Source organism: Micromys minutus (genome assembly GCF_963924665.1).
Source record: "Micromys minutus genome assembly, chromosome: 24".
In the NCBI taxonomy this organism is placed as follows: Eukaryota; Metazoa; Chordata; class Mammalia; order Rodentia; family Muridae; genus Micromys; species Micromys minutus.
In genome coordinates this window covers 13,171,513-13,315,376 of record NC_137959.1, presented here as the reverse complement: position 1 = coordinate 13,315,376, position 143,864 = coordinate 13,171,513, and the positions used below count along the sequence as shown (strand labels likewise).

Sequence of the window (143,864 nt, the reverse complement as noted above, 5' to 3'; positions counted from 1 at the left end):
TCTGAGAACAAGTCCAGACTTGTGTTTCTCAAAGGGTGGACCCTGCAACAGAGTACAGAATCCAGAGCCCACCCCAGTTTTGTCTGGGTGTTGTGGGGTAGGCAGCCTGTTTTTGTTAGAACCCCCCCAACACTTCCTCTCCCCAATCCTCATGGGGATTCTGATGCACACCCACAACTAAGAGCACTTCCGGTGGCAAGAGTCACAGGGAAGCCGTCAGGGGTCCTATGGTACCCATCTTTCCCTAGCATGGCAGGTGGAGCCTGGCTGACCCTCCAATGAAGGCCCAAGGTAGCTGCCCTACAAAGAAATGGGGCTTAACTCAAATTCCCACAGCCAGAGCTGCCACTCCTGGCACTTCCTCTCTCCTCGTCTTTGAGTGGGTGCCCCTCAGTTCTTGTCTTATGGGCAAAGGCTTTTACTACATCCTACCAGATTTCCATCCCCTCTGCAAACCCCCCCCTAAAAACAAAGGTGGCCGAGGCTCTACAAGTGACCCTGTGTACCCAGGAGGAGGACTGAAGAGGGCAGGATCCTTAAAGAGGGGAACGAGAGCCAAGGCACCCAAAAGATGAAGATTGTCATGCACAGGAGATTGGATGGGGCAGGAGCCTGTGACACTGCTCTGTCCCCTGTGCCAAGGGCAGGTTCCCCAAGTGACCAGCACCAACATCTGCAGTGCTTTGCTGTGATGGCTAGAAATCTTTACCACTGAGGGTGTGGGGAGACAAGGCAGGCCCTCATAGCAAAAGGATTAACTTTCCATTTCCCACAAAGGGAAACTGAGGCTTGGATGTGTTTGGGGAACTGTCAACACATCACCTTTTCCTGCTTGTCTTTAAATAGAGTCATTCTCAGCCTGTAAGAGAAGCCATCCAGGAATAGCTTTGGTTGTGGCTTTGAGTTTTATTCTAAACCCTGGTTTCATGCTAGTCTTTTAATGGTTTTACCAGAGCACGGAGCACGGGCACATTTCTGCAGTCTTCTGAGGCTCCATGGAGGAAGTCCCCTGCTTCTGGCATGACACCAGCTACCCAGATCAAAAAAGCAGATCTGGGAAGATCCGGACCACTAGGGCCGGTTCCACAAGCCAACACTCACTTCACAGACAAAAAGATGGGGACAGTACAGAGTGCCTATAGAAAACCCTACAGCCCTATCCAATAAAATAGGCACACTATGGCATATCCGTGATCTGTAATCAGCCCTTGGGAGGCAAAGGCAGGGAGATTATCACTTCCCAGCAGCTTGTGCCACATAGTGTAGCACCATCTTTAAAAAAAAAAACACACAAAACAAAAATAATAACAACAACAAAAGCCTGTTACATATGTCAGCATATAGATTACCTACGGTCTTGCTTTAGCACTTAGCACACTTGCTTTAGCACACCTATAGGTTGTGACCCCCATAGAGGTCACACGGCAGATATCCTGAATATCAGATGTTTACATTATGATTCAAACAGTAGCAAAATTACAATGATAAAATATCAACAAAATAATTTTATGATGGAGAGGGGTCACCACAACTTGAGGTACCGTATTAAAGGGCCACGGCATTAGGAAGGCTGAGAACCACTAACTTAGCAGAACATGAGGGACTCATCTCACCAACACTTAACAGCATGAGGTGGCTTGAAGCCAGCCTTCCCAGAAAGGAAAGGGGGACATGGAGAACAGAGGATAATAACTAACTTGCCCAGGAGCCTCAGCAGTCAGAATGGGGGCCATGTCTCCTGACTCCTTCAGAGGGCTGAGAAGTTAGCCGGGCATACAAGCTATTGAGTACCAGAGCATATATCCAGCCAGCCCCCTGCTCTGTGCCTCAGTTTGCCCACCTGTAAATGTGAGGTTTGATGGAGGGTCCCTGCTTTATTGAGCCACTGCTTAGATGCCTCTTGGAGAACAGTTCCCCTGGGACACAGGCTGAAGCTCCACCAGCCTCCCCGAGGCCAGACCAACTAAAAGAGAGGATTCAGTCACAGCCCTGCACCCACTCTGAGTTCTGTGCCATGATGGTTCATCTTGCCAAATTAACTGGATTCACAATACCCTGGGAGCCAAGAGAAGTATACTTCTGGGTGTGTCTGTGCGCGGTTTCCACAGATGACTAACTAAGGGGGAAAACCCATCCTGAATGTGGATAGCACCGTGCCAAAGGCTTGGAGGCAAAGAGGAAAGTGTGGTTCAGTGTGATCGAACATTAAAAACAAGGGGAACATGGGGAAAACCTCTATAAATGCAGGCATATTCTCTCCCTGCCTCCCCTCCTCTTCCTTCTGTCTGCTTCCCAGCCACCCAGGGTGAGCTGCTCTGCCCATGCCCTCCCTGCCTCCGTGAGCTGAAACCTGACACCCTCAACCCTTCAGCCATGGATGCCAGGTAATCTGTCAGGTTAAAAAGAAAACCTAACACATATGCCCAGGAGAGTGCCCAGCCATTTTTGTTCCTCTGAGAAAAATGTTTTATTTCTCCCTCTCCTAATTTGCAGCTATCTGGCAAAAGCATACACTTCTAGAGTTATTTATTCCATTGCTATTTCTCGAACACTTAATGTATGTCGGATCTTAGTAACGGAAAGGACTGTGTAGTCCCTGTTGTGGGAACAGCCCCCGGTCCAAGCTGTGTGGAGTAGGCCTAGCTTGATCTTCATGCCAGCCTATGAGGTGATTCTGATATTGTACCCATTTTACAAGACTCTGGGGTGCAGAGGAGGGTAACCTGACAGGCCTGCTGTCTGCCTGCTGCCCGCTTCTGCTCGAAGCAGACTCTGTAGTCAGCCAATTGAGGCTTGTACCCAGCCCCCACCTCAGCCCTGGCTGTCAGGCAGCTCTCAATTCCCTACCACTAAGTAAAAATAGAAACAGTCCCTGCAGAGGAGGGTGGTCGAATTGGGAACATGCAAAGGCGCATCCCTGGATGGCACAACTTAAGACATGGTTCTACCTTGCTCCTTTGTACACTCGTCAACTGGGAGACCCCAGGCTAGACCTGTTTCCTTATCCTGTTATTTGACCGGAATGTCAAAGTCTTGTGGGTATTCTGTTAAGAAGGAAGTGTGAGGAACCAGATGAGATGAACTGGGTATATTAAATATTTGCTTAAAGGTAGATAGATGGGGAGGGGGGTGTGCTGTAATATAAAACTCGGTGGTGGGACATTTATCTGGACTAGCCAGTATCTTTCTCCTAGGTAACGTCTAATGGTACTGTTGTTACTTGACAGTATCTTGCATGAAGTCCAGAGCGACTGTGTAGTGTATGGAGCATAACCCTAACTCAGGATCTGTCTGTCCATTACAGGCGAGGGCCAGGTTTGATCTGGCTGGGTGGATGGCAGGGGACACAGCAAGGGGATCATTGTCATCCCTCCCTGCCTGTCAGCATGGATCACAACTGGAATCCCAAGCTCCCGCAGGAGCCCCAGTGTGCGCTGACTTTCACTCTTCTCTCTCACACCTCAGGCAGCCCTGGAGCATGGCAAGTCCAGAGCATCCTGGGAGCCCTGGCTGGACAGGACCCATGAACCAATGCATAACGAGGACCAGACAGGAAGTATTGCCTCCAGGCCCAGACCTCCCATGTCCAGGACCAGAGGGTAAACTGGGGGGGGGGGGCATGTGTTCAGTGAGGGAGGTGGAATACTCCAATGGCTGTACTAAGGTAGCTGGGCAGCTGCCTTAACTGGGGTCACCCTAAGCAGCCCCAAGGCAAGGATTTGGTGCAGGCTCTTTACGTGGGAGATGATCCTTGGAGGCAGAGCAGATTGGGAACAAAAGCAGCTTCCTGTAAAGGGGGGTGGGTGATCACATGGCTGGGGTAGGTGACTGTGACTCAGTCTGGATGGGGGTTCATGGGAAGGTGTAAAGAACATGCCTGAGTTGTGCATCCAAGGGCAAAGAAGTCGAAGATTGTCGGCAAATGCTGAGGGAGACGCCTGAGCACGTTGCTGTGGTCCTAGACAGGCCCCAGGGTCCTAAGTTACAGGTGCTTCCCTTAGAAAGCCGATAGCATTTTCCAGGACAGTACTGCCAGTGGGTCCTGCCTGGTACTCAGAGCGTCTGCTATAGTGCCATCTCCTGGAATAAGCTCTCTTTACACTCTTTTAAGCTGGATGTGTGAAGCCCAGAGTGTGCCACGCATGGCAAGTAAAATGATCACTAGCCTAGCCTTCGAGCTCAGTAGAGACACACTGGTGAGAGAGAATTAGAGGTGCCATGAAAAGCCTATTGGAACAAGTGGGAAGCAATGACTCCAGTCTCAAAATGGAGTTGGGCAGGGGAATGACACTCAGGTCAGGTGGCACAAGATAAGGATGTCTCGGGCCTGTGCCTCTTGCAATAAATGCACAATTCTCAGTGCAATTAATTGTGTTGGAAAAAAATCTGAACAGATTCTCAGAAAGGTGTGGGGCTCAAGGGAGGCTTAAGTAATACTGTGGAAAGCTGGGGGCAGGGGGTGTGCATGCTTTTAATCCCAGCACTAAGGAGGCAGAAGCAGGGGGATCTCTGTGAATTGGAGGCCAGCCTGGTCTACAGAGAAAGTTCTAGGACAGCCAGGCTACAAGGAGAAACCCTGTCTCGAGACAAAACAAGGCAAAACAAACAAACAAACAAGCATTGTTGGTTTTCAGGTAAGGAAACAGGAAGATGGAATTCAGAGCAGAGAAAGGCAGCTGTACTGGAAGAAATCGTGTGTATTTTTCAGGGCCATGAAACATGACTTCCTCAGGGTTTCCCCAGAACACTGATGTGTATGCACTAAGGGACTCCATGGACCCTAGTCAGTGCTGTAGGGAGTACATGGACATGGGCCCCGCTTGCCAGGAGCACATGGTTACAATATGGTCCATCAGCAGGCCAGAAGTGGGTGATGAACACCCCCAGAGCGCACTTCATAACAAGAGGCAGTCTGAGTGCTGGACTGAGGTCAATACACAAGGTAGATTCACAGGGGTCTAGCTGATGCCCCCACAGTGAGGGTGGCAGGAAGGGATAATTATTCTCTTCCGGAACTCTGAGACCCATCCCATCTCACACATCTAGCCCTGGCCTACAGGGCACTGCCTAATACAGTTTCTTTAAAGGCAATGTCTTTCCAGAAGCCCAAGATGGCCCCAGCTCCAACTCCAGCATGACCACAAGGGAGCTCCAGGAACACTGGCAGAAGGAGAAGAGCCGCTGGAAACATGTCAGGCTCCTCTTTGAGATCGCCTCAGCCCGAATTGAAGAGAGGAGAGTCTCTAAGTTTGTGGTAAGCAGAGCTTAGAAATGATGGAGCGCCCATGGGTCACCTCCTGCTTGGTCCAGGGAAGGTCTTGGGAGATCAGTTTTCCACTTATGACACGCTAACTCAGTCTGCCAGAGAAATGCAGGTTTCATGGTACTATATGAAGGTAGGGTCCCATGAAGACTAGAGACATGCGAGTCATGTATGTCCCGGTCCCATGATGCCAGGTGTCTGTACCCTTTCTCCGCTGATTCTGAGATATCCTCCAACCATTAATATGCTCTTGGTTTTTCTTTGACTTGCTTTTAAAATACTACGTTTCAGGGAAAGATCTGTTTCATAGGACATTAGGGGGAAAAATTTACAAAAGTAAACCCAAAAGCTGAGCTGTGTTAGTTAATTCTAGCCGGCTTGTGGAAAGCTCCCTGCTGGGAGCTGCCATCTTTATGAGACTGGAACATCAGCCTGTTCTAGGAAGATGAAAGAGTAATACCAAGTATTCCTACCTCACTGGGACCTGTGAGGTCCCACTTACCACTCCTCTTCACTGGGACCAGTACAGTTACCATAGCTACCAGTGTGTGCTGGGCACAGCTCTCCCTCACATCACTGAGTTCCCTGTTATTTAACCCTCATGCAGAAGACAGGAACTATTCCTGTCCTGTTGTGATTTATAAAATGGAGGTATAATGCAGTGGCGGGAGGGAATACCTCATCAGGCCCATGCTGAGGGGTCCCCCTGAACAATCAGCCCTATGACGGGCCTAATATAAAAGGAAGTTTATTGGGGGAAGGGAAGAGGATATGGAAAAGGGTTTAGAGGTAGGGAAAGGAGGGGGACAGAGGATAGAGAGAGGAAGAGGCCGGCTATGAACATATGGGAAGAGAGAATAGGAGATGGAAAGAGAGAAAGGGGGGGGGGCGAGCTGGGGTGGAGCAATCTTAGAGCCTGTCTTGCACCTGGCTCACAGCTACCACAAGCTGTTACTAGGTGGCTGTTGGGCAGAGTCTAGAGGAATTGCCAACACATCCTCAAGTTAAAGATGAGAAAACTAGAAAACTGGAGCTCCCGGAGGTTAAATTACCAATGAAAGACAAATTAGGCTGTGTCTAAATGTGTTATGCCTGAAACAAATGGCCAGGTGTTCCAGATGGACACTCCTGACTCCAACCCACGCTCCCCAATTTAGGACACACCGCCCCATTTTGATAATAAAAAGCCAAGAGAGACACCAGCCCCATCAGCAAGTTCCTGTTCCAAGATGCTTCTAAGCACTGCTACTCTAGAACCAACACTTGCCACGAACTATATTTACACTTTTACTGATAGTTAGTACAGCAGGGGAGTAGGTGTGTGTGTGTGAGTGTGTGTGTGTGTGTGTGTGTGTGTGTGTGTGTGTGGTGATGAACTTCCAAGTATGTTATATGTATTCGTGAAAATGGCAGAGGGCCAGCCAGATGGCTCAGCTTGTAAAAGTACCTACTGCCAAGCCTGTCCACCTGACTTTGACACCCAGAACCCACACGGTAGAAAGTGAGAACCAACTGTCACAAGTTGTTCTCTGCTATAGAAACCACGCACGTGTGTGCGCGAACACACACACACACACACACACACACACACACACACACATGCAAACTCATGTAAAAATGCTTTTTAAAGAAAATGTTAAATGTAACATTATTACTTCTTACAAAATGGCTTTAAAAATGGTACAGCGACAGGTGCGCGGGGGGGGGGGGGGGGGGGACAGAGACACAGTTGCCAAGCAAGACACTCCTGTAATCTCAGAAGTTGGGGGGCTAAGGAGGGAATATTTAGGGTTCATCTGTAAGCTACATAGCTAGTTCCTGTCTCAAGAAAACAGATGGCCTGGGAGGAGGGAGTGGGGAAGGATTGTGGGAGGGGTGGCGGGGAGGGGCAGTGAGCGGGATGTAAAGTGAATAAGTAAAAATTAATAATAATAGTAATAATAATAATAACTAAATTAAATTTTTTTAAATGCCCCGGGGTGAGGCTGTATAGTTCAATGGCAGACCCTTGCCAGACTTGTGCAAGGTCCCTGGGTTCCAGCCCCAGCCGGCGCCCGCGCTGGTGCTTGCGCGTGCACACAGACGCGGGCGCGCCGGGAGCGGTGTGCACGCGGGGCGCCCTGAGGCCAGCCTGTCCGCTCTGCCTGCAGATGTACCAGGTCGTGGTCCTCCAGACCGGGAGCTTCGACAGCGACAAGGCGGTGGTGGATCGGCGCTACTCGGACTTCGAGAGGCTGCACAAGGCCCTGCTGAAGCGCTTCGGGCCGGAGCTGGAGGACGTGGCGTTCCCGCGGAAGCGCCTGACGGGGAACCTGTCCACCGAGACTATCTGCGAGCGCCGCCTGGAGCTGCGCGAGTACCTGCGGCTGCTGTACGCCGTGCGCGCCGTGCGCCGCTCGCGCGAGTTCGTCGACTTCCTCACGCGGCCCGAGCTGCGCGAGGCCTTCGGCTGCCTGCGCGCCGGCCAGTACGCGCGCGCGCTCGACCTGCTGGGCCGCGTGGGGCCGCTGCAGGAGAAGCTGACGGCGCACTGCCCGAGCGCCACCGTGCCCGCGCTCTGCGCCACGCTCGTCTGCCTGCGCGACCTGGAGCGGCCGGCCGAGGCCTTCGCGGTCGGCGAGCGCGCGCTGCGACGCCTGCGGGCGCGCGAGAGCCACCGCTACTACGCGCCGCTGCTGGACGCCATGGTGCGCCTGGCCTACTCGCTGGGCCAGGACTTCACGTCGCTGCAGTGCCGGCTGGACGAGAGCCAGCTCCGGAGGCCCACGCACAGGGACGCCACCCTGAAGGAGCTCACCGTGCGAGAGTATCTGTCCTGAGACGGCTTGGCAGGTGCTCTGGCGTCCAGCCAACGGGGACAGAGACGTGGGTCGCCATCGCCGGTGGGCATTGCTTTGAACAAGCCCGTCTTTACTGTGATGTTTGCCAAGCAGAGGGGCTCCTAAGGACCCCCGGAAGAGTCATTTTGTGCCTCTTGAGTGCCAGGTTCTCGAAATTGTAAGCCCACAAGCTTAGCTGTCAAAACTTTGCAAGTACTATGGACCTTACTTAGCATCTCGGGATGGGAAGGACTTGCCCACTGCACAGAATGAGTTCAAGGCCAGCCTAGGCAGTTTGCTGAGGATGGCTCCAAATAAAGAGGTCTGCGGATGTGACTTAATGTCACAGAGTTTGCCTAGCATGTGAGACTCCTTTGCTTTGTACTACCAGAAAAGAAAAAGAAGCTCCTGTTTTTTGTAGGCAGCCAGGGGAGAAATTTGCAGGGTAATCCTACACAAACAAGTAACGCACTTCCTCAAAGATTGCTCCCTCCCGTTGCCCCAGATCTTCCCTTCACGCCTGTGACCACCCCCCCAACCCCACCCAATGCGAGTGTTTCCACCCCCCTAGCCCAAAGTCCTGGCTCCTCCTATTGTGTCCTGCTCTCTGTTAAACAAGCCCATGTATTGCTCCTGGGGGGTGGGGGAGGAAGCCTGCAGGGTGGAGATTATCTGATTCTTTGAAGTGACAAGGATGATGGGGAGTCAGGTGTGGTAGACGAGGAGGAGGGGAGGGTAGAAACTTACTATATCCAAATATGGTGTCTGCAGGTGCCCCTTTGGGAGGAAGTACTTTATTACCACACCAGAGCATGAGGACACCAAGTAACTGCAGAGGAGCCTACCCTTCTGCCTGGCCTTATGGGCTCTTCGGACTCCCGTTATTTAGAAGGCCCTTATCAGACACAGCCCCTTGACTTTGGACCCCCAGAAGCAAGAGCCGAATAATGAACTCTTGTTCTTCATGAATTATGAGGTCCATGGTATCCAGCTACTGAACAGAAAATGGACCGAGTCTCAGACACACCACACCCTGCAGCTGAGGGCAAGTCCAACATCAGTGAGGTTGGAAACCTCGAAGAGTTTGGACCACAGACTAGCGTTCACTCACACCCGAGGGCGGAGGAAGCATAGTTTGGTCCAAAATAGCTCAAGCAAAGAGGCTGGGCTCTAGTGCTCTGGGCTGGAGGTGTCTCTGGTGCTCTGCTCCACCACACCCTCTACACCATTGCGCCCTCACCACAACCTAGAAATAGAGCTAGAACGCCACAGACTGGCAGTACCAGGAGAGAGGCACGTCATAAACCCTCCATAATCACAGGATCCAGTGAGATGCCCAACCTCATCCAAAAGGACACGTAGGCTCTGACCTCTGAATCCCAATTCTCCCTTCCTTGTTTCTCTCAGGCAAACGCAGCCTCAGCTCGGAGGCCCACAGCTATGCCCACAGCTGGCTCTGGATGGTGAGCCCAAAGCCTGGGGTACCTTCTTTGGATGAAGATGGGCATCCCATTACACCCCATGTCCATGGATGCTATGGTCCTGCCAGCCCCACCCTGCCCAGGCCACACTCTCGTCCCACTTAAAGCTGAGGACAGACACCCTGAAGTGACTTTCCCAGGGTCACATGACTCCCACTCCGTCATTTCTTGGGCCATCTGTCTGGCCCAAGTAAGCCGCAGAATTTGTTACCTACTGTTCATTCCTGGTCTCAGCCCTGTTTACTGTCCCCAAGAATTTGGTTTTACTCTGACTTTGATTGTATGTCCTGGGCCCTCAGTGAAGCTTGGGCCATTTAAGAATGGAGGGAGGGTATCCCTGGACCCCTCACCCAAAAGGGCTTTGCAAGATCACTCCCCATCTGTTTACAGATGGGGAAAACACTCACATGCACTGCATGGCGTCTGAACCAGACTGGGGATGCCCATAGCATGGTGACATCCTCCAACAAGCAAGGCAAAGGAGGAAACCTGCTTTCAAACTCTAGATGCACCTGGTGGTCACCTCGCTGGACTTGGGAGGTGCTGTGCCCGGCTCTGGGCTCCAGGCTTCACTGGGGGTGGCCCCCCATGCTCCCTAGCATTCCTGTGACTCTGCTCCTGCTGACCTTATTCCTGTTGGACAAGAGCTGGGCTACACCAACCCACTGCCATGCTCTCAGCCTTTCTACTTGGGCTCTGCGACGCCACCTCAGGTTTTGTCACCTCCTACTTGCCGTTTTCCTTCTTGCAGTCTGTCTTATCTGTGCAAATGTGTTTGCAAAAGAAACTTCCTGTATAGCTAACTCCAAGTGGAAAATCAGGATCCCTTGCTCTAATTAGAAGATAACTCTAAGGCTACCCTCAGTGCTCCCAACAGGCCTTGCCCCGAGGCAGGTTGGCCTCCATGGATGAGCCCCATCTGTGATGATAGACTTTGGGGACTGGCAAGCACTACTCAGTCGCTAGGAGTGTCTACCATGCGGTCCCTCCTGCCAGTGCTGTCCTCGGCCATCTGGGTCTGGCCTACATTATCCTGAGCCATCTGTCTGTCCCAAGCAAGCCGTTCATTCCTGAGCACTGGTCTCAGCCCTGTTCACTGGTTTTGGTTTTGCTCTGACTTTGACTGTATGTCCTTGGCCCTCAATATCCCGTTAGGAGCTGGTATTCAAGTTGAAGTACCTGATTTCAAGCTGATTCCAGATAAAAAGCACCCACGGGGGGAAGTGATCCTGTGGGAAGTGAAGCACCTTGGGAGAAACGATCCGACTGACCTTGAAGTGTGTCCTCTGAGAAAGGTCTTGGCCCAGCTAGACACACCCCACAGCTAGAGGAAACAACTCCCTCCTCCACAGATGCTGGTCTCCGTCAGACCTGCACAAGCCCACCTGTGAGCTGTGTACCTACGCACACGTCTCCTCAGAACAGCAATATCCAAGAACTGAATGCAGCTGTGGCTGGGACAAGCCCGGTGCCTTTCCTAATGCTGGCACGACGGGCCACTCAGAGCAAGCAGAAACTCTTGATAGGATGATGTACCTCAGACAGGTGGCTGGAGGAGCCTTCTCAGAGGAAACCTGTCTCCAAGGATGCGAAGGAGCCAGGGTGGGGCCCAGAAGAGTGAGGGAAAGGGGAGGCTCAGGGCTCCGGCCAGAACCTACGTAGTAAGCATCAGCAGATAAAAGCCATCTCTAGTGACTGGCTTGATGGAAGTGAATGAGCGAAAGAGCTCGTGTACGGAGCATGCGCATCCTTTCAGCTACAGGAGCAAAACCACCAGTTAACCTGACAGGGAAAGAACCCACTGTCTGACAGTCTCAGCAGTCTTGTTACCTGTCAAACTGGATCTGATACACACATACATACACACACACATAAACATACATACACACACATACACACACACCACACACATACACACACACCACACACATACACACCACACACATACACACACACCACACACACATAAACATACATACACACATACACACCACACACACATACACACCACACACACACATACACACATGTACACACACACCACACACACATATACACACACCACACACATACACACATGAACATACATACACACATGTACACACACACCACACACACATATACACCCACCACACACATACACACATAAACATACATACACACATAAACACACCACACATGCACACACACACACACACACACACACACACACGCACATACACACATTTGTTCCCCCTCTTCTGCCTCTCTTTGCTTTGTCTCCTCTCCAGCGGACTGCAGCCTCTCCAAGATCACACACTCTTTTCTTGGCAACCACAGAAGACCATCTCAAGTAGGCTTCTTGTGAGGTCTTCACCTGTAGCGTCTGTGGAGAGCACACACCTGTTCCTTCCTGAGAAACCCAAAGAGGACACCTCTCACACGTGCACAGTCCATCCCTGGGCAGGCTTGACCCGAAAGAGTTCTCGAGTCCACGGTCTTGTGATGCACTTTGTAAGTGTGGTTGGACATGACCAGCACTTCTCCATAGTGAATGACATTACGGTCTGGCGTTCAGCCTTTCACTGCATTCTGATGCACACGCCACATCTTAGCACCTCTTACTATGGAATGCTTTCCTTTGGTGGAGGCTTAAGCCAGATCCATCTTTCTGCACTGGTGCATCCTCCCATCGGTCTCTTACGATGGTGTTTCTGGGTTTCTACACTTTGTTAGACTCCTTTTAACCTTCTCTTTCATTTTACTTTTACCCTGAGCAAAACTGCCTGCTTATGAAGCACTCACACTTGCAATGACTTGAATGACCCTATTTCATTTCTCCTCAGAAAGGCTGCTCCAATACTCTTCCACTTGGTAAGTGTGAAAGCTGTCTATCCCATGTACCTGCCATGGAACTGCCATGCTATATTGGTTAAACTAGTTCTCTGACAATTTTATATCCGTAAATGACGCTGTCATTCTAAACCAGCATTAAGTTCAAACTTTGTTCCTTTCCTGGCTGGCTGGATCCAGCCGTTCACTAGATGACCAGCAGAGGGCGCTCAAAACCCAGTGCTCCATGCTGAAAGAGACCAAGGAAAAAGGTAGCATTTCAGGGGTTGGGGGGAGCGGGGCGCACCGCAACTTGGCAAAGCTTTCAAAAGAGACAGTACTAGGAAAAAAAGGTTCCTATGTTTCCCCCATTACTGTCCCTCGTGTTGGGTTGCCCTCAGGTGAGTCCCAGAGCTCTGTGGTCCCTGTCTCTCTACTTACTATGCTGGGGAAAGAAGAGTTTGTGCTCCCAGGAAAGCACCCCCAACCTTCCAGAGCCCACTCCAGACTCTACTAAGAAACGGAAAGAAAGGGGTGGAGTGTGGGGTAGTCCTTCCTGACTTGTTAGACCACTTAAGAAATGCACGTATCTTCCCCTCCCCACAACATAAACTGTGAGGCAAGGACCTAAAATCCACACCGTAAAGACAGTCAAGGCACGCCCCCTGGAGACCAGCTGGAACCGTCCAGCAAGACTTTCCTCAACCTTGTCCCACCTCGGGAGCACCCGGATGCCCACTCACAGCCAACAGCCAAGCAACGGGCACCCCATTTGTCAATGGGATATTTCACAACCACGCAAGCAGACACCGTGATGAAATACAGAGGACAAGTCTTACACCTCTAGACACACAGTCTTTGTCACCCTCCAGGTGACAGGAAGTCAAGATGGTGGTGAAACATTTTTGAGAAGGAACTGCTCCATGAGACTCAGCTGTGCGGGGCTGTGCAGAGGTAAAGGCAGTGGAGATAGCAAATGACCCCCAAAAGAAGAGGTTGCTTCTGCACGGTTCTATAAAGGGCTGTCCAAAGGTTTTGACTCACAAACTGATGGCAGTTAAGAAGTCTCAGCCTTTGCAGACTGGAAACCTGGAAAAATAAGAGACAGTCAAGGCAGGGGAAGATGGAAGCCCCGCTTAGCAGGCAGGCAGAGGGAAGCCAATCCAGCCTTCTCGACTTTTCTTTGTTAGGCTCCAGCAGGACTGGATGATGTCACCCACTCCCTCCCATGGTCCACCAAACTCTGCTGTTTTTTTTGCGGGGGGGGGGATGACACAGATTGGCTACTTATCTGTGCATTCCAAGTGGACATAGAAAGTCAGCCACCACGAATTCTGAGCTTATGAGAAGAACAATGGAAGTTGAGGTGGCTGGTTTTCTCTTCTGGGGAGTGAGGAGCCTTTCCCTGGACGGGGACATTGAGGGGTCTCAGAGGGTTTGGGGTTACTCTGGCTCTTCATCTTAGGAGCTGTGTCCTAGAACTGTTTATTTAGTGAAGATTTTTCTTTAGGCTTCACGCACTCACCTTCCTGTGTGCATGGATGGATGCAGGAAGTACGATTTGATGCAGGAAGCACCTCTCAAGGACTGTGTGGTCCCCATCACAACTGAGAGGTGGTAGAACCTTTAAGAGGTGGGGGGGGGGTCTAGGGCCGGAGGGGTGGCTCAGTGGTTAAGAGCACCTGCTTCTTTTGCAGAGGACCCAGATTTCGTTCCCAGCATCCACATGGCTCACAACCATCTGTGACTCTGGTTCTAGGGACTCTGGCGCCCTCTTCTGGCCTGGCATGTGCATGACACACATATTTTTGTGCAAACACTTGTACACAAAACATAAAAATAAAACTTTTTAAAAAATATCTTAGGCCTGGAAGGAAGTGATGTCATTGAGATGTGCCTTTAGAGAGGATACTGGCCCTCGGACCCTGTTGTTTCTCATCTAATCTGTGAGGTGAACACTTTGTCACCTGCCACCACCATGATGTACCTCAAATCACCAGAGGAAATTAACCATGGGATGAAACATCCACATTTGTGAGCCAAAATAAATAAACCCCCTTTTGTTGTTACTCTCATTGTTTCTTTTTAAAATTTTTAATTTATTTACTGTATGAGTGCTCTGCTGCATATACATTCGCTTGCCTGAAGAGGGCATCAGATCCCCTATGGATGGCTGTGAGCCACCATGTGGTTGCTGGGATTTGAACTCAGGACCTCTAGAAAAGCAGTCAGTGCTCTTAACCGCTGAGCCATCTCTCCAGCCCCCTGTTATTTCTTTTTTGTTTGTTTTTGTTGTTGCTCATTGTTGTCATTATTGTTTCTTTCCCTTTGTTGTTATTATTGTCAGTACTGTCATCTCTTTCCCCCCTTGAAATATGATCTTGTTATGTCACTAAGATCAATCCCTAGCTAGAGGTTCCCTTTCCCCCTGACTGAGGCATTACAGGTACGAGACATCATGGCCAACCCTTTCCTCTTTGCAAACTGATTGTCTGACACATTCCTCACAGAAGCAGAAAGCTACTGACTCATGCGCTGGGCACCAGCACCGTGGTGATCAGAGCTGAGGTTTTAACCTGAGCTCCTGCCCTCTCTGGGAGCAAACCAGGCCAGCGGTTCCGGAGGGATGAGCCCATCACCACCACGAAGGGGAAGTGTGCCAACAAGCAGACATGCTAAGGGCAGCGGCAAGCTGAGCGCTCACCTCCTACACTGAGAGCACGAAGCAGAGAGCAAACAGTGGCTTTTGAAACCTCAAAACTGGCAGCCTCCTGGAAACCGTGGACCAAGCATTCAAACGCCGTCTCATTCAAATCACCATTCAACGGCCCATGCTGACTCTTCCGCCCCAAGTTCTCTCAGCCACGGTGATGTGTGAATACACCCTAAATTGTTGGTTTAAGCCACTGATTTGTAGTGTTGATACAGAAGGGTTAATAGACACTCTTAGGGACCTGCTGGGCCCCCTCAAAGAAACCGTCAGGTCAGGAAGCGGGTGGTGCTCCTCTATTCTTGGTCTTGGCGATGACCCCTTACTTACCACATCCTTTCTGCAAAGACACCAGCTCCTCTACATGAGGACTGAACTCCTAGCGTGGTGTCCAGAGTTTGATGGAGTCTGTAGGTAAAGAAGAGGCGTTTGCAGGAGACGGGCGGGAAAGAAGCTTCAAACAAGTTCCCAGCAAGGCCGAGTGGACCGGATGGCATTTGTCATTCTGACAGAAAGCCTTGGGAGCATTCGGCGCATATTTCCAACCTTCTGGAAGCCAGAAGCCCCTCTTTAGATGAGATTTGATGCAACACAGAGGCCAAGGCCGAGATTCTGAGACAGAAGCCCACCATCAGGGCAGCCCAGCCCAGTGACTCTGCTAATAGGAAGACTCTCCAGGTCACAGAAGACATAAGTAGAACTTGAACTCAGTTCTCCAATCTCCTGGCCTCCCAGTCTGAGCTCGCTCTGTTCCAAGTGTGGTGTGGTAGGGGGATATAGAACACTCTTTTTTTTCCTTCTTTTTTTTTTTTTTCAAAACGGCACACTGGCCTCTCGCTTGTCATGAGGACAGAATCAACCGGTCATCATATTCTAGGGCCACCTTTACAACATGACTATGTCTAGCTTCAGGTCCACTGGGACGGTGTGCCCTTCTCCTCGGGGTCATGGCTGGCCATATTTGCTTTCAACTCTCTGCACAGCAGCTGCCTCTCAAAATGCTCTGCTTGACTCCCGAGTCCCTGCCAGTGGAGCGACAAAGGCTGTGTGGGCCTAGAGATGGATAGGATGTTTCTGGAATATTCTCTGGGTCTTCGAGAAGGTAGAGGAGGCAAGAGAAGAACCTCCGTTCCAAAAACAGGTGCACGTGCTGATGTGGCGCGCTCGGCTCCTTCTGGAGTTACCACCTGGCTGTTCCCCTCTGGGGAAACACAACTCCTCAAGTCCTAGTTCAGTGTCCAGGGACACCGATGCCTCCGCAGCCTCCACACACTTCACTTCAGTCTCCCTGTCTATAGGGGACATTCTTTCCCCAGAACAAGTGACTACAAGTTAGGAGATTTGAGGCCAGTTCTGGGGACTGAAGTCTGGCACCCAGGTACAGAAAAGTTATGCTTCTTCTGAGGTCAGGAAGGACTCTGGCCCCTGCCTTTCCCGTCCCCCAGCTTCTGAGAGCTTTCAGCAAGCCTGGTTTTTTTTTTTTGGGGGGGGGTGTTGATGTTCCCACAGGATTCTTCCAGATGCAGCATCTTGCCCTCAGAAGCCCTCCATCCCTGTCAGTATTCTGGCCATCCCTCTGTCTGTCTCTCTCCTTGAGTTTTTGTTTGTTTTGTTTTTTGAGACAGGGTTTCTCTGTGTAGCCCTGGCTGTCCTGGAACACACTCTGTAGACCAGGCTGGCCTCAAACTCACAAAGATGAGTGTTGGGACTAAAGGTGTACGCCACCACCAGGCTTCCCTCCTTGCTTTCTGCATCCTGCCCTGCCCTTTTCTCGGTGTCTTCCCTCTCCACCTTATTGGATTGACTTTGATCTTGGGCTGTGATGGAGGCCTGGGCATTACCCAGCTAGCACTCTGCCACTGAGGTATACCCCACCCAGGCCCACTTATTTTTAATAGCCTTGCTATTATCCGATTATGACTGTCTCCCAAAAGTCTATGTGGTCAAGGTTTGGTCCCTAAGGTGGCCTGTTAGGAGGTGGAAGAAGTTTCAAGTGATGGGGTCTGGTGTGTCCTCAAAGAGAACTGTGGGACTCTAGCCACTTTCTTTTTCCTGATTCCTGGCCATGCTGTGAACGGCTTCCTCCACCATTTGCCCCCACACCTTTGCCTACTGGACCCCAAAAGAAGCTGAAAGGAATGAGTCATCTTGTTTGCAGGTGCCTGTAACCTCTAAAGTGTGAATCAAAGTAAATTTTCTTCCTTATACGTTGGTCGTCTCAGGTATTTTGTTACAGTGATGGAAAACTGGCTGACATCCATATCCCAAGGAAATGATCTAGGGTTGCCTTTTGGGGTAGCACACTACCCCACCTCTGCAGTCCTACAGAGACCCATGGTTGGTCTGATGCTCTGATATCACCACCTCGGTGAGTTCCTAAACATGTGGGGTGTTGATGCAGTGTGGTGTAACTGCTTTTAACAGATGGCTCGCATGTTCGTTTTAGACTTGTCCTGGCACAGACGGAGAGAGGACACCTAAACAATAGTTCTTAGGTGATGCCGAGCACCCCTTGGGGGAAGCAGACCCTGTGCATGCCCAGGACCCACTCAGATTTAAGCAGAGAACTAGAAAGGGGCCACGGCGTTGAGGTCAGATAGGGAACAAAGGCTGTGGGAAAAACCTGGCTCCTCTGGCTCCTGTCTCCCTCTGACCTTTACCTGTGTTCCTAAGTAACTAAGGACACCTCAGAATCAGAGGCCACAGGGTCTAAGGCCTGGAGCCAAAGGGGCCCTGGGGAACTCACCTGCCGCCAGGTGAGGATTAGATGTGTGCTGCTCTCCACACCCCTGGCGCACACCTGGATGCTAGCACCAGAAGGGGCTGTAGCTCTTCTGGTCCAGGCTGTTCCAGTGCAGAACTGCAGCCTACCCAAATGCCCTGAGCCCTAACAGGGCTATGCGCCTCAAACTGAACCAGGAAACGCTTCGCTTCCAAGACCCCCCTCAAAATTGCCAGATTCCAGTTTGGATTTGGCTTTTGTACTTGTTGTGTTTCGTTCTACTGTTTTGGGGTGCTCAAACGGGGGGGGCATGCACACGTCCGTTGGGGTCTCACTGCAGTCTTGCAGAGAGGGGGAAGGTTCTTCTGCATTTCCTCTACAGAGCGCTCTAGAGCAGTGGTTCTCAATCTGTGGGGTGTGACCCCTCCGGGGGTCGGATGACCCTTTCACAGGGGTCGCCTAAGACCATCAGAAAACACAGATCTTTACATTAGGATCCCAACAGTAGCAGAATTACAGCGATGCAGTAACAATGCAGATTGTTTTATAGTCGAGAGTCACCACAACATGTGGAATCGTATTAAAGGATATCAGCATTGGAATCTGCTTTCCAGCGTGTTCACTTGCATGGCTTCTCTTACTGTGCATGGATGCTGCTGTCGGTGGTGGGAAGACGAGACTCTCACTACCATAACTAATGCAATGCATTTGTCTGGAAAGGCGATCTTTGTAAATACTGGACAGGTGAGTGGTAACTGTGAAGGAAACCGTGACGGGGGTTCCAAGGACAGTTCTGTCCCAAGACCTGCTGCAGAACAGACACTGAGGCTCAGAGAGAAAGGGACAGTAGGGTCAGGGAAGGTGGGAGTCTGGTACACACAGGAGAGCATCAGCTCCTAGCTCAGGGTTCAATTCCCACTGGACACAGCCTTTTCAGGCTATGATTCCTGATGCATCAAAGGCTCAGACCTCTGTCATGATGGGAATCCCTTTGGCTAGAACTATCCCTGGCTCCTTTAGCCAGCAAGAGCAGCTGCAGGGCTGAGAGGCTCCCTCCTTGGAACAGAACTCAGATACACAAGCAAGGTTGCCCCTGCAAATTCATGCTTCCACCCAGAACCTGCCAGTGACTACTTGGCAGCTTCTGCCAGGAGCATCTTCCTGGGCTGCGTTTTAAACATTCTCTCCTTTTGCTGTGATCAAAGGAGTTGCTTGTTCCTCTGATAGGTGACACAAGATGTCAAAGAAATTAATTCGATAACATGAGCGCCACCCTTTCTTTTTGCCCGGAGGAGAGAGACTAAGGAGTGGGTGGCTTTTGGGACCCGGGGTGGGGGTGGGTGAGCATGGTGCAGATATAAGGGTGAAGGTTGCCAGGGGCACAGAGAAGAGCATCCCAACTTAGCAGGTTGTAGCAGGTGGCAGCAGTTGGGTGGTCTCACGCTATTTTATATCCTCTTGTGCAAAGCACCTTGGTTGTTTATAACACAGACGCTACCTCAGTTCTAAGGTGGCCTGTGTGATCCAGGACTGCCTCTCACTGCACACTTCTGGCCAGAATGATTGATTTTGAAGTGAGTGTGGGGTTTATTCAGAACCAAAGAGCAGTGGTCTTGGGGCTCCTTTGGACTGGTTGCTGGGGGGTGCTTTATTCTGCTGATCTCAGTGTGAAAGGCAAGGCTGCAGCTCTAGGAAGCTTGTCCAAGAGGAACTAAGGAAGCCAGTCTCCGAGCGGAGGGAGAAAGAGACACTGAGCTCCGTTGATTTTAGCACCTAGCTCAAGCTGCACCTGACCGAAAAGTTTTCTCATTGATTTGTTTGCTTAGGCAGTTGAGATTTTCTTTTCCTGATTCATGATTGTAAAACAACAGCCATTTCATTACCTTTATCACATGAGTATCCAAACACCATACCTGTATGGCATCTGTCTTTTGCAAGTTCCCTAAGAACTTAGCAAATAGGTCCACCCATCTATCTACACTTCTGGGCATTGGGTTGTTTTTTTTTTTTTTTTTTTAATGATTAAATTTATCTATTTATTTATTTATACGGGTACACTGTAGCTGTCTTCAGACACACCAGAAGAGGGCATCATTGGATCTCATTACAGATGGTTGTGAGCCACCATGTGGTTACTGGGAATGGAACTCAGGACCTCTAGAAGAGCAGTCAGTGCTCTTAACCAGTGAGCCACCTCTCCAGTCCTCTAGACACTGTTTTAATTCTATCTGGGTTCATCACACACCAACACAATAGACTTTCTGCAGCTGGATATGGCCCTACAAGCCTGTAATCCTATCACGAGGAAGGTTAAAGTTAAAGCAGAAGAACTGCCTAGGAGCCATAGTGACACTCGGTTCCCTCCTCAAAAGGACCATCGAGATAACTCACAGGACAAAGGTGTTGGCCATCAAGCTTGGAGCCTGAGTACATTTCCCAGGACCCACAAGGTAGAAGGAGAGAAGCAACTTCTGTAAGTTGTCCTCTGACTTCTACATGTGTGCCATGGTTCCTGTGCAGGTATACATGCATACACACACACACACACACACACACACACACACACACACACACACACACACACACATATATATATATATATATATATATATATATATATATACATAAATAAATAAGCATGGTTTAAAAAAAATCTCTGCTAGCAGTCCCAAGCCTAGATAAAGGAGCTGAGCCCTGCCCAATTGGGTGCCACAGAACAAGTTCCCAGCAGAGGCCACATCTGTGCAGTTGTCTTGGTCTGAAGTCTTCCTGCAGAATGAGCCCTGGAAGTCCTGTAGCAGCTACAATCTCACTCTTGAACTTGACAGCCCCATTTTGCAGGTGCAGAAACCGAGGTGGCAGAGACAGTTGACGTCCTTACTACTTTAAGCAAGATTCCCTAGATGAAAAGAGCTGAGTGTATGTGTGTGTGTGTGGGTAGGTAGGAGAGAGAGAGAGAGAGAGAGAGAGAGAGAGAGAGACAGAGAGAAAGAGGGAGAGGAAGAGAGAGAACATATATGGTCTATATTTTCATTATAATCATATATACATTAAATTCAACGTTGTTTTATGTATATAATAAAAAGGAATCTTTAGCTTGGCTTACATAAGTTGGGTCTGGGCAGCCCCACTTCTTTCTGCATACTGGGCTGGTGGGGGGCTTAGAACATGATAGTTGCCTAACCCATAAAGCTCCAACCTGGTTCAAAGGCTTGGAGGATTCCCAGAGAGTCCCTGGCCTTCAGTCTGAGTTGTGATGTCAGCAAAGGACAGTGGCAGGAGTGGTGGTGACAGAGAGGAATGTTGTCTGTGAAGGGTAAAGGCAGGCAGCACTGCTCTCCATCAGGGGGACTTTTTTAACATCCAGGTCACCTGGTGGAAGGTGCCTGGCTCTCACTGGGAAGGCAGACAGCCAGTTAGCTCCTTGGGCCACAAAGTTGTATGCGAAGGCAGTTCCAGTATGATGTCGAAAATCTGGGTGTTTCCTGGAGAGCTGCTGGTCCCTAGTCCCTGATGGAAGGCTGCAGACACTGGCTCTGAATTCATGAGGGGATCGTCATCATCATAATCTTTGTCATCAGCAGCAGCAGCAGCTCCAGGGCAAGAGGGAGGCCCAGCTAGCAGAGGTAGCACCTTCTTCCTGCCTTGTTTTGTTGTCTAGATTGGTACCAGAAGGGCCACTACAGTTCATGGGTGTGTGTGTGTGTGTGTGTGTGTGTGTGTGTGTGTGTGTGTCTTTCCACAGTGATTAAACTGACTGGGACAGGTCTTTAGGTGTACCTCCTTACTCAGGGATTCTACTCTGTGGCAGGTTGACATTAAAACCAACTGTGATGGGTAAGGTGGTAAATCCTGTCCGTCAGCTTATTAACAGGATTTGGAATCAACTGAGACACCATATTTGAAACCTGGGCCCATGACCAATGGACGCTTACTGCTCTGGTTGGCTTTCCTGTGGCTGTGACAAAGCACCAACCATAAGCACTTCCTGGGAGAGGAGAGTTTCAGTTTACAGCTTATAGGATGCAGTCCTTGTTGGCATTCCTTCTATGCTCCGCCCAACAGTTACCTAGCAACAGTCAGGTAGGCTTGGCTTGCTATAAAAGGGGTTATTTAGCCCCCCCTTACTCTCTGACCTCCTTCTCCCTGATCCCTTTCTTCTCTTCCCCCTCTTCCCTCTCCCCATGTTTTCCCTGGAAGGCCTCTTCTCTCTCCTCTTCTTCCCCCTCTTCCTCCTCCTCCTCCTCCTCTCTGTCTCTGTCTCTCTCTCTTTCTCATCCTTTTCTGTCCTCTCTCTTTGTCTGTCTCTACTCCCTTCTCAATTCTTCCCATGTCCCCCAAAATAAACTCTATTCAATACTAGACCCATCATATGGCTGGTACCTCAGAGGTAAGGGATGCCTCAGCATGGGCCCTCCGAGGCACCCCTCCCACCACGCCACAACATTCTCTGTAAAACATATTCTTGGCTGCTGTACCTTAACAGCATTTGGAATCAACTGAGACACCATATTTGAAATACAACATTTGGTGCTCAGACACAACAGTTGTCATCCAGGGAGCCAGGGCCTTTGCTGCTGCTATTGTGTGCTTGTGTGTTTGTGTTGGGGGCGGTAGAGTAGGTTCTGGTTCTGTTGAAGGTACAGACAGCAAGCATCATCATCTCCCAAAAGCTGTCTCTGGAAGATGAACAGAGCAACAGTTGGTTTCTTTCCTCAGAGCAAACCCCTCACCAGGTTCTTGTCAGCTGTTGCATGAGTTATTGGACAGAGTTTGGGATACCACTGTGTTGGACACTCAGTCCTCAGCCTGTGTCATGCTAGACTTCTAAATAGGTGAGTACTTATTAATTACAGTTTGCAATTCAGCAAAGTGAGCCCTCATTAGCTTAATTGCCTCTTCTAGTCTATCAGGAAGTCGCTTTCCTTGATTCCAAACTCCCATTTCTGACGCTGCCAGCTGTTAGCATGTGATGCTTGCGGACTGTTTAAAGGATGCTGTCTGTCCTGCCATCTCCACTTCCTGCTCCCTCCCCACTTACCTTCTTCAGAAAGGAGCTGGCAACATCCATGCCTGGTCCAGTGCAACCTGGTCTCCAGGTCAGAAAGAACTGGGTCTAGGTTGTCTTGTGTTAGAAGATACAGAGGAAACACCAAGGTTATGGCCTTCTGCCTCACCGTGGACCGTGGTCACCCACATTCTTGCCAATGGCAGTGTGAGGATGGCCCTCCCTGCTCACGCCGGCCTGTGGCTTAGATGCTATCATTGGATAGTAGAAAGGCACTAAGATTTGCAAAAAGAAAACAATCTACCCAGGACTACGAAGCAAATGGATGGCCATGCAAAGTCTCCATCAGGCAGGGTGTCACCCAGAACCTGCCTGCATGTGAGGCAGAGGCGGAAGGCACTGCTCTTTGAAATCACCCCTCATTTCCACCACTGTGGCTGGGCCGACTGACTTGCTTCGACTAAAGACAGAGGAGCCAATGAGATGACCGTAATAGCCCCATGTCTAAAGTGGTCAAGAGATGCTCAGAGAGGGACAGGATGGAGGAAGGTCTAGGAAAGGAGGCTGAGGTGTGGGAGCAAATGCAAGCACATGGCACAGGGCATGAGCTTTTGAACTGGCTGGTCAACTACAGTAGGTAAGTGATATCATCTCTCGGTCTTACATTCCTCATCTGTAAAATGGGCACGACAGAAAACCTGCCCAACTACAGCAGCTTCAAGAATCAAATGACAGTTTTCCCAAGGGCTGCTTTGCCTCCTGCAGGCTCTGGGCACCAGAGGAAGGAAGGGCCTAATAGCAGGATCCAGGCCTGTCTGCCCATTCTCGGGCCTGGAATAGGGTATTTGCATGAACCTGAGCTGGGGTTGACCCAGAAGAGTTGAGTGTTCAATGAAGCTCACCCCAGACCCACAGAGCTGCAACAGCTGAAGGCAGTTTATATGCCCTGTGATAGCCAACTCGCATCTAATCTTCCTGCTAATTCCAAGGCCTCCTTCCCAACAGGAAATGAGTGGCCACACCCCTAGCAGCACACAAGTCACAGGCCAGAATAACAGGTACCTGAAATCACCCTGCTTCCAATAGCTGGGCACCCAGAAACAGTCCTGTTCTGAGAAGGCCACCAACCCCAGCAGGGTCCTCAGCTACACATCCTCATACCAACTGGTTACCTCCAACCTCACTCTCTGTTCAGTCTGCATCTTGGAGAACCAGGGATGGGAAAGGCTGGATAAGGTTTAGGCAGCACAGGAAGAACCCACAGCACGTGCTGGGATGAAGGGTGGATGGTACCAGAGACCAGAAGATGCAAGTGATAAAGATGAGGTAAGAAATGGCAAGGAAGTTACCCTTAAGTCCAGCCTGCTGCATGCAGAGCTGAGGCCCTGTCCCCAGAGCCATGGGATGAGTCTGTGTGGGGAAATAGCAAGATCATATTCTTGTGTAGAGCATGTTTTCTGTCTGTGGTGTGGGAACCAAGAGAAAATAGCAATCCTCTACCATAGCTGTCCCCAGTCTGGGAGACAGGGAGGAATTGGGATAGGCTACTGGGAGGACTGTCTTTCGTTTGCTAAAGTGGGAGCAAGTTTTAGCATGAGGGAGTGAGTTCAAGGCACATGTTATTGGAACTCCTTGTTATCCGAAAGTTGGTCCCTGAACAAGATGAGACCCAGGAGACCGGTTCTGTGGGAAAACCCAGGGAAGCCAGGTTTGAAGTCTAAATGTTATCACTAGGCTAATAGTTTTTACTTATAAATAATTATATGGGGCAAGAGAGACGGTTCAGCAGTTAAGCTCACTGACTGCTCTTCCAGAGGTCCCGAGTTCAATTCCCATTAACCACATAGTGGCTCACAACCATCGGTAATGAAATCTGATGCCCTCTTCTGGTGTGTCAGACATCTTTAAAATAAATAAATAAATAAGTACATGGTGCAAGAACCAGCAAAGATACTACAGACAGGTGTCGAGCAACTGTGGTGGCGTGAATATGCTTAACCCAGGGGAAAGGATGCTATTAGGAGGTATGGGCTTGTTGGAGGAAGTGCTTCACTATGGGAGTGGGCTTTGAGGTCCTATGCTTAAACTCTGCTCAGTGCAGAAGAAATAGTCTCTCCCGGTTGCCTTCAGATCAGGATGCAGAACTCTTAGCTCCTTCTCCAGTATCATGTCTGCTTGCATGCTGCCATGCTTCCCACCATGGTGATAATAAACTAAAAGCTCTGAACTGTAAGCCAGTCCCAATTAAATGTTTGCCTTTTGTATTAGTCAAGGTTCTCTGGAGTCACAGAACTTATGGGTAGTCTCTATATAGTAAGGGAATTTGTTGGTGACTTGCAGTCTGTAGCCCAACTCCCCAACAATGGTCAGCAGCAGCTGTGAATGGAAGTCCAGGGGTCTAGCAGATGCTCAGTCCCACGAGGCAAGCAGGTGGAGAGAGAAAGAGAGCCTTCCTTCTTCTTCTTATGAGAGGAGGGAAGGGGGGGAGGGAGAGGGGGGGAAGGACAAAGAGAGAGAGCCTTCCGTCTTCCAATGTCCTTATGTAGGTCTCCAGCAGAAGGTGTGTCCCAGATTAAAGGTATGTACCACCACACATGGATCTGGGACTTACTTTGTCCCAGATGACCTTGAACTCAGAGATCTCCTTGCCTTAGTCTCCTGGGATTCAGAGTCACTATGCCTCAAGATCTCCACGCCAAGATTCAGGTCAGAAACGTTTATCTCCCAGCCTCAAGATCAGGATCACAGGTGAGCTTTCCAATTCTGGATTGTGGTTCATTCCAGATATAGTCAAGTTGACAACCAAGAATAGCCACTACACCTTTATAAGAGTTACCTTGGTCATGGTATCTCTTCACAGCAATGGAGACCCTAAGACAGCACCCATATATGACATCCTGACTTTACCGGAAGTCTAGGTAAAGTCAAATGCTACATATCCTGGGCTGGAAGAAATGGAACAGCCTATGATATCAACAAAGCAATTTCAGTTGGGATTTGGTTTGGCTGCAAGTGAGTGTTCAAACTAGAATGGAGTCTTCTTCCCCACAGAATAGTCTAAACACAGATACAAACTCCTGGCATAGAGACATTGCTCTTGCATGTCCTTAGAGACACAGCCTTCTTCCCACCACCGAGTCTCTGTATCGTCTTTGCCTTCATGATCCATTTTGGTAGCCAAAACTGTAGCCATTATACCTGCTTTCCAGACTGCCAAATGGAGAGAGAGGGAGGGCAAAAGAGATGACCAAGTAAACTATGCCATCTTCAAGGGACAATTCCAGGAACTGCCCTATTGGCCAGAAGTTAGCCAACAATTTAATTGTGAGGCAGGCTAAAGTGTCTTTATTCTTCAACTCAGCACCGAAGGCTGCCTTCCTAAAGAGGAGGGAAAAGAGTGACAGGGAGCAGGCGACATCTTTGTAGAGTCTAAGTGCAAAAGCTGAGCTAAGAAGAGCTGTGGTCTGCATTCTGACAAGCAGCCATAAGACCAGAAGGTAGTCATGGGAAGTTCTCCCAGGTTCAGAGACAAGGAAGTCCAAAGCAACCTGGCGGAGGCCATAGCCACTGTCCATCTGACCTGAGAGCCCTTGACTCTAAGCGCCTTCTCCTTTCCAGCCATCTGAAGACAAGGAGGCGAGAGTAGATCCTAAACAGAGAAGGTGAATGTAGATGCCGAAGACTCTAGGAGAGGACAGCAAGCAGGGTCTGAGGAAGCTGTGGCCACCACAGTGAGGCCGTCAGGGGGACCTGGTGAGAGCAGAGAGAGAACAGGGCCCGGGAATGGGCGGCTACAGGAGAGAGAACAGGAAGTCTTTGTGGAGACATTATGCCACAAAATTGAGACCTGGGGTCCAGGCAAGTTGGACGTCCCTTGACAAAGGTCTGAGAGTGGGGGTGAAGGCTGAACTTCCAGGTCAGTTCAGCATCTCCAGCCTTCTCCTAAATATACTTCAATCTTCTCAGGCTCAGTAGGACACCTCCCCTACAATGGGCTCCCCAGGACACAGACTTTCCCTTACCCAACCTCCCCCAGTCCTCTGAGCCCCCTCACCCACCCACCCACCAGCCTTCTAGGAAGTGAGGATTAGGGTCCCTCAGCAATCCCTCCTAAGGACTCCTGAGTCCTAGCCTCTGCCTTTGCTGGGATCATGGGTTTGTATCTCTTCCCGGACCACACCTGTTTAAGCCTCTCCGAATCACCACAGCGTTTCCGGAGCCAGGTGAGCCAAGTTGCCCAAACAAGCACCTGACAGGAATCCGTGGTTAATCAGCCAACTCCTTGGCTCTGTTAGGGTGGGCAGTAGCGGCAGGGTAACTCCCAGGAGGCCTCCCTGCTCTCTCGGAGAACAAGGTTATGATGGCGTGACCCTCAGCATCTCCCCACCTTCTGTTTTGCTTAATCACCTCTCACCTGGAGTTTCACCTCAGAGTAGATTATGTCCCCAGATGATTGTCTTGAAACCCTCTCCAGAGAAAAGCCACATAACTGGGTGGCTGCCAGCTACTGCAGGAGCATTAACTCAGTGGCAGCCCCTAGGCTGCTCTAGGAACTCCTACTATGTTCAAGCAGCTGGCCAGATGACTGCAGCCTTGACTTTTACAAGTACCTCATGGGCTACCCCTTTGCATCTCATAGGCCCTCATCGGGCCCCAGGACCTCACTCAAATCAATCACTGGCAAGATAAATCACTTTGCCTGGGCTGGCTTTGCATGCATACTCACCAACAGAAAGGGTCTCAAGGTCAACCATTAGCCTGGGGAACCCAGCCATTTTATCCATGGTGGTACAGAAACTCGTGGAAAGGACTTGGTTAACCCTTGCTGTCAGGAAGCTCCACTTTCACATTTCATCTCATTCATTCATTCACTGAACACACCTGGGGTATTTACTAGTCCCCCCCCCCTTAGGAACTGGCTAATTGCCAGAGGGGGGAAGGGCAGGACAGACAGAAACAACATAGGAAACTGTATGAAGGGGTGGGGTACATGAACATACTGCTCCCACAAAATGCCTCTCCCAAGTCTTCCCCAAACCCTTCCTGTCTGTTAGCCCCGTGGGTGTTCCAGGCCTTGTGTTGACAAATCCTTGACTGGCCTAGAAGTGTCCTAATGTCCCCGGTGCAGTGAGGGCACCTTGGAAGCAGAGGCTATATTAGTAGGGCTGACCTCTGCCTGGGCAGCTTACATAGCCACTTCAGACCCTATGGGGGGCGGGGTGGGAGAACCCTCCCCCATTTCCCAACGAGTTTTCATAAAAATCAATTTCTGTCCCGTTTTTGCAATGTACATAAAAGGCTGTGGCATCAATTAGCCTCCGGCCCCTCCCACCCTTTCCTCCTGTCTTTTTTGGAAGCCTCTTTGTAGGAAAATCTCATATTTCAGGAATTTGCATCATCTACACATTCCGCTTTGAAGTTCTAAGTTATGGTAAGAAAACGACCCACTTATCTGCCCATAAAAAATGTTCAAAGCTTATAAAGTCCTGAAACAGATGTACATTATCATTGGATTTGCGGCCTTTTTGCTGGAGCGTGCCTAATAGTTTCCGCCGCCCCTGGCCCCTTTCCCACCCCCATGAGCATAGCCTCTTCATAGAAGCCCGACTGCCCCTCCCCCGCCCCCAGCCCTCCTGCATCCAGTCTACTCAGAACCCCGCCCCCAGCTCCTCCCCGCATCTCTTCTTCACAGAAGCCCGCCCCTTGGCCCTTCGCAGCATCTTTTTTCCACAAAAGCTGGGCCCCGCCCCTCCCACATCGCCTCTCCACAGAAGCCTCCCCCCCCCTGCATCTCTCTCAGCAGAAGCTGCTCCCCACTGGGCCAGGCGGACTTCAAAGGTCCTGGCCTGCCCGTGAGAAGCAAAGCACAAAGTGGGAACATAGGGGCTTTTAAAATCCCCCACGTTAAAGTCAATATTGTATCTCCCCCTCCCCCACTTTGCTGACAGAGGGGTGCAAGTCCGTTCTTCTCTTCCTGCCTCCTACAGCCAATTCAGCAATTACCAGGTGGGCAGGCAGGCTCCAGATGTCCGTCCTTGCACGCCCCACCCCCTTCTTTTAAAAAGGTTTTTGTTCTTTGACAATTTTATATATGTATATAATGTATTTTGATCAAATGCAACTGCATCTCTCAAGTCTCTTATCCTCTCCCACGCCCTTTGGAACTCTTCCTAGTAACCCACTGAATTTGTTTTGGATGATTGCATGGATATGGGCTATTTACTGCACCATGGGTGACTTACCAGCGTCTATGTCCTTAAAGAAAAATGACTCCCCCTCCCACAGCATTCAACTGCCACTAACTCCTTAATAGGGATGTGGTTTCCGGTACCCTGCTCCACCGAGGGCTAAACATTACTGGGCTCAGTCTCATGCAGGTTACCACAGCCTCTCTTGTTTGTAAGTGCAATGGCCACATCAAGTCGAGAAGACAGCATCTCACAGTGTTCTTTCTATCCTCTGGTTCTTAACATTTTTTCTTGTCCCTTCTTCTGAAATGTTTCTTGAGCCTTAGGGGCAGGGATTTAATGCAGAGGTCCCGTTTAGGGATAAACACTCAACAGCCTCTTATTTTCAGCACTAACCAATTACAAGTCCACATTCACTGCGGACCCCTGCAAAAAGAAGCTTCTCTGATCTTCGAGAGCAGCAAAGATGCTTTGATAGTGTGTTCATTTAGCATGATCAGTAGTAGGACTATCTCGTCCCCAATCCAGGGCCTATGACAACCTTAGCCATGGGCCTTTCATGGCTTTACAGTACCAGGCATGAATTCCCTTCTGTTGAGCAGGCCTCAAATGTAATTTTTTTAAAAAAGCCAATTGGTTATCCCTGTAACTTCATGCCATTGTTGTACTGGTAGGCACAACTTCCTGGAAGGTCTGAATTGAAACATTCAGGGTCCACTGCTGCATAATACTGCTGACTTTTCTCCCCAAGTAGTCTGAAGAGCATTCCCGGCCCTATGAAAGCTCATGAAGGAAGATGCTTCCAGGAGGTTGGTTCCAATTTGACTTCTCTAGGTCTCAAATCTAAAGCATTTTGTGTCTTCAGCAGTGGGGTCTTACTATCCAGTTGTGATAGCAACCAAAAGCCTTGGCAATAGCTCTATTTCAGGCATCCTCCAGGCCTTCCCTATCTAACAATGGATAAATAGGTAGCCCCAAACCTGGCACTGGGATTCTCGTTTAATAAATGATGGCCTTACTGGAGAAGTGCGGCCCTGTTAGAGGAAGTGTCACTGTGGAGGCAGGCCTTTGATGTAATATATGCTTAAACTCTGCCCAGTGTGAAATGAAGCAGTCTCCTCCTGGTTGCCTTCAGATCAAGGTGTAGAACTCTTGGTTCCTCCAGCCCCAAGTCTGCCTGCATGCTGCCATGCTTCCCACCATGATGATAATGGACTGAAACTGCAAGCCAGCCCTAATTAGTTTGCCTTTATAGAAGTTGCCTAGGTCATGGTGTCTCTTCACAGCAATAAAGCCCTAAGACAGAAGTTGGTACCAGGAGTAGGGTGCTGCTGTGATAGGCCTCACCATGCTTTTGTTTAGAGAAGTGTGGATTTTGGGACTTTGTATTAGGAAAGCAATGAAATGCTTTAAGCCAGGCTTAATGGGTCACCTAACAGTAACATGGAAGACAGTTGTACTAAGGGTGATTTGAACCATTCGGGCTTGGTTCAAGAGGTTTCAGGTGAGAAGAATTTAGTATGCTGTCTAGATATCATTCTTGTGATATTTTGGTGAAGAGTGTGGCTGCTTTTTGCCCTTATCTGAAGAGTCTGTCTAAGACTGATGTAAAAGGATTTAGATTAATTGCACTGACTAAGGAAATTTCAAAACAAATAAACAACAACCACAAAAACCCCAAAGTCTAACATAGCTTTTGTTCCATGGCTCACGCTTATGAAGAACATTTTTATCAAGCATAGCAAGCCAGTAAGTAGCACCTCTCCATGGCCTTTGCATCAGCATTTCTCCCCAGGTTCCAGCTCTGGTCGAGTTCCTATCCTGACTTCCTCCCATGATGGTCTATGATCTGAACCCCCTTTCCTCCTCAACTTGCTTTTTGGTCTTGCAGCAGCAGAAACCCTGACTAACACACCCCTCTGCTGCCATCCTTGCTTAGACTCATCCACACCCTTATGTTCCTTCCTACACTTAAATGGGTGTGGTTTGAGACCATGAGCAGTAGTACTGGTCTGGGATGGAGACAGACAAGTGTACCCTGAGTAGCTTCATGGGGATATCACAGATATCCACAGTAGATGGTGTTGAGCCACCATGTACCTTGACTGTCTAGGGTGGTTTCCAATACTTCCACTACGCATTCATTGCCAGTTGTATGAGCTGTCTCAGCATACTGACCTTCCAACTTTTTTGTTTTTGTCCTTTTAAATTAAAGAGGAAACCATCTACCATACTCTCTTCCAGATCCTACCAGCTCTAGCTGGCTTCCTTGCTAGCACTGGTCCATACTGGCCTCCAGCCATTCACCCAATGTCCCACCCTCTCTTTTACCTTAAGGTCTCTGCTGGCTTTCTGCCTGGGTAGTTTCTCATCAGTCTTGCAGTCACCTTCCTACACATGGTTCCAAGGAATGCTCTCCCTCTCCCAGTCGGTTATGTGCTCCGTTATCCTCCTGTGTGCCCATGGTAAGCACCCCAGAATGTACCTACACAACTGTGTGATACCTGCCCCTACCCCTTCCAGCCCTTGAGCTCTGTGAAATCCCATCAAGATGGAGTCTGCTTTGTCTGATGTGAGCATTTTTTGATGGTCATGAGCACTCTTGCTGACTCAGCTGTTGATCACTACATATTGGAAAAGTATAAATAGACAGAGGACTCTGGAGATAAATGTGGTATGGGCGTGGTCCAAAGAATGGCCAGCTGAATCTGAGATGAGTCTTTCTTCTGCCCAAGTCTTGCACCAAAAGCTCAAGTTTGGCAGCTCCTTATAAGCAGGAACTGATTAGTTATATATAAATTGTTATAAGACAGTTGGCGCATTCACAAACCAATGCTCAGAGAAGGGGGAGAGGAAGGAATGGTTGGACCAGAAATCTCAGGACCAACCATATCACAATCAGATGCTACACCTTGAGGTCAGAGTTAGGGGATGTGGGGCAAGTGACCTCAGCTAGCACAGTCAGTCTCTCTTCCCTAACCCCAGCATAGGACTTGGTGGGGTTTCCCAGCCCCTCCAAAATAGACCCTGCTAAGACCCCACAAGCTAATATCAATGCCACTGTTCCTCTCTTCTGCACCCCAAAACCTCCACACCAGAGTCCTAGTTTTCAGTCTATGCCAACTGCCTGGAAGAAGACAGGATCTGGGTAGCAGAATCCTATGTCAGCAATGCCGCCGCCCATATGTGCTTCTAAAGCCAATTAGCAAAGACACTTCTCAGGCTGACATTAGGCCACATGCTGGACCTGGCTGGAGGCTGTGCAAAAGCCTAGGAGTGAGAATCCTTCAGTTCCTTTACAGGCTTCTCACTAGCACTCAGCTGGGCCCTTGATCTCTGGTGAACAGATGGGAGATTTGGTGGAAACCACGTAATTGGCACAAACAGGTATGAACAGTGAGTTCCATCCTTGACAAGGGCTGTACTGTGCTTCCAGAAACCTGCAGTAACTCCACAGGCAACTCCAACATTAACATCTATGGTGCTTTCGTGATCACTCACGGACATGAAAAAGCAGTGAACTAGAGTTGCCTGGTGCTGTGCCCAGCTGGTGCTGAACAGGGTGATGCCCTGGTCTCTGGGCACCAGCTTGCATCTCATAAACATAAGTCCTTGTCACTGTTTCTTCCGGGGTTTTTGCTCCACACTAGGGATTTTGCTGTTTAAAATGCCCCCTGGCCCTACAGCAGGACTGCCTGGTTCCAAAGCACAGGAAGAGCACAGGCTGGAGGTGTCGTGTTATAGCCAAGCTCAATGTGAATGTTAATGGCCACGGAACGAGTGTCTTGGAGCAGTGACTGCATAGAGTGACGTGCTCGGATTGGATGATGCCAGAGTTATGATAGGCGGGCACGAACCTCACCCCCTGTTGTCCCAGGAGCAGCAGATAAATACTCACAGATCGACTGTTCAAAGCAACTTAGTAGGCTAACTGCAGAGATGAAGGAGCACAGGCTAGCCACAAACATGATCCGCACCGAGAAAGAAGGAACTGTAGGGTTCAGCCTTTGAAGCCTGAAGTGTCTCTAGAACTTTCTCTTCCAGCTGTCCGAATTGGGAGTCATGGTGGCCCAGGGAGAATGACTGGTCCTGGTTAGCCTTGATCAATGCCTGTTGCAGCTGAAAGCTTGTGAAGGATACTATTTCTCTGAAGAAGTGTCTCACAGACTGTGACTCTCCAGTGCTACGCTACCCACCTTTGTAGACTCAGATATTTGTCACTCCTTAGGACTAGGGCTGGGGCAGTCTCTCATTGTGCCATACAACAGCTTGTCTAAGTCCTCACCACAAGTCAGGTCTGTGGAAAAAGAATGACCTCATGGAATGTGGTCAAGAAGAGCAAGAGGCCAGGTAGGGTGACCCCAAGTCTGTGGCAGAGGAAGCTTTGCAGTTGAGGTGAAGGAGAGGCTCTACACACTTTCCCACAGCCTTCTGGGGCCACAGTCTCCTAAAAGAAGCTGTCATTTATGGTAGGCCTGCTGTATGCCATCTTCTGCTAAAGCTTTCACACCTGTGGGTCCATTGGCTCTAAGCTTCACAGGAGCTCAGTGAGGTAGGGGCTGTAATGAGCCCATTATAAAGCAGAAAAACCACAATACAGATTCGTTAGGTCACTTGTTCACGATCACACAGCAAGTAAGTAACATACTGTCAACCGTGACAACTGGGTCAGTCTCCCTGAACCCGTAGAAGCTGCCACTAGACAGGCAGCATTGTGGTCCCTTGTGTACACTGAGCTCTCCAGACTAACCAGTGGCCTTTCTGTTCCCCTTCTTTGAGAGCTGGGTGGTGAGCTGTTTGTCCAAGGAGCTCGATGTGGAAGGCACCCTGCTCCCATTTCCTGTCTTGTTGAAATCTCCAAAGACTACAGTAGCTAAAAGCTGAGTGAGTTTTGTCAGTTTACTTGACCAACCAACCTTGTTTGAGCCAGCCTTGTCCACCTGAACCAACAGGCCATGGTGTGAGGGTCAGTGGGGCTCCCTGAGACCTTCCTGTGAATGTCCTCGAATACCTGAAATCCCCCACTCTCCTGGATCTGGGTCAGTTAACCACCAGAGACTCACTGTGAGGGAAACTGTGCTGTGAGCTCTGAGGCAGCTAGGCCAGGCTAAGAAGGCTTGAAGCCAGCTGATGGGCCCCAAGTCCTAGGGCTTATTCCCTACTTGAAGGGTCAGATGCTACTCAGCTTCTATAGATTGCTACAAAGAAGAGTTTGATCTTGATTATTTGATTCTTATGGAAAGATAAAAAACAACCAACTAAACAAACAAACAAAAACCAAGCTAGAAGCCTTGATTTTTAGGTGAAAACTTTAGATTTTGGACATTGGTTCAAAGTCTTTGAAGCCCCAAAAGGAGTCAAACATGATACACTGGACCTTGGTAGGCCTGTTCCAGCCACTGGGGGTTAGCATGGGAAGGAGCTGAGTAAGCAGAGAGTGGGAAGGGGAGGGAGAGGCAGAGCTCTGGGAAACCTGGTCCCATGTGTGCACTATCCACCCGCTGCCCCATACCATGGTCTAGGGTCCACTGACAGACATGGCCTGGCCATCACCAACATAGCATTCGCTAGGTATTAACACCACCAGCAAGACCTCCTTAGCCTCTACAGTCCTGGCCAGGCCCTTCCCCAGGTTCCAGACACTGGATACCTGGAACAAATGCGCTCCTTTGTGTGGTCAACAAGTGCCTTCAGTAGGAAAAGAGGTCTTGAGGTGTTCTGGGGCTGGCTTCTGGGGACAAGTATCAATCTGGATGAGTCTGTCAACTGGAGTCTCAGTTCTCCCGTCTCTATGGTGGAAAGGTCTTTCTTGCCCAATCACAATTGCATGTTCAAAAACACAAAGAACACTTGAGTAAATTTTCACTGATTCCTAAGGGTGAGGGAGGGTGTGAGAGCAACCAATCAAACAGAAATAAAATAAAAAAAAAAAAAGACAACACAAAGGTGGTTTGCTTCTTTTTAAATAAATGGAATAGTTGCTTTTGTTGTTTTGTTTTACTGGCTTTTTGTCATTCTAGAGATTAAAGCAAGAGCTCTATTGCTGAGCTACATCCTAAGCATGTTTTAGAAAACAAAATCAGAACAATAGCAGTGGTGTTGCTATGCCCACGTTTATTCCTAAGACCGGTCAGGAAGGATGCGGTGGTTCTGCGAGGCAGTTGTCCTGCACAGGTGCCTTGACTCCCTCTCTTCTTCCTCCACACCACGCTCACACTCCTGTTCACTACCCACCTACTGCACACTGGGCCCTGAAGAACCCCACTTCAGGGACTGTAGACAAGACATGATACTCAGGACCAGGTTCTGAGGCTCACTCTGCTTGCTGCCCTCTGCTGGATTTCCCAAGGCTCCAGGAAGAGCAGACTGGCTAGAAAAGGATGAACAGTTTTTCGGGGGGATTAGCTTCGATGAACACACCCTGAATTTTGCTTTCAGAAATACCGAGAGAAGAGTAATGTTAGTAACGTCAGACATCAGATCGCTGGTGAAGGTGAGCCGAACCCTGTCAGTGCTGTGGGCCTCGAAGGTCTTTGGCCTCTGTTTCTCACTCTGAGAACTAAGGTAAATGGCTTCCCCATCTACCTTTCTTCCTGCGGAGGGTGGTCAGTCCAAACCCGATTCCCAAAGCAGGCTCTCATAGTGAGCGGTGCAGCAGCTATGAGCGTGGAAACAAAGTAGTGGTGACCTGAGTTCTACGCTGCCAAGCTAACACTGGCCCTGGGTCCCTTGGCTGAGTACAGAAATCAGGAAAAGGGGGTTTTTAAGACTGAACACACATCTTATTAATGCCAGATCTTGTCTCAAGTGATAAAGGGCAAAGACTGCTCATGTCAATGTTACGTGGACCAATGGGGGGCACTGGGTCTCAGCCCAGTTCTCTGTCAAGCCTACAGTTCTGTGACAATGGACTGGGTAGGCTACTCAGAGCCAATGGCAGCACAGCTAGGGGAGAAACTTGGAGGTGCCGAGTCCTTTGGTTAGTTATAGTCACTTGTTCAGATTTCTGTGGAGTTTTGGGGTCCCTGTTGGGAGTTCTGTTCTTGTTCCCTTCCTACCTCAATATGCAAACTTCTCGAAGCACAGGCTCCTGAGGTTTTCAGACTGACCAGTGGGCCAGATACACCACCATCTCCAGGGTGTTGGAGCTTGTTAAAAACCACCATCTCTGTGCCCTAGTCCTAAACTGCCTATCCCCTAATCCGTGGTGGACCTACAAGTCTATATTTAACATGTTTCTCTGGTCCTAGGATTCAAGTATTTCTCTCAAAGGGCCTTCTGAAGTCATGTAGGGGGTGATGCAAGATCCCAGAAGTATGGCGTTGCCTGTGTGGAATACCATCTTGGATCCTGAGTTTTTAAATGCTAACACTATGTCTCAGACCCTAAAATCAGCATCATAAAAGGTGAGACCAAAGGCCTGGCCTATGAAACTTTCTTCAGGTGATTCTGAATGAAGTTCCCACACATCAACAGGCTGGCCGGTGCCCAAGTCACATCAGGAGGGACTTCAGCCTGAATGAATGACTCTTCACTACCAGGCTGATGGTCTGCATGTAGCAGCAGGATTGCTTCTTCTTTTTCTTGGAAGGCTGGGGGAGATCAAACTTCCCATTGGGCTGTCTGGACAAACTACCCTCTGCTACTTCCTCCTTGGGAGCAGATGCTGGGCATTGGAAACCCTTCAAAGGAAAACATTTGTGAGGAAAAACATTCTAGAGCACCAGAGAAGAACTGGCTTCAAAGTTCTGCTGGCTCAGAGTAAACCAGAGCCTCAAATGAAGGGGGGGATTTGGCAGAGGGAAAAAGATGAGGAGGTGGCCTCTGCCTGCTTCAGGTACCAATAAAGCAGGCAGCTGCTCATCTGTCTCGGCTGTCTCTGTAGGCAAAGCCCTGCCAGAGTGGAAAGAGCAGGAAGCTGAGGGCAACACCAGGAGACAGGTTGCGAGAGTGAGCCTGGGCTAAGGGGCAGCTTGACTTGGAGAAACCTGGGGTGTGCAGTCCCCTGGTGACAGTTGTGAGGTTGGCAGCCCTGACCTTCATATGGAGCTGAGGGTGCTTTGTGGTATCCATAGCTGAGCATTTAAGGCAGGTCAGGAGTGGCGGGGACTGCTCACTAGTATGATGCTGGACAGGTAGCCCACTTCCCAATTCTCCGGCTGCTGATTCCCAGGCCCAGCAGCAACATGAAATGTGACTGCCAGGAAAAGGAGAGAGCCAAACAGGTCCTGCCTATTCCCTTTGCCAACATTTCTAATTAGCATGGTTGGGTGTGTGATGCTCCCCGGACGGGAGGTGAGAGCAAAGTGGATAGCCACCCTCCACGGAGCAGCTAGTGCTGCACATATGTGTGCCCGCCCCCCCCCCCAAAAAAAAACCCACTAACACTTCTCCAGGCCTCAGGGAGGCTGGGTGCTCAGAGCCCAGGAACTGGGTCACATCTACACACAGGATCCAACCTTGTTTCTTTTAGCTTCCTCCCTCTTTTCTTTCTTCTTCCCGCTCCTAATTATTTGCTATCCCCACTTTTACGAGGTCACTCACAATAGCTTCAAAACAGAAACCACGCTTGCTCTTGAAGCCGGCAGTTCTACGCTGACACCTTCTCTTGCTGTCTGTCTTGTGAGAAGACAGCAAGACAAGTTACGTACAAGGACGCTCTACGCAGTGTGTCACAGTGAATGAGCCACGGGCCTGCTAGATGACAGTGTCTCTGTGCAAGAGTGGGCTGAGCAGCTGTTAGGGGGTCAGAGTTCAGTGACTGGGAAAGGGGGGGGTTCCCCAAGTACTCTGGGCTGCAGAGAAAGAGCCCAGGAATGAACACTACGCTGTTCCTTGGGTAAAAATAAAAGAGAAGAGTGGGGAGGGGCTTGAGCCTATCTGCGGGGTTTTGTCTCTTAAAAATAGATCAGAAAGAAAATGGAGCAAAATGTCAGCATTTGAAACTTCTGGGTGGGTGAGTTCAAGGTTCCCGTTGCACAACTGTTTCCCACTGCGTTTGAAAAAAGGGTTTTTTAGATTAAAAAAATTTAAATGGGAGATACTCTATAAAACTCGTTTATTCTGGCAGTGAAGACAGCTAACATCTAGAAAGCAGTCACAAGGGAGAGACCAAGGCTCAGCATTTCGCTTGCAGTGCATGCTATGAGGAAGGGGAGTCAGGCCTCGAGCATCCACAGCCAGTCTGTTACAACCAGCACACTGCACTCACGGTCCCGGAGGGCATCTGCACACAGATGCTGGGTGGCTCTCAGGAGACTGAGCGTGTGACACGGAGCCTGCTGACTTACCTTTCATCTATGCTTCTGTCCGCTACCTTCATCTCTTATCTTACAAGTGAGCACACGGTACTATTTTTATAAGTGACTTTTAAGAGTTAGCAAGAAGTTAGCGAAACTCTGGAGCAGCAGGGGACCTCCTTCCCCAGGCTGAGGATCTGTGTTCTAACACCAGTGGCTTCCACTCCCTAGGCAGCAGCCTGTGGAGTGGCCCTGGAGGCCATTCGGTTTTGTTTTTGCTGTCCCAGTCTTCATCCACGGTAACCTTACCTCCTGTGGCAGGTGGGCACATGCCAGATGTGCCATGTAATTGGTACAGGAGTGACTACTTTCCCCAAGCCCAGTCAATCACAAGGCCCTCATACAGCCTTTGTCTCCCCGAAAATTCTTTCCTCCTGGTCCTGGACCCAGAATGTCAGTTGCTTTGGCCTGCTGGCACAGGGTGCTTTGGGGACGAAAACGGTTTCATTCATACTGAATCCTGTCATCTCAAAGCTCCAACAATGCCTTGCTGATTGGCGTGGTTGCAGTTACCTACTCAAAATTGGATTCTAGCCAAACAGAAAAGCTTCCCATGAGGAAAACTCGGGGTTCATATCCTTTAGTGTTAGAGATCCTAAAGACAAGGACCCCACACTGGACCTACCACGTGTGTCAAACAGGTTCTTGACCTTTCTGAGCCTCACATTCCCAGGACTTCTACTGGACTTCCACTCCCTACTTCCTCATAGTGATGCCCTGAGGACAGACCCAGGCACACCAGCAATCAGGAAAACTAACACCATGAAAACCTCAAATGCTCCCTACCTTCAGAAGTACGAGCTTACCAACCATGCTAAACTCAGGAAACAGGCGAGCATCATTTCCTTCTGGGGTCGGACTCTTTCTGGACCCTCAAGAATAAAAGCACCCCCCAAGGCCTTCAGAAGATGATACTGGAGAAGAAAATGAGACAGGCAGGGGAAGGATGGAGGCATTTATCCACCCCCCCCCAGTAAATTCATTCATTCATTCACTCATTCATTCACACAGCCTACTACATTATCTGAATCAATGTCATGGCTTCTAGGCATCTCTTGATTCTTACCCTTCATGTATAGAGGTACAGTGGTAGCTCAGTGCTGGTCTGGGTTCTGATGTCCCTCAGCCTTTGCTCCAGCGTTGGCAGACATCCTCATTCATCCCTCCTCAGATTATTAAGCAAAGGAGTGTAATCTCATTTATGCGAGGGCCCCAACTACTTGACAATGAACCTTTTCTGGTCCCCTGGACCCTTGTTGGATAAACCCCTATTCTGCCAAGGATGCTGCCCAGTGTCTCAGCTGCCACCCCCATTCCACCCTAAGTTCCTATACTCAAGTAGATCTCTCCAAAACCACAGACTTCAGACATGAGGAAATGAGGTGGGCGGATGTGGCTGCTTTCGTATGACGGACAGGCAGCCTTTACAGGAAACACATGGGGTACAACTGGGTTGCAGGAGCTTCCACAGAGCAGCGTAGTGATTTCTGCACACCGGCAAAGATACCTGAGAGTGTATTTATAGAAAGATACAGAGACACGGACAGGCAGCATCTACCTATAGCTACAAAGACTGCTAGAGAGCCACAAACTATTTGCTGATGGTGAACTCAGGTTTCCTACCCTCCGTCACACAATAGTGCCATCTTGGGTGACCACGCTTCTTATGTGGCTGCTTCTCTCTGTAGTAGCTCCCAAACTGAGAAGGCTACAAGGACAATCCTTGAACACAGGTGCAGCCTTCAAAAGCCAAGGGGGGCACAGGAAGAGAGGGTACTTCTACACTGTGCATGGCAAAGGGAAAAAGAAAGGACGGGGCTGACGTGGGCCAAGGGCTAGTTGGAAACACAGCTAAGGTGTCTGGGCTGAGGCATGAGAACACAAGGAGAGAGGACGCAATGGCAGTCCACTGAAATTCCCTGTAGTGTTACAGTTGATTAAGGGCGAAATTGAACCAGAATAACACTGAGAGGTAGCAGCTGTTGTCCTATGGAGCTTGAAGGTCTCTGAAGCTGGACCAGGCAAGGATGCTCTCCTGGAAGAGCTGTAGTGGGGCAGCTGGGCAGCTTCTGTGGTTTGGGAAGATCTGTGTGGACCCTGCAGCTGGGGTGGCCCAAGGACCCTTCTAGACCCAGAGTCACTTCTTGGGTGAGTTATATGATCCCCGCAACGTATAAACAAAAGTTTACTTCTGTGTTTCCGTATGTCTTCTACATGAAGGCTGGCTAAATATTAGTGGAGTAACAATAATTATTAATAACAATAATTGCCATAATAACAATAATTAATAGAATAACAATGCCTTAGGGTATGGGGTGGGTCCTTCCTGTGGCGGCCTGGTGGGTTTTAGGGCTGATAGAAGTGGTGGTAATGGTGGTGATGTTCGTGGTGGTGATGGTGCTCGTGTCTCTGGACGGCTTGCCCAGCCTGGCTCTCATACACCACCACAGCAGGCAGCTCCCTCACCTGTTCCCGCCCCAAGACGGTGGAGCCTCCTGCAGCCAGTGGGGCCTGCAGGCCCCGGCAGCTTGCCTGGCTCTCCTTGGCTCGATGCTTGTGTTTCTTGTGCCCCAGGGGTGCCAGGGTGGGGAGGAGGGCTGGGCCGGTGGCCAGGTGAGCAGAGGGGGAAACAGTGTGGGTGGTGGGCACCAGTGGGGGCTTGCTTCTTGCACCTCTGGCCACGTGGCCTATACCCATGTTCTTGCCCTGGGCCTTGGGAGACCTCACAAAGTGCTTGCTCCCATCCTGAGTGCCCCGGAGCCGTTGCTGGAGCTCTGATGCCTTGGCAAATGGGGTGTCAAGAAGGTGGAAGGAGCCCGGGTCCACACCTTGGGGCCTCCGGTGTGGGATGTGGGCGGCTTCTGGCTCGTGGGAGCGAGAGCGAGTGGGGTTGGAGATTCGAGGGGGCAGCTCTGACTTCTGGGCCACCGAAGGGGAGCCTAGGAACCAATCCAACAGATACTTTATGAGCACCCACTGTGTGCACCGGGCTACCCTGGGTTATCAGGAACCATCACCTCTCTATCTGAACTACCAGCCCTCTAATACCCTTTGCAGCCCTAGAGGGAGAGAAACGTTCCCATCTGCTGAGTGGTGAGGAAGGAGAAGGAAGGGAGTAAAGGAAGTGGGTAGAGCATCCTCAGTAGATAAAGGGAAACGCAGGGTGAACTCAGCATTAAGAGGAAGCAGGGCTGGAACAAGGTCAGGGGGCATAGAGGCTGGACCAAGCAGCCACTTGGGCTGTGGCTGATGTGGGACCAGGGCTAGGATGATCTGAGTGGGTCTACTGTCTTTGCTGGATTTTCACCTCTCTTTCTCTCTTGGATTTTGCCAGCTTTGTCTAAGTAGTACTTTGATTTTGAAAATGTCTTTAATGTTACCTTCTCCGAGAAGAGCCTCTGACCTGTCCAGTAAAAAGCTACGTATTCCCCAGTCTGAGGGATCAGTGGCTACTACCCCGCACTGTGCGTCCAGACTACACCCCACGACAGCCCCTTACCGGGTCCAAACTGAGACGTGTAGTTCTCTATCCCCGCCAGGTCTAGGTAGTGGTTTCTCCTCTCGATGTTCTCATCCACGCAATGGTGGTAACAGTCTGGCTGCTCCAGGTGGCTGTCACCCTGAAACCTGTGACAAAAGGGACACTATGTAGGAAGGCACAGCCCCTAAGGTCAGCTGAGAAGCCATCAGCAAGTGGACAGCTCGTCACTTCTCTGTGACCTGGGAGAAGGGGGTCTGAGGCAGAAACTTCTCAGTCTCTGCCTCCATTTTCCCAACGTTCCCCGCAATCTGCCTCGCCACAAGGTCTGTTCAACGCCCCACAGACCCGCCCCCCATCTCCAGTCAGCCCGGAGCCTGCAATCCAGCCCACTGTCCATCTAGCAGTGCCCTAGCTTGGTCTGTCTTCCATGCTCACGTGAAGGGCTAGGCGTTCTCCGGCCATGCCTTCTTTGGCACCCATGCTGAAGAGCCCCCACACTTGCTTGCTGCCCTGATGCTGTTATTAGACGCTTTTCTTTAAACAGCCCTCCTTCCCTCTGTTTATGCGGAAGTAACAACAGGAGAGTTTACTTCAGATAACTCAGAATCTCACAATTCTGAGAGCAAGAAGCCTGCAAATGGCGGTTTCTCATAGCCCACCGAATAGTCAGGCTATCCTAAGGGATAGGAGGCTTGGGATTTTGTCCCGCTGCTGTGAAAGCACATATTTCCCAGGAGAAATCCCAGTGTGTTAGACCCCCAAGGTGCCACCCTAACGCCATCTATGGTGGATAATACATCAGAAACACCTAATGCATGTTAAATCCAAACCACATGGAGAAAATCTAAAGAAATCTTATATGGAATACACTGACGAGCTCTATCTAGGGTTTTGTTTTTTCCTATGCTTTATTTGCAAATTTAGGGTCTGGTTTGTAAATCTGTGCTTTCTGAAATAAATCCACAGCCCGTGCAGAGGACCCAGGATGGAACCTGCTACTCAAAGTCCTTAGGATGTATGCATCCAGCTGGCCCTCAATACAAGCTCACGGGCATGAGGCATGTCATACCTGAGTGGGGCTCGCTGCTTCTTCTCCCAGCCACGAAGCTCCTCAGCAGGCTTAGTGTCTGCTCGGGGCCTTGTGCTCTGCAGATCTGAGTCCCAGAAAGAAAGGCTTGTCAGAGTCTGCTCCAGCTCTGCCAGGGGCATTTGGTACATTGTGTCCCCAGAAAACACTCAAAGGAGTTCACTACAGCTCTGTGGCAGGGATGCCCAGCGAAGACTAAGTAGCTGCCTATCTCACTCACCTCTTCAGATTCACAAGCTGCCCTCCCAAACAGGCCTGCATCCTCTCCACTACATGTTCATGTAGCATCTCATTAAGCCCAGTCTCAACTCCATATATGCCTTTGCTTACACTGGGCTTTCCATCTGTGGTTCCCTCCTTCCCCTCCCCCTCCCTTGAGGCCTATTCCTTCAAGGGCTTGCTGAGGCCCTTCAGTATACCAAGCCACTGTCGTGGTAGCTGGGTCTCTTCCCACCCTCCCAGGCTGACTTGGGTCCACCCAGTCTTTCCCATAGTGGCCACCGCTGTCACTCTCACCTGTATGGTTGAACAGGACACTCCTCTTGCTCTGGCTCCCATCAGGTGCCACGGTGAGCTTCACCCGAAGTGTCTTGCTTGATGTGGGGGAATGGTTCACAGAGGAGTCAACCACCTCGTAGATGGTGTGCAGCAAACTGGTAATGTCCTGTTTGGGAGGAAGCAGACACCCCATAGACTGTAGCCACAATACCTTGCCACCACCAACCAGAGATCTAGTGACCGCTGCTGTGCTGAAGGCCCCAGCTCTTTCAAAGAGAGCTGGAGGCTAATGGCAGGTATGGGGGGAAAGTCCCAGGAAGAAGAAATGAAGAACAAGGGGCAAAGGAGAGAAACTCATGAACTCAGGGTGACTTGTGAGCCCCTGGGACCTTAACAGGCTATGTGGAAACTCCCTAGATAGCCACATCCAAGTAGGGGAAAGTGTTCCCAAACCAGCTCTCAACCCTCCTAGGTGAGAGGCGCCCGGTGATGGTACCGTGCTCTTAGAGAACAGAAACGTGATTGTGCTCTACACTTCACTGGATTATGGCCCCGCCCATTCATTCCTCTGCAGACATCCCCATGGACACCACATCGGGATCCAGTGAGTGATGGAGAGGAGGTAGGTGTTGATGGTGGTGGAGGAGGGTTGTGTGGGAACAGCTACTGCTGTTCGATGGCTCCTGGAGCTCAGACTAGGAAGGAAGCTCTCACCAGAACTATGCAGGCTGATTGATGCCTCAGCCCTAGGATGTGAGGAGGTCACTTCTATTGTCCGCCTTTGTAGTGTGAAGTAAGAGTCACCGAAGACAAACTGGTCTGAGAGAAACCTGACTAAGGATTTCTGGGCTGGTTACCTAATTAAACCGAAATGAGGTCTCCAGCAGTGTTCTCTGAGGAGTCTCAGAGACTTCTGACTAGGGTAGCGGGTACAAGCACCCCTTACTAGGCCTTCTGTGCTCTCAGTTTCAGCTGTCTGAAGGGCAGCCACTTCCTTTAAAAGACACTGTATCCCTAGGCACACTCACAGTTACCTCGTCCAGCAATTCCTCATGATTTCTGACATAATTGGCCCCTCCCCTACCTTCTCTCAGCCGAGGCAGAGGAGACCCCAGCTATGCCATGGTCAGGCAGATGTGTGATGGGTAAAAAGCATGCAGGGTCTATGGTGACAGGGGGTGGAGAATAGGTGTACCTGTGAAACATGGCAGACATTTCACTAGCTGACACTACAGGATGAGGCCACTCAGTGTACCCAGAAAGCCAGAGTCCTCTGAGAAATATTCCAAATCATCAATGCTGACAACTAACTGAATGTTCAGCAAAAGCTTCTGAAAGGCCAGATGGGAGGATGTGGAGGACAGACTGGAGGGGCAGCAGTTTGAGACTCAGCCTCCAGCTCCTCACCCCTGCTCACTCAGCTGCCTGGCTTCCTCCTGGGGAGAGACCTTGGAGGACTCCATTTCTCCCTGTCCTTCCCACGGTTCCCTGCAGAGCCACACCACCCATTCTCAAAACTGCACCTTCTTCAGGAGATGATGGTGATGACAAACAAGGAAACCGAGGGCTACTGACAACATTCTTCAAGTGTTGTGTGGCTCAGAAGCTGAAGAAGCAGCTTCATCCCCATCTTAAAAACCAGGGGCTGTCACAGAGAAATGGGGGCTGCTGCAGTTTGTTTATAAACTGATATAATAAAGATATGGTCTCGCGGTGACATATTGGGAGCTTTTAGGAAATAAGCATTTAAGGCCCTTGTGATGGGCCTTTAGGTCACTGGAGGAATGTTCCCAGGACTGTGGGACCTTGTCTTCTCCTTCAGTTCTGAGGTGAGCAATTTGCTTTGTCATGCACACCTGTTGGTAAATTGCCATGGGGATCACAAACTGGGGTAAGCCTGTTCTCTCTGTAAGTTGAGTAGCTCAGTAGCTACTGTGACAGAAAGCTGACTGACAAAGGTGACCACAGCTGTTTCCTATGTGACTGAGAGCCCAGGTTTACGAGGTCACACCTGGAGGATTAGCCTGGACACGGGCTGAAGATGCAGTAAGGTAGGAACCTGTTTGCTTGGGCACACCAAAACATGTACTCACACTACGAAGAAGAGGGACAGGCAGGAACAGCAGGTTTAAAACATGTTCGTGAATAGAGATGAGGTGACGCATGAGGCAGGGTCCCTAACTCAAGCACCATCTCGGCTCTTCAGAAAGAACACCCAATGCAAAGGCTCACTTCAGGCCACACTGACCCACCTCATGTGGACAGTCTGCTTTCCCTGTGGCTCCTTCCTCTCATCACCAAGGACACAGTGGCAAAACAGAAATGAGTGTCTGTCTGTGTCTCAGACTGCACACTCTGCAGTACGGGATGTACACAGGAGGCCCCTAAGCATCTCTAAACCGGGAAGAAAGGAACAGGGCAGCCACCAAGGGCTGGCCATCTTCAGTGTGGCGCATGTGTGTGACAAAGATGCCACAGGTGGTCCCGTATGTCCTGTGACATTCAGGCTGGCTGGCTGGAAAGCCAGTGAGATGTGGCTCTGGACCGTGTATGGAAATTCTGAGTGGGAGGGAATCCTGAGACAGAAGGGTCCAGGTTAGAGCTGACAGTGCCTAACAGTCTATGCAGTAAGAAGAGACTGGGAAGGGAGAGGACATTCACGTGGAAAGCCTGGTCCTGCACATACTGAACCTTGGATTCAGCCATACTTGAAGTAAGCCTCCCAGAACTGAAATTTAAAAATGCATGAGCCAATGCATTGCTCCTGTTACCCACAACAAGATGAGCTACGTACGATTCTATCCCAGGCTCTTCCTCCTACCCGTTTCTCATGGCCCCCAAGTTACAGCCTGGGACAGAGGCATGCTTTGTAACCCAGATCTCCCTCCAAGTACTTAAAGGTGACTTCCTATCTATGCTGTGGAGAACCTGGTACGTGTCCTAGCCTGGATGGGAAAGGATCTGGAGGCTAGCATTAGTACCTCTGCAGTCACTAGCAGGCCCGCATGCTGGACCACAGGAGGACACAAAGCCTACCCACCTATTTTTCTATCTTCACACAGGTGCCAAACACCATCTCAAACGGGCCTCACCTCATAATGCAGGCCTCATGGAGAGGCAGAGCGAAGGAGCGGAGCCTGAGCCCGTCTAGGCTTTCCTGGCATCTGGAATGGAATCTGGGTCTCTAGCAGGGCCGTAATGACCCACTGTGTCTATTCTGCAGAGGGGGCCCAGGCCAGTCTCCTTCAGCTACTAAGTGGGGAATCAGCTGCGCAGGCGCCCTCCCCAGGGTAGCACGTTGCATGGCTAAGGTCAGCTTGGCATGGGCTGTCCCTCTAAGAAGCTGCTCACTCGTGTCCCATTGGTGTTTTCAGCCTCAGCAGGCTGTCAGAGCAACACATGGAGAACTGACACCATCTCTTTCCTGCCCAGTGCTCAGCCCGGTGCACAGCTGGTGCTGCAGAGGCAGAGGCACGGAGAGGGTGAGAGGATCTTGGGAGGGGTTGTAGAAAGAGGACTCTGAATGAGGTGAGGGACCTGGGACCAGCCACAATCACTGCTTTCTCTTAGCCACAATCAAGGGTGGCTGCTAGAGTGTAGGGAACTGTATAGAGAAGGAAATGGGAAAAGACTGTTGGAACCTGGGGTTCCTCTCTAGAAAGGCCTTGCACTTTGCCAATGTCTCCCACCTCTCCCCGGAGGGGTACCCAGAGTCCCAGGCTGTGTGAGGTACCAGGACACTCCCAGCAACCTTTCACAAGTCCTTCCCTAGCCCTGCCCCCACCAGGCAGGATGAGGGAACAGCAGACTCAGACTAAGTCCAAACCCTGTACCTGAGGCCTACCAATTAGCAGGAAGCACACTTACCTCACGGGTGACTTTGCCGTTGTTGTCAAAGTCATACAGAGTGAAAGTCCACTCTTGCCGGCTGTCTTCCTCCACAGAAACATCACACTGCAGCTCCTAGAAAGACAGACACGGTTTGTTTAACTATCAACTAGGGCACCACTATTGGCCCCATGGTAAAGCCATGGGCACCCTTGGCCATCCCCGACCCTGGTGAAGGGAGAAGGACAGTGACTAAGACATGATTAGCCAGAGAAAGAGGCCAGAGCCCAGGCAGGCCATACAGGTCCCAGGGTACCAGTGATCTCTAGTGTTCAAGGACAAAGGAGATGCATGGAATCAGACAGGAGACTGGCCTCACAAAGCAAACTTCAACCGAGGACGAGAAGCTTTTGGAAGGCAACAGGAACCAATGACTTGGGAGGTCAGGCAAGACCTCAGGACAGGCACCTGAACAGGCAGGACATGAAGAGGTGAAACTCCAGACTCGGCCCAGACTGGGATGCATTTCTGATGCTTCATTTTCCTCTCATACAAGTGACAAAAAATGATCATATCTATCCTCTGTCCCATAAAGTCATCAGAATAGTAAGTCCTTTGCCATATGGCCCTTCATCAGCTCAGAGCTCCCGGGACCCCTGAAGTTATGGGAACAGTCTCCATACTCCCTCTTCAAGTGCCTGCTTCCCTGCCAAGGGCAGTCCTACAGGGCCAGGCATCAAAGACCCAGAGGTGACCTGGACAATGGAATGACACCCAAGCCCTGGGTCACAGAGCATGAAGACAGGTCTCAGCACCATGAGGGAAAACAGCTGCTGACCGAAGTACGCACAGCAGACAAGGTGCTCCTGCCTGCAGCTGCTGCAGCCTGAAGCTGGCTCCCTCTCGCTTGCAAGTGGATTGTGCTGAGTTCAAAGCCACCCTTCCCTCTTCTATTTCATGCTTATCCGACACCTGCCAAGTGCCCACCCTTCCTGAGAAGTGTTTGATGTGATACATCACACACACACACACACACACACACACACACACCTGCACATACGCATCACACGTTGCGTTGGCTAGCTATGCCACTTGTCTGTCCTGACCACACTGCCAGGAGCCATAGTCATTTTCTTGCTGTACTCTGGGCAAGCAACAGGGCTCCATTAGCACTGGGGAGAAGAAAGAAGCCCCAGATACACCAAGCAAGGCACGCCATTATACACTGCAGAGTGGTCCCAGAACCCCCAGCAGATACCCACAGTCGAGGGAATGTTGAGATGTGAAAGGACTTGACCTGAACTCACAGCTCTGTGCCAACAGTACAGCTGCCCCTGGTGGTCTCAGGAAGGGAGGGACGGGGACAGTGTGAAGCAGTGGGGCTGAGGGATGCCAGCATCCTCCACCGAACTAGACCTCACTCTGAGCCCTAACCTGCGCCAGTGCCTGGGCTCCACTGCCAGGGTCTGAGAAGAACAGGAGGATGAGCTATAGAGTCTGAGAGGGCCCATCCCTTGTGTTGTTGACTATGTGGTTTGGAAACAGAGGCCCAGATAGAACTGGGGCCTTGCCTAGGGCTCCTGCCTTAGCTTTTTACATACCATAGGAAACCCCTGTATGTCCCCGTTAGCCTCTGGGGGGAAGGGAAAGACTTGAGGACTGAGAAAATCCCATAAGAAGGCAACAGGCCCGAGGACCAGAGTCCCATTTCTCCATGTGTGCTCACACCTTGTCGTAGGGTCCTGGTGGTGTGTACTGGCCACCACTCATGGAGAGGCTGTGGCTGAAGTGTCATGGCCCAGAGGCAGCAGTAAGGATCTCCCCCAGAGGCAATTATCCACTTAAGAGGTGAGAGCTCCTCCCATTTAGATGGGCCTCAGTTTCCCCCCTTTCTAGAGCACCACTGTTGTCTCAGCTCTCAGAAGGAAACTCACTTCAAACTTGAGCTGCTTCTTGGAGGCCTGGCCGGGTTCCATCAGCTTCTCCATCCTCTTCTCATCTCCGCTGACCAGGCTGTCGGCCTTCTCAGGTGGTAGGGCCACTGCAGGGAGGCAAAGGGAGAGATGAGCCAGCCAGGATCAGGTGCTGGGCCCTCCTGCCCTGCCTGTTGGCCTGGCTCCATATCCTTCAATTCTTGGCCCTGGTGATACCACACGCCATCCCAGAGAAAGCCTTTGTGGTGTAGTCATTCCAGTAAGGCAGGTTTCTCTGTGGCCTCCCAGACTCCTGCTCTGCCCCAGCTTTACAGGATGGATAAGTAGCCTATAGGCAGATCCAGTACCTTGTAGAGACAACCAGTCACTCAGCAGGGTTGGGCAGAGTATCTGGGGGCCCAGGGACCACAGCCTTCTGTAGTCACTACCTCCTACATTGACACTGTGGTACCCTCAAAGATGCTGATGCGCTCAGTGGGTAGAGCGGAGGGAGAACTGAATGGAGAGTTTGAAGATGGGTTGATGTGCATATGCTGAAGGACACTGGCCTCTTCAGGGAATGCACTCACCCTGACCTTTGCCCTTGGCCTCCACTCTCCTGGAGTCCTCCCCTCTGCCAAAGAACACGGTCTTCTGTGTGTCTACCTTTCTGGAGCAGAACAGAGACATGAAGTGTGTAGCCTATGGTGCCAATTTTCCTGTGTCTCAAAGGGGCCAGCCTGATAGACCCATCATCCTAGACCCAGACCCCAGACGATAGTTCCACCATCAGCTCGATAGACCCATCATCCTAGACCCAGACCCCAGGAGATAGTTCCACCATCAGCCCAATAGACCCATCATCCTAGACCCAGACCCCAGGCGATGGTTCCACCATCAGCCCGATAGACCCATCATCCTAGACCCAGACCCCAGGCGATGGTTCCGCCATCAGCTCGATAGACCCATCATCTTAGACCCAGACCCCAGGCGATGGTTCCGCCATCAGCCCGATAGACCCATCATCCTAGACCCAGACCCCAGGCAATGGTTCCGCCATGTAACATTGTCCCAGAGGAATCCTTTGAATCTTTCTGTACGGCACAAAGAAGCTCTACTGCACTTTTCCAGAACACACTCTCACCTCGTCCCTCCTCAAATGCCCTGTAAGTGACTTTGTTGACATACTGTAGAAAACAAACGGAATAGGCCCTGACCTAAGAGGCCTGAGATGGCTTAACCAGACTGAACTTTCTTGGGATGTCGGGATCCTGGTGAAATGAGGCACCACCAGGACAGTGGAGCTCTGTCCCCATGGCACTCAATCCACACATCCCAGTGCTGGGATGAGCACCCAAGAGCAACAGCTGGGGTGCTCGGGGAGTTGAGTGGGGGAGGGACACACACCGCCTTCCTTTGTTCACATTCTCCAGGTCAGAACTCTCTTCCTGGCAGCTATCTGCAGCGGTCTATATGGTACCCTGGAACCAGTGCTCATAGCAGGGGCAACGGACTCGTCTAGTACTGGGCCCCATAGCCCTCGGCACTGCCTATTCATGAACCGTGTCTGCACTGGGACCTTTTGAAGGAGTATACATGAGGAGTACGCTGTAGCTGTCTTCAGACACACCACTAGAGGACGTCAGATCCCATTACCGATGGTTGTGAGCCTCCATGTGGTTGCTGGGAATTGAACTCAGTCAGTGCTCTTAACCACTGAGCCATCTCTCCAGCCCCCTAGCTTCATTTTCTAGATGGAAAAAACCAAGGCATAGGAATACTTCAGGTTCCCAGAGACTTCACAGGCTACAGACTGACCTGGGGCAGTGGTTCATTCCCAGAGGAGCCTCTTTCTTCTCTCTCTTCCTGCCTCAGCGCAGCCAACACCCATAAGGGCCTCCAGCCCATACTGCCAGAGAGGCTACTGATCCCTAACATCATGGAGGGTGCTGACTGTAGAATGGTTTGTTGTTGCAAAGTAAAGCCAAAGGAACACAACACCAGGATGGCCACCTCCTCAGAAGGCTCCTTACTTAAGCAGGCCACCAGCTCCATCTCTAACTGCTCCATTCTGATCCTAATGGTCAGATACACTCCTCCAGCAGACCCTGAATCCAGGAAGGCCAGGCTGGTGACTGGCTAAGGACTCAAAGGCAGTCAAGTATCGACTACTAAATCTATTTAGTGCCTAAAGGGCCACAGATGCTACCATGAGTCCAGACAGGTGGCAAAGGTATGGCTTTGTCATTCAGGCCCTGGGGAGAGGTGCTCCTCCTGCTACTCCTTAAGCCAGGGAGCTCTGCTGAGGCCCTGGCTTTAGTTGTCACCAGCATGTCCAGCACACACAGCTGGACTGCAGAGGAGCATCATGGGAGAGAGTGGTATTCGGTGCTCCTACTTTTCCAACCCAGGCAGCTTTAAGTAGATGAAAGGCGGTATCTCCCCCACAGGGATATTGGTTCTCAGTAGACAGCATCCTCAGGTAAGTTCCAGGAGAGGGCTGTGAAGAGACTGCTGGTCAGATACTATGGTGGGTACTCAGCAAGTGCTTTATAAGTGCTGACTGTCCCCTAGTCCTAGCTGGTAGCCCAGGTGTGAACAATCTCCCTTGCCCCAATCTCCCCCTCTGTAGGAACTACAGAGACATCACAGCCTGCAGACTCCTCCCCTCCCCCTCCCAGAGAGAGAAGAGGAAGCAGAAAGCAAAACAAAGCCTAGTTCCATCTTCAAAGCCACTGCCTGGCTCTGCCGAGGTCCTGCTGATGTGCTGGCCAGGCTTATCGAAACCCGACTTCAAGTTCAAAGGGAAGTTATCAGACAAGCACCTCCAGGTTCAGTGTTGCCTTTCATGTTCCACTTGATAAGCCCAAAGACAAGGAACTGCTGTTCCCTTCTCTCCTCTGGAGCACTCTTGCTTCTGTGCTAGAGAGCTTGTCTTCCTTCAGGTCCTCCCCCACCCCTTCCTTTCTCCTCACCTGAGGTAGAAAGCACCCCCCTCCTGTTCCCTCTCTAGAGAGTGGCTCAGACTGTCCTCTCTTCTCCAGTTGTTCTGAAATGATATCACTAGCTCATCAAGCCTCCCAGGTGGCCATGTTAGTAATAGTAGAGCATCCCAGACTAGACAAGGCAGAAATGCACAGCAGGCCTGGCAGACATGCTGTCAGGGTAAGACTCCTAGACACCCTGGGCCTTATCAAAGACCTTTCATCTCTACTCTCCCCTGTCCAAGAGCAGGAGGAGGAGGCAGAGAATCCACAGAAAGCCATGTAAACCCGGGGTCAGAGGCAAGGGCTAAGATTCTGGCAGCCGGCAGATGGCCTCTCAAAACCAAACCAAGGCAAACGGTATTGGAGCCTGGCAGCGGGGCAGAGCAACTCCACCTGGATATAGCCAGTGGCATCAGGGCCAGGCAGCAAACACTGCTCACTGCAGACCACCCAAGGGATCAGAACGATACCATGCTGCCAGGAAGGACTCTAGTGGCCAAATCTGCTTCTTGTCCTTGCTTAACCAGCTGCCAGTCTGAGACATCTTTCAAAGGCACTCCGGGCATACTCCAACTCCAGGGAGAGCCACACTGCCAGTGAAAGGAGAAAGGGAAGCGCAGAAAAGGGAGCAGAGGAAGGAGCGCAGTAAGAGGTTCCAATGCCTGAGAAGCATGTTTGGGTGATGAAGAACAGGATACCAAGTGTGCCTTGTGAGCCACTGGGCCTGTGGCCTGGCTTTCCAAGTGAAGTTTAATGAGCCATGTCACACGCACTAGTCCCTGGCTGCTTCTGCTGCACGCAGGAGAGCTGAATCAAGACTTCACAACTAGGAACTGTCTGGCCCTTCGTGTATTGCTTAGGTGAAAGCAGCCCTCCACTCCTTCCCAGGTATATGCTTGTTCAATAGGGCACAGCCTGGAAGTTACCCGGGACTCACTGGCTAACCGTGTGCCGTACCCAACCTGCTCAACCATGCACAGGGGCCAGGGAAGGAAGAAAATTGCCATTCCTACTTTCTTAAAATTGCTTCTTAGCCCAGAAGACAGAGAGGGGCTGTGTTGCAGGGCGCCTTCTCTTTGGAGGCTGCTCTCTGTCCATCTCACACTGAGGCCATGGCCACCGGAGCCGGCTGGCTGATTTAGCAGAAGATTCTAAGCATCAGCTCCAGCCTGGCTGTACTCCACCCCCAGCCTCTGCCAGATTAAATGCATTACTTGACCATCTTCACCCGGCTCCCTTTGAAGTTCCCTTCTCGAGCTTCAAAATACCTTTTGGAGGGAGATCAGACAGCATTAAACAGAATTACTAATTAATTAAGCAAAGTTAAATTTTAAACACTGTTTGTTGTGTTAGCCAAAAGCCTGAACAGAACAGACTTCTTTCCTCCGCTGAGATCAAAGACAGCCTCTTTCCCTCTCCCCTCCCCCAGTTTAAAAAAGGGAAGGAGGAGGAGGAGGAAGAGAAAGGGAAGAGATTTGGGAACCAGGGAAAGGTGGCAGCAGTGATTAGAGCCTGGACTCCCAAACTATCCCTAGGACCAATAGAAGGCACCTCTAGGATCACATGCTGGGAGAGGTCCCCATCACTTTCTGGGGACTGTTTACCCTGGCAAACAGCAGTGACCTAGAGAGCAGCCTGGCACAGCCCACCCAGCCTGAGGGCTGGCAGCTGGCGCCGCCCAAACAGCAGGGGAGAAGAGGGCCGGGAAGCCAAGCACTCTCCTTACACTGCAGCTCCCTCCCTAAGCTGCAAGGGCACATGCTCACCTAGGGCTCTTGCCCTGTGGCTAGGGCCACTTGGGAGTCATCTAAAGTTGCTGGGAGAGAGGCTTTGAGAAGCACACTGCTCGGTTCCAGAAGTGCCATGCACATGGCACTGGAAAGATGTGTAGCCATCACTTCTGACATTTCTCGAGTGGATGACAGGCATCCTGAGTGGATGACAGGCAGGTGTGGAAGGCGGAGTACTGAGCAGTGTTTCTTAATTGGTACAAAGGCATCTGAGCTGGCAGGGTATGGTCTACTTCCATTCCGTCTGGCAACTCAATCTGTACGGTCCCGTGTGAGGCCCTCTGATGACCTCACAGGCTCCATATCTGCACAGACAGAACCTTTAACTTTCTGGAGGCTGGTCCCTGCTAGTTGCTGCTTCTGTATTGCCCATGGGGGCTGGTGCATTTTTCATCTATACAGGGGAGGGTTTTCATAAGCATGAACCCGACTGTGCCATGTCCTAGACACAGGTATAGGGAAACTAAGACAGATGTATGCTGTCAATTTTGGCTTGAACAACTTGGGGGCTAGTGTAGGACAGGGTTGAAACATGGGCAAAGATCTAAACTCGGGTGACAGCCACCACTTGCTTATTTTAACATAACCCACAAGAGCCTAGTTAACAGCAAGCTTGGGTAAAAGCAAGAAGTTGAAAACCAGGTTATGACCGAGGCAGTAAAGAACCGGGCAAAATGCAGAAATGAGCGTCAAGAGTGTAACACGTGTCTTTCTACCAGGATAGCCAGCAAAATTTCAAGCAGACACCATAGAAGACTGAGTACAGGGTGGAGTTTCTGTGCTGGAGTTTGGACACAGTCCTAACATGCTCCTGATCCCCTGCAACTGTCCACACAAAGATATCTATGACAAATATTCTGGTCTGAGAATGGCTTGCCAGGATGTTCCTGGGCCTCCGAGCCTCTAGCAAGCAGCTGTCAGGGGGAATGCAGATGGATTTTAATATTAGCCTATGCCAAAAATAATTAGGAGGGTAAATCTGCGGCCGTGAGGAGAAAGATCGTGTGTGCATTCCAGGCCAAATGGTTTCTTGCATGATTGGCACGGGCCTCGGGAGGGCTCCAGAGACGCACAGATGTGCCAGTCTGGCGCTGCCGGTCATGTTGGCAGGTACACATGTTGTCTCATTAAGTCCTTACTAACAGTGTACAAGTGTCACCATTCGAATTTCACAACATCGGGAATGACACTTAAGCAGCAGAACTGAAAGATGGGCAAGGTGGCACAGCACACCGCGGTCATGCCAGCACTCGGGAGGCCATGGCAGCACTGTGAATGTGTGCCCCCCACCTGACCTCGCCAGGCTAGGGTGCCAAGACTCCGTATTTTAAAAAGAAGAAGAAAAGAAAACAAAGATGTATTTTTCATGGTCTCTCCCTATCCCACCACTGCACCATAGTCAGATCTCACAAGCCTGGAGTTTCCTGGTTATAAAAGTGAGGGCAGAATTTCTGCATAGGATCCCATGACCCAGAAGCCATGCCCAAAGGGTGGAGAGCTTAGGGTTGGAGTTTTGTGTCATTGCTCAAATTCAGATGAGAGGGAAGTTGGGCCAAGTGATCCTCACTGACAGGAAAGAAGCCAGGGGTGTTACTAATGTACGCTTTCATGGTTAGATATTCTTGATTCCCTAAAACCCATCTCAGACTTTCAGGGACAGAGGGCAGAAAGAGATGGAGAGGGTAAGGGAGTACTGGCATGTATGCATGTGTGTGCGTGCATGTGTGTTTGTATGCATCTACTTGTACTGGTGTGGCCAGCTATGTTCCTAGGTCCAGCCAGGCTTTTTTAGACAATCCTATCCGGGAATTTTTCAATTTCAAGAGCCTCAAGTTCAAACAAGTTCGGTTGAACATCTGAAGGGGCCCAGAGTCCTGGATTAATGAGCCTCTGCTGTGAGCCTCTGCTTTTCAGGGAACCACTACCACCTCCCGGCAGCAGTGATCTGGCCAGCAGAGCCCCCAAGCATTCCCCGGCTTGCCTCCAAATGTGCGCACTGCCCTCCCACACGCCATCACTGGGCCCACATCCCAGGATTCTGCTTTAGAGACACTTGTGACTGAGAGGGAAGAGGCAAAGGGGAAACAGGGAGAGGAGGCAACTGTCTACCAAAAGTGTCTGGTCCTGGCGCTCTGGGGTCTGAAGAGAAGCAAGGGACACTAAGTGAAGGCAGCGATCCTTGACAAAGAGAGAGCAGTAGGAGCCCGCTATAGTCCCCCATGTCCTTTCCCGATGGATGTAACGAACCATGAGGGAGATTAGCTTTCAAACCCGGTCACTGGAGACACAGCTAAACCTCCGCTGTGCATGCTACACCATGGAGAACAGATGGGAAGGCACCAAGTCCACTCAGTGGAAATGGCTTAGAGGTGCTGGGGACTGGGGTGTGACTGCTGAGCTTGCCAGGGAGCTCAAGCAGGGAGAGGAGCCAGGGCAGCTGCCTGCTGGTCCCCAGAGGCCTCCTCAGACTTCAGGCACTGCCAGCTGGCCTTGCCATGGACCTGCCCTAGAGAAGTGAGTGAACTGCCTGCAGCCATTTCTTGAGAAGCCCTTGCCCTCCCATTCCAGTCCACTGTCCCTTAACTCCAGTCCCCAACAGCTAGGCGGCTTGACCACCTAGGTGTCTTCACTTGGCCACCAGGTTTTCAACTTGGCACCCCCAACCAAATGCTCTGCACCCAGAGTTTCTTCCTTTTACTCAGGTTTCTGCCTCTGGCCAGATACCACACTCCCGTGAGTTCTGTTTGCAAGGTTTGGAGGGGACCTGGTCCAACGAGAGGGCCTCACAGACTTTGGTACCCTTGACAGCCTCACTGGGTAGGAAAGAAACAATGGCCTGCCAGGTTTCTGCAGCAGATGCCAAGTGGGCACTGGGGTCAGTAGAATCACTGCTTCGAGTTTCTGAGACAGAAGTGAGCCAAGAGGCTGGGCTGGGTAGGGGCAGTTTCTAGTGTGAGGTAACAAGGACACCCTGGCAATAGGGAGCTCCATGATGGACAGAGCTCCCTTGGATGCATCAGGGGCCTGCGCACCACGCCAGTACTGACGTGCACTCGGGGCACAGGGCTGGTCCTCGGGTCCTTAGCTGCTGCTGGATCCCCAGAAGGAGGGTCCCTCTCCTTTCCACACTCTATCACACAGGCCTGCGGTCAGCTTGGAACCTCTGATGTTTACTTTGTTCTTTCCCAAGTTCAAAAGGAGCTCATAGCCCTGCACACCAAGCCAACCTTAATCTCCTGCTCCGCTCCCAGCTGACCAGTTAAGGCGGCTAAGACTCGGGATTAGGGGCAGCTTTACAGAACAGCCCAGGAGCCAAAGCCCTCCTCTCCTGGGATGGCCAGAGACTCCTTTTCATCTTCATGCCTCACAAGTCCCCTTCCCTGCCTTTAAACAGCTCTCTAGCAGCCAAGAGGCATTGAGACTGGCCAACAGAAAGACAAAGATAACATTCAGGAGCCAGTTTTCTCTCCTGGCCAGGAGCACAGAGGGATGCTGCAGCCTAGGTCCAGCAGGCCAGGGCTCAGAGGCATCTGCTCTTGGCAACCCTGATCTAGTATGGGTAGGCTTGGGCACTGGTACTAGGAATGGCAAGAAAGACCCAGGTGGGCACTGAATCCAGGGTCCTTCCAAGGGTCTCAAAGAACAGACAGGACCCTTGTTCTCATGAGCTGCTCAACGTTAGCACTGTGCTCTCCTGGCCTTGCTCTTCCCGTTGTGAGTAACAGGCAGATGAAGCCCTCTCCCCTGTTTTCTGGTCATAATCTTGGGAAGTCAGCTGAGCCGCATGGGCAGCTGTAAAGCGTCTACGGATGGGGGCACAGGTACTGTTGGAAACAAACTAGCAGGCAAGAGGTTGGGTCCACTCCACTGTTCCTAGCTCTACAGCACAGAATTTCTGCTGGAGAAGGGAGAGGGCTCTTGCATAAGGGACCAGAGGAGAAAGACCTGAGGCCAGTAGTGGATACTCACTATCACTGTCACCACCATAGGGGGTTGGCCCTGGGATGGCCTGCTCGAAGTCTGATAGCTCCTGAGCACATGCGGATGAGTGCCAAGAAGGGTTTTGAACCTTCTGGGCTCTGTGGGTCTTTCCCTCCACCCTAGTGCCGTAGGCAGAGCTACTGAAACGCACATACCTTCTAGGGGGAAGTCGTCTTCGTCCTCCTCACCGAGAGCCTCTCTAGAAGTGTCACCCACAAGTTCCTGGGGGAAGACAGAACAGTAGGTTATAAGACAGCAGGGGTCCAGTAGACACCTACCTGGCTAGACTGGACAGGTGGCGGCGAAGACACAGGACCAGGCAGACAGGACAGATTGTGTCACATGATAGTGCAAGTGGCTTCTCAGTGCATAGCACCCTGGGAAAAACTGCCCAGGGCCAAGTCCATGCCCCCATTGAAATGCCAGGTAAGATCAGTGTCCTTTGTCCCTCCCGTCCAGCCAACTTCACAGCCACAGACTCAGAGAGGCACCAAAGAGAGACTTCAGTCTAGAGTCTTCCTCCAAATAAGGTGAGACCCTCTGAGCTCTCTTCTCTGCGACATTCCAATCATCCTCAAGGCCAAACAGCCAATGCCCTGGGCCTGCATGCTGTGGCCCTGGTGATCTTCACTAGGGCCTCTGTATCTTGTCCATGTACCATCTTCCCAAAAAGTAATCTGATCTTGGTGCATGCCTGGTCTGTCCCCTTGATGAGCTGGTGATTTTGGAACCAAGATGGCAGGGGTCCTTCCTAGCAGCTTTGTCAAGCCACTGTCCAAATACTGTTATATTGGCAAAGGGAACTGTGCTGTCCTAAAGCCCAGGAAGGATCTGAGATGTCAAGGGACCAAAGCTCTAACTATCCGACTCATCCCAGCAGACTATAGAGATATAGAAAGAATTAGACTGTAGCTTACAAAATGTCTATTTTTCGGTACACAGCCAAGGATTTTCAAACCTAAGATTATTTAGATTAACGTTAAATAAGACCTTTAATGTAAGACTTCCCAGGGCCTTCACTACAGTCAGCAACACGTGAACTTCCGTTGCTGTATACTGCAGTGTGGGGCTCACATCCCAAGGACCACATTGCCAGCATTAGGAAAATACTCCTCTCTAGGAAGATAAAGAGACCAGGGATGGGCACGCCATATTCTATTTCCTCATGTGGTTGGGGTGACAAACATTTCTAAATCCCAGCCAGTGGTAAGTGCGGAAAAATCCCAAATGCAGCAGCTGCTACCAAAGCCTCATTGCAACAACAAAAACCTTTGCTTTGCCAGAGCCTTCACGGAATACAAACCACCCAAACTCTGCACTTCAGATGCTTAAAGAACATCCAGGCTTGTCTCGACAAGGCACAGAAAGGGATGCTGCTTATAGCAGGTGGTTCAATGGTTAGAGCCACAGGATGGCTTCCAGTCTTGACTTCCTTTTAGAGACAAACAGCTCTCTGTTTGCATGTAGCTCTCCAGACCACTCTAGGCACCGCACTCCTTCGAGGCCTGGTATCCCATTTACTAAAACCCGGGTGACTTCCTTCACACCCCTTCTTGCCAATTATCATAATCACTGAACATTTCCCAGGCTTGTAACCTGGCTGTTTGTGTTAACAGGACCAGCACTGACAGGGAGTCTGCAGGCAGTGACAGGAAAGGGACACACACAGGTGGCATCATCAGATGGCGGGGACGCCCCAGCAGCCAATTAAGGTCCAACTTTCATGCCACAGAGACTGCTGCCATCTCTTCAGTCCCAAACTGCTGGCAGGCAGTGCTTGCGACAGGAGCAGGCGGCAGGCTTTAAGGGGACAAAGGCTCTTCACGCTGGGTTCTCTAGGAGAGAGTGGGCTCAGCTCTGACCTCAGTAGCCCTGACAGCACCGTAGCAAGGATGCTGGCAGTGATGAGCCTTTGAGGTCCTGTGACTTTCTACTGGTGTTCCTGCCACATCACCCCAACAGAGCAACCAAGGAAGTCATGGACTGTTGCTGCACACCCACCAGCATGAGCGTGAATGACAGAGCCACCAAGCTGCCGAGGACTGAGCGCACACAAAGTGTATGCTCCTTAACACTGTGGTGCTTCCCCGGGCTACTGCAGGGTCTTAGTATAGAGTGTTCATGGTCTTTAGACCCAGGGAAATTTGCATAGCCCAGGGTCATGCCCTGGCTTCTGGGCTCTCCTAGCATTTGGACTCTGGTGGACTTATCTGTACAATGGCCCCAGTATAAACCACGCTATGGTAAGACAGCTAACACTGGGCATTCCCTGCACAGCAGGCGGCGGGGACGTGTGTTAAATAACCTCCTCTGGCCATCCCATCAGTCCTGCTCCGTCTGACATCTCTCAAGAAACGAACGATTTGCAAATATCATGGAGCATGTGTGAGCACCGTCGTCACATGGCGAGGGGACAGCAACCAAGGATGCTGGCAGCAACAGAAGAAATAGCAGCTGCCACTCGTGGCAGAGAACTCGAGCATTACGTCCAGTGTGTGCAAGGCGCGTGATCTCACCCACGGCACTGCAGAATGGGAAGATGGAGAGGAGAGAGGAGTGAAACGGAGCCCTCTCTGCTGTGAGTCTAAGACCAGCCTGGGCTACACCTTATCTCAAACAAACAAACAAATGCATGAGCAGGACCCGGCCACCAGCTCCGGTGGGTTAGAGGCCAAGTGCTCTAATCTACCTCGTGGGGCTCGGAACAGCACAGCTCCTTGCTCTCTGTGGTATGGGCTTGGTCCAGGTTCCAGCCCGTCCGGAAGCCCAGTCCTCACAGCCTGAAGCATCCTCCTGCAGGAACGTGGGTGCTGCTGGAACTGTGCCCTCTGACTCAGTGCTGTAACGAGCCCCGTGGGGGCTGCAGCAGAGGGCACAGAAGTAGGATCAGGAGGGCATGGGCGGTGTAAACACAGCTCACTGCCCAAGCTAAGCCCCAGAGGCTCAGTTCTGCCCCCCAAGGTGCCTTGGTCCCCACCCCCCGACAGGGTCCACAACACAGTGTCTCAAGGTGACTTCCACCCCCGTGCTGGAAGATCAATCAGCAGTCACTGCTCACCGAGTCCTCCTCTGTGCTCACCATCAAACAGCTATGGGCAAATGCCTGAAATGCTAGAACTGAGCCCTAGCTGCCCTCCCATGACAACCACTGTGTGGGATGCTGCTATTATACCCACTTTATGGATGAGAAAACTAAGTCGGAGCAGTCCTGTGACTTGCCAATGCTACAGTTTTGACATACTAGAGAGTCCAGCCCTTACCACTGTACCTCCTTAAGAGGCCTTAGTATGACGCTTAGACAGACACCTATCTAATTTCTGGGGTCTAGGACCTAGGCCTCTCTCCTCTAGCTTCCAAGACTGTGGACCTCAGGTTTACTCCAAGTTCCTAAGACCAGAGGCCTGGCTTGGTAGCCTGTCAGGACATATGGCCTACATGTGCCTCTAAAGTTCCAGCGCTGCCCCTCTGCTGCCCCTGGGAGCCCAGCCTCTACCCCTCACTGGGCCCCAGGAAAAGCAACTTCTCCGGTCACTGTGTGCAGCCGTGGTGTGCAGCCGGCCCAGCCCTGAGCGAAGCAGCACAGGCACACTGCCTTATAAGGCCTCGGGGACGGAAAACCACATCAAAGTAGGGCCTTGGGGCGTGTTGGCTCGGGCTAGGGATTTTCCTCTTTGTCACTGGGACTTCATACTCCTGAACTCGGTCTCCCCCACGCAAGGCCCCAGCAGGTCTCTGTCAATCTTTCCCTAAGAGGTAACAGATGTGGGTGCCACACACTTTCCAAGCAAACTCTTGGTGCCCACAGAACACGGTACCGTATAGACTTCAGGAATGCATAGGACTGAGACATTCCAGGAAGTGGGGGTGCAGCCCAGGCCACCCCAGAACCCTTAGATCCAAGCAGCCTGTTCAAGTTAGCCTCTGAAATGAACTCATGGCAAACTCGGTCTTGTGTGAGCTCTGCAGACTCAGCTCAGTCCCGGACAAAGCCTGGCCACGTTCTAATGCCCAGGTGCTCCAGCTCAGGCTCCAGCCCCTCTCCACTGCTGTGTGGCAATAAAGGTGTCACTAAACTTGTCTGCCCCTATTTTCCTCCTCTGTGAAATGGAGATTTTTTTTAATGTCACCGAAGAGCCAAGGAAATGTTGGGGTCAAAATATCCGGGCATTTTGTGGCATCTGTTATACAATGATGTAACATCTTGTCAAGAGCCTAAATGTCAGTTTCTCCCATTGTTCTGACACAGCCTCCCTTGCAGGTGCTCTCCAATGTTCTCATGCCCTACCCTGGTAACTAACCAGCTTGTGCACAGCAACCCCAGCTCCTCTGAGAGCCCATCCAAGTTCAGCAGCTTCTGGGGCTAAGATAACCCCCAAAGGCCACCAAAAGCTATGGAATGACTCTTCATAGGGAGGCAACAGTCTCCTCGGCCCACCACACGGAGTACATCCCCTGGGAGGACTGAGAGGGAGCACACACAGGGGACACAGTGACTGTCTATGGGACCACAGGGCACCCAACAGGCCAGAGAGTGTATGGAACAGATGCGCTGGTCACTCCCTGGAAGGGGAAGGAGACAGAGCTTCCGTTAAAAACAAAAACAAAAAACCAACCTTATCAGAGTCCTAGTATCCAAGCATGAGAAGTGTTCCCCTGGGCTCCATGGGTGCTGATTCCAAGACACCTAAATCCTAGGACTCTGAAACCCCTTAGATAAAACAGCACGGTGTCCATCCAGGGCCTAGACACCTCCCTCGGAGTCTAAGCCATCTCTAGATGACTTGAAGTTCCGACAAGTGCAGCTGTGTAAGCAGCTGTCACACTGCTCTGTTTGGAGAATAATAGCCAAGAAAAGAGTCTGTGCTTGTTCAATACAAAGGTTGTTTTTCCATGTGTATCTTCTCCGGGATGAATGGGTGGCTGTGGCTCCCACAGAAACAGGGACAGCTGCACATCCACGCATCACCCGGGGAACAAAATCCTGACTTAACAAGACCTCGGGTGATCGTCCACTTCACAGATGAGGAACCTGGGCTCGGACCGAGGGAAAGAAGGGTCGAACAGGTCAGAGAAGGTGGCAGAGAAGGCTGGGCTCTTCTGAGCCCAGATGAGGGTATGGTCTCCTAGTTTCAGGACATCTGGAGGGTCCAGCCCCCAAGAGCACCAGCGGCTGACTGCTTTTCTTCGGCACATCCTACAGAGATGGGAGAACCAAGGTAGCTCACCATCTGGCCCTCTTACTTTGTCTAGCACAAACCACGAATCTGGCTCTCTAGTCTCTAACTTCTCAGTCCCCCAAGGCTGCTCTACCCTCAGAGTCTACCCACGAGCACCACAGGCCACAGGGGCTGGGCCTATCCACTCAGGCTAACACGAATGACAGCCAGTCACCATCTAAGGGCTGAGGGGAAGGAGATAGGCAATGATCCCAGAAGCACTGGCTTCTGTGACAGGAAGTTGAAGAAACCCCTCCCCCAGGGACAAGAGGAACCCAAGTTCATTCTACCCCAAAAGAGTATGAGAACCAAGATCTCGGCCGGCTGCTTCCAGAGCCGGGCAGCATCTCCCCTCACGTATACAAGAGCATGAGGCAGAGCCCTCAGCTCCTCCGGTACTCTACCAGCCTCAGGTCACCAGCAGTGGATCTTGGGTCTCCTGGGAGCTGACAAAGACACCTGCCTCCCTGGCTGCATCTTGCTTCAGCCCCAGCTCCTAAAGTCCATTTCTTTCCAGATGGAGGTCAGGGAGAGAGGCCAGTGAAGAAAAGGATATGAACCACCATCTCTGAAAGCAGACTCTGCAGGAAAGGACCTGGCTGGGTTTGTTCTGGAATTGTACCGGACATTCATTATATACGTGTGCAACCTTTGGCCATCTCAGCCCAGTGTTAACAAAAACACTTCTGTGTTTGTTCAAAGTAAGTTTGCAATTTCATGTTAAGAGAAATACATAGCTCTCTGGGAATGCGGACAACCTGTGGGCCACGGTTTGGACACATCTGTTAGGTGCTGGACAAATGTGATAAATGTATTTTGGATGGACTCTGGCTCTGGGAACGCTGCCCCTGTACCTCCTTCACGCATTGCAACTCGGGATGGTGACAATTCCCAACTCATTAACCTCTTTACTTGCAACAATAATTCAGGCTAAACTTGTCCCTTGCTGTAAAAATCCTGACACTTACAGACCCAGGACCAAGTCACAGCCTCCTACAACTGGAGTGCAAGTCCCCTGCCACGCTTGGGAGCTGTGAGAGGCTTAGGCCACCCTGCCCATCGCCCCTCCGGTTCCTCCAGCTGGTTCAACTGTGCTGCTCAGAGGACAGAGGCAGCTCTCAGGCACTGGCAGGTCTGGCTTTCTGCCTAGGCTCATAAGGAACAGCCTTTGTGGCTCCAAAGACACGGAGTGGTGATTAAAATTCCTCCCCTTGCTCCTATTTTTATCTGCCTAGAATGTAATCAGAGTGCTCTGTGCGGCGCCCCCAGCTGGCCCCCCACAGCTAAGCATGCAGCAAGAACACCTAGTCTGCTGCTAGGGAGATGGACATCAGACATCTGGGAGGACTCCCACGGGACACGAATGATCCTCAAGGATGGTGGCCTTGCCAACTTCTGGCATCAGCCAGCCACGGATTAACAAAGTGACAGCCCAGGGTGCCACTCTGCAAGCTGAGGACATCTGTATGGCATCTACATGCCATCATCACCACGACTTCCTTCAAGACAGTCCCTACCTACGCTACTTGATACTTCTCCCCTCCTCACTGGAGTACTGAGGGGTAGAACCCAGGGCTTCTACATGCTAGGCATTCTAACCACTGAGCTTCCCAGCCATCTTTTTATATTTACACTTTTTTTTTTTTAATTTTTGAGATAGAGTTTTAATTGCCAGGCTAGCCTTAAACTTACATTCCTCCTGTCTTGGTTATTGAGTAACTGGGATTATAGACGTGCAACTGGCTAATACTCAAACTTCTCTAAGTATGTTAAATATTATCATTCCCCCACAGCCCCCATCTTGCAAGAAGAGCAGCGAATGCACGGTTATGAGTCCTCAACATGTTCAAGGCTTTTGAGGAATCTTTTACATTAAGCAAATACGATTATTAAAATGCCAGATGTCCACTACTTACCATCCCAAGTCATAGCCCACAGAAAAGTGGTACCCAGGCTTTGAGAACAGTAAGATGTGCCGTGCCCCTATGACCAGGCAGGCTCTACAGAAGGAGAAAGAGACACAGAGCGATGCCCAGGCTCCTCCCACGGGACAACAGCTACTACATCTGTAATGTGATGCCTATGGACTGAGAAAGGAAGGCTGAGGGGGGAAATAAGCCCAACCCAAAGACGGCAAACTTCGTATGCTTTCTTACAGTGAATGTTGGAGTTTGAAGCAGAAGTCCTGGGGCAGGAGAGGCTGTCCAGAACAGTCAGGGGCACAGACCTAGCCCAAGTTCAGCACCCAGGAGCTCACTGGGGCATGGGGGTACAAAGGCCATAGAGACTAAGGACCAAGGATGAGAGCAATGACCATTTAGTGAGTGTGACAGTTGCCTAGTGCTATGCTGAGGCTGGAGTCTTCCCCGAACCCTCCACAGCACGGGGTCTGAGGCCTACTGGTATCCCAGCATGCCACTCTGAAGTCACCATTGTGTGCCATGAGACTTCAAGCAAGCCATTCCACCCGCCTGCTCACCTGTGTCCCCAGCTGCTGTAACAGGAAGATGACTTGTACACAAATCAATGAGCTCACACCTGGAGCAGTGGCTGTTACCTTCTGTCACCCCACTGCACGCTCCTCTCTGAGTCCTTTGGGGATCAGGCAGCTGTGCTGTCCCAAAAGGCACATAGTCAGGCTGCTGCCTTTCCTACCTCCTATGTCTCCATTTGAGGTCACTGTCTGTCACACTGCTCACCTGCCCAGCCACTGGGCTGTTGCTACATAGCTGAGACCGGAAGACAGAAGCAGTTAAGAGCACTCGAACACCTCTGACCACCCAGCAGCCGTAGCAACTGCTCCAGTGAGCTCCAGTCTGCTGTCAGGATACAGCCCATGTGCCTCATGGGGTAGGGTGGCTGTGATCCAGGCCACTCGTGACAAGTGGCACTGTCATGTTAACCTGGTGACAGTGCCTCTGCAGCCCCCAAGCCACCTTGCTTCGGGGAAGGAGATGTGCTCTGGCCTCAGACAGTAGGCAGTGAGGCCAGGAGCTGGGAGAAGGGAGATCAGAAGCCAGGGTTCCTCACTCAGCCTCAGGAGCGAGGCACCAGGCTTCTAGCTCAGTTCAACAAATGTACACATTGAGCAAGGATTTTCCTTCTGCCCTCGCCTAGTGCTGGAACATCTGCAGATGACAGGCAAACAAATGTCTTGGTCAGACTCACTGTACAGACAAATACAAAGAGACAGACAGACAGACAGACACACACACACACACACACACACACACTCTGGGATCAAGCCTATTGAGGTTACATCCTTCTGGTCTTACTTCCCACACCCCCTAGGCCTCACTCCCCAACCACCCATTGTACAATCCACCCTGGTCTACAATCCAGCACTGAGAAGTTCGTCATTCAGAGTGCAGTGGTGCCCCCCTTTTATCTCAGCACGCAGGAGGCAGAAACAGGCAAATCTCTGTGAGTTTGATGCTGGCCTGGACTATATAGTGAGTTCAGGGACAGCCAGGCCTATGTGGAGAGATTATGTCTCCACAAAGAAAATAAATACAAAAACAAATAAAAGGAAAAGAAGGAAAGGCAGGCAGGCTTCTTGACACTGTCGCATGGGCCAACGTGCACAGCCCACCTGGGCTACACTTTTTGGAGACCTCTGCCATGAGGACAGTCTCATGGCTCCCTGCACTAGTAGGGGTCATCCATCTTATTTTCCTCAGTACCCATTTGGGCAGAATCAAGAGTTTCAGCCCTGGGCTCCCTGAGGAATGAGTCTCAGGGCCTACTGAACCTTCCACACAGGTGCACTAGGGTCACACCGAGGCGAACAGGAAAGACTGCTGCTGGGGAGAACACATGAGCCCCAGTCTGGAGCCCTTCCTGCGGAGGGATGAGTGGGCAGCTCAGAAGTGCCCACGTGAACCCGGCAGACTGAGCACCCGGCGCCTCCTCCAGCAGTGTCCACATTCTGTCCTGTGAGAGTTGGTACACCCGCTCCCACCCTCTGAACACGCACTGTCTTCACACTAAAATACTGAATTTTCAAAGTTTAAAAACAAAGATGTAGCTTCTGTCGGATTCCCATTGAGCTCCACATATCCCAAACTAAGTCACAGCATCTCCAAGCCCACCTTCCCCGAGTCTTCGTGTGTGTGTGTGTGTGTGTGTGTGTGTGTGTGTGTGTGTGTGTGTGCGCGCACGCGCGCCAGTTCTCCACTGTTGCTCAGGCCAGACCACAGGAGCAAGCTGGTGCTTCTGCAACCTTTCTATCTGTCCGCATACAGCATATACTGTTGGCTTCACTCTCAAGCCACTGGCTGACAGTGTGCACTCCCACCTCCTTCGTGTCCCCAAAGTGTCCCAGCACTGACTCAGCACCAGGACAACATGATCATTTTCTGTACTGTGTTCCCTCCCCACCACTACTTTATGATGTGCACCCCTCCCCCACTGCACACCCCCCACCTCTTCCCAGTCACTGTCTCCTGCAGTCGAGTTAGACACACACACCCTTGCTATTTCTGGTGTCTGGCATGTTGCTTACTCTGGCCACTGAACCTATAGTGTCCTCTGCCTGGGCTATTCTTTCTCCAGAAAGCCCCTCCCTCCTTCAAGGTTCTACTATTAAACCTATTTAAAGCTGCCCCCTCCCAGGACAGACACACGCTTCCTTCTTTATCCTTATCTGGGGCTCATCACCACCTGTAATGCTATACCAGACCTGACAGGAGGCTCGCAGCAGGCACGTGCCGAGCAACCAAGGCGGCTCTCTACTTACAGACTGAGAAAACATTCCCTGCATTTTCTCCCAAGTAGAAAGCACTGGCCCAAGAGCCCAAAGAACATGATTGTCTCTGCTAAAATTATCCATGTGTTCCCATACATCAAAGTTACAGAGACAGCACCAAAAAAATGCTCTTTGGGGCGGTGACAGCCGGCATGCGGGTTGCCTGATGCTCATCGCCAGCAGGCAGAGAAGAAACAAGAAACAGTACCTATGTGGTGGGTAGGGTTTACAGAAGTCAGCTGGAAGGTGCTAAGTTCAAGGTGACGGGATCTGTAGCCATCACACAGGCAGAACTTTTCCATACCCTCAGCCACCTGGGGTCATGGCTACACACACTTAGGAAGGTAGGAACTAACTGCTGGTCTGTTAGATACTGAGGACTTGAACTCCAACTGCCAGGAGACCAACGGAGCATGTCAAGAAAGAGGAGGGCAGTCACTACCACATACCAGGTTTTACTGCTACATTCCCGGAAACCCAAACTCCAGAATAGCCTGGGTTCAGGAAGTCAGTGTTCACCCCTGCATGTATGTCAGGATCCATGTCACTGGTGGCCTCTGCTCAGGTCCAGGGATGAAGACATCCATAGCTGAGGCCTTGGCTGTCATCTCTTACTCCAAGTAACCCGGAGAGACCGATGAGCAATTATCACCCCTCCCCATGACAGGTTAGGATGTGAGGATCTGTAAGGGAAAGCAAGAACGAGATGCAGCTGGACAGGACCACGTCCTTCTATGTGGGCCAGGCCCGAGGACCACAGTGGTCTAGGGGAGATCACTGCAGAGGCCCACACAGCCTCTCATCATAGGCTGGCATCAGACCAGGCAGGACCAGAGACCCATGAGGATGCCCCTTACCCTGGAAATGACACACTGAGTACATAGGTTTTGTGAACTTCCCAGTACCAGTCTATTTGTAGACTTGTATAAGAACCTGAGTATAGGCTGGAAAAGAGGCCACAAAGAGAGACAGAACTCGCCAGGGTTACAGAGCCCAAAAGCAGCAGAGCCGCCATCAGTACCTCAGAGAACCGAAGTAGGAGCAAGAGGGCAGCTCAGGAGCTCCCTCAATCCACTCACAGCCCCCAGGAGCAGCTGTGCATGCAGCCAGTTCGGCCCAGCAGTCAGAAAAACCACGTAAAGTATCCAGGGGTCTCTCACACGAAGTCTCACACACACTTTATTGACATCTGTGTTACAACCCTGAGGCTCCTTGAGGCACCCCTAGCAGCCACTCCTTTGAGCTACTCCCTTTCTCTGGCACCTGATCGGAAGGCTTGGAACTGTGTGGCCCTGAGAAGAGCAGAGGAGGCTAAAGTCCATGTTGAGGTCTGGACAAACTCTGGAGAGGAGTCATAATCTATAGAGGTCCTCACAGGACCAAGCTAGAACCCAGAGCCCTATCCAGAAATGGAGCCTTTGCATCTCGGCGTCTTCATTCGACTGTCTCGGACATCCTTAAGGTACCAGAGACAATCCTAGCTTTAGGTTCTACTTCTGGGATATCATGATCTAAGATGGGTTCCCACTGAACTATCTGAAGTTGGGGAACTCTAACCCCACACAGTGACTTCCCAAACAGTGGACAGGCCACTGGAAGGCTAGATGCTCTATCTGGTATAAATCAGACAGTTCACAGGTCCAGGCCCAGAAGTCATAGCAATGACAGTCTCTGCTAGCAGAGAGAAGAAACATTTCTACCCTTCATCTTTAAGGGTTCTTGTTCAAACACACCCAAGCCTTCCTGAGTATGTCATTCCCAGAGCTCAGAGCCTCCATATACAAATCTAGGGTGACCTTTAGACCATTCTCTTCGGGATCCAAGACTGAAGGGTATTTTTGTCCCTCCTTTTGACTGTATGTGCTATAGAATCTGTGAGTGAGAAACTCCTGTCCAGCCCTCCCATTGGCCACACCTATCCCCCTCCAGAGTTACTGATCATCTTTGGATGTCTATGCTGGGCTATCAGACTCCACTCAGTGTGCTGGGCATCTCAGACACAACAAATCACTGCTTAGTGTGAGGCTCCACTGTGCAAGCTCTGGAACAGACTTCAAATAAACCCTCTTTGTCTTCTATCTGGGATTCCTATGTGACAAGGAAATTCTCATCCACTTGCAGGTCAGGGCTGACTTCTCCCCCGACCATGATGACAGGCACAGGATGTGACCTGACCAATGGGAACTGTGCAGTGTCCCAAGCCAGGCCAAGGAGACCCAGTGCATTCTCAGGACAGCTGTGATAATGAGGCTTGGAATTTGCAACTGCTGGAAACATTTACTTCCTTACGGGAAGATCCTAGCTGAGTAAGAAGTGAACCCAGGAAACCACGGTTCAGTGAAGCAAGAAAAAACAGGTTACACCACCATTTGGGCCGCTAGATCAAATCATGGTTGAAGCTGGGTCCCCTTAGACACTTCAATGCTGTGAACTGCTAAAGCTCCTTCCTACTCACACCAGTTTGAGCTTGTTTTCCATCATGGCTGCTGGGTCCTAGTTAATGTACCTTCTCTCACCACCAGCACATTCTGCCAGGCCCAGAATGTATGTCCCCAGAACCCCCAAGTTTACCCTTCACCATGAGTGACAGGAAAGTTCAGGTGACATGGCTCACCTCACCCACCCTTACTCTGGGACCTGAAGCCTCAGCCTTGACCTTCCCTGCTTTAAACACACTCTCACTCTCTCTCTCTCTCTCTCTCTCTCTCTCTCTCTCTCTCTCTCTCTCTCTCTCACACACACACACACACACACACACACACTCTCTCTTACACACACACACACTTTCTTACACATACACTCTCACACACACACATACTCTCTCTCTTACATTCTCTCTTTCACACACACACTCTCTCTCTCACACACACACACCCCTCACTGTCCATTATTGTCACAAATACCCAATAACCAGCACAAAAGGAAAAAACCTATTTAGGCTCCTGACTTGTAAGCGTATCCAGCTTGCTGCTCACTGATCACATTCAGCCAAAGGTAGCCACAAATGCGTCTCACACAAAGTCATAAACGTCCTTAAAACATTCATCTTTTGTTATTATTATTTTTTTGGCTGGGGGAGTACCTCATTGAGCAGTTCTTGAGCATGACCTTTGTTTGACCTTTGTGAATGACAGACATCATGTAGGTAGGATACATCTGCTGGAGTCCAGGCTGTGATGAGGCTCAGACTCCTGCTAATGGATCCTGGCTAGGCTGCCCTGGGGACCAAGCCTTCAACAAGGAGGCCTTTACACTCACCCCAGTAGCGACAGTGTCCCTGTGATTATAGTGTCTTAAGTGCAACACCTTCAAGAGAGAAAAGTGTTATAACCAAGGCAAGGAACACAAGAGCGGCTGGCACCGTCTAGGGTAACTGACCCAGGGACGCACTGCCCACTGCTTTCTGCCCCTTCTCCCGTCGGCCCGTTTTCCTTGCCTTACCACCCTCTGCACACATGCTTCTTTCCTCCTCTTGCCACCTGATACCTCACTGCAGACTTCCAGAGAAGCCATCCTGAGATATGGCACAGTCCCTGCTGCAGCCCCTCTGCTCTGGAATGCCTGGTCTCCTAAACTCCCTCTGTATGCCCAAAGCCCTTCAGACTCACAAGCCTAGCACACACATGAACGTGTACACACAGTTGGCAGCGGAGACAACAGCCTCTCTCCTTCCTTCACGCAGACTGCATTTTCTCTGTGTATTGAGGAGCCATTCCCAGTGAGCTGCTAGACAGAAGCAGAGACTGTGGACTAGGCATCAAGAGTCAGGGAGGGGAACAGAGGCAAAGCCCTGGGCCTCCAACGGTTTTCACTGACGTGACGCCAGGAACAGGCACCAGCTGGCCTCTGCTCTGGCTCCTATTCAAAACTCAGACCAGGGATGCTGGCCATGTGGCTGGCCTCCAGCAGCCTAGTGCTCTGCAGCAGCCAAGATGCTGCCCAAGAATGCAAACAAGAGAGAAGACCACTCATGGGGGCCAGAACCTGTATGGAGACAAACACCTCAAGCCTACATTCCACTCCCAGGCAAGTGGTTATCTTTAGGGCCTGGTTCTTGCAGTGGCCATTTGGGCTAGCCTCTACCTGTTTCTAGTTTGGCAAGGTTATACCCTGAGGCCAGCCACTTGCTCGTAGCCAAGGTCAGGTGGATGATCTCTGCATTGGCAGGACCCTTCCACTTCTTTCCAGACGGAAGGGTAGAGTGGATATGGCTGAGAATCCTGCGTCCGAAATGCTTATGGTGAGTTTCCCAGGCTGGCCCTGAGCTCACGGTCCTTTTGTCTCAGCCTCCTAAGTGGCTGGAAGTCAGGCCTTCACATAACACCCAGTTTTAGATTTCTTTTTAGCAGTGAAACACATGAGGAAGGGCTCAAATGTTGTGGGTATTAATGGGATCTGTGTTTAACTCTGTCCTGGATATCAGAAGCAGGCACTACCACCTAAGAAAATGGAGACCGGAAACAGCTCAAAACAATGGGAAAGAAACTGTCCACCAAGTGGCTGAGAAGCGGCCGCGGGCCAGGGCCTGAGGCAGGACTCCATACTCTCCTGAGGCTGTGATCTAGCGGTCTTTGGAACTGAGAGCCAGTACAGCTGAAGCATCCCTGTGGCCCCAGAAAAAACTCAGAAGCTGGGGCCAGCACTGAAACAGGGCAGCCTGGCAAAATGACAAGCTGGTATTAGAGCCCCTGCTGTAGGGTCCCTGTCCCAACCTGGGCTAGAGTGCTCAGCCTCTCTCTTCACAGAAATCTCCCTTTTGCAAATGTTTCCCCTCCCAAGCAAGTATGCTGCAGGACCTCGTGGGACACCAGAACCCATACACTGCAGATGTCAAAGGCTGGTTCACTGCCTGGCCACTCAGACAGACCATCCCTGAGAAGGTGTACCGCCCTTCAAGACCCTGGGGTCCCATCTGCTCTGGCTTGTCACTTGACTCATCCCAGGTCCTGCAGGAGGAAATAAACGGTGCTCTAGTTCGAGTCTGCCACTGTGATGAAACACTAAGGCTAAGGGCAAATCAGGGAGAAAAGTTTCATTTGCCTCACACTTCCAGGTTACAGCACATCACTGATGGAAGTCAGGGCAGAAACCATGGAGAAATGCTGATGCTAGCTTGCTCTCTGGCTTATGCTTAACTAGCTTTTCTTTTTTAGGTAGCTCAGGACCATTTGCCCCAGGAATGGTGCTGGCTACAATGGGCTGGGCCTTCCCCATTATTTAACATTCAACACAATCCCCATAGTGCATGTAGGGGGACTCCTCCATTGAGACTCCCTCCTCCTCCCAGATGACTAGTTAAGATTACCCAGGAAAAGCAATACGTTCTCTCTCCCTATGGAGACTCTCAGATCCATCAAGACATGCAAACTGCAGAACAACTTGCCTGTAGTGACAGAAAAGGAATAACAATTATCTTAATATCAATTAGTCTTTACAACAATACATTCTAAGCAATAAAATGAGTATGGTAAGCTCTGGGCTCAGAGACATTCTCCACAAATGAGGTGGATAGCAATCTGGACAGACATCGAGTGTCAACTTGGGGCCTCCACATGCATATGCAAACATGTGCATGCATATACCCACATGCATGTGATGGTACATATACTTATGCATGAGTACCCCCAATATACACATACAATACACAACAGCTATTCCATGGGAGGTGATGACCCTACTACCATGCATTAGAGACCTCATCTGGAAAAGGAAATTTCACACAGAAGAAAGACACACTGTTTTTCTCTTCAAAGTCTGAGCTGAGGCCTAGCAGTCCCCACATAGTCAAGGAAGCTGCCAGGCTGCCATCTGATCCTCGTGTAATCCATAAATTACTCCTGCAACTCCTGCATATTCCAGGTGGAGAAGGCCTGGTCTAGTGAAGAGCTGGTATTCTTACCCTTACCTCTGCTGATTCCAATACACGATAGTACTTTATGTCTTAACGCATTTGACAGTCATGAAAAGTCAACAGTTGGAACTATTGAAGGGGGCAGTTCTGATGCTAAAGTCCCGTTCCCCAGTTGGTTCTTGACTTGTCAGTAAAGAAAGTTGGGGGCCAACTGGAGTAGAAGGCACAGAAAGGACTTCTGGGTGCCGGGAGGAAAAGGCAGACACGAAGAAGGAAAAGGGAGTTTCTGCCATGCTTTGGAGGGAGAAGAGTGCACCAATCGTATGTAGTATTAAGGAGCAAAGCTGGGGCCTGTGGCCACTACTACAGGCAGGTAGCCAGGGATGTTTGACAGGAGCTAGCTAGGACTAGCCACTGATGCTTAGGGCAGGTGGAGAGACGGAGATAATACATTGACAAGTGCATGCTTTTCCAGGCAGGCAATATCAGCGCCCAGCAATTGTGCCAAGAAGGCAAGTTGTAAAGGAACAAACTGTGTGTGTTTTGTCAGAGGATTTCAGGGAAGCCAGGTGGGGGCTGGTAGCAATGCCCACTTATCAGAGCAAAGGCAGGTAGAGCAAAAAAGGAAGGGGCTAGCAGTATGGCCATCCTAGAACAAGGGCAGTAACATAAAGCCACACGCAACAACTGTAGCTATCTTAATTTCATTCACTGATTATTGTCTGAAACATTGTTTCACATACCCCAGGCTGGCCTCGAACTGCTGATCTTCCTCTGCCTCTCCAATCCCAAGGTTACACATCTATGTCATCATGCCCAGCTGCCATCCGTGTCCCACAGGTGAAGAAGCAAAGACTAAGAGAGGCTAAGTAACTCCCTCCAGGTGACAGAGCTGGCAGACGGATGGAGACGGGGACTTAAGGAGCAGCTGGACAACCTGATGACCCAAGAGTAGAAACAGCCAGTAGCCTGCTTCTCCATGGGGAGGAATGGCCCCTCTGAACAGGAAGAAGGCCAATTCAACATCTCTTGAAACAAAGCAATACTGGTGGGAGAGAGGACCCAAATTCTCTCTTCCTAGCTCTAAGAACCAGGGCAGCCTAACAAGGAAAGGATTGGTCAAGTAATAAGCTCTCTGTCATAGGAGGCATCGAAGCAGAGGCAGAAGGCTTTCTGTTTAGGGTACATGGGAAGCAATTCCTAGCTAGGAGTAGAACTTAATGAACTAGGCTTTCTTCTACAAACCAAGGCCAGGAAAATTCTTTCTGTGCCATTGGGATGAGGCCAGAGGCAACAAGATTAAAAGATGCTACAAGAGAGCATCCAAGGCCTTAGAAGCCTCAGCAGATGGTCTTTAACACTTCAACCCAAACACCATCCAGATCTCTGACAAGGGACACTGGTGGCCCTCAGCAGATCTGCAGACCTGTGGTCTACATGTTCTTTTACTAAGTGGTCAAGGCTGAGCAGACCCCACTTCTTGGCATCTTCAGTAACACAGCACCATTCAGGTACTTCAATAGGAACCTGTCTTCCAAGAGGCCAAAAGCAGGAAGATGCTACACAGGTGGGGGAGGTGTGCAGGGAGATAGCAGGGCTGCAGCAGAGCCAGACACAGATGAGCCCGGCCTCACAGAGTGCTGTGTTGGCCTGTCAAGCTGGAAGGAACCAGAGGGCAGCTTTGAACAAGTGTCTGCTCCAATGAAGGTGTAGATGATTAAGCTTGTGTCTGCTGCATAAGCAAGTCTGCTGTCCTTGATGGCAGCTGGCATCTTCCTGTCACTGCCTGGTCTCACTGGAGAGGAAGCAGCACTGCCAGGCCAACATGGTAGCACATGCCTAGAACCGCAGCATGGGGGGTGGGGGTTCCAGGCCAGCCTAAACAATGTGGCGACACTGGTGTCAAAAACAAATGCACAAAACTCCAGAACACTTCCAGAGTCGCAGACCCCAACATCCTGGCCAGGCAGAGCTGTAGAGCCAAACACCCAGGCCTGGAGTCCAGCATCAAGACTGGACTAAGCCACAAAGCCCAGTGTCTGGGTCCAGCTGAGCACAGAGCCCAGGGTGTACACTTGAGGGCAAGGGGCAGGCCTGGCTGTGTAAATGCTTGGCTGCTGGATTCTGGAGGCAGGAAGGCCTCCAGAGAGCCAGCTCGGCGGTGTTAGAAGTCAGGCCAGCTTTCCAAATTCCCAGCATTCCGGCCCCAAGTCTCCCGGCAGGCCTGCTGGCCAGAGCTCTCAGCTCCTTCCAGGCCTGGATATACTTCCAAGGCAGTCTCTTCTCAGGCACAGGCCAGAATTCTTTGGCCAGCTATCCACGCTGACAGACCCCAGCTGCTGGGTTCCACTCCTTTCCCCTCCTACCCTCACAGACACCCTGGAAAGGCCGGCTTAACCCTGACCAATATTTGGTACCAATGCTTGGATTTCAGTGACTCTTATTGGTCCTTAAGGTCACAGGTCAAAATCTGAATGATGAATGGTTTTACCATCTACCCACTGGGACTCTCTCCACGGCCTGAAGAGGAATCCATGAAGAGAGGTCTGAGGTCATCTGTGTCCTGAGACATTTGGGGCTCAGTCCTGGCTATGGACATGGCCAATGACCCCTCAAGGTAGTCAGGTGTGATAGAATGTGTTCAGAAGAGAAGGTACTGATAGCTCTTGCTGTCCAGTCACAGAGAACTCAGTAGAGCCACCTAAGAGAGTACAGACCCTTGGTTTTCCATGAGGGCCAAAGACAAGACACCAAACAGCCCAGTAGAGACCAAATATCCATGTGTGCTGTGACCTACAGTGGCTTCTCTGATGGCTGCTCTTTCAATAATTGTTCCCATCTGCCACATGCTCATATGACCAGACACCGCCTTACTCTTGCCTTCTTTTGAAATCCTTGCAACATCCCAGATTCTATGACTACACCAGTTTAGTTTGTTTCGTTTTGTTTTAAATTGCATGCATATAAGTGTTTTGCTTTGCATGCGTCTGCACACCACATGCATGCCCGGTGTTCATGGAGGCCAGAAGAGGGCACCAGATCCCTTGGAACTGGGAGTTACAGATGGTGATAAGCTTCTATGTGGGTGCTGAGAATCGAACTCTGGTCCTTTGGAAAAGCAGCATGTGCTCTTAACCACAGAGCCGTCTCTCAACCTTGACCAAACAAGTTTCAAAGAGAAGAAAACTGAGGCCCCAGATAAATAATGGTCAAAGCTGCATTCAGAAAGTTGTCAAAACAAGACCCTGCCCAGCTCCAGCGCCTGTGAGCAGTGAAAGACATCTCCATCCAACTGGGGCTTGACCCCTGGTCAGTGGCCTCATCTGTTCACATCCTGACTCCACTTTCTTTGCAACAGTCTCACATCTGGGTCTTTGCTTAGCTATATGACCTGCCAGCAGGACAGGGGTAAAAAGTAATACAAAACCTGACAAGGAACAGGGGGCTTCCTTTTGTCTAAGGCCTGCCACTGTGATGAGAAACACACATTAAGAGGCGGCTGGTCTAAGTCAATCTTATTCTATCCCAGGTAGCAGCCAGCCAACCTATCAACTGTCCTCAGATGCGCTGGAAGACCAATCTAGTTCAGTCCAGATCAGCCCAACTCCACCCATATCAGGCCAGCTCAGTCAACCCAGCTTAGCCCAGCCTTGTACAGCCCAAACTAGATCAGCCCAACCTTAATCAACCCAAATCATCTTAGCCTAATCCAGATCAGCCCAGTTCAATTTGGACCAATCTAAACCAGCTCATCTCAGCCCGATCAGATGTGCCTCACCAAGATCAGCCAACCCTGATCAGCCCAGAGTCAGCTTCCCTGTCCAGACCAGCACACACCAGTTCCCCTAGAACAAAGATACTGACCCATCCAGTTGGCCCATGTGGAGGACAACAAATGGTTGCTTAAAGACATTAATGTTGGGATAATTTATTGCATAGCAACAATTAAGAACTAAGCAAACTATAATGACCATCCTCTTCTGACATAGGAGAAAAATCTTTCCGTTGATCTTAGCCAAAGGCCAAGAAGCAATGGGAAAATTTCCCTGAAAGCCACAGGGTAAACAGTCACTGTAGATAGAACAGCCCTTACTTTAAATGAATGGAACCACCAAATTGTTTGTTTTATTCTTCTCATATTTTAAACAATTTTTAAGTGTGAGAGTGTGTGTGTGTGTGTGTGTGTGTGTGTGTGTGTGTCCACCATGTGTGTAGAGGAGCCCAAAGAAGCCAGAAGAGGGTTTCGATCCTCTGGAGCTAGAATCACACGTGGTTTGAAGCTGCTGAGCGTGGATGCTAGGAACCACATTCTTGTGCTCCGGAAGAAATCCAACAGCAGCCTAAATTGCTGGGCCAGCTCTAAGAGGCATTTTTATCTTTTATTCCTTTATTTTGGAATATTTACATCCATGCAGGTAGATATTCCAGAAAAAAGGACCATGTGTAAACAGGACGAAGTTCCTCTGTCTCATCCATGTTCCATCCACAGTCTGAAGGGAGTCTAAATCTTAGAGTGCTGTGTTTCAAGTACCACCTGCCCATGATGACAGAAACTTCCTCACGGTGGCACGTTGATGCTCACAAGGTTTCGGGGATAAGGACAAAGCTCAGGCTGTGAATTATTCACCCCACAAGTGTGAAAAACCTAAGTTCAACCCCCTAAAAAACCCACATGAAATGTCCAGGTACGGTGGTTCCCACCTGCAGTCCCAGTTTTGGAGGAGAGATAAAAAGAAGCCCTGAAGCGTATTGCTGGCCTGCTTAGATGGCTCCAGCCAATGAAAGACCCTGCCTTAAAGACAAACAAACACATACAGGGAAAATAGAAGTGGACAGTACCCAAGGACTGGCGCTTGAAGTTAACCTTTGGCCTACATGCTCTCGTTCTCCCCCTACCTCTGTGTCTGTCTGTCTGTCTCCCTTTCCATTTGTCTCTCTCTTATCTGTATTCCCTACCACCCAATTCTCAGAAACACAGACAGACACACACACACACACACACACACACACACACACACAGGGTAGGGGTAGTTTTAGATTTTGAAGTATTTTGGATTTCAGATCTCCAGACTTCAGATGCTGCAGCCACTCCCTACTTGAAGGATAAACTCATTAAAGCACAGAAAGCTCTGTGTCCTGGCTATACATATATTACAAGAGGTGACCCTGGCACATGTCTGTTTGCCTACTACACACATGCATAGCCCTGACATAGAAGCATGGGTTACTCTTGCCCTCTCAGTTACTCATGAGACAATGTTGTACCAGACACTTCTTCTATACCCCACTGACTTGAAGCCATAGGTTTTGGGATCTGTTGTACAATAACCACTTTGAACCTAGAGGCTTACCCCGACCCTGTAGCCATCTCTGGATGCTTTGGACTACTGAGCTTTGCTGAGAAATTCTGCATGTTCCAGCTGCGTCACTGGGAGCTTGACCTGACTGGTACCCTGAAGTGGTCCACTCTGCTTCCGGCACACTACTGGAACAGCTCGAAGGCCAAGATGATTGGGCTTCTCTCTGCTCTCATCGGCTTGGAGTCCCTCCACACAGCTTTTCTAGCAAGATGGCTCATCGCCTCCATTGGCCACTGTGGACAATGGGAGCACACAGGACGATGATACTCCAAGCCTCCCGAGGCATCTCTTTCTACTGCCTCCTCCTATTGGTTAAAATAGTGCCAGGTCTGCCCATGTTCAAAGTAAGACAGAACATTCTTCCAAGGACAGCACATTCATTGGCCACAACTTTTGACCTCCTCCTGCATGTAGTCTAGCCCCAGGTCTTTGCAGCCTGGGTCCTAAGGCACAGCAGCGGTGCCTTTTGTTACTGCATCCAGTCCACCGCTATTCAATTTAGTGAGTAACTGGTACATTTCCATCTGATTCAGGATGAAGACAATGGCCCCAGCCCCTCAGAACAACTGCCAGAATCCTCCAGAATGAACTCATACAAGGGCCATTGAGTAACAATGAACCCCTCCCCACACACACAGGTGTCTAAAGACAATGTACCACTGAGCTCGATGCCAGAACCTCAATTTGGAAATGGGTACAACAAGAACTAGACTCCTTGGGGACCTAGAGTAGGGCTCTCTCTCTCTCCAGGACAAGAATGACTCTCCTGTTGGCTAGGTTCTGGGCTGGCTGAGGATGGCCACACTTACCACCAGTTAACTACAACAATCAAGGGATAATTAGCGACCTGCTCCAAGTGTGAGATCTGAGGCTCACTTGATCCTAATGGACTAATTAGCTGAGATATCCTTGGGCAAGCAATGCTCTCTGGCCTTCCAGAAACATATCAGCGAGATATGCACATCAAGGCAAGCGTTCAGTCACGACGGCTGGGCCGATTCGTGCTCTCTGGTGTGACCACCAGGCAACTTTGTCCCCACTGCTCCCATTGCCCCACTGAGTCTCTGGTCCTGTAGCATCAGAGTGCTGGGCAGTGAGGGCTCTCCAGTGAGGAAAAGGGATTCACACCTACACACAACCATTCTGTCTTCCCAAGTCCCAATCCGTTCATGTCGGCTCACAGCCACTAACAGCCATGACATTGTCCTGAAGTAGAAAATGACTTACCAGACTGGACAGATGGCTCAGTGGTTAGGGAAACTGATTCCTTTCAGAGGACCTGCGATTCCTAGCCACATAGTGGCTCACAACCATCTGTAACTCCAGTTCCAGTGGAGTCAACACCTTCTTCTAATTTTCACGGGCCCGTGGTACATATGCATGCAATCAGGCATTTATACACATAAAGTATATAAGACTTTAAAAAAAAAAATAGGAAAGAGCTGTCAACTCTGTGTAGCCCAACAGCAGAGTCGATCTTAGGGAGTTGGCACATGCCGCCTGACAACCTTCCTCAATCCAATTGCTCAGAGCTGGTGTTAGAAATCCCCCCATAAGGCACGAAGAACTGGAAACCTCAGTTGTAAGGTTTCGGAAGGCCGAGGCTCTGCAGAGAAGAATTTGGGTCTCTGCAAAGCCCTCTGTGCAGCTGGAACCCCAGCAGGTGCCCCGGAGAACAGCGGCACACACCTGAGTGGACGCAGTGTCCAAGGGAGAGGACTGTGACCCTGTGGGACTGTTTCATGGGTTCTCAGGCCAGACAAGCTTAGAAAATGAGTCACTTAACCAGGAGCAACCTGAGTTGAGCTAAAGCTCCCATCTGATGGTCACAGCACACACTGGCACAATAAAGGTTCTGACAAGTCCTGCAGATTGTTTATCATTGTCCCTGACGTTTCCCAAACTTATCTTCACACAGTATCTGCTTTTCCCCAGAATCTAGTGGGATCATATACTGGGTGGGGGTGGGGGGTGCTGTCTAGGACACAGGGTGGAAGTGGCAAGTTCTGCTTCAATCCTATAGGAGCTAGGTTACTCAAACACGGAAAGCAGGACCTTCAGTGCTTGCTCAGGAAGCACGTAAGGGCATTTTTCAGCTCCATGAAGAAAGATGATCTCATTCTCTGAAAATAAAATAAACCATACTGGTTCTTCATTGTTAATGAATAAAGAACTAACTATTTTCGGTTTAATTAATTTTAATAAAGAAAGAATTAATAAATAAATAAGATCATTTTTTTTTTTTAAATGAGGCAAGAAATTAAAGAAAGAGACCAGAGAGAGAAACAAGCAACACTACTGGGAGACACAGGCCTGCCGGGGCATGGCTGCTCTGAGCTCCAGCTATACCTAGCCAGGCTTAGAAATGAGGGCACGGGGTGCAAATTCAGCACTCAGGCCAACCTGGGCTACACTGTGAGGCAATAAGGCTGGGACACAGCTACAAGACAGAACCTGTCTTGCAGGCAGAGGCTCTGTGTTCCGCGCACTCATGGCAGCACAAAGGAGACGCTGTTGTTAAGGCTAGAGACAGCAGCTTTCCTCTCTTTATACTCAGCATTTTAAAAGGATGGTCAAGGAGCTAGAGAGGTGGCTCAGTGGTTAAGAGCATCTGTTCTTCCTGCAGAGGACCATGTTATGGTTCCCGTCACCCACATCACCCTAACAACCATCCATCACTCTTGTTCCTGGGGAACCAATGCCTTCCTCTGACCTCCGAGGGAACCAGGAGCAAACATGAAGCACAGACACACACGTATGTAGAATGAACAGGAAGAAGAGACAGACAGACATGTATGCAGAATGGCTTACACATAAAATACAACAAATAAATCTAAAATGTGGATCAAAGGAAACCTTCACGGAGACAGTCAAGCGCACCAGGCTGCAAGCTGTGCCAAGCAGGGCACAGTGGTGCTCATGATTGGCGCTGTTGTCAGGTGTGCCTCCAGAGGACCCCCTGGAAACAGTGCTGTTGAGCCAGGGCGCGCTAGGGCTGCCCTCGGCCACCAGAATGTGCTTGGGCACAGCCACCATTCTTTGATGCCACATCCGTGACTGCCTCCCACAGACACAAGCTCTGTCTCTAAGGAGGTGATCCCAGATACCATGCTCTCTCCTGACACACATAGGAAGGAAGGGGCAAGCCAGCACAGCGGCACGCAGATGGCCAGTCCGTCACAGGGACCCAGCACGGTGCTAGAGCCACACTCCTGAGGTACTTTTCAGAAACACGTTTTGTTCTCAAACTCAAACTAACACAGACAAAATCCTGAGAGATCATCAATGGTAATCTCTCCCCACCCACCCACCCACACACACACACCCACACACACCTACACCCACACACACACCCACACACCTACACCCACACACACACACCCACACACACACCTACACCCACACACACACCCACACACCTACACCCACACCCACACACACACACCTACACCCACACACAACCACACCCACACACACCCACTCCCCACCCCCCCTCACCCACACACATACACACACAGTCTTTGGTCAGGTGGTTGGACAGTTGCACAATGCACAGGGAACACTTGGCAGGGACCTCATACTGGTCAATGTAATGCATGGCCAGGGCTTTGAATATTCTATTCCATCACAGCCTATTCTGAGACAGGCTCTTGTCATGTGGCCCCAGGTTGATCCTCCTGTCTCAGCCGTCTAACTGCTGGGATTACAGGCATGTGCTGCCTTAAATCTTAAATCATGGATATAAAGTAATTTTCTAGGGAGTCCCAATGGTATCTGCATTTCCGGAGAGAAACGGGGTTCCTCCAAGATGAGGCATTACTAAAGTAGTGACCCAAACTAACAGTAATGCCATAGCAAACTGTTAACTAGCTCTGACACACAGCACTCATGGTGTGCCCAGGGAGGGTGTCCAGAGTATGGAGTGTGAGTCCCACAGCAAAACATCAGCAGGCCTCCGTGGTGATGCCACACCGTGTGGTAGAAGAGACGGAGCCTTCTACAATGTACAGTTATACACAGCTAGCTGGGAAAGCCATAGAGGCCCAGACATCTGCAAGGGGCAAAGTACCAAGCTGGATCTTGAGAAGAAGTAACTGCAGCCCCATAATCCCTGCTCCCTCACAGAAGATGAGGGCTCAGGTGGACCATCTCCTAGCCCGTCCCGCATCTAAGTGGGGCTGGGATTAATTTCCACTAAGAGAATCTGGGCAGAAATGGGAAATGCACCTGGTGGTTATGAATCCAAGCAGATGAAGAGATCTGGCAACAGAAAGGGAGCAGAATGAGCCACAAGATGGAAGTCACCTGGGCCACCAATCACTTTGAGGCCAAAAGCCCTCTCCCAATCCACACACGTGCTTGTTGGGGCTGGTGCATAACAAAATTCTAACATGCTGGGCCACTGCAGTGCCAAGGTTTGCTTAAGCCAGTGCTGGTTCATCTAAAACCAGCCAAAGGAAACAAAGTATCAGAGGGGGAGAGCTCCTGGCATAAAGCAGCAAAGGAAAAATCTGCTAGAGAGGATCAGTCCTCACCTCCACCATGAAGCCCTCCCAGAACAAGGTCAGCACTCAAACTCGAGAGTTCAGTTCTGCCTGTCTTGATCAAAAGTGACTTCCAGGGGCGGGGAGATGGCTCAGTTAGTAAAGCCTTGCTGCACAAGTAAAAAGACCGAAATTCAACCCCAGCAGCCATGTAAAAAGCTAGCATTTCGGACACAGGAATGTAAGCCTGGTTCTAGTCAAGCATGGACAGTCGATTCCTGGGTCTTACTGGCCCCAGTTCTGGGAAGGGGTAGGAAGAGAGAGACGGGGAAAAGGAGGGGGGAGAGATAGCTTTTCTTTAAAAGAAAACAAAAAACAAAATGAGATAGACCGCACCTGAGGAATGAATGATACCTAAGATTGATCTCTGTCTTCAACATGCGCACACAACCTAACAGGAGCAACTTACAGAGAAATGAGGAGGTCTTCCTGAGACAGACACTAAGCCCACAGAAGCTGAAATGAGAAAGTCGGCTGCCAGAGGAAGGGCCAGGATGGTGGACCAGATCTAGTACTCTGCAACAATATTGTATCAAAATTGTATAGACTAGTGGATCAAAACTAACAAAAGCTAGCAATATTGTATCAAAACCTTAAAATTTCCTAAGCTTTTCACCTGGGGTAATGCACCATACAGATCTTTATGGTGGGCCAATGTGGCTGTCACTTGACTACACTGAGGCCCGAATCTAGCCCTGAAATGTTAGGACAGACAGACTCACTCCCCTCCTGATCTATCACCACATGATCAAAGCAATTTGGCAAAGAATCTGCATCTCACCAGTGCCCAACTAGTGTTAAAGTCAGCGAATCTCAAGTCTGGGGTCTTTCATCTCCTTTGTCACCTGAGGGAGAAGTGAACAAACACCTTCATGTCACTGAGCTTGGTGACAGAGAGCAGATCCTCCAGGTTCTAATATGGGCTCACCTGCTCAATACACACACCTGCCGGTTACCAAGAGCCCATATCTTATTCACCGTAAGGCTAGGAGGACCCGAGAGACGGGGCAGTGGAGCCAAATTAATATATAATCCCAATTTTTGAATAAAAGCAACTAGAGATTACAGGCTAGCAACCAATCATAGGGGTTCCAAATTCTGAGAAAATTCTGAGGGGGACGGAGATGGTGGGCTCTGCAGCCAAGAGGAGGCCAGGTATACCCCAGGGTAGCCTTCTCTACTTTGGCCCTTCTAAAATTAGGCATCAAAGCATTCTGTCATGGATGGCTATCCACGGCATTGTAGGATGCTGGAGAACCCCTTCCCCTCTGCCAACTATATCCAGAGTATCCAGTCAGGCAGCGCAGAGAGCACTAGCCAATGGCTCGGGCTCTCTTTGTGAGTCCTGCTACAAGGGGCACAAAGACTAACGCCCCAGCCAAAACCTAAACCTACTGGTTTCTCTCCATTTGTTAAATTTGGGTAACTAATTAAATTCACATATTTTTCCCCGTGTTGGGGATAGAATACAGGCTGTCACACACTAGACCAACGCCTTTACCACAGAGCGTGTTACACTCCAACCAATTAAATTGTGTTATACAGTCAGAACCACAACACACACAGGTGTGAAACTAGCTGCCCCACCCCCCACCAGCTCTCTGCTGGCTTCACAAGGAAAAGCAGTGTCTACTTCCCAGTATCAAGTTACTCAAAGGCCACACTGTGAACCATGGCCCAGGAAGAAGACAGGCAGGTGAAGAAGCCATCCACTCCTGGGGATACCACCCCTACCTCACTTGCCAACCCTCGTCTTAGACCATCTCCCAGGTGTCCAGACCCAGAAGTCCAAAGCCAACTCCCTGGATTGGTGGCACCTCCCTTTTCTGCTTTGTCCCAAACTTCAATCACCTCGTGCTGATGATCTGCAGCAGGCCTGGGCCAGGGGCATTCTGTGGAGCAAATGACACTGGCCAATAAGTACATGAACATCTTAGTGTGGACAGGCCTTCTTTAGAAGGTCTGTCTCTGTCTCCAAGCTGCAGAGCCAGAATCTGGGTTACTAGTGGGGAGGCAGAAGAGCCTAATAAATCTCAGACTATACTTCTTGGCTTAGAAACACACACACACACACACACACACACACACACACACACACCACTTACTGAGTGTTGAAACAGCTTTGCAGGCCTCTGAAGCGTGGCCCTCAGAAGTCCTTACAGTACCCAGCTGCATTAAATCAAGCTGTGCGGAGCGCCAGGCTAGGCTTTTCAAGCGCACCCTGAGCTGATCTGATGTTTAAAGGAAAAAAGGGAAAAGTTTCTGAGGCATCCATAAATCCCGAGGAGAGGAAGTTTCAAACTTGGGTGTTCGCAGTCCGTGGCTCCCGCATGGAAACAGCTTGGTTTCATGTATTTGGTTTTACTGTTCAAACTTTCAGTCTTTTAACTTTTTATTTTTACGGGGCTCGGAAGAAAAGATGGAGCCATTTGCTCAGTAAGTGCCAAAGAAAACCCTAGCAGCTCCCTCCAAGGGCCTCTGCTTGAGGAGCTGTGAGGCAGGACATGGGGGGCTCCTGGAAACCTCTTACAGGTCCTCCAGTTCACGAAAGGCCAGGCCTGTGAGGCCAGCTACTAATCAGCTCTGACAAGATCAACTGAGGCTACTTCTGGGGAGAAGAGACCAGGCAAGGCTATCACTGAGCTGAGACCACCAGTACCAGTAGCAGCAGGAACAAAATGGAGCCTTTCTAAAAACAAGACAAGGCCTGCCTGGCCCCAAGGAGTCCTAAATATAGTCTTCGGGGAAAGATGACTGTGTGTGCCCAGCTAGAGAGAAGTCAACCAAGCTAAACCAGCTCCCAGGGTGCTTCAGCCCCAGCCTTGACTTGTGGGTGACTCAAACCACTTTCCTATCCTCCCCCCTCTTTCATTCTCCAGGTCTACCCAGGCTAGTCAAGTCTACTCACTTGCTAGCTGAGAAAACTGAGACCCCAAAGTAGCAGTAGTGAGAAAGGATGGACACAGTTTCACACCCAATCAGGGTCTACACTGACTGATCCAGGAAGAAGGCACTCAGGTACCCCGTGCCTCAGTTTCCTGGTCTGTGAAATGGGATGGTGTTAATAGCTATAACATGGGCTTGGGAAATGGCTCAGTGGTTAAGAGCACTGGCTGCTCTTCCAGAGGTTCTGAGTTCAAATCCCAGCAACCACATGGTGGCTCACAAACATCTGTAAGATCTGATGCCCTCTTCTGGTGTGTCTGAAGACAACTACAGTGTAGTTATATATAATAAATAAATTGTTTTTTTTAAAAAAGCTATAACATGTTAGGATATATGTGTACATACATGCCTCGTTTCTGTTATGTAGTGTGTATGTATGCTTGTTGAAATGGTGCACACGCATGAATAGGCCTGAGGCTCGTTGTCTTTCTCCATTGCTTCCTATTTGATTTTTAAGACAGGCCTCACCAATTCAGCAAGACTCTTTGAGAGTTCCTGGGAGCCTCTGCCTTTCCAGAGCCAGTATAATAGGCCTAGCCTTTTGTTGCTGTTTTATACGTGCGGGGGGGGGGGGGGGGCTGGGGAATCCAAACCCAGGTCTTCATGCTTGCTTAGCAAGCACATTACGGGCTGAGCCATCTCCCCAGCCATAGGCACACTTTTTATGCATGTGCTTGTGCAACCGTGTGTCTGTGTGCTTTAAGGCTGTCCCCAGGTCCTCTCCGTATATATACCATGTGCAGTCACTGTTTCAGCCCACTCAGCCTGTCTCCTGCTTGGTGACAACGGTGCCCTGCTGCTCCTTTGGGTGGCCTTCTTTCTTGCAAACCTCCACAGAGCAGCAGAGATTAGGAAGAGCCCAGAAGCCCCTGCCCTCACACCCCTAGCCTCCTGGAGGGGTGTCTTGACTCAGAAGCCTCCCTACAGGCTCATGTTACACACATGCCTCAGCTGCCGGAACTTTTGAGGAGGCTGTGGAACCTCAGGGAGGTGGAGCCCGAACAGGGGAAGTAGGGCACTGGGCCAGGCCTTTGAAGACTATACCTGCTCTGGTTCCTAGCTATCACCCCCTCCCAGTCCGTGCTGATGCGAACAGCCTCCTCCACACACTCCAACTACCATGAACTGAGTTCCACCATGAATGCCAAGATGTAAAGCCCTAACCCTCCCGGGTCCGTGTGGAGCTGCTTAGGGAGAGCTCAGGGGCAGAGACCAGCAGAGTTCGGGTGACACAAGCCACAGCACACAGGCTAATGTCATGAATCAAAGTCAAGCTTTCTGTGCCAACAAGAAGGGTTAGAGGGTAAAGTGCTTGTTGTCCAAACCTTGCAATCTGAGTTCAATTCCCACACCTTACAATGGGAGAAGAGACCAATTCCAAAGGTTATCCTTTGACCTCCACATGGATATCAGGGCAGAGGCAAACACACACACACACACACACACACACACACACACACACACACACGTCAATAAACATGAGGTTTTATTTCAAATATCTTTCTTTTTTAAAAATAACATACACTTGCCCACAAGGCAACTTTGGCACAGGGAGGCACTACAGCGCCCTCTACCTTGAGTCTCTAATGAGTTACCTGATGACTAGAGGGAGACCTGGAGGTCAGGAATCCAGTGTGCTAAAGGACAGGGAAATAACATGTGATCACAAGGACAGCTTCATTGAGTACCTGGGGTTTGCATGACCATCTGTGTAACCTTATATACACTTCTGCCCAAAGAGAGGAGGTTCACTGACAGCCCCATTTCACAGATGGGAAAACTGAGACCTCGAGACAGTAAAGCTGCCTAAGCTTGCATTCATGGGCAGCAAGCTCTGGGTTTAAATATATACAAGTGCAGGGTCTTCTTTCTGCTTCTCCGTGTGGGGAGCAGCATTCTCATGGGTCTAGTGTCAATAACCTGTCAGCAGCAGAGAGGGCAGTTCCACGGTGGATATGTTCCTTCAGCTGTCACAGGAAGAAGTCACTAGTGGCCAGTGGTGACAACCACAGAGAAGTGGAGAAGCAGGTCTGACAAGGACCCACTGTCCCTCAGGCTCTGGGGAATGCTGCTCTGGCTAAACCCCAAAGGGTGAGCAGGGACGAGCCAGGGACGGTGAGTGAGAGGCTCAATCAGACATGAGCATGTTCGGAGGCTCAGAGGTAGGACCAGAAGGTCTGGAGCAGAGCGAGTGAGGGACAGGCTGCAGAGAGGGGTAGGGGAGAAGCAGGCACCGCCCTCACAGTCTCTTCACCTGAAAGTCACTGAAGTCACTGGAGAGATGCAAATGACAGGGGAATGTGACATGACCCTTGTCTTCCTTTCTTGTTTCCTTTTCTTTTCCTGAGTCCTGGAACTCACTCCATAGACCAGGCTGACGTAAACTTAGATCCTCCTGCCTCTGCCTCCCTAGTGCTGAAGTTAAAGGAGTGTGCACCACACCCAGTGGTGCTGCCTTTCTGTACTGTAAATGTGGCCTGGCTGGGATGCAGATGGGGACAGAAGAGCCCTACATGGGCCATATGCTGGTAGCTGAACAGTGATGCCAGTGGACCAGGTGGCCATCTGTTGCTCAGCCAGGAATGGTTCCAGGTCTGAGCCCAGACAGGCCAGAGGGGTACATTGGACAGGCTGCAGACACTGGAACTAAACCCTCTCCCCCAACCTCCAAGCCTGACACACACATGTGTCCTACTTCCACCAGGCTGTGGACAGCAGGTTGTGTTCCTCCTGGATGTGCTGTGGCTGGTTATCTCCAGACCACGTGCCCGCAGGAGGCACACCCTTGGCTTGGTGATCCTTGGCTTGGTGATGGCGGTATATGGCCAGTTTCTAATGAGAGGCTGCCTCTGCATCTCCAGGACACGGTTCAAGTCACTACCAATTCTCAAAGCCTTGAGAAGGACCTCAAATCTGACTTCTTGGACAGAACAGTCAACAGTTAATGGTCTCCTTCTGCAACCCTACAAAGCCCTCCCATTGAAGGTATCCCTGGGGAGAATTGCCAGCATATCCTGGTCCGGAGAGTTGGAAGGAACACAGCCAGGAGGTTCTGTTTGAGCCGAGTGTGAAAATCTCTAGAAACTTCCCAGCAATGTGCAGAACCTTCCCACAAATGCTCTCAGCAACCCATTTCCCACATGGGAACACGGAAGGTAACATGTGGTCACTTGGGAACCAGAGTCCACTCTTCGGACCTTTATGTACATTGTGAGTAACGGCCTGGAGGTGCCTTCTTTCTGAGGGACTCAGCTGCCTACACGAGAGCTCTGTGCTCACTTCAGGCTCCACACCAGCACAGCTGTGTAGAAGAGTCACACAGCCGTGTGAACTCACACTGTCCAGAACACAAGGATGTAAGTTCAAATTCCTATAAGCTACATTTTTAAGTTAATTCTGATGTTATTACAGCCAGGATATCCAAATATTCACATTTCAAAAGTGTCACCATATTTAAAAATTATTATTTTTTAAGTGCTACTGCAGGGGAAGGGCCAGGGGTAGGGAAGATGACTCAGTACTTGAGGGCACATACATCTCTTGCAGAGGGCCCGAGTTCGGTTCCCAGCACCAACTGAAGCCAGGGGTCTTGAGGAGCACCTGTCCTATGAATATGCACACAATAAAAAGTAGTGAAAATAATGTCCCGAGCAATGGGCGAAGAGACACCTTGTTGGTGGTGGCGTTCTTATATCAGTTAGGGACAGAGCCGACGGCAGTCCTTTGTTCATCCTAGTTTGATGCCTGCCTTGGTGGCCCAAGCTGGCTTATGCCTAGAACTCATAAAATCAAATCAAGTCCAGGGAGCACAGTATGGGAAGAGGAAGACAGAGGCCTACGGACCACCATGCCACCCTTTGACCTGACCTCCAGTGCACAGCCCAGGCAGGACGTAACACCTGTTTGCCACCACACCATGCAGCATGGATTTAGGATGTCACCCTGTCAGCCATGGCCAGCCTGCAGCAGGGGCCACCACAGTGTGCCAGTATGTGCTGGTCAGGTGGGACAGAAAGAGAAGTGGAGCAACTTGAACATTGTGAACAGAGCTGGATCTGGAGACTCGGGGTGGAGAGGAGGAGCCAGCTGTAAGAGGCGAGCCCTGAGGCCGTGGGAAGTAAGGTCCCAGCCCAAGCTGCTGCCGAGGGCCGTGTCCGGGTCTGAGGCTATACGGATGGTAGGGGTTAGTGTTGATGTCCGTACTCATATTACCGAAAGAGAATGTGGTTGGGGCAGCCTCCAGGGACCGTGGATGTCCGGAGGCCGTGCAGAACTGGCCCTGCCCCTCACCGGTGCTGCCCTCTGCAAGCTTGCCTCATCTCTCACTGGCTGCAGCACTCGGGAGAGTGGGCCCTGTGCCTCATGCAGACAGCACAGCAGAGATGACCCTGGTGGCAGGGGTGTGGGTGAGCCGGTCCTGAGGGTGTTAGTGTGAGCTGACTCTGCTATTCATATGGCATGGGGTGCCATGGGTGTGGGATGATGCCTTCCACCTCTTCCCCCACCCCCTTGCCACTTGCTGTAGCTGGCTGAGCTGGCCTTGGGGTCATGAGAACGGGAGAGGTGATTTTGCGCCTTGCCGGCTGTCGCACTCCGAAGAGCGAGTCCTGAACCTTGCCTGGGAGACATAACTGAGGCCCTGATGGTAAGAGCATGGTTGAGCCAGCGCCAAGGGCGTGAGAGTGGGAGAGCTGGCCCAGCTCCTCGCAGGCTCCCTTGCCTGGGCATCACGATGGAGCTTGCTCTGGGGAGTGGGTGTAGGTGAGCCAGCCCAAGGACACGTAAACAAGAGAGCTGAGACTGACTTCTACCAACAATGGCAGCACCGGGTGGCCTGTCGGGAACAGTGTTGGAGGTATGGATAGCGGAGAGCCAGCCCACGACCAAGCCCAGCTACCACCCAGGACCAGGTCAAGGGCTCTGAATTGCCCCACCCCAACATCTATATCATATGGAAATGCTGGGGTGTATGAAAGGGCCAGTCCTGCTGATCCAAACCACCAGGAGCTCTAAGGGACCTTTGACACCTAAGAACCCTGGATAGAGTCTCTATCAACTCCAACTGGGAGGTTCCACTCTCGTCCTTAGCACCCAGTGTGGGCAAGACAACATGAGGACCAGCTCTTGGGGAGACGCACGGCATCCCTCTGCAAGGACGAGATAAACTGCAGTGCATCCAAAGACCAAGCCCAGAAGACCCTGCCCAAGAAAACCCTGGGGAAGTGGCTTTTCTGAGGGCATGCTCATACTGTGTTTACGCTAGTCCCTAAACACAGTGCCAATCGCTTCAGGCATTTCCTCTGTCTGGGGTATCACGACTCATCAGCTTCCGGTAAAGAATAGGAGGGTGTGCCTGAACTACATGCACATCTTGTCATTTTGTATAGGGACTTGAGGAGACGCCCAGGGACTGATATCACAAGAAGGCCATGTTTACCAAAAGCTACTTGGTCACCAGCCCCTGAGGTTCCCTGCTCCCATCTTAATTTTCATTATTAGAAGAGTTCTTATTGACTCTTTCATTTTACTGATGAAAAATCAAGAACCCACACATCTCTGACTTGGACAACTTATCAGTAAAGCAATGTAAAAGTTCCCTGGAGGGAGGAGGGTCAGCTGAGAAAAGGCTTTTCCAGAAGAGGGAGGGACATGGTATCCCAGTGTCTTGGTCAGGAAGAAGGAAGCTGGTCCCCAGGATAAGGCAGGGCACACACACTCAGGAAACATGCGATCAGGCATGCCCAATACAAATGCAGGCTCCTCGGAGCCAGGCAGAAGCAGGAATTCTGGTGCTGACACAGATATCTTACCAGCAGCCTATTCACAGCCACTGTGTGAGAAGGGTCCAGATTCAACCACCCAGTCCTGAACAGCACCCACTACCCACTCCTGGGCCATAATGCCAGCTAAATCCAACTTCCCAAAATATTTACCAGAAGGCTCTGGGCACAGACTCCATTCTGTAAACTTGGATGTGATTCCAGAGCTGAAGAGACAGATCTCCCGGAAAACCAGATAAACTTTCCCTCACATTCTAAATAACGAGGAGGAGGTGGGGAGGAGAAGGAAATAAATCAACCCTCCCTGCTGCCCAACTTAAAAGGGATTATGGTCCAGAGCAAGGAGGGAGCAAAGATGCCGTGTCCTTATCGGGCACAAGGCCGCTCCAGACACAAACAAAACTTTTGGCAGGCATCCTTCTTCCTCATCGGAAGGGGAGCAAGCAGTCCTCATGCACAGACTCAAAGACACCCTGAGTACACCCAGGCTGACCTTCCCCCAAATTTCTGAAAAAGAAGGGCTCCTTCTGGGAACCAGGACACCAGCTGTAGCTTGAGCAACAGAATGGGGCCTGTGAACCTCCAAGTCCCAAGGGTAGCTAACCCAGAGTTCAAATCTCTCACTGTGTGGGTCCTGGTAACAGAAAGAGGAGGGGTGAGCTGACTCAGTCGTGTGGAGAGAGGAAGTTGCTCCCTGCCTCTGAACCATTGCCCTCAGCATCAAGGGTGGGAGAAAAGAGATGACAACCATAGGATAACAGCCCTCAGTCCCGAGGACATACCATGAGGCAGGTACTGCTGCTGTCTCCAGATGACAGATAGGCCAGAGTCCCATGACCAGTAAAGACAGCACCGGATCTGACCAGACCTCCAGATCTCATCTGGTGTACCCTCCCCCAGCTTCTGGCTCCATCCTTCAGCTTGGCCCGTCTCCATTCCTGCCTGACATCCTTAAGTTACATATCCCTAAATCCCCCAGGAAGGGGAAGAGAACACGGTTGCATGTTCACTCTTCCCCCTCCCCAACCCATGCCATCTCCTGGCACCCACTCCCACTCTAGAAACGCAGCCTGGCCTCCCCTGTGGCCCATCCAAGAAGCAAGCTTTCCAACATAATATTTTCCTCCCACAGAACGTGAGAATAAAGGGCTCTTTGCTTGTCTCCTGAAATAACTGGCTCTCGCCATAAAGCAACCTCTGCCCAGTAAAAATATTTCTGTAAAACTTGGTAACTCTATCTGCGGCTCCTTTTCTGAAAGTCAAAAACCTTGGAGAATGAAATACAGCCAAGGCAGACGTTATGACAAGCACATGAAGTCATGTCTACCCCAGGCAGTCCTCCCGGGCACAGTGATTAATTTGCTGTTAACCACACGGACTTTGTGTCTTAATACACTCAAAGCAAAACATCAGTTCACATTTCTGCTGAAACAATACCCACCACCCCAGCTCAGGAGGCAGCCAAGTGGGCAGCACAGTCGTGTCTGGGCTCAGGGGCCTGGAAGGATTCTGCAGATGGCCATGATACACAGGTGAGTTGTCCTCTGTGGCTTAGCCTTCTCAACAGAGGCCGTGAGCATCATAAAATAAGTTTGGGGTATTGGACTGACATTGGAGATCCCTATGGAAAAGTCAGAAGAAGGATTGAAGGAATGGAAGGAGATGACAATCCCATAGGAAGAACAACAGTGTCAACTAACCAGGACCCTTAGGAGCTCCCAGAGACTGAGGCACCAACCGAAGCGCATACACAGGCTGGTCTGAGCCCCAGAGCCTCTGTATACACCAGAGGACTGCTTTGTCTGGCCTCAGTGGAGAGGATGCATCTAATCCTGTGAAGACTTGATGCCCCAGGGAAGGGAGATGCTGGAAGGCACCCTCTCAGAGGTGAAGAGAAAAGGGGATGGGGTGGGGGAGAACTGTGGGAGGAGGGACCAGGAGGTGGGCAACATTTGGGACGTTAATAAGTAAAATAATTAATAAAATATTTTTAAAAGTTAGGGGTGCTCAGGTGAAGTGTACAAGCACTTAACCTAACTCACTCCAGGACACTAGGGAAGGCACAGGGTTTGCACAGACCTCAAATTTCCCATTTGTCAATGTGGAAGTCTCGGAGAAACAGGGGCCCAGATGACAGGTCCCTCTGAGCCTCGGAACCTACCACACCCTTGAAAAGGCCCAAAGAGATAGAGATAGGTATACACAGATGACAGCCAGCACAGCCATTACCTCCACTGACTCCTAAAATCAAGGTAGGGGCTGCTCCCCATACTACACAGGAGAAACAATCTAAATCTCAGTCCAAAGCTGTACCCCAAGCTCTGTATCCCCTACAGTTGGCAGATTCACACATAGGAAGGCAAGATTAAATGAGGGTGTGTGTGTGTGTGTGTGTGTGTGTGTGTGTAGAGAGAGAGAGAGAGAGAGAGAGAGAGAGAGAGAGAGAAAAGAATGATCAAAACATTATTCTATATTACTATTTGTACTGGCTGGTTTTGTGTCAACTTGACACAAGCTGGAGTTATCACAGAGAAAGGAGCCTCAGTTGAGGAAATGCCTCCATGAGATCAGCTGTAAGGCATTTTTTTCAACTAGTGATCAAGGGGGGAGGGCCCAGCCCATTGTAGGTGGTGCCATCCCTGGACTGGTAGACCTGAATTCTATAAGAAAGCAGGCTGAGTAATCCAGGGGAAGCAAACCAGTAAGTGACATCCCTCCATGGCCTCTGCATCAGCTCCTGCTTCCTGACCTACTTGAGTTCCAGTCCTGACTTCCTTTGGTAATTAACAGCATGTGGAAGTGTAAGCTGAACAAACCCTTTCCTCCCCAACTTGCTTCTTGGTCATGAAGTTTGTGCAGGAATAGAAACCCTGACTAAGACACTATTTTATTTTTGTTTGTTCATTTGCTTAAAGAGGGTCTCACTGTAGCTTTAGCTGGCCTGAACTTGCTCTGTAGACCAGACTGGCCTCCAACTCATAGATCCACCTAGCTTGGCCTCCGGAGTGCTGGGATTAAAGGCATGTGCTACCATGCCTGGCTCAAACATTTCAAAGGGATGTATGAAATGTCACAATTCAAATCATCTGTTGTTTGGGTGTGTTATTTGCAGTGCTGGGAATCAAACCCAGGACTAGCAGCAGCCTCTTCTATTCCATGCAAATCAAGGGAAAGTTTCTGACCTTAGATCATTGGCTGCACTAACCCTACAGTAAGGATGAAGGACCGGCATCCAAGGTGGAGAATACATGGGTTTCCGAGGCCTGCTATCAGCACTCAGGCTGGGAGGAATCTCCTGGTATCCCGGTGCAGAGGTTGGGAACAGAGAAAGAGCTTCTGCAGGCTGCATGAGGGAAAGGCAAACCACCCAGACTTTCTGAAACCCAATGGCCTCCCATATTTCTCCCAAAGCCTGGCTACTTTATCTGCTAGCCATCCTTTGTTTGGTGAGTCTTCGGCCCAGAGGACTGGGCATGCACACTCTAGGCGCTATCTAGCATCAGCATGTATATAGCCTTCCCTCCAACTCCCAAGGATTTCTCTTATGGACACTCCCAGGGGACTCAGCATGAGACAGAGGGCCAGGGTGACTCAACTCTACAGGAAAGTATATGGTCCAGATAAAAACGATGGAAGTATAGCCTGGAATTTTCTAGAACTTTCAGGTGAAGGCAGAAGCCTGAACTGCTGAGAAGGGCTCACACTGACTAGAGAGATGGCCTATGAATGAAGCCAACATGAAGTAGAAAGAGACAAACACTGATATCCTGCTCTGGGGCAGGCGCTCTGAGCTCCAGACCAGTCCCTTCCACCCAACAACATATCTAAGCAACAGATGATTTTAATTGTGACATTTTCACACATGCATTTGAAATGTTTGAGCCAGGCATGGGAGTACGTGCCATTAATCCCAGTGTTCGGGAGGCCAAACTAGGTGGGACAACACAGACTTGATTTAGGAGGAAGGTGAGGCCCTGCTCACAGGGCAAGGGAGAAGCAACCCAAAGCCCTCTGCAAAGACCCAGAACAGAAACTGGGGCTAAAAGGCACAGCGCCTGAATCCCAGCCCCCTGCATACCTGTGACCTTCTCTGCACGCTATGGGGATCTTCCAAACCTCAGCTATTCTTTGAGGATCTGCCTCCTGCCAGGCAGTGCCCAGCCCATAAAGCTCCACAGAATCTCAAGTATGAGCTCAGTTTCCCCATGCAAATAATCCTGGCCAATTATTATATGACTATGAACAAGGCTTCAGGAGCCAGAAAGCCTCTGGCTAACCCCAGTTTTGGGGGGCAGCTGCTCCAGATCAGGGGTTTACCTTCCAGGACCCTACAGCACAATCTATGCCAGGTGCCCACCCCAGTGCATACCGAAAAAGCCTCACCTCAGCTGCACAAGGAGCAGCACACAAGAGTTCTAGAACTTGTGATCTAGAGCTCAAGTTCCCCTCCCACTCTTCTAGAAGGAGCTTCCTTCCAAAGGTGTAGAGAACATTCTTTTGCTACCTACTGCTGCAAATATACCACACACACACACACACACACACACACACACACACACACACACACACACACACACGCAGGACACAGGGATGAGACAGATGTAAGGTGAGGTTTAGCCGGCTGCACAGCCTCAGTCATCCTCCTCAGACCACACCTGGGTGAGACGTAGGCAGGAGACATTGCTCTGCAGGTTCTTTATGTGTCAATCCACTCAAACCAAGCTTGTCTTACTTCAGTAGCTGAACCATGTTCCCACACAGCACACACAGTAGCCCAGAGCACTCTGATCACAAGAACAACCAGCAGACGGAGCTACACTGCCCACTTTTCCTTTTCACATCCCCTTCGGCCCTCTGCTTCAGAGTAGCCCCGGTAGTAAAACTGTCCGTGGAAGTCCAAGCCCTCGTGGAAGCTTAGCCCCAGTCACAGGAGTAGGAAGAGAGACAGACTCATTGACTGAGAACCTGACACCAGTCAGAGCCACACAGGGTCTCTTTCCTTATCTGGTCTTACCCAGGCCAGCTCTAACCTCACACAATCCTCCTGCCTCAGCTTACCAAGTACACAAATGTCTACCATACCAGCTGGACTCTGCACTTGAATCAGCACCCAGGAGGCTCAGAAGCAGGGAGTCACCCCAACCCTCAGCCCCTTCTGGCACCTCCCAGACCCTTCCTGAGAAGCTTCCCAGGATGGCATAGCCTCCCTCCCCTTCCCTTACTAAATGTGTAATTTTTATGAAAAGTATGAACATTAGACACTCATTCACCCAAATAAGCCAAGTAAGGAAGTGTGCAGTGTGAAAGTAAAATTCTCTGATCCTTCCAGATCTTTATATATCTAACTACACTCAGAAACGAGCCTGAGCAGACATGTGTGCGTAGCTGCCCCCAATATCCCCAAGAATGGTTTTAGGACTCTCCCGCCATGAATATCAAAACTTGTCAACACCCAGGCCCTTCTTCCCAAAGGCCCACTCCTCCTGCTCGAACCCAGGGCAGAAGTCAGTGAAATGGCCACACCACCACAGACTGACCCAGTGATGGACGGGTGAGCTGTAATCAGTTCTTCTCGCTCTATGCCTATTTCTGAACATGCATGTTCATTTCTGCTGTGATGTCTCCTCTAACCCCTGCCCTCTCTTCACCAAGTCAGCACCTGTAAAACCCAACTGTGACAACAATCCCACCATAAATGGATCTTGTGGATACAGCCCACCTCCCCTCTTTAGGGAAAAAAAAAAATGTTGCCTCTCAGTAGCTTTCTCTTTACACATACTCTCTACGGTGGGCGGCAGTCTCTGAGAGAGATCTCAAGTTCAGTTTAGATAGCTGAGGTCCCTTCCCTTACTTCTGGGCTGAAGCTGTGACCTGCTGTACCAAAGAGGATTTGGGACCATCAGCTCTAACGCTGAGCTTCAGAGTACTGGCTGAGCACTTGGAGAAGTCAAGTAACAGCCAATGGATACCCGAAGCTCCTCAAGCTTCCATCATGGCTGCTCAGCCGCATCCCCTCTGAGAGGTAGCTCCTGCCCTCCAGGCTCAGATGGCGACCTCTGTACAAGGCCACTGCCTTCCTCTTCTTCCCCATTCCCATTGAGAAGGGAGCAGACTCAGCGTGAAAGCATTCATCCAATCCCTAGGAGTTCCTGCCCTGGGGGTAGGGGGTGAGGGGGGATAAAGTCAAAGGCTCTGAAGCCAAGAAACCAGAGAGGCACAAAGAGGTCAGGAAATTTGGCCAAGTCTAACAGCTTGTAAGCTAAACTGGGGCTTGAACCCAGGTATTCACACTCCGAATCTAGAGCAGTGACCAAACACCAGTGTTTTCTCAAGACTTTGGTCACAATTACATTATAAAGGGCTTCTGGATATATAAACATACATGTGTGTGTTTAAGCCAATACAAAACAGTAGTCTTACTGTAAGTGATAGTTTGTCTTATTTTTGTAATTTTCTATTTCATTTTTTCTGGCCACTGGTTGATTTGGGGAATGAAGCTGTAACGTATAATTTTGAACCCGCCGGCATGTCTCTAAGCCAACTCTAGAACTTCCCAGCCTGATCTGAGAAAGCTCTAATGAGGTCCTACCTTCATGTCAGGTAAGCCTCAGCACGTTAGCCGGGTGGACACAGCTTTGGCAGCTTTTAGTCTTTCCCACTAGGTTGGTGGTTCTCAAACCTTCCCAATGCTGTGACCCTTTACTAAAGTACCTCATGCTGACCCCGGAAGCCATCCAATTAGTCTCATTGCTGCTTTGTAACTGTGATTTTGCTACTGTTATGAGTCGTAATGTAAACAGCTAATATGCAGAATATCTGATGTGCAACCTCGGAAGGAGTCACGGCCCAGATTAAGAAACACTGTGCTAGAGCAAGAGGGGCTGCCACTGTTCAGATATGACACCTTGCCTTCAAAAGCTTAAGGACTAAAGCCTTGATCCCTAGAAATCTTAGGGGAGTAGGGTATAGCTAGAAGTAGGTCCTTAGGGATGTCTTCTCTCGGCCTCCTGCCTCTCTCTGCTTTCTGTCCTACTATGCTCCTCCACCCGTCCCCCCAGCTCTGAGGGCCTACACCTTCTGAAACGGCAAAGCCAAATAATCCTTCCGGCCCTGTTATTTTCCTCCGGCATTTTGCCATTAAAATAACAAGAAAGGTGATTAATATCAGGGAAAATATCAGCGCCTACCTCATCGGGATACTGACAGAACCAAGCAGTAAGGACAAGGACGGCTTGGCACCCTCAGGTGCCCTGTAGGCAGAAGCTACGCTGCAAGCACCTTCTCTTGGTGGCCACCCATGCTTACCATACAGCTGGGCACACAGGCTGAAGCTACAAAGCATTTGCCTAAGGCTACCCCAGACATATACTCCCACAGGCAGGGGTGGGGCAGGGGTGGGAATAGAGGCCCCCAGCACCCACAGAGAAGGCAACTGTGTTCCCAGGTAACCCAAGTTTCTTTAAATCCTCTTTTGACTCCAGAGATCTGTCTAAGCCACTGGGGGAAAAGTGTGCTACAGAGAAAAATTCAAGGTCAGAACCAGCCCTGTAACGTGATACCCCGGAGAAGCCAGGTGTGGTACAGGTGTGGGTCCCTAACCAACACCTACAGGAAAGGCCTCTGAGTGAGGCTCCCTGCCCAAGCTTCTGAAGCTAGGCAAAGGAGAAGCCCCCAATGGCTGTGGGTCTCTCTCTCAGCCCTAGGGCAAACTAGCTCTGCTGTGCCTAACCCCACTCCATAGTGGAAACTAGGTGCTCGGAGCTGCAGTGAGGGCAGCGGCTGGAAGGTTTGCAGTAGACACCTAATCTCCCCACAGGATGAGGCACACGTCACCACCCACTCCGACAGGCCTGGCCCGCCCCTCTGCCTGTTCACAGACTCCTGGCCTAGTCTAGGAGACTAGAATCAGGAGGAGGCTAAGTACTTTGTTCATATGGCCTCTGTGCCTCTGTTTATCCCCTACCCTGTGGCTGGAAGGCACATCTCCTACTTGCTCCTTGGCATAGTCATCTCAGCATGACTCCCTAACCTAACCTTACGCATTACATGCCCTCACCCTCCTTCATGCCCCTGTTCTGAAGCAGACTCAGACGCCCGCTCTTGGCACGCATCTGTTTGATCATAAGTGGACACACCGGAAAGCTTTGAGAGGCTGAGTATCTGCTCCATTTTCCAACTTGCTGACGTAAAACTTATTTCACGCCCCGGAGAACTCCGTGTGGTGGGAGCAGTTCCTTTACTCCTGCCGCAGATGTGAAGATGGAGGACCTGAGCCATTGCTGGCCCCGGGCCACTCATCAGGAAGCCCACGTGGGACACAGGTCTAAGGTGTCAGACTATACAAACCCGTCATACCTGTAGACCAGCAGCCCACACAGCCGGTCCTCAGCAACAGCACTGATCCACATCTCCACATCAGTCGCTGTCTGCCCTCCTGCTGTCCTGCCTGCCACAGACACACGCTGCAGCTGTCCAGCTCACAGGGCTACCTGCTCTGTTCTGTTTGCAGCCAAAGTCAGCTCTTCCTGTCAGGACAGCAGTTTTAGCCTAGGAGTAGCTGCTGCTCTGTCCACATGATGAACGTGTCCTTAAGGGGCAGATACAGAGATCTCAGAAGGAGATGCAGGTGATTCAGTTGCATGCTTTATCTGGCTTGCATGCATGTCCTATCGCTAACTCACTGTGCCCATTGGAAGCAATTACAAGCACAGTGTGCAGGCCAAACCTAGCTACCTGCTCATCCATAGGAGGTGATCCCCAAAACTTTCTTTAGTTGACTTTTTTTTTGTTTGTTTGTTTTTGGAAAAGAGTTCTCATATAGAAGCCAAGCTGACTTCAAACTTGTAATCCTCCTGCCTCAGCTTCCTGAGTGTTGGGATCACAGAGGCAGGCCATCATGCCTGCCATGTTTTAAATTCAGAAGGTTCTGCATAAAAAAAAATCCAGATATCTGGATTTTCTAAACCACCAGATGACAATGTCAAGGCCATGTTCCCAGAGGCTAAGTGTTGGCTGGGCCTAAGTGGCACTGCCCTCTTGAGGCAGGGTATGTGTTCAGACGCAGATGCCTTCCACCCAGCCTGCTGTACCTATCAATGTGACTTCTCTGGCTCCTTGGGTTACTGAGGTCAGTATTAGCATCCCACAAAGCCTCCTACATATACCTCCATCTCTAATCTCACACCCCCAGTCCCACCCTTGTCTGTGGGTTACAACTGAAAGAGTCCCACGTGGGATTCTTCTGAACCATGCTAGGAAGCAAATACCACTACCACCCCAGTTCTCAGATGTGACAACTGAGGCGGTTTGTTCTACTGCCACAATAAGTACTCCTGGTCCCTGCCTTCTCTATGGTACCATAGGGAAGCCGACCCCTGGGTGCCAGTCCCCTAGGACCTCCTCGCATGATGGCTTCTGAATTCAGCTAGAGAAAGGACCTGGAAGGTAGAGAGAAAGTGAAATCATTCTTCCCACTCTGTGCCGCCCCCACACTATGGCGCTGACCTCAGTTAATCACCTGGGCCTTAGCAGAGGCTGGTGCCAGGTCACAGTTGTTTCAACACCTAGCAGGTCTCTCCCAACTTTGATGCAACTTTCGGACCTCAGGAATTTCCTCATTTAAATTATCGATGATGCATCTGTTTCCCACCACACTGACTGGTTGACACAGAGGCCTAGCTTAGTACCTAAAGTCTCGATGAGAAAGCGTGTGGGGGGAGTCAGAACCCAGTTCTCCACAGCCCCCGTTCACCTTGATCCTACTCTTTTCTTCCTAGCTTCTTGCCTGCAGCCTCCCCAAGGGCCCCTGTACGGTCCCCAGAGAAGAGGGTTGTGCTCGTCCCTGTGCAGAACTGTGATCCTCACAGAGACCATGAAACCTTCTATCAACAGCTTATCTTCCCAAGACTTTACAGAGTACCCTTCCTCACACTCCTCCTCCTCCTCCACAGAACAGATCACAGGCGCCTTCCATCACACCGACCTCATACAAGGCTACTTCAAGTAATCCCTCTGGACAAAAACTAAGCCCATAACACAGTGGAAAGGTGGCCAGGGTCTGGGTATGGTACCTTTAAATCCCAGCACTCAGAAGGCAGATATTTGTGAGTTTGAGGCCAACCTAGTATACATGGAAGGTGACCAAGGCCAGCCACGACTTTCACTAAGTATCTCCAACTATGCTCTGTGGCTTTCTCCCTGACACTTATCAAACATGCAACCACTTTGACATTCCCCCTTTGCTCCTATCCGACTTGCCTGTGGTGTTTGGCTCAAACCAGGCTTGCTTTGGTTCTAGATTCAAAGCCCACAGAGTGTCCCCTAACATCCCTTTAAAGATCTTCACTGTTCAACATGTACCTTCCAAGTGTGGACCAACCTAACTTAGAAATACCTGCAAAGACTCGGGGTGTGGCATCTGCAGCAAAAATACAGCTGCATTCTTAAAAGCCCACAGCACAGCATCTGTGTAGCAAGCACAGCTGCATTAAAAAAAAAAAAAATACAGTTGTATCCTTTGTTTAGGTATAGGGCACCAGTTTAGAGCACTCCCTTGTCCTTACTCCTGAGTACTGAAATGTACTGCTCAAGTCCCTTACATAACTAGGGACCATCCATGTATATACATTGAGCATACTCTCCTGCATATTTATATCAAATCCCCATTGCTTATTATACCTAATGTGGTGGTTTTAATGAGAATAACCCCAATAGGCTCGTATGTTTGAAAGTTTGGTCCCCAGTTGGTGGAGCTGTTTGGAAAGGATTAGGGGGTGTGGCCTCGTTGAAAGAGGTGTGTCACTGGGGGCAGGCTCAGAGATTTCAAGTGACTTTGAGTTAGCACTCTTTACCTCCTACTTGCCAATCAAGACGTGAGCTCTCAGCTGTTCCTGCCGCCATCTCCCTGCTTCTCCATCATGGACTCCAATCCTCCGAAAGCATAAGCCCAAATTATGAGTTGCCTTGGTCACGGTATCTTATCGCATCATAATAAAATGTTATCTAGTCAGGAAGGTGTCTTATTTAGAAAATAATGACAAAGGAAAAGAAAAGCCTGCTCAACTCAGATGTATTTTTTTCAGGTATTTTCAGTTTTCAGTTGATGCAGGGTCCAGTGTGGACAGCTGACTCCAGAATGTATCACAATCAATGGACTTTCTTCAGGAGTGCAAAGAAGCTGAACACCAAGGAACTTAGTGATATGGATTACTTTAGGTATGGTAGCACTCACTGTTATCTCAGCATTCAAGAAGTTGAGGCAGGAGGATGGTGATTTCCAGGCCAGTCTGGCCTACACACAAGATCCTGTCACAGAATAACCCCAGAAACCTAAATCACACACCATGACAGTAGAATGACCCAGCCCATTCATATGCCAACAACATTTGATAAAACTAAATGATTATTCCTAATTTAATAAATCTTAGAGAGCTGGGAGTCAGCAAGTTATTTTAGCTAGAGAAATAACATACACAACACCTCACTGTTATTAAACAGAACTTAGAAAACACTCTCACCAAGTACTAAAGTACTGAGGCAAGGACAGTGATGTGAGCAGAAGGACCTGCCATAGTGTAAAACGAACAACCACCCAGACCAGCTTTGAGCCTCAGGGCACTCTCCACTTTCTGAAGCATCTAGCCAACTTATATCCTATTATTTGCATTTCAAAAAAATTTGTCTTCTACCAGATTCTAAGCCTCACAAAAATGGCTTGTGGTCAGTGAACATGTAGAGATGTACACTCCACATCTACTGCAGACACACGCATAGTGGAGCAGAAGATGTCCTACACATACTAAATAAAATGACATCATCAGACGGAGAGGCCAAATTTCAGAGGAGGGAAAGGCCCTTTAGTTGATGTCATAGGATGCAGCAAAGCCCATCTTACCCTGGTGCTCTCTAATAACCATCAGCCACACACAAGGCCATATGCCATAGCCAATGTGGCTCAGCAAGCCAGAACAGTGACGCCCAAACTAATTCCTCAGGGCTGCTAAGCAAACATGGCCCTGGACAGGCCCCTTGGGCAGAGCCATACTGGCTGGCCAGGGCTCCTACATGCGCTGGTGAAGCTGAGGGTGACTTCAGCAGAAGGACCCATGGTTTTCCTCCTGAGCCTTGTGGCTGGTGCCCACATGGATAAACATCCCTCTCAGCTTGCCCAGGCATCTATCAAAGAATTACTTATGCCTCTGGAAGTGCGTGTTTAGAAAAGGCTCCCCACCCACCTGGGCTTGGCAGGGTGCGGCCTGGCCGGACTCTCGGGCTACCCTTTATAGAGGACTACCCTTTATGGAGTGGGCATGCCTCTCCTCTGATCCAGCCTGAGAGCTTGCCCCTGTCCATGTGGAGAGGCTGAGGCAGCTTCCCAGGATAAACGGAGCAGGGTGACATCAAAGCCCAGCTTCCAGATCCAACAAGCAAGGCCTTCAGCTCTCTCTGGCCTTTCGTCCAGGGTGTTCTGAGTCCCTTCCTCACTTCTCTCCAACAGGAGGGCAGATATTTGGTTTGTGAGGAACTAGATTCATTCCTTTTTCAGGAAGAGAGGGTTAGGGAAAAAGCCAGGGGAAGAAAGCAAGAAGGGACCCCTTCTGTGAGCGACGAGTGGCAAGAGAAACACGGGGACCAGCAATAGAGGGAAGCCCCAAAGGCTGCCACAGGAAGTACCTGAAGCCAACAAGCAACCAAAAAGATCTCAAAGTTTGTATTGCTGAGCAGAGTGTAAATTCACAGCTCTGGGCACCTGACTCACCAACGTGATGGACCCTGCCGTGAGCTCCATCGTAACTCTGGGAAGCCTGAGCAAGGGAGCTCTCCCCTCAGCTCAGCCTTTTTGTGTTCCATGACACAGTGAACTCTCTGGGGTTGCCTGTCAGCACCCTCTTTCCTCCAAGCCCTTGAAGTGACCTTCTCTGCCCTTTGGCAGCCAATGTCATCCCATCTCTACCCACACAGCTGGACTTCCGACCCTCAAGCTGGCTTCCACCTACAACCTGGCTCCAGAAGCCACCAACCCAAATGACAGCTGGGTAATATCCCATCCTCGAACTACAGCTTAGTAAATTTCAAGGAATAAGCAGGCGGCCTCACACACCTGACCCAGGACAGATAGCTCAAGCATGCCAAGAGCTGCTCACCACAGGGCTTCCCAAGACCAAGCTGCAGAGACACTTCCATTCTCCATGAGCTACCAAGCCACAGTCTTGGTATAAGGCTTGGTTCTACAATTCCATGAAGGATGGAGGACTCAGGGGAAGATAAAACTTAGCATCAGGAATAAAAGGTTTAAAAAGTTGGCTACAAGGAAGGGGGCAGTAAGAATGGTCAAATTTTCTTCATTCACACACAGTGAGTGCCTGTTAAGACTTCAGAAGAGAAATCACATTTGGTGACTCACTCTTTTGTTAATGGCAGTTCAACTTTGACCACTGTAAAGTGTCCAAGGAGACAGGTGGTTACTGATGGGGATGGGGGAGGTGGGGAAGTGGGCTTCCTGGTACAAACAAGGACACTCTCACCATCCCATTGCCTCTCCTCCTCCCACTGGGCCAGGATGTAACAGCCCTCAACTCTACTCTTGGCCACAGGTGGAAGAGGCTGCCGGAATTGTGGATGGAGACATGCAGGCCGACTGTAGGGTCCAGGCAGCACATACGGACTTGGCTCAAGAAGACCTAACATCCTTTTTAAAGAAGTTTCAGAGAGAGAAAAGGTAGTAGTTAAAGTGCCTCCAAGAAGTCCCATCCCACAGATGTACCACAGCAGCAGGCGGTGACACCCACAGGGAGGGATACAGACCATGAGCAACCTGCAGTGATGTCTGGCACCTGGAACAGCCCCGCCTCCTAGACCACTCCTTGCTGACGCCCATGTACAAGTAGCTTTCGGGGCTGTGGAAGCTGTTTCCAAGTGCCATCAGCCAAGGAGACCCTCTCTGGACCACTCAAAGATAGCTGTGAGCGAAGGCCCAATACCTCGAAGCAAATCACCTTTGATTCGTCAGCACCGAGTATTTAATGTATGCTCTACCTCAAATGTCAAGCCCACCTCCCAACACATAGCTTTAAAACCACGTAAGGAGGCCTAACACTTTCCATATGGTGAAGACATGGGGCCTGTTAATTGTGCCAACTGGTATCATTCAAGGGTAATTCCCCTGGAATCCGGGATTCAGGCAGCAGCTGGGCCAGCTCCCAATCTCATCACACAGCCCCACCTGGCCCCACGCAGCATGCCTGCACTCTCCTAATCTCCCCCAAATATCAAAATGTGCTAGGTGCCCCCTAATCAAATTACCGAAGTGCCTGGCAGCCGCCTTTGATCTACAGGGGTCTTGTTAGCCCCCAACCCCAGCCTATTTCTGTAAGCAGTCTTGCTATAAAAGAAGAAAAAGATCATGGCTCGAGCACTAAAGGTTGTTTGGAGCCTAGTTCCACACATCTCTATATACACGTGTGACCACTCTCACAGCGTGGACATAGGCAAGGTGTCCTCGTTCACGCCTGAGTCGATTGCTCCACCTACCTAGGGAGCGTCACCACGATGCCTCTGCATGCCTAGCACTTCTGCCCACTGGGCCTTTTCTCGCTGCCCCCTGCTTTGTTTCTGCTGTTTCTGCTTGCTCTCGGAGACCAGTCTAGCCTCTAACACTGCTCAGCACACTGTCTCAGCCTTGGACTTGGCTCAGTATCCTGTCCTTCATTCAAGTGCTTTTCTGTCTCTAGTCATTCCTTACTCTTCTCCTCTGAGCTTATACTCCCTTGTGCCTCATCAGGCTTCCATGGTAAAGCAAAAGCCCAGACCTTAGCCTGGGTTCCCACCGGTGAGCCTGCAGTAGAAAGGTATAGAGAGGAAAAACATACACACATCAGGATCCCACATAAAGATCGACTCTCAACCCAGGTCCTATTCTTATCAAGGTTTCACTATGACAGCTCTGCTGTGGATGATATTACCGTGCCCATCTTACAGATGTGCTGATGAAGACACGCAACGTTGATGTGACTTGCACAAGGTGACAATATCCCGTGCAGAGCCTGACCTCACTCACTTCTGTATGTGGGGGGATGGGAGTAGGTGGAGTCTCACGCCTATGTGGCTGCCCTCACACTTTATGGCCATGTATGCGACGTGGCTCCTGTCTCAGACACAGGAAAGGCAGGGCCCCTCTTGCTTTTTCCTACCCTGCAACCAGCTCATGTGGAGAGATGGTAGCAACTACCTGTGAGCCCCTGACTGGAAACTAGGCAAGACCTGGCTTCACACACTCAGTCTACACCACCTGAATGCAACTCAAGGTTTATGGGTAGATGACAGCCATAGAAGGTCATGCTTGGCACATACAGGCACACGGGCAACAGCAGTTCTCATGGTGACAATGATGTCAGTTGGATAAGCCAGGAATGTGTCCTCAGCCACTTTGGTGGCAGGACAGGTAGAGAAGTAGACACAGAGTCCTTCCCTAAGATAGGCTTGGTACAGGCTACAGGAAACTGCCAGCCCTGGAAGTTAGCAGGCGGCCAGAGCCCACACCCATCCTGATGATATCATAGAAGGACCCTGCCAGCCACCCCTCCCATGCCAGTGAGACTCATGGAAAGAGCAGGACTTCAATGTGCTCATCATCGGCCTAGCCATCACTCTCGGTGCCCTGTGAGCATTCCTTCTCACATTCCCAACTACGGCCACTTGAACTCAGCATTTTCCCTGTACTGACTTTGAACTCACCTACCTCTTTCAACTTTGATTCATCCTAAGCGATATAACATCCATGAAATCGTGCGTTTGATGTCCTAGTTATTTTTCACTGATTAAAAAAGATAAGTAACTATAAAGATTAAAGATATCCCCCCTAAGGACCACCTGAGTTGCTTCACAGGCCACCACCAGTGAAGGCCCCACACTCTGGCTCAGCCTGGTCCTTCTCTAGGGTTGGCACGCGACCCCCACTACTGTGGCCACTGCAGGCTGGAACCCAGGGATCCAGGTCTGCTATTAGGATCGACTCTCAAGGAAACAGAGACCTCCCTCCCCCACTCAACATCTTTGACGGCTGGGCCTCCCCTCTAACTATCCAACACATGTCACACTGATGGCTCTATGCCTCACATCTTCAAAAGGGCTTTGAACAAATATTAATGACCCCTCCTTTTCTGGGGGGGGGGGTGAGGCAGGAAGGCAAGCAAGCACCATCCATCCCATGCTGTCCTCAGCTGGGGGAAGAAACCAGGCTACAAAATTCCGTGACTTCAGCAAAGCCACAGGCTTAAGCAGGGGGCCCCCTCCCCCTGCTTCATTTCCCCCAATGGCAACTTTTACTGGCTTGCATTCCTCTTGCTGGGAACACTACTATTTAATTAAAAACGACAGACTTTTGTTTTCCTCTCCTTCTTCCCCCTCCCTCCCATCCTTCCAGCCTGGATGCCAAGGAGACCCACCAAAAACATGCGGGTAACATTTGTTATGGCTTTGAAGATAAAAGTCAATGGAAGCAAGCCCTCGCTGTATTTCAAGTTTCCCCTCTAGCATGAAGTAAGAGCTGCCTGGCAGTTTAGAGGGGAAAGAAAGAGGAGAGAGAGAGAGAGAGAGAGAGAGAGAGAGAGAGAGAGAGAGAGAGAGAGAGAGAGACCCTAAATAAATGTCATTCTGCAGGACTACTTTATAAAAATAAACAGGCTGAAAAAAAACAAAACTTGATTAATGGAAATCCTCTCTGTTGGCTTGTATTGAGCTGCAAATGCATCTGCTCATATTGTCTAAATTGGATTGTTTTCATTGGTCCTTAAATAAATAAATACATCAAAAACTGGGAATGGTGGGGAAAGGAAAAGTTTGTGGTTCTGTTGAAAGGCTCTAACTGCAGTCCCCCAGCCCCCACCTCAGACCAGTTTCCACCTTTCTACTAGGACCCCAGCCAGCAGCAGACTGGACGGCCAGCAAGAGCCATGTAGTAGAAGGAAAGAGGTAGCTTATCCCAGAGAGAAGGGACATTTAACACACATGCACAGACACACACACACACACACACACACACACACAAACGCCACCTCCCTGCAACAGTGCTGCCAGGTGCAATACACACATACATATACACATCTATACACACACACACTCAAACACACGCACACACACACACACTCTCTCTCTCTCTCTCTCTCTCTCTCTCTCACACACACACACACACACACACACACACACACACATCTGAAGCCTCTACCACCCTCACCCAAAGAACAAGACCAAAGAACTAGCTAGACCTGAGGATCGGTCTTTTCCCCCCTCTAAGTTAAAAAAAAAAAAATTAAATGTCACATCAAAAAGTTGATTCATCCTTTGATCCTCAGCTTGCAAGAGTTCCACGCAGACCATCTGAAAGCCCCGTGCAGAGTTCTGGAGCTCACAGGACATCTGTGAACACCAGTCCCAGGCCAGGCACAGGGGATGGAGTCACTCACTCCCCCAGTCTACTTGCTCTTGCAGAACAACTCTAGCCTCAAGAACCCCCTGGGTGAAAAAAGAGGGTGTACCCAGACCACTCTACAGAGATGCCCCCTCCCTCTCAGGGCCACACTTAAGGGGACAGCCAGGTCTCAGTGCCTCCAAAGTCTACACTCAGATGGCAGATGGCACTGATGAATGCCACAGACACAGCTGGAGGTAGCCACAGATCCTGGGCCAGCAGAGCCCTGCCCTCTACCCAGGCGCTCCTGTCTGCCTTTAGTCTTAACCCCTCCCTGTGGAAAAGCTGGCCACAAAAGCAAAGCAGAGGAGCCCCCACCCCCAACACACACAGACACACAGCACAGCTTCCCCACTCCACTGGACCTGTATTACCTCCTCCCTGGCACTTCCTCCCCAAGCTACCCTCCCCGTGCCCACCTGGGCCGGAAACTGTGCCCACTTGATCGACAAGGGTCCTCCAAAGCATGGGACACAAGTAGAGCTAATAGGGCACACCGTGGCTGAGAAGGGATTTTTGGACTTAGACAATGTGCAAGCGGGATGCTAAAAGTTCAGACCCTCCCCAAGGCTGAAAGGGTGGAAGAGAGTGGGGGCCATACCCTGGTGCCTCGACCAACAGTGCCTGCCAATCTCAGCTGTCGGGGTCCTGAGGCGCTGCCTGGACAGCGCTGCCTCCCGATCCACTCCTCGATGCCTTTCCTTGCCCAAGCAGCGCTTACAGCAAAGCTGTCACCTGCGGCGGAAAGAACACGAAGACATTGAGTCTGGGCCCCCCAGCTAGCAAAAAAGTTACCCGAGAGTGAAGGGAAGGAGACAGGGCACAGCCCGGTGAGTAAAGACTTGGCAAGAGGGTCAAGCGCCAAACGGAGCAGAATCCAAAAGAGGGAAATAGCCAAGAAAGGGGGCTCCGCGAGATTCTAAGTGCAAGGGAGATTCAGAGGGCTGAAGGGAGTAGGCAGTACCCTGACTGAAGGAGTTCGGGGACCAGAGGAAGGAGCGCAGGAGGTAGGGACTGAGGAGGAGAAAGCTGAGGGTCAGCAGAGAGGATGTAGTGGGAGCAGAGACCAAGTTCTCCTGAGAAGGGGCTGGTGGCTAGAGGAAGGCGCAAGATCTTGGGGATCTGAAGGAAAGACGCTGCTGCCAAAGTGGAGGGGGTTAGGGTCAGCAATGGGAGCACTGGACTGTGGGGAACGGGTAGGAGGGGCAGAGGGGCCCCAAAGAGTGCTCCCGGGGCGGGGCTGGGAGCTGAGGCTGCCCTGGTAATGAGATCCAGCGGCAGGGCGGTCCGCGCCGCCCCCCTCGCGCCCCACGGGCCAGTAGCCCGCGCGCCTACCTTCCGGGCTCTCCCTGCGCTTGCACACGGCGGCTGCGGGCACATCGCGCGCGGCGGCGGCGGCGGCGGCGGCGGGAGCCGGAAAGAAAGGAGAGGGAGAGTTAGCACCGGCGGGAGGACGCGGGGCCGCGGCAGGCGCGCGGGCGAGGACACTGACCCGGCTTCGAGTGAAGTTTCCCCATGCTGGGGCGCGGCGGCGGGGCGTCCTAAGCCATGCGTTCGGCCGCCGACCCCGCGCCAGCCTCGCTCGCCTCCTCCTCACAGTCCGCGCGCCGAGCGCAGCCCTAGGCGGCGCCGGGACGCGATCCTGCCGCCGTCGCCGCGGCCGGACTGACGCCCGGGCGCGCCGAGCCCCCTGCCCGCCGCCGCGGCCCCGCGCCTCCCCAAGCGCCCATTGGCCGGCAGCGGCCCATCAAAGGCAAGGCGGACGCAGCGGGGCGGGTAGAGGCGGGACCTGCAAGTAGGGGCTGGCTAAGGGGCGGGAACACGGAGGGCGTGGTCTGTGGGCAGGGACAGGGGCGGGGCCTCGGCGGGGAGGGGCTTTGGGTGTGCTGGGCCCCAAACCCCCTGTGCGAACCTCGGGCTGGAGTGGGGACCGGGCGGAGGCTCTGGCCGCTGGGTGGTGGAGCAGCGCTGCCCTCGCTGGTGACACTGAGACTTCCCCTCTTCTCTGCATTTTCTCGGAGCTGCCAGAGTGGGACTCGATGGCTCGAGTTCACAGGTGGGGAAACTGAGGTCACAACTGGCGACCTCAGATACCCTAGAGCACGCGTCTACTGCTCTCCTATGGTGCTATCCCTTCCCAGACTTACAGTGCCCAGTCTTCTGCAGAAAGTGGTTCCTGTTTTCAGCTGTCTGCCTTTTTCTTTGACTCCTTTGGATTTTGGGTTTGTTTGGTTTTGTTTTGCTTTCCAATGTGAGAGTCCGATAAAAATCAACCGAGCACCTCGCTGGCTAGAGCAGGTTCGGCCCACTCCCGTTAAGGACAAGTGTTCAGAAATCCCGAGCTGTCCCCAAGTTGCTCGCAACTCTTCTTCGCCCATGGGCTCCTGAGTGCCCAACTGGGGTCGGGGCGAGCTGCCAAGCTGCGAGGCCCGGAGCGGTGAACCTCCGGATCTTTGATCTTTCTTAGTTTCCGTTTCCCCCTTCCCCCCTGCAGTTCTGCAGACCCCAAGGGCCTGTTTGTTTTGTCTAGGGAGGTCTCTGCAAAGGGGAGGGAGACTTGAAGGCTTCCACTACACCTTTGTGGTCCTTAGAACGACTTCTCTGCTGGCCCTGCGCTAAGTTTATCCTGGTATCTGGCAGCCTGGGCGTGGGAAAGAACCGGTTCTGCTCTTACAGCTATACTCACTGCTTCGAGCCTCAGTTTTATGATCTGTACAATGGAGATTTAGTTCCCCCAACCTCTTTAACCTGCTCCCCCGTGTGGCTCTACTTAATGGAAACAGGTGGGCTATGTTGGTTGGTTGTTTTAGACTTACAAGTTAGCACGTTGTGGGTAGGGCTCTGGGAATCAATCCCAAAACTCTGGTTTAACAAGCCAGTGCAGGCAATCAAACACTGTTACTGGTCTATGCCCTCAGCCCTGGGCACTACAGTGTTTAAAACCTTAAACAGGTGTGTCATCCAGATGGCTCAGCTGGTAAAATTGCTTGCCACCAACCCTCAGGATCTGAGTTCCATCCCCAGAGACCACCTGGTGAAAGGAGAGACCCATCTGCTGCAAAATTACCCCCCCTCCACACACACCTCCACACCCATGTGCCTACATACATATTCACATACTAAGTAAATACATGTAAGTTTAAAATTAAAAGTAAAGGGTGAAGTTGGTTTGACCCAACATAGCCAAAATAACATCAATTCTTAGTGAGTTGTCATGTTCTTGGTTTTCCACTGTCTTTTAAAGTCTGACGTACATTTTACACACATTAAAACACATCTCAGAAGAGCCACACTGTAAGAGACCCTTGGATGTGAAGAACAACTCTGAGCACCTACATGTCTCAAAGGACAAGGGAACCCGGAGCTGTGTGACCCTCCAAAATCCTTTACCCTGGGAGGAAATAAAGATAATTATTTATTATTAGCACACCCTTAAATCTCATGCAGCATTCATTTATTCAGGCACGGCTGGGACCTCACAAAACAGCAAAATAATAGTGTTGAGGTTTTGAGGTTTTGTTTGAGTCAAGGGCTCACACCAGGTTAGCCAGAAACTCACCATGTAGCCCAGGCTGATCCTGGAACCGCAGCAGTGTTCTTGCTTTAGCCTCCTGCACACTGGGATTGTAGGTGTGAGCCACCACACTTGGTCTGTTGTGGGTTGTATATGCCACACCTTTAGTGCCTGTTTGTTGCATTTCTGTACCCATCACCCTCACAAAGCTCTTAAGGAAGACTTTTGTACTTGCAGAAAGGACAGATCCTGTTAGGGGGGCTCATAAAAGTGGGGTTACCTGCCCGAGGACTTACCCATCATGCAGCGGATTAGTGATCTAGTTGAGAACCAACCTCAAGACTGATCCTTTGCTGGCATGCATTTTCACTGCCCCGGGTTTCCGGTACATTTCAAGGATAACATCTGGAAAGCAAGGGTAAGTGCCAGCTGTGCGGTAGGCATTGTTCTAACACTTCGAACACATCTGAACAAGAGGAACAGTACCACATGCACGAGCTGCCCCCCCCATATGTCCCGGGTGGAAGAGAGACAAAAAAACAATATCCACGATGAAGCACAGGGTGGAAGATAGAAGGCAGTTTCCATCCAGGAAAGAGTTAATATTGTCCAAGACAGGCAGGCAAGCTGCTAAACACCTACGATACCCAGGACACCCCTAGAAGCACTTGTCCCAGATGTCTAGGGTGCAGCATGAAGCACCCGAGCTGTATGGAAATGGAAGAGAAGACCCAGGTCACAGGTCCTGAGCTGACAGAGAACATCCTGCAGTGTCTGCTATAAAAGTCGAGTTCCTGTGGGGTCCCTTTTTGTCTTTCTCACCCACACCCACACCAATGCCAGGGGCTTCGAAATCAAAGCAAAACCCTTTCTCACAGAGCTTAGAACGTTGGTTACTTCCTTAAACCTGTCATGGCTTTCTTCTTTCATGAGAAAACAGTATCCCCTCTGCCCCTTGGGAATGTCTCTTCACAGTTCAAAAAGAGATAAAAGCGAGGACTAAAACTGTAGTTACCAGCTTCAGTCTTAGGGGAAGTAAATCCCAAGCGTCTGGCCAGACACAGAGGCCCCACCAGGCGCCTGTGACTTCGCCGCTGTCGGACACTCACGGCTTCTACAAACACACACCTCTGACCCTGGCATGAGAAGCCAGAAAGTGGGCCGGGAGGGGACGGGATCACCTGCCCAGGACTCAGAGGATGAACTTCCTAGCAGCCACCAGGGCACCAACTACCTAGAGTGGCTTTTTGCCCTCTGCAGGTTCCCCACCCCATCACTTGCTGTCTTTTTCTGTTTTAATAATTTATCCGGCCCATTTTCTTGGGCTGTATACTTACAGTGACACATCGCTTTCTTTGAAGATTTCCCATCCTTTGGGGGAGGAGAACAGGAGAGGAAGACCATGAAGAGATAAGAGAAAGAGGTTAGACCCACCGCCTGCATGGGACTGCAGGTTTCCGAAGACTGATTTGGGGAAATCTGTCAGATGAAAGGCTAGGAGATTTTTTTTTTTCCCAAAAGCCCCATCACCCTGGTTGGCTGCCCATATCCCAGGTTAAGCTATCTGATCTGTCTCCTGTCAAACACCACGTCCTAGGTTAGAAACCCTCCTTGGCCCTCCGTACACAAGGCATGCTCTCTAAACATCAAGGCACCTACCCTTCTGCTTCCAGTTGGTACTCCATTTTTAATAAGGAGCTGCCTTCCCTTCTGAGTCTTCTTGAGGGAAGGACTCATTGCTTTACATATCCTGGTGTAGTCCTTAACACAACTCCATCCACAATAAGGAGCCTAAGATATGGGGTGAATTGTCATCCAGAAGAGGTAGAAATATAATTGGGAGACAGGCATACTGGCTCAGGTTTGGATTCCAGCACTTGGGAAGCTAAGGCAGGGCCATTGTGAGTTGGGGACCAGCCTGGGCTACATAATGAGACTATGATACCAGTGCTCTCTGGATCCTTGCAGGCCCCTGCCTTTGTTGCATATGCATGTTTCCCTGGAAAGCTAAGATGGCTGGGGCCTGGAGACCTGTTTGGGGTGGTGGTGGATGAGGGGTCTAATCCAGGAGGAAGAATGGGAATCTCAAGATCAGCAGAGGGTGAAACAAGAGTCCTCACTGGAGGTGGAAAGGCATATATCCAGGGAAGCAAGGGGGCAGCTGCTGCTTGCTCAGACCTATGCTGTAGCCTTTCTCCGCTGCTCAAAGCCCTGGGTAAATCCTCAGCACACCCCTGAGCCAGTCACAGAGCTCACCCACGGTGCACTGACCACAGCTGTCATCCAGGGAGCCAGCTGGCTGAAGGAAAGATTGGGAGAGAGGCAGCCAGAGCTACACAGCCTCAGCATTGGCTCCTGAAAGTGCCATGAGAGAAAATGGGCTGCCCACAACGACCCAAGGGTCCTCTCTGTATTTGGACCTTAAAGAGGCCAGAAGACAGAGACACAGCTCCTCCAAGTGCTGGCGGAGTTGAACATTTGTGGCAGGAACTGTTCCCAGCCTGGAATGTTGTTCCAAGCTCAGAACATGGGCATCCCCTGTCCCTCTGAGAAGCTCTCCAAGAATTCTTTCACAAGAGAGAGAAAACCTTTAGGGTTTGTTCATTTTCTATTAAATGCAAGCAACACAGGTTTGACCCCCACACCCATAACCCGAGGGACAAACAGGAAAGATCAACAGTTCATTTTTTTATGTATTTGTGTAAATGTGGTGCATGTGCATGCCAAAGGATGTGCGTGTGTATGTGTACACACAAAAGGGGTGGGAGAAAGTGGTCAATGTATCTTTTCCTAATCACTTCCCACTTTATTTTGAGACAGGATCCCTCAGAGAACCTGGAGCTCACCAATTGTGAGAGACTACCGTGTTGGCAGCAAGCTCCAGGCAGTTACCTGTCTGGCCCCCAGTGTTAGGGTTACAGCTGTGCATACCTTTGCACCTTAAAAACATGAGCAAACAAACCATAGTTGCTCTGGATAAAGTGAGTCCTCCTGGTTCCATTGGAGGCACTTTACCAACCGAGAAACGAAGTGTTTCATTACCAGTTGCACCATCTCCCCAGCTCCCTCCACATGATCTTTATCTACAGGACTTGTCAGCCCTCAAAAAGCTGCCAAGTTTTGCAATTCTCTAAGAGAAAGAGAAAAGAACAGAGTTTCTTGAACTTGCCAGACCAAGGAAGCCTTGGAGAAATATTAGTGTCAACAAGCATTCCTGAACCATGCTGGACGAGATAAGTTCTATATCTCCTTCCAGGTTCCACATCCTAGGCTAAACTGAGAGGAAGAGAGAGAGAGAGAGAGAGAGAGAGAGAGAGAGAGAGAGAGAGAGAGAGAGAGAGAGAGAGAGAGTATGTGTTGGGGTGGGGGTGAGTGCAGCATATTGTTACAGGGGACAGAGCTGGCATAGAAAGAGTTCTTGAGTCCGGAATCCATCCATATCTAATCGCTGTTTTCTTGGGACATCTTCGATTACTTACAGCAGCCTCTGAAAGCCTGTCTGAAACACGGGCATCTTAAGGGCTCTGCTTGGGGGAGTATATTTTTTTGTTGTTGTTTTGTTTTGTTTTATAATTTACTTTCCTGTGCTAAAAGACCATAACCAAGACAACTTACAAAAGGAAGTTTGGGGCTTATAGTTTCAGAGGGATAGGAGTTCTTAACTGTCATGGTGGGGAGCATGGCACCAGGTAGGCATGGTCCTGAAATAGGAGCTGAAAACTCACATCTTGATCCCCAAGCAGGAGGCAGAGAAAGCATACTGGAAATGGTGGGGGGTCTTTGAAGCCCAGAGCTCACTCCCAGTGACACATTTCTCTAACAAAGCCATACCTCCTAATCCTTCTCAAACAGTTCCACCAACTTGGGCCCAAGTATTTAAACTTATGAGCCCACAGGGGAAGGGAATATTCTCATTCAGATATCACACAAGGTGAAGAGGAAGTTCTCACTTCAAAGATCACCAGAAATGGCCTGAGCCACCAGCCCTCCCTCCTGGCTCAGATTCTTCCTGCTTTTGTCCCACAAAGAGGTTTGGGTGACCCTGCTTTCATGTTGGCACAATCTAACACTTCATTACTCGGACATAGCTGATTGGATGCCTCACCCATGTGTCTGACCAGTGGTACTCTTGCAGCATTTGAAGGGACAGTGGCAGCTGTCTGGATACCATGTAGGCTGATGGGGAAAAAAATGTATGGAGAGGAAGCAGGGATGAGGGCAGAGGTGATATTAGAGTTTGGATATGAATGGTCTCTAGCTGGTGGCGCTATGAGAGATGATTAGTTGCATAAATATATTCTTAGCTAGACAAGCTGTTGAGAGGTGGCTGGGGTTCACTGCCGGTGTGCCTCTGAAGGAATCAGCTCTTTCTTTTTGCTTCCTGGATGTCACAAGGGAAGCAACATCTCCTACCATGCCCTCTGTCTGTCACAGGGCCAGAAACCTAGAACCAAATAACCATTAAATAAATTCAGAAAAAATGAACTAAAATAAATCTTTTGGTTGGTTGGTTGGTTGGTTTATCCAGACAGGGTTTCTCTGAGTAGCCCTGGAACTTGCTCTGTAGACTAGGCTGGCCTTGAAGTCAGAGGCCCACCAGCCTCTGCCTCCCTAGTGCTGGGATTAAAAGCATGTGCTACCACTGCCCAGTCATCTTTTCTCATTTAAATTGTTTATGTTCAATATTTTGTCACAGTAACAGAAGGCCAGCTAACAAACATGAAAACAGAGACAGGCACATGGACAGATGACTCTCATGGTCCCTGATCTTGCCTGTGTTCTAATCTTAGAACCCTAAACGCCTGGCATTTCTTCTTCTTTGGGCTGATGTCAGTCACCGAAGCCTCATGTATGGGACATGTATACCAGTCCCCAAGGCCTTGTTAAAATGCAATACCTGTGTGGCCTGAAGATTGTACTTCTGACAGGTCCCGGATCAATGTGAGGCTCTAGAATGGTGAACCCATTGACTGGGGCCACAGACGGCAGCTCTGAGTGAGCAGAAGCAAGGCAGGAGGCAGCCGGGGCTGCCACCAAAGGCAGGAAGGGACCAGGACACATGCCCTTCTTTTCCCTTAACTCCCTTGTGCAATAAAGGTGACTAGATGCCTCACTCAGACCAGAATTGCATGAGCACATGAGTAAAGATGTCTTCCCTCATGAAGCCCACTGGCTAATGAAGACAACATCAGAATCAGGTAAGCCGGTGAAACAGACAGTAAACATAACTCAAGTGAGAAGCAAGGGGAACGTATAGCAGGACATGTCATAGATGAAACAAAGTGGGCAAAAAAAAAAAAATCACAATCTTGGGCCAGCAAGATGACTCGGTGAGCAAAACACTGGTCACGGAAGCCTGATGTTCCTATAGAGTAAGCATAAATTAATAAAGTTTTAAAACTTCAAAGTACTCAAAGGCAATACCACCCCCTCAGCATCTCCTTGCTTAAGTTAAGCCCTTCCTATAGGTACATCACTCTGTTTCTTCTGATTGTGTGCCCAAGAGGCGGACAAAATATTGAGAAAGCAGATCTCAGCATGTGCAAAGAGCCTGAGGTCGCAACAGACCGTGAACGCTTGGAAATGACAAAGACGGCCCAGGCTGTGCAGCAGGGGCCATGAAGCTGAGGGTTAACAAGGGGTGAGCATGAGTCTTTGACAAGCCACAGAGAGGACTTTAGCTACACTCAAGTGAGACAGTAGCCACCTGAGAGGGACTGGACCGAGGAGTGACAGTAAGAGGTTAGCCCTAAGATAGCGGTCACTTGGACCAGAGTGACAGCAGCGGAGATGAAAGGGTTGCAGGCTGAAAGTTCTGGGAAGTTAGAGGTCACATGATTAGCTGACATCAAGGACCTGGAGAGAGAGGAAGAGGGGACAGCAATCCTTAAGTAAGATTCAGAGGTTGGATACAGCCACTGGCAGTGGCTGATTGGACACACACAGTGTGGCTGGTGGGAGACTCAGACTGAGGATGGGGGGCTATTTGAAGCAAACTATTCTGAAAGCATTAGTATGTCACTGAGTGCAGAAGTCTGCAGATAGAGAGTTGGAACCACAGATGTCAAGCGCAAGCCACCTAGCCTGCTGTCAGTATGTGTCGGCAAAGCAAGACCCAAGTCTGGAGCAAGATTCCTCTGGCGTGGGCGGGGACAGAGAGAAGGCCCCCAGGGATAGAGCCTGGGGCTGCCAGCCGCTGCCCATTCTCTAGTTAATTCCTCCTGTTTCCTACCCTCACACACCACAGAAGCTTCTGCAGGGAGTCCATTCCTGGCCACCCTTCCCATACCTGCCCTTCACCCCTCCTCTTCAGTGCCTTTGGCAGGCAAGTTCTAAGAAGAGCTGAGCTCTCAAAGCAGTGCTTTGTTCTGTGCTCTCTGGAGGCAGATAAGAACCTGTGTGTGACCTCTGCATCTGCCAAGGGGCAGATGGAGAGGATGGCAGCTTGTCGTAATGACTAGTGTCCTGCCACCACTGGGGTCCTGATCCAACTCCATTGCCTCCAAACCTGCCTCATGCTATGACTGGCCCAGTACATGGTGTCTTTGCCATGGGATAAATGGCAGAAAGGCAGGTCACCCAGCCAGAGGTGACACCATGCATCCCTGCCCTCAGCATCCCCGGCCTCTGCTTCAGTTTCCCCACCATCCTTGCTTTGCTTCATCTGACTGTACCATCCTAGGACTCCAAGTAGCCAGTGTTGATATCACAGCACCTCAGCGAGGGCAGAGAGCAGATGGAGGCTGATGCTCCAATGCTCCAGACCACAGCTGTCTCTCGCCTGGGAAACCGGAAGGGACCAGAGGCAAGGACAGTCCATCTGCATCCCAGCAGCAAGCCTCCCGGCCTCCACCTGGCGCCTTTTTAACACCATCTTCCGAAGGCTTCTCCCAGTGACAAGTATCTTTGTGCAGAGCCCCTCCACCCCTCCCTGTCTCCTTGGATCCTAACTCTAGCTGGCTTCCTTCAGCACAAAGGGTCCATTGAGAGGCAGGCAGTGGGGTGCTGCCTTTGATCTGGGCTTCTAATAACGTGTGTGTTTGCGTCCCAAAGCAAGGCAGCAGCCTGGCTGGCTCAGGGAGGCAGGGACGAGAAAGTCTGGAGATGGTACCCCAGTGTGCACATGGAGGGCACTCTGCAGATTGGTGAGGGATGCCCGTTGCAGCTGACGCACCCATAAACCACCCAGACAGTATTGTAGCAATCCAAAGGCCTATCCTGATTTCCAGATTCACCCCAGGGAAGGGGCCATGTAGACTTGGGGGAAACTAAATGCCATGCCCAGCATAAGGGAATGGTGCTGCCACACTTTCCAAGGGCAATCTGCTAATCAACCTGGGGGAAGGGGCAACTACATTTTAAAATATGTGGGCAGGTGTACTAGTGTGTGCAATCCAGCACTTGGGAGGCTAAATTAGGGGGATCCTAAGTTCAAGACCAACCTGGGAATGGTAGCACACACCTTTAAACCCAGTACTGAGGAGGCAGAGGCAGGTGGGTATCTGAGTTCAAGGAGAGAATGAAACAGAAGCAGTGAGAGACAATGATCTCCGTGGTCTCCAAGATGGTCCATGATCATCAGCTCCTTCCTGAACTCATCCCAGAGAAAAAGCCGAGAGGGAACCAAGGCAGAGGGCCACAGAGGAAACAGCTGACTGCTACCCATTTCCCAGAAGTCCTTGCTGTCCTCAGGGTGACCCAACTGGGCAGATGGCATCTGGTCCTATACATCAGGCAGAACTGGATACAGAGGGTAATGTATTTGATACGGAGATGGAAATACAGGAGCTGACTTCCCCACGAATGGAGGCTCTGTGCAAGGGTCAGTGTACATGGATTGTGACCAAGGAAATCCCAGGAGAGATGAGTGACGGTTACCATCCTCTGCTTTGTCGGGGAGGAAATAAGTGAAAAGTGAGTGATGGGACTTCTGATCAAAGTAGCCAGGAGCAGATTTCAACCCCACTATTAGTTGGCCAAGCCTGTGGTTGGTTGCCACTGTCCCTAGGCTGCAAAGCCAGGTGCCCAGTGTGTGGTTAGCATATGAAGTGCTCCCTGCAGGACTCAGATGTTGAAGGCTGAGTACCCAGCTGCTGGAGGGGAAGTAGGTCACCAAAGGTGTATTCTTGAGGTCTCTCTTGCCTCCGTACCACGCACCCTTCCTGGCCAGCAGGATGGGAGATCCTCTTTTCTTCTACTCTCTGCACCACGGTGTCCTGTTTCACAGCAGGCTCAGAGACAGCAGCCAAGTCATCATAGATCCAAGCCTTTTGAACCATGAGCCAAATACATCTCCTGCCTTAATTCTTATTTCTCGAGTATGAACTAAGAGCTAATTAACACACGGCCAGGTTTATGGCATGCCGCCCCTAGATATGTGCAGAATGTGCTCTACACGACAGCTGCCAACCCTGTGGCAGGACAGACAGACGAAAAGTCAAGCATTCATCAAGATATGCACCAAGTCTAGGCTTTAGCCCAGGAAGGAGAGGTGCCCCACCTCCATCCCGCTTTCTAGCACAGATCCTGCGTCCAAAGAGAAGCATCATCCTCATTTGCTCAAACCTTCTGCCTGCCGTGGCTGTTAGAAGCAGAGAGGGGGAGGAACAGTAGCTCCTGCGGTTCTCAGTCTTCTCATCAGTAAGCATCTCAGACTTACTGCTGGGATATGAACCAAGCATCCCTGGAACTACTGGCGAGTGATTCTAGGCTGCTGAGAAGCCAATGCATGTCATCCTCACCCTCCAGCTGTGGGTGGCAACTACACACCTCACTCACTGAGACAACATCCGTGGCTGGCTCAGAGGGCCACCGTAGGAGCTAGTAACCATGATGGTTGGTTCATCATTACAATTCCACAATTTACAATGCACCTGGGCCCATCTCCTACACACAACCCCCATGTCTTGTCTTTCTTCAGGCATCAGGCCAGTTCTCTCCAGAGCTGACCTTTCTGGTAGTATTTGTGACACAGACACAAAATGGCAGACTCCCATACCAAGTGACACAGACAAGCTCACACTGCCCGTTGCCATTCATCCTTGGTTGCTAGACCCTGGGCAGGTAGAAACAGTTTTAATGGTGAAGTTGAGGCTCCTCTGCCTCCTGCTTGGTTTCTGACCAGGGAAGTTGCAGAGGGAGAGGTGGCTTCTTCGCATGTATCACCCGAGGGGCAACAGCACAGACACTGAGTGTGGTGATGTACACCTGTACTCTAGGGCTTGGTTTGTGGGTTCGGGAAGACTTAAGTCAAAGGTTATCTTTACCTACTAGTAAGTTGAAGGTTACCCTGGGTATCAACAAACTAACAAGCCCCTGAGCTGAATGCATGGATCTTGCTGGACTGCAGCCCTCTGTGGTAGGCATCTCTTCCCTTTTTGAGGTCCTCTAGGTGATCAGTAAGGCCATGGACCTTTGCTGAGCTTCACTGTTCTCACGTGTCCCCAGAACATCTTGTGTCTCTGATTCCAGAGCAACCAGTGGCATCTTTGACCAGAACGAGGGGTGGAGGGTGGGTAACAGGAGGTTCTGACTCAACCCCACACCATCTCTCTTCTTCCTTTTCCTTTCTGGGGCCAGTCCTATTATCCAACAGGTCAACCGGAGAATCTCGAATGATGTGTGTGACAAGGACACGTCTTCCTCAGCAGCTTCCCTGGTCAGAAACCAGGCAGTAGGTGAAGAAGCCTTGACCTTATGATTATCTATTTCCCCTGCATTATGTTTGCTTAAGTAGTCACTCATCCAACTCAGCTACACCCTCAGCCCCTCAATCTCAACTTAGCCTAATCACAAATAAAAGTATACTTATTTTTATGTCTTCCTCTATTTATTTACTTATTTGTTTGTTTGCTTTCAGATGAGCTAGAATTTTCTACCTACTTTCCCTGGGGCATCCACTGTCCCCTGGGACTCAGCTCTATACAAACAATAGGAGGTACAGGAGAGAGGGCTCAGTGGGTTCAGGTGCTTGGCTAAGTCTGTTTATTTGAAAGCAATCACCAGAACCTACATGGTAGAAAAGACAGATGATTCCCAAAAGCTGTCTTCTGACCTCCACACACCACCATGACAGATAATAAAAATTTAATATAAAACATTGTTAGGATTAATATTAGAGGCTAGAAAGATGATTCTGCAGTTAAGAGCACTGGCTGCTCTTCCAAAGGATTTAAATTCAATTCCTACCATTCACATGGTAGCTTACAACCATCTGTAATTCTACTTCCGGGAGCTCCTACTTCATCTTCTGTCTCTACAGGCACTGCATACATGTAGTGTACTACATACAGGCATACAAAACATTCATACACATAAATTAATTTTTTTTTCAATTAAAGATAAGCCAGGCAGTGGTGGTGGTGTTTATGCTTTTGATTTCAGCAGTCAGGAAGCAGAGACAGGCAGATCTCTGAGTTTGAGGCCAGCCTGATCTACAGAGAGAGTTCAAAGCTACACAGAGAAATCCTGTCTCAAAAAAACAAGGAGCAGTAAGACGAGAAAGAAGAGGAGGGGGAGGAGGAGGAGAGAAAGAGGAGAAGGAAGGAGAAGAGGAGGAGAGGAGGAAGAGGAAGAGAAGGATGAGAAAAAGGAAAAGGAAAAGGAAGAGGAGGAGGAAAAGGAGGAAGGAAAGGGATGGGAGGAGGAAGAGGAAGGGTAGGAGGAGGAAGTGGAGGAGGAAGAAGAGGACAGAGAAAGAGGACAAGGAGAAGTGAAAGGAATAGAGATCTAACCCTGCACTGACACCCCACCCAATCCACACTCTTCACTCTAATGCCACATTCTTCACTCTCAGGTGACTTACTGGGGTGCTGTCACTAAGCTCCCATGCAGGTACCCAAAGGCTCACCAAACAATGCGGAGACAAATTTAGCAGCAAGGAAATCGGGTGCAGAGGGAATGCCACCGTGCACATACATGAAAGATGGATAGAGATCAGGATCTGGTGTCTGCCAGAGCTCTGCACAGAGCCAGGTACACAGCAAGCTTACAGCAACTCTTCTTCATCTTCTATTATTGTATTTAGCATCAAAAATTTATTTTTCCTTAAGACCTTTTGTTTGTAAGGTGAATAGATTTGAGTGAGCCGAGGCAGGCCAAAGCGTAAAGGAACTTCATGGGATCACATGACCCAGGTGTTGGGAGGCAGGCATTGACCAGCTTCAGGCTAACAATCTGGGGAAGAGTAAAAAGAGAACTTTGGGGTTTTTTTTGTTTTTTGTTTTTTTGTTTGTTTAGATGGGGCCTCATGTAGCACAGGCTAGCCTTGAATTACAAATCCCCCTGCCTCTGTCTCCTAAGAGTTGGGATTCCAGGTGAGAACCACCACACAGGGCGTAAGAGAACGATCCTTCTCCAGCCTCTGTGAGAAAAACCCTGGGAAAGAACTTTGGGTGGTCTGGCTTGAACTGTATGCTCCTCCCTGGACCAATTACAACACAGGTGTAATCATTCTACCTTGAGCCAGACGTCCAGCCCTATGACCAAAATGATGAGCAGCCACATCTCAGCCAAGTACGAGATGGGAAGAAGAAAGTGGCCTAAGAGAAGGGGTAGCAAGAGGAGTGTGATGGGATATCCTTACAACTCAGCCCATTTTATAGATAGAGAAAGTGAGTCTCAACACTGTGGAGTAGCTTGCCCATAATCATGTGACATAATGGTGACCTTGGAAGTCGGTCTAGATGCATAGGCTTCCACTATTCCCTAGTGCTGCCCTTCTGAGGAGAGAAGGGTGCCCTAAACAGGATGCAGAGTTCCCCTCCATGCCACTGCCTGCCTTTACCAGTCCCTGTACTGTACACCAGCCTTAAGTGACCATGGAGGAAACGGTCACAACAGAACAGAGATCCGAAGGGAAGCCTCAGCAAAGTGACTTTAGAAGTTTTTCCCTATGAACAGGATCATGTGAACGCATCATGGCCTGAGGTCTCTCAGAACCAAGGGAAACCTTGAAGGGGTGATACACTGTCTTACCTGGATAGAAACTACTGTCCCAGAGAGACTTAGACTTTGATAGCTTTGGGATCTGAGGACCATGGGAGCTCACACCTCATCTCATTCTGACTCCTGTAGCCCCCTTCTCTAGGAGTAGCCTGGAGATTCCCTCTTCTGTATCTCTGTCGTCAACATGTCCTGTCCTTCGTTCTCCTCATGAGTGTTGAATTAAGGACACAGCTCCTCTGGTGAGCCAATGACCCTGCACGTCCTTCCCACTCTGCTCCCCAACCCGTAACTGCGGAATCAGTGGCCTGAGAAAGAGAGGGAGGCTATGGCTGGGAGTGATAAGACCTCTGGGGGGCGGTGATCACAGAGAGAAACAGACTCATGGGATCTTCAGTAAGACAGCTTCTTTAATTAGGGGGAGCAAAGGCTTTTAAACATTTGGGCCAGAGTGTTGGGGTGTCTTTGTTTAAGGAGGAATTGCAGGTGCTGCTGGAATGACCTTACAAGGAAAGGGAATGTTTAACCTGGCAGCAACTACCTGACCTCCTCTAGTGTGGGCAAAGGGTAGGCACAGAACTTTGAGCCAAGACATGCAATGCAGGTCCAGGACAGGAGAGGGAGTGGCCCCACTCCTACCACTCTAGAGATCTTCAGGGGTTAGCACAACTTGACCCCTCTCCTGCTCCAAACCTGCTCCTCCCAGTTCCACAGTTACCTGGCCCCACTCCTGGAGTGACTATGAGCACCTTTTTCTCTGAGGGCATAAGGAACACCAAGCTGAAGGCCCAACATCAAATGTTGGAGCTCTGCAGATAACTCACAGAAGTGGCTGACCTGCAAAAGTGTCAGAGTGAGACTCCTGAGCAACCCCACTGCTTCCTTGCATAGTTGCATAAAGTAGCTTAGCTTTCTCCCTTGGCACAACAAAATATGTGCCCAAGAAAATCAACTTCCTGGAAGTATTGGGGCTCATGGTTCTGGGGCTCCAGGCAGTTGGACACTTGGTTCTGTTGCCCTTGGGCCTATGATGAAGCAGAGATTCTTGGTGGGAAGGTGAAGAAAAGTGTTTGCTTACCTCATAGTGGCCAGGAAGCAAAGACAAAGGAGGGCCCGGCATCCCAGCATTCCCTTCTGGGGAAGTTCCAGAGATTGGAAGAAGTAGCCCTTTGGAGTACACCTGGGAAGAATACAGCTTATGGCCCAGTCCCTCCAAGTAGGGAGCAGCTCCTGAAGTTTCACTGCTTCTCAGTAACACAGTCAGCACTAAGCCTTAGACACATAAGCTCTAGGACAATGGTCCTCAACCTGTGTCTTGACCCCCTTGGGAGTCTCATATCAGATATTCTGCATATCATATATTTACATTAAAATTCACAACAGTAGCAAAATTATAGTTATGAAGTAGCAACAAGATAATTTTTATGGTTGGGGGGAGGTCACCCCAACATGAGGAACTGTATTAAAGGGTCAGAATGTTACGAAGGTTGAGAACCACCACTCTTATAGAGACATTTAAAATTCAGGGATAATAATGACTATGTGACTAAATCTCTTGTGAGCCACACTCCTTTTGCCCTGCACTGCCCAGGTGTTACTGATTAAAACAGCTAAAGTAAATTACCCAGGAATCCCTTGGGTCAGTGCTAGCCCTGTAAGCACAGAGCCCAGGAAGTAAGTAAGACCCAGGGGACAGTGGATGCACTAGAAGTAGGTTGAAGATTCTAGTATATCTCAAAAATGGATGAGTGGATGCATGGATGTATGGATGGATGGATGGATGGATGGATGGATGGATGGATGGATGGATGGATGGGTGGGTGGGTGGGTAGGTAAATGGATGGATGGATGGATGGACCAACTGACTGACCAACAAACAGACAGACAGACAGATCAATCAATAGACAGACAGGTGGATGGACAGACAGATAGATAGATGGGTGAATGGATGGATCAACAGACACACAGACCAATAGATGGACAGACAGACAGATGAATAACAAAAATGAGTACTTTTATTGTTGATCAAGCAAAGTTGGGATTGAGGGGCTGGGGTTGTAAGCTGAGTTGGATGACTACTTAAGCAAGCATAATGCAGGCCAGAAGTGGATTAAACACAAAGATGAGGCTCCCTACCTTCTGGCTTCTGACCAGGGAAGTTGCTGAGGGAGAGCTGGAAGGAATGAGGCTGGGCAAAAGCCTGGTCTGGCCTTTTGTTCTCTTTCTGTAAATGCCCACTTACTAGGCATCCTCTCTGAGAACCCAACTACCATGCTGCAAGTCCAAGCTAAGTGGGAAGGTCCTGCATGGGTGTGATCCGCTAGCCTCAAATGAGCTCCACTACCAGCCAGCAACATCTGCTCACCTTGGGCATGTGTCATCTTAGATTTAGAGTGCCAGCAAATTTCCAGGTGACTGCATCTGAGAGCATGTCACAGAGTACACTGCTACTCCAACGAATGACCCTGTGCCCAAAGTCAGCAGGGAAAATTAGTTGGCATCTTAAGCCACCAAATTTTATGGATGTTTGTCACACAGCCTGAGATAAGGAATACCAGGTCCAAGTTCCCAGCCTCCACAGCCACATGCTTACCAGTCCAGTACTTGCAAGCCCATCACTCTTCTGCTGGAAGCCTTCTATGTTCCATCAGCGACCGTCGTTTTGTGTGCGGGAATGCAGGTCAAAATCACCAGGGCAGCTTACAGAGTGCAGGCAACTGCTCAGAGCCTTGGAACGTGAAATTACATTGCAGCAAACACTATATTCCCTCCTCTCCCTGTATCACGACTCCTCATGAGCAGAGGGACTGTTCTACACCAGTGTGTTTGACACAGTCATGTGATTTCATTTGTTTAAAAGAATAGAAGCAGAAATGACAGGGTGCCACTTCCAAGCCAAGGACTTGAGAGGCAATGCATGCTTCCATACCTTCCTCTTCCTTTCTTGCTGTTTACATGAATGGCTTTGCTCCAGTAGCCTGGGTCCAAATATGAAAAATATACAGAACAGTTTCAAACCCAGCCCCTAACCTAGACCCGTGAACCACCAAGTTCTAGTCAACATGACTAAAAGCAAGTTTGGGAGGAAAGGGCTTATGTGGCTCATACTTTCACACTGTAGTCCATCACTGAAGACAGCCAGGACAGAAACTCAAGCAGGGCAGGAACCTGGAGGCAGGAGCTGATGCAGAGGCTATGGAGGAGTGCTGCTTTTTAGATTGCTCACCTTGGCTTGCTCAGACTACTTTCTTGTAGATCCAGTCCAGGGGTAGCACCCCCAACAGTGAGCTCAGCCCTCCCCCATCAATCACTAATTAAGACAATGCCTTACAGGCCTGCCTACAACCAACTCAGTCTTACAGATTTTGTGGAGGCATTTTCTTAATTGAGGTTCCTTCCTCTCAGATGACTTTAGCCTCGGTCAAATTGATATAAAACTATAGCACACTTCCCAAGTGGAGAAGCTACTATACCCTAGCTACTATGAGGTAAGAGAACATATGTAAGACTTCTAATGAAGACAGAGGCACATGCTGGGCAGACCAATTCCCCACAAGTGTCCCTCATTCATACCGTATACAAGTAAGAACTCAATTTGTACATGCACAGAACTCTCTGGAATAAATAATCGTATATGCAAATGCTTCACAAATGAAAGTGACAATGAATTAAGGAAACACAGAGATCCTGGGCAGGGCTAAATGTGCACCTCTCCCCTTTGTTTTCTAATATCTTAAAATATTTGTCCTTAAAGCCGCTGATAAGTATAGTTGTCTTCTCTCCTCTAAGCAATGTTTCTTCGAAACACTTGGAGATCACTGCAGAAAACCATAGCAGATCAAAATACACAGAATAAGTAAGTGGCCTTGTGTTGCACTGCCAGGCTGATGCCATCCACAGCGCATCTCCCACACCTAAGGCTCTGGGATTGTGGTATTTGAATGAAAATGGCTCCCTAGGCTCATAGGAAATGGCATTATTCAGAGGCGTGGCCTTACTGGAGTAGGTGTGGCTTTGTTGGAGGAAATAAGTCTCTGGAGGTGAGAGCCTTGAGGTCTCTGCTGCTCATGCCAGCCCTTGCAGCTCACTTCCGATTCACTTCCTCATACTTGAGCATCAGGAAGTAGAACTTTCAGCTCCTTCTCCACTACCATGTCTGCCCACATGCCTCCATGTTTCCAGCCATGACAACAATGGACTAAATCTCTAAACTGTAAGCCAGCCTGCATCAGAGTTGCAGTAGTCATGGTATCTGTTCACAGCAACAAAACCCAAACTAAGACAGTGATCATAGCAGAAGTAGGGACAGAAAGATTTTAAGAGCCAGAGGAACAGGGAGTTTGCTGTGAGATTGTGTCTCCTAGGAATATCGCAGATGCTGCACCCATGAAGTCTCATCAACATGTCTGCCTAAACAAGACCTGGACAAGGATGATATCAATAGACATGCTAACATGGAAGGGGGAGAACTCAGGGGGCCTAAACTCCAGACAAAACGCAACGGGGAACAAAGGAATGCTGATAATAGAAAAATATTTTGCTCAGGGAAAAGGCCCCGAATTCGTTATTCTCTTTCTTTTAAAAGCATCACTATGGAGCCCAGGGATGGCCTGGAACTCATAATTTTCTTGCCCCATCTTCTCAGTGCTGAAATGACAGGCACGGACTATCATGCAAGCTTTGGGCTGGATTTAAACAAGCATCCCTGGTTTTGAGTGGAGCCTGGAGCACCTGCGTTTCCAGCCCTGCTGTTCAGAAGTGCTTTTGCAAATTAACCACTCCCAGGAGGGCACCCTGGAGCCTGAGCTCAGAGCTCTGAGCACAGGGGGTGAGGCTGCCTAGCTCTACTTTCTTAGCCCAAACTCCCTCATAAAAATCTTTTCCTTCTCTTCCAGTTTGTAGAGCTGAGAGCAGTCTGGTGCTGCAGCGGTGTTTCCAGAGTGCCTTTCGCTGACCTTGATGTCCTTTGTCCCCTATTCTCAGCGGGCTGCCTCAGTATAGTGAGTGATAGCACGGTAGAGCTATCAATACCCCAGGTCCCTTGTTCCCTGACCGTGCAACCCCAAATGGTGACTTCTACCCTCTGTGGGGCTCTGTTGGCCTCTCCCTGTCATGCTCTGCGTGTCTCCAACTCTAAAACTTAACCTAAGAGAGGGAAAGGGAAGAAAACTTAGATGCTTAAAAGTCCCCATGCTTGCTCAGCTCCTAGGCCCTTCACTTACTAGCTGCTTTAATTAGCTCATCCACCCTATAAGAAGTCTTGATACCCACTTTAAAGATGAGAAAACTGAGTCTCTGAGAAGCTAATTAGCTTGCTCGACCCAACGTAATTCATGGGTATTGAGGTGAGGCTGTGTGCATTAACTCCCACTAGCAACATGTCACCAATAAGGCCTATACACATTTTTCTGAATTAACTCTTGAGATAAAGCCACAATCTAGGGCCAGCAAGAGGGCTCAGTGCTTGTTGTGAAGCACCTGACAACTCAAGTTCAAGCCTCAGAACCCATGTAAAGGTAGAAGAGAACCAACTCCATAAAAACGTCCTCTGACCTCGACTCTTGAGCCACAGCACACAAACCTACTCATAGGCATAAATACAACAAATAAATAAAATTCCATCTATGGGTATGGAGTACTGTGGTAGACTATTTGGTTAATAGGTACAACACCCTGGGTTCAGTCCCCAGAGCTGAAGATAAAAAGGCCACCCCAAACCTAACCTACTAAACAGACCTGAATAGCATTGGGACCCAGGTGTGGGGACTGACGTGCAAGCCATCCCCCTCCCCCACCCAACCCAAGCTATTTTTTTTTCCTGATCCCATAGGATAAGCATACAGTTTCCCCCACACCCAATCCTGATGCAGAGATGTAGAGACTGAATGTAGCTTCTCTGGGATCGTCAGAGTGGGTGGTGTCATGCCTTGGCTCTGGCCCTGGCATCCGTTGGTATGAAGCTCCAGGTCTGCTTCCTCAGCCTTTCCCTTCATTCTTGGATTTGTTCCAACAAAAGCCCAAAGGGATCAGATTTTCCTCAGTCTGCACCGCTGCTGTTGACAAGACACCACTGGTGACAGAGAAGCTGGTGCCAGAATTGGCCTTAAGATTCCTGGGTGACACATGAGCAGAGAGAGGGATGGGTAACCTGCAGGAAGTCACAGTCCTTTGCTGTGTCTCATGATACAAGCATGGCTTTTGCTATTCAAAGCGTGCTGGCACCGTCAAAATGAGCATCCCAGCTCAGGTGGGGTGTTACCTCGTTCACATAGGAACTGGCCTGATACATCATCAAAGAGAAAACCGGGGAAGGGAAGGAGACGCCAGCTCTAGCTATATCCTGACTCTGATGTTACTGAGCCCACTGGATAAGATAGGAGATTCCCTAAGGTCTTCTAGACCACATGGGTTTGGAGTTTTTCAAAACCCGAGGATGCCTGTTTGGCTTAGATCACTCCACACTGTCTGGATGGGAAGACCCTAAGTGGCCACCAGCCTGGGGACACTGTTGAGACTTGAGAGTCCACTGGTGCCATGTTCCTGTTCTTGCAGTTTTTTCTTAGGATCCTGCACCTCTCCTCCTTGGAGGAGGGCGTCTGCCAACATCCAGTCTTCCTTTGCTCTTTCCTAGCAATGGTTGGTCCTGTGGTGAGATCATAGTTTTTGGTCTCCCAAGCAGTGATGAGTGAATAAGAATGTTCCTCATAGGCTTCCGTATTTGAGTTCCTGGTCCCTAGTTAGTGGGACTGTTTGGGGGAGGTTCAGGATGTGTGTCACTTTTAGAGCTAAAATCCTTCTACCACTTACACTTGGATATCTCTGTGTTGTGCTTGTGGTTCACGATGTTAGCTCTCAGCTTTCTGTTCCTGATGCCCCGCCTACTGCCTGCCACCATGCTGTCCCCACCATTACCGACCTGAATCCTCTGGAACTGTCTGTCTATCCAAATAAGTACTTTCTTCTATAACTTGTCTTGGTCATGGTGTTTTAGCACAGCAACAGGAAAATAACCAATAGACTGTGCACATGGGACCCTAACAGTGTGTGCCTTAGTCTGGGTTTTACCGTTGCTGTGAAGAGACACCATGACCAAGGCAACTCTTATAAGCCACACTTCCTTCAATGAGGCCAAAATTCCTAATAATGCCACTTCCTGGGCCAAGCTTATTCAAACCACCACAGTGTGGGTTATGCTAGCCTTCCATTCCTTCCAAGGTACTGTACAGAGTAGACCCCAGCTCCAATTCTGGGCTAGGCAGAGAACAGTGTGGAAGCTCTTAGGTCGTTGGCCCACAGTATGGACTCCTATGAACCTCTTGGCGTCTCACTTCGCCACTTGGTGGTTGCCTGTCTCTGTTCCAGTCACTAGCACTGTTACCTTAAAAGTTTTCATGTTATCATTAGACGCAACACGCTCACTGTTTTTCTTAAAGTGATAGACACTGTGTTCATTATTTGAGAAAACATCTGCTTGGGCCTGAAAACCATGATTTCTAGCAGTCCTTCCCCATCACTGCAGGTAAAACAGTTACATCTCAGATACACGAACGATTTGTTTGGGCTGCAGGAAGAACACTGGGTGTGCACTTCTGCTTGGTTACGCTGAACATCAAGACAGACTGTCCTCAGACGCAGAGAAAAGAACAAATTGACAATTTTCAGCTTTGGGGACACTGCAATCGAGTCTGTCTCCTAAACAGGGTTTTGTGTGACAGAAACCACATCTCTGCCTGATGTGCACCACACACAACACCGGGCAGGTGTGGCTGCCTTTGTTCATGCCCCCCCTCCCCCATACAAATGTCAACTGCGGAGGAGGACAGGCAACGAATGAACTCACTGCTCACCGCTGTAGGAAAAGACTTTGACCTTAGCAACCCCCCTGAAAGGACTTTGGGGTCCCCCAGCCACGTTTCAGTAAGTGTTGCAGTCCCTTGCGCTTCCTTTGTCACCAGAACACACATGTGCCCACAGAACTTTGCTCATTTGATTCTTAAAGTGATATTTGAATATCAAAAAGAGGAGGGACGTCATCTCAGAAGAAAGGACAGCCTTTAACATAAGCTCATTTAATGTCACAAACAACTCCACATTGTCCTCGGGCTTCTGGTTTGCCAAGGCCAGGGGCAGATGTTGGCATGGAAGGGCCAGTATTTGGAAACAGCCTTCAGCCACCCTGGCATGCCTCCCCCTGTGCATAGGAGGGTACCGGCAGGACACACAGCAGAAAAGGGCTCAACTGGCACCTCTAGCCAGAGTAGTGACCCACAGAGGAGCTTGGATTCCCCTCCCCCCAGTCTCCCAAGAAGTGATGGAGCAGATCCACCTGCTCCTGTGTGAGGTTTGCAAAGAAAATCATTATTCTCGAGGTTAGAGTGGGTGGGGCCACTCCAGGAGCCTGAGCCAGGTTCATTCATTATCTGCCACAGAGCTGTGCCTTTGCCCAGTGCAGACTCTGCGATCTGAGTCACACTGGAGGGACCAAGCACCCAAATGTCCCACTCACACACTCTCCCCTCATATTTCTTGCCTCCCACATCCTTAGGGACAGTCATAAAGACCAAATTCTGAGGAATAAAAAGAAAAGGAGGTGTGTGTGTGTGTGTGTGTGTGTGTGTGTGTGTGTGTGTGTTTGTCTCCAGGATGTCCTCCTACATTCACATGTCTTTTCTCAGAAAAAAAAAAGTCTTGATTTCCCAATCTCTATGATTAGTATTTGTTCAAAGGGCTGAATGAGAAAGTCCCAGTGTCAGAACCACCTCCCACAGACCTCACCTTCTCCAGAGGTTCAGAGGGTGCTACATGGCTGTGCTAGCTAGTTTTACGTCAAGTTCACATAAACTAGACTCATCTGAAAGGAAGGAACCTCAATTTAAGGATATGCCTCCATAGGATCTAGATATGAGACATTTTCTTTTCTTTTTTGATTTTGTTTCGTTTTGTTTATTCAAGACAGACTTTACTGGATAGCCCTAGTTGTCCTGGAATTCACTCTGTAGACCAGGCTAGTCTCAAACTCACAAAGATCTGCCTGCCTCTGCCTCCCCAGTGCTGGGATTAAAGGCATATACCACCACTGTCCAACAGGAATTTTCTTAATTAGTTATCAGTGGGGGAGAGCACAGCCCTAGATGTGTGGTCCTGGGTTCCATAAGAAAGCAGGCTGAGCAAGCCAGGATGAGCAAGCCAGTAAAGCCATGGCCTCTGCATTAGCTCCTGCCTCCGGGATCTTGCTCTGCTTCAGTTCCTGTCCTGCTTTCCTTTGGGGATTGGGATATGGTGTCAGACAAATTAACCCTTTCCTCCCTAATCTTGGTGTTGCATCACAGCAATAGAAACCCTAACTGAGACGATATTTGTTGGGTATCCTTTTCTCTTAAAAAATAGAAGTTATTTCTCAGGTGACTGTGCCGGCACATTCTTGTAATGCACTTAGGAGGGAACAGCAAGAAGATCAGGAGTTCAAGCCCAGTCTGGACTAACCGGGTAAGACTTTGTCTCAAAACAACAAAAGTTATTTCTCATGTCATGGCATGAATAGAAACAGGGTGAGGGCCTCAGATAGTTCTGGTCAGCACAAATCAGAAGCAATAGATGGAGAAGCCTATGAAATAGGTAGAAACTCATCCTTAGAAAAACCCAGATTAAAAAACTCTGCCCCAAAGAAAGACCAACCCTGTTTCTATGTGACCAGTACATCTACAAATCACGTGGGAAGGTTCCCTCAGAAGTGGGGTTCCTTGAAGGAAAAAAGAGAAAGCAGAAGTGTACATGTTATCCCTGGCACAAAGATACACACACATACACACACACATACTGCAGTTGTCCCTAGGGAGAGATATGCCCGCCAATTGTGGTATCAGAAGGAAGGACCCACTGTCACAAAAAGTTCCTAAGAGATAGTGGAAGTGAGCTGGAGATGGTGATAGATGTATTGTTCATGCTGTGAACTTCGGGGGGGGGGGGTCCAGCCACGCAGGCTCAGATCTGCACATTCCTGCTTCCCACGCATGCCTGGGCCTAACTGACTCCACAACAAGCAGGTGGATGCTACCTGTCAAGACACCCACAGGGTTCGCAAAGAATGGACAGAGAGACACAAAGCCTGGGAGTATCTGCTTAATCCTCCCTCGGTACTAAACACCTTGGCAGTGCTGAATCCTGAGTGACACGGAGGGACAACTCCAAGTAGCTTTACTTTCCCAGTGCAAGCAGCTTGTTTGACTGATGTCATCTAAACCTAGATCCTCAGTTTTCTCATTTGGAAACCCAAAATGGCTGTTGTATAGTCTTGAAGTCTTGAAGAAAAATGAAAGTATGGGAGAAAAATCATTCCGTGGTTGTCTATAACTCTTCCTGTGGTTATGTGACATATAATCCGAGCAGCCCAAAGAAGATTGTAAAACATCCGGCACACCGGAAGATGCCCCCATATGCCTCCTTCAACACTTCTAGCAGGAAGCAGGCAGCTCTCGAGTTCTGCAATCCTGGACTCCACTAGGTTGCAGAAAGGCTAGGAATCTAAAGGCAGAGAAGAGCAGAGACATCTTGCAGAAGTCTTTGGGGACAACCCTGAACCGTATCAGATGAGGAAGCGTCACTCTGGCACAGGTGGCTACATCTGCAAAAGCATAGGGTCATGCTGCAGCAAACGGCACTGCTGTCTTTTCTGGTGGCCCCCCTGTGTGTGCCCAAGAATACCTCACCCTGGACAGGAGGAACCAAGAGGAGTCTGGATACTGGCCCTGTCCCTTCTCCCACAACAACCGGTTAATCCACTTCAAATAGGGCCACTCAGAGGGAATCCAGAATGACACTGTTTTTCTATTACCCTTCATTACCGCCACTTAGATCTTTTATTTTACTGCAAACATTCTTTAGCCCAGTCACGGGCCAATCTCCTAATTGGAGCGGCTGCCTCCACCCCCACTCAGATCAAAGCCACCCTGTTTGTTTGTGGAGAATGGAGGATGAACGTCTTGCTGGCCTTTGAACATGAAGGCCCCTTTGTCTCCCAGCTGAAGTCATCCCTGGCACCAGGCAGGGGTGGAGGGTGTGGGGACAGGAATTCTATGGCCTGGTCTGAGGCTTGGACTAGAATGAGAGTGGGGACAGCTTTCAGAGGCAAGTCCTTAACATCTCCGATGCATCTGGGGACAGGTCTTATCCTGAATGCCCAGCAGGGTACATCTCAGTTGACCTCATAAAAAATGTTTTATTTAAACACTCATTCAGATATTAAAACGTTTTTTGAAAGGATGTGAAAAATGTGTCAGATCCCTAACTGATTCTTAAAGAAACAGAACATATCTGCAATACTAGACCTGCCCAGACAGAATGGGGGACCAGTTTTCTGAGGCCTTTTCTTGGTCCTTGGGGTATTTAACTTTAACATGGAAGAGGGCTTGCTTGTTTGTTCTTTACTGTAACTGTAAAGTATTGATTCTTCTGTAGCCTCCCCACCCGACCCAGCAGCCTCTTACCCTAGCTTTACCCAGCACTGGAGATAATGAGCCGGCCCTTTTGCACAGAGGAAGACCGAAGTCCAGCAACGTTCAGACAGTTGACCTTGGATCACACAGAGGGTAATGATGGACTCAGAACGAGAAGTGCAAGACGGAAGCCATTAGGGCTTGTTTGCTTTTTGTAGTTTGGTAAAACAGTCAATCCCGCTAGCGTGGAAAAGAAAGGTGCAGTATTGCTTCTGTGACCTTGGGAACGTTGGCGTCCACACTGAAGATACCAAAGTTGAGGGGTTGGATAGATGTTGCCCCTTGACTCACTTTATACTAGACACATTCAAGGCTGTGGAGCCTGAAGGACCGACATGGGATCTACAGTGAGGTAATTCTATTTGACTCCATCCCCTCCCTAGCGGCTCTGTGCTGGGTCTGTGAAAATCTGGACGAATCTCCCAGGGAGGACTTCTTAGAGCCTGCAGTGCACCAGCCTCCCAGCTTTTTGTGCCATCCCTTCTCCTGCCACTTGGACCAGTGGTTGGTATACAAGCTTGGTCACTCCTTCCTCCAGAGTTTGGTGTCAAACTACTCGAAGCCACACCAGGGTGAACAGACCTGCCCCAGGCAAATGGGACTATAAAGAATCGTGCATGAATGTGATGCAGAGAGAAATCCAGGTTCTGGGGCTGTCAAGGACAGAGCTCCCTGCTTTCCTAGTCAGACTCCCTGTGAGGCAGACAGACAGGGAAAGAGTCATGATCAAGTAATAAAAATGGTGAATTTTCAAGATGGCCAGCTGCTTTCTCACCTCTTGACTTGAGACAGGTCCCTGCTGACGGATCGGCTCAGCAAGTTCAAGCCAGATCAAGACATGTCACACGACAGCCGTGGATCGATCAACCACCCCAACTGTCTTCAAACTGACCAACCCTAAATTAGGGAGGAATATTTTTCAGATGCTTTAGAAGCCCCAGGTCCCAAGAAGAAACTGGATTTTTCAGTCTCAAGGCCAACCTCTGCTCCACAGAGAGTCTTTTTCTCTGTGTGTCTGCAACATGGGTGTGTTTCCTTGAGTCCAATAAACGCCTTTCTTCAGCTGCTGATTCTGTGTGAGGTGCTTGAGACTTCTCTGCTTCCCTGTGGTGTCCCAGAGCTTTGCTGCCTTTTCATTCTTAATGAACCCGATCATACTCCCAGATTGCATAGTAAAGATCAGTGTCACCAGTGTCGCCTGCAGCCTTGACACCCCGTGTGTTGGTTTGAAGAGGAGAATGGCCCCATAGGCTTAGATACCTGAATGATTGGTCATTAGGGAGTGGCACTACTTGACAGGGATTAGAAGGTGTGACCTTGTTGGAGAAGGTGTGGTCTCGATGCAGAAGTGTGTCACTGGAGGATGGGCTTAGAGTTTGCAGCTGCTCAAGCCAAGCCCAGTGTCCCTCTCTTCCTGCTGCCTGTGAGTCCAGATGTGGAACTCCCAGCATGGTCCTCTCCAGCACCATGGCTGCCTGTGTGCTGCCGAGTCTTTTGCCATGACAACAAGGGAGGCTGTAAGCCAGCCCCACTTAAAAGCTTTTCTTTATAGGAGATGCCATGGTCTCCTCACAGCTATTGAACACTCACTAAGACACCACTGTACTGCCAATGTGTGGTGGTTTAAAAGGCCTTGAGCTCCTGGCATTGCATTTGAAGACACCAGGCAGATTTGGGGCCAAAACCTGATTTTGTCCTTGCAATAAACTTCTAGCTAAGTCTAACTAGCTAAACTAAGTTATCTCAGTTTGTCAATGTAAAGCTTTAATGGGGCCTGGGGAGATGGTTCAATAGTTAGGAGCACTTGTTGCCCAGGTCCATAATCTACATGGTGTCTTACAACCATCCTTAACTCTAGTTCCAAGAAATTTGACTTCTTCTTCTGACCACCTCAGGTACCAGACACCCAGGTGATTACATACATACATACATACATACATACATACATACATACATACACACATGTAGGCAAAACACTCATACACACAGAGAGAGATTAAAAACAAACCCACTTTAATGGTAGACAGAGCTGGTGGTGAGACCGGCAGACTTCCACATACCAGCTGTCAACCTCTGAATCTACCATCCATTTCTGAAATTAAGCAGACTGTCCTTATTGTCGGCCAGACTTCTGCAACTATGGACACAGGGTTGCTCACAACTGAAACCCTCTAGAGCAAGAAGGACTCCGGCTCCCCAGCAAAGGGTCTTTATTTGGTCACATATTCTGGATTTCTCCCAAAGGCATACGGGTGGGACTTTATATTCTTGCTTTGGACACAGGAGAAACTGAGGTCAAACGGCTTGCCTGAGTGTGCATTAGAAAGAGATTTTTATTAAGGTCACCATGGTTTTGTCAACAAGATGGGAGGAGTTTCAGCACCCTGCTCCTCCAGGAACAGAAACACAGTGTCAACAATTCCTACCTGCTGTGCCTTCACTAGCAAGGAGGAACATGGGAGACAGATTGTAGGATGTAGGTGGAACACAGAGGACACTAGGATGAGGCTGTCCTGGACCTGCTTGTGCTACCCAGTCACGCTTTCCCCAGGCCTAGGCTCCATTCTTACAGATGACATTTCCTTGCTGGGTTCCCATTTTTTCTTGTTGAAGTTAAATGTTTCTTCTGTGCCATTATACACTGGAAAAAATATATCTTATTTTATTTTATAGGCATTCACTCAGAAGAGACTAAGACTGTGGACTTTTAAACAAAGTCTGAGCTGTTTAAAAAAAAAAAAACTCTATGGGGACTCTAGTTGCAGTAAATAAATTTTGCGTTTTGAGACGACCATGAGTCTATGGGAACAAGAGGTGGAAGGTGATGGTTTATGTGAGAGAATGAAGCGATCACTCAAAAACTGAGTCTATGCCATTCTCGCAGAGGGCTGGAGTTGGGTTCCCAGAACCCATGCTGTATGGCTAACAGTGGCCTCCAGCTCCAGCTCCACCACCCTCTGCTGGATTTCACAGATCCCAGCGTTCACCCACACACTCACAAACCCACACAGAGACACACACAAACCTACATAATTAACATTTTAAAAACTAATTTACAGAGTGATATGTTTGGGTGTCATATATGCAAAAGTCTATTTGATTGTCAGTGTGACAGACACCAGAATAACCTAGGAGACAAATGTCAGGCTGCGTCTCAGGAAGAGTTTCTAATTCTCTCTCTCTCTCTCTCTCTCTCTCTCTCTCTCTCTATCTATCTATCTATCTATATATATATCTATATATCTATCTATCTGTGTGTGTGCATGTGTATATGTATGTGTGTCTTTAGATAAATAAAAATGTAAACATTATGTATTCTATAGAATGCAGGGAAAATTCAGTAGGGGGGACATTAAAAGTGACATGTGCTTCTATTAAGAGAAAGGAAAGACCTTGAACAACCTAATTTTGCATTCTAAGAAACTATTAAAAGAAAAAACTAAAGCCAAGCTTATCAGACAGAAAACATTAAGATCTGAACAGATTTGACTGAGCTAGCACAGAGAACACAGAGATGACCAGCAGAAGCTTAAAAGAAAGCAGCACAGGCTCTGGACACCCCAACTCTGCACACACGGGCTCTGGCCGCCCCAGCTCTGCACACACGGGCTCTGGCCGCCCCAGCTCTGCACACACGGGCTCTGGCCGCCCCAGCTCTGCATATCTAAAAGAATAAAATCTGAATCTTACAGAAATCTCTACACTGCTGTGTTCCTTGATGCAACTTTCACCATAGCCAAGATGCAGAATCAATCATCATGTACAATGACAAATTAAGAAATAATACTGGGGGTGGGGAGTGTAGATCACACCAGCACATAGCAAGACACGCAGTGTGAGTAACCATGGAGGAAAAATACTCAGTGTAACTTAACCATCACAGAAAAGCAGATGGGAGTGGCAAGCTAACACTAAGTAACCTCGAAGATAGCTAACTGAGGCAAGAGAACACCGAAGTTTGATCTCCACAGTTTTATCTTAACTGATTAAGAGGGTAAAAAACGTCATCCCCATGATGTTTAGAGTTGGGTTTTACAGTGTGGCCGGATGGGATTAGGCCACTAGGGGAGAACGATATGACTGAACCTGGGTGACTTCATAAGGTGAGGAAGAGACACCACCCAGAGCGAAGCAAACACATGCTCCTGCCACAGAGCCACTCAGACAGAGGGAACCCTCACCAGGAACAGCCTTCTAGTCTCCGAAACGGTGTGCGAAAGGAACTTCATTTCTCATGACCTGGCCAGCCTCTGGTTTCTCAGTAGAGCAGCCAAACAGTGACAAATGTGCCCCGTGCTGTTGGTTTGTTTCTCAGCTAGAGAAGCTGTGGCCCCACTGTTCTCAAAGACTCCTCCCAAGTGACCAACTCAGACTCAAACCTTGTCCTCAGGCACCCACATTAAGGCCTCAGCTCTGCACTGACTCACGGAAGGAAAGTGCATGGTCCTCAGTTTCCCCATCTTAAGGCCAGCCTCCCAGGCCTTAAAGTCCTATAGCCTAGAACTTCATGGCTGCCCAGCCCAAGCTTCCTTTCTGCTCTGTAGAGAACCCTCAGCTATGCTCTGGCACTGTCCCCAGGCCACTAGCCCCAGGGAGGTACCCCAGGTCTGAGCACTGGACTTTCTGGAAGAATAACCCCATTCTGTCTGCTCATTGCTGCCCAGAGCTACAGAGGTCTCTTCCTCCTCCCCACCCCTACAGACAATACCCCAGGCCAGGAGGGCCCCTTGCTTCCTGCCCAACCCTCCCCCACCCCAATACACACTCCCTCCCTCAGTTCTCAGCACCAGGCATCTGCTGCCCTTCTGGAATCTGTGACAGCCAGGACAAGGCAGGCAGGCCTCCAGCCCCAGAGGCCCAGGGCCCCTGAATGCCCTGTGGACCCCAGGGCTGCCCAGGTTGCTTAGGAAACCATTTCAGGTCATTGGAGACAGTGAGCAGTCTCATCTCTGTTTAGAGCCAAATGGCATAAAGAAAGACGGCAAGGGTGTGCAGGGGCTCTGCGGAGTCCTTCAGGCCTGGCGTACACCTCATAGCTGAGGAGCGGGCTCTCCAGTCTGTTGTCCTTCTCTCCACAGATATTCATACAGGAAACTGCTACTGAGCTAGCAGCAGTGTTGAGGGAGGTTTATGAAGGCACCGGAGGCCACTGGGGGGGGGGGGAGCATTGATAATACAGATTTAGTCTCTAATGGAGGGACTGATTTCTCAAAGTACAGCATCTGACATCTCATCTGTGCTGTGAAAAGCCTGTACGTAGCCACTGTACCTCAGAGTAAGCAGAATATGGAAAAGAAAGGCCCAAAGTAATACTTGTCTTTTCCTTCCAGAAGGGAGGCTGTCTGTGATAAAACACCAAGATCAACAGCATTGTGGGAAGAAAGGGTTTATTTCAGCTTACAACTCTCATCGCTGAGGGAAGTCCGGGCAGGAACCTGGGATGTAAGAACTGGGGCCGAGGTCTTAAGGGCTACTGCTTACTGTCTTGCTTCCTTCCCATGACTTTCTCAGCCTGCTTTCTGATACAATCAGGGCCACCTAACCAGTGGTGGCCCTGCCCAGAGTGAGCTGGATCATCTCACATCAATCATTCATCAAGAATGTGCTTGACAAGCTTGCCTATGGGCTAGTCTTAGGCAGACATCTTCCCAGTTGTGAGGCCCTCGTCCCCAAGAATTCGAGCTTGTGTCAAGTTGATGTGAAACTAGACCTACAGAGACACCTTGTTCTCTCCTGGGCTTTCCTACTTTGCCTGATGAGCAATTGCTCCTCTGCCAATTAAAAAGCAGCAGTTCTCAGGCTGTTGTTTTGTTTGTTATAAAGAGGATTTATTGGAAGAAGTTGTAAGGTGCTATTCTTCTTGTGATAAAAAAATAAAATATTGCCAAATGTGGTTGCACACACTTTTAATTCCAGTACCCAGAAGGTATCAGGAGGAGGTTCTCTGTGAGTTCGAGGCCAACCTAGTTAGTTTACAAGATAAGTTCCAGGACAAACAGGGCTACCTGTTTAGTGAGACCCTGCTTGAAAAACAAAAAAACAAAAAAACAAAAAACAAAAAAAAAAACAGAAACTGCAAAATAGGAAAAGAAATATCAGAGAAGTACAAATCCACCCTTAGCCACAGGTCTGGTGTGGGAGAGCACTTGCTCTCATCCTCAGCTGAGGTGATACAAAATAGAAAGAAAGTCAGGTTTGGGGCTTTCCCAAGAACCTCTTTCCCCACTGTGGGAGCCATGACTGAGGGCCTGCCTGACCATTGCTCACCAGGATCCCAAAGAGCCTGGGATCCCCATAGCGATATAGCCAGAGCTGGTCCACGCTGCAAACTTCTTGAAGGCAGACATTTCCACATGGGATAGCCAAACCTCCCATATTTGGTTTATCAACATTTTGAAAATAGGTGTTTTAGGCCAGGCCAAGCCATTTTAAAAGGAAGTTGGTAGTTACCGGTTATTAGGATTTCACAGAAGCATGAACATCTGAGGACCCAGAATAGGAAAGTGTGCCTCATGAGATAAAAATGTGAGGCAAACCTCAGCTCGCTGCATTCAAACACGTCCTTCTGCAGAAGCTGAAAGCTTGAGGTGGCGTGCCGCTCAAGACAGGCTTAGTGGTTGTGAGCCACCATGTGGTTGCTGGGACTTAAACTCAGGACCTCTGGAAGAGCAGTCAGTGCCCTTAACCACTGAGCCATCTCTCCAGCCCCAGTGCTGGGATATTGACTGAGTCCTCTTCCCAGCCACTCCCTTTCCTCTGTTGTCTAGCCGTCTCTTGCTTGAAATTTCTGTGTCTCTTTCACCCTCTATCATTTCCCCCCAGTAACAAGCAGCTTTGTCTTCACAGTCACGTTTCACATCCATACCCAGCAGGCTTTTGGACAGCATCGACACCTAGACAGAGAACAGGGTGGCAACCTAGGAGAAGCAGGGGAGTGAGGGTGGGAGAAGGGCAGGCAGGTCTAAGCAGAGAGAAGAGATGGAAAGCTGTTCCTGACTGGGGAAGTCTTGTGATGCCCTAGAAAGAGAACAAGGTAGGAAGTGGCTGGTAAGAACACATTCCAAAGGCCATTAGTTTTCTGGATGTTTTCTCTGGGTATTGAAGTAGTATGCTGTAAGTCAGTGGGGTTGGAAGTCAGGAC

At 50.1% G+C, this 143,864-nt stretch overlaps 2 protein-coding genes across 2 annotated transcripts; one reads left to right on the top strand and one right to left on the bottom strand.

Annotated features, from left to right (window-relative positions):
* Nucleotides 1-3,478: 3,478 nt before the first annotated feature.
* SNX20 (sorting nexin 20) lies at nt 3,479-8,082 on the top strand (the record flags this gene model as incomplete). The annotated part of the gene is made up of 3 exons (XM_080937321.1): nt 3,479-3,621; nt 5,122-5,254; nt 7,414-8,082. The coding sequence occupies 3 exons, from the start codon at nt 3,479-3,481 to the stop codon at nt 8,080-8,082; spliced, it is 945 nt and encodes a 314-aa protein (XP_080793447.1).
* A 32,468-nt stretch (nt 8,083-40,550) lies between these two features.
* Nucleotides 40,551-111,387, bottom strand: NKD1 (NKD inhibitor of WNT signaling pathway 1). Its single transcript, XM_080937308.1, has 10 exons — nt 111,267-111,387; nt 111,110-111,142; nt 110,376-110,509; nt 58,022-58,088; nt 49,130-49,236; nt 47,235-47,330; nt 43,386-43,533; nt 42,852-42,936; nt 41,801-41,928; nt 40,551-41,240 (listed from the first exon to the last, which is right to left on the bottom strand). The coding sequence occupies exons 1-10, from the start codon at nt 111,289-111,291 to the stop codon at nt 40,648-40,650; spliced, it is 1,416 nt and encodes a 471-aa protein (XP_080793434.1). The 5' UTR covers nt 111,292-111,387; the 3' UTR covers nt 40,551-40,647.
* Between the last annotated feature and the right edge of the window lie 32,477 nt (nt 111,388-143,864).

What these genes read in the sequence shown, in the direction of transcription:
- NKD1 (XM_080937308.1), bottom strand. Translation starts at nt 111,291, where the DNA reads ATGGGGAAACTTCACTCGAAGCCGG. An exon ending in GCGCAGGGAGAGCCCGGAAG is followed by an intron (nt 110,510 to 111,109) that starts GTAGGCGCGCGG and finishes TTTCCGCCGCAG; the next exon opens with GTGACAGCTTTGCTGTAAGC. An exon ending in TGTCCTGTTCAACCATACAG is followed by an intron (nt 42,937 to 43,385) that starts GTGAGAGTGACA and finishes TCTGGGACTCAG; the next exon opens with ATCTGCAGAGCACAAGGCCC.